Here is a 144,179-nt window from a genome sequence, read left to right as displayed (position 1 = left end):
AAATTTCATTCTTCTATGTTGAAGCGTTCGTTTCCAGTAACAGTTTGAATTTTTAGGTTTCACTCTGTTTTCTCCTATATTCATACATGTATTTGGAACTCTACATCCAACACGGTTTGTGCTAGCTTTTTGAAACTTGACACAATAAAGTAGTTTCACGTTTTATCTCTATGTTTTGTTTCCTCTTGATGTAGCCCTAAGCAGTGACTGGCGAGAAACACTTTCACGGAAAGGGGTAGCCAAGCTTCTAAAAATTACGAATCTCCAGAAATCTCAGCAAATATTTTTTCACCCAAACTGGATGATACTTTCAGGTAATGATCAGTACATTAAGCAAACTTGCTTCACCAAATTTCATTCTTCTATGTTGAAGCTTTCGTTTCCAGTGACAGTTTGAATTTTTAGGTGTCACTCTGTTTTCTCCTATATTGATAGATGTATTTGGAACTCTAAATCCAACACGGTTTGTGCTAGCTTCTTGAACCTTGACACAATAAAGTAGTTTCACGTTCTATCTCTATGTTTTGTTTCCTCTTGATGTAGCCCTAAGCAGTGACTGGCGAGAAACACTTTCACGGAAAGGGGTTGCCAAGCTTCTAAAAATTACGAATTCCAGAAATCTCAGCAAATATTTTTTCACCCAAACTGGATGATACTTTCAGGTAATGATCAGTACACTAAGCCGACTTGGTTCCCCAAATTTCGTTCTTCTATGTTGAAGCGTTCGTTTCCAGTAACAGTTTGAATTTTTAGGTTTCACTCTGTTTTCTCCTATATTGATAGATGTATTTGGAACTCTAAATCCAACACGGTTTGTGCTAGCTTCTTTAAACTTGAAACAATAAAGTGGTTTCAAGTTCTATCTCTATGTTTTGTTTCCTCTTGATGTAGCCCTAAGCAGTGACTGGCGAGAAACACTTTCAGGGAAAGGGGTTGCCAAGCTTCTAAAAATTACGAATCTCCAGAAATCTCAGCAAATATTTTTTCACCCAAACTGGATGATACTTTCAGGTAATGATCAGTACAATAAGCCGACTTGGTTCCCCAAAATTCATTTTTCTATGTTGAAGCGTTCGTTTCCAGTAACAGTTTGAATTTTTAGGTTTCACTCTGTTTTCTCCTATATGGATACATGCATTTGGAACTCTAAATCCAACACGGTTTGTGCTAGCTTTTTGAAACTTGAAACAATAAAGTGGTTTCAAGTTCTATCTATATGTTTTGTTTCCTCTTGATGTAGCCCTATGCAGTGACTGGCGAGAAACACTTTCATGGAAAGGGGTTGCCAAGCTTCCAAATATTACGAATCTCTAGAAATCTCAGCAAATATTTTTTCAACCAAACTGGATGATACTTTCAGGTAATGATCAGTACACTAAGCACACTTGCTTCACCAAATTTGGTTCTTCTATGTTGAAGCGTTCGTTTCCAGTAACAGTTTGAATTTTTAGGTTTCACTCTGTTTTCTCCTATATTCATACATGTATTTGGAACTCTAAATCCAACACGGTTTGTGCTAGCTTCTTGAAACTTGACACAATAAAGTAGTTTCACGTTCTATCTCTAAGTTGTGTTTCCTCTTGATGTAGCCCTAAGAAGTGACTGGCGAGAAACACTTTCAGGGAAAGGGGTTACCAAGCTTCTAAAAACTATGAATCTCCAGAAATCTCAGCAAATATTTTTGCACCCACACTGGATGATACTTTCAGGTAATGATCAGTACACTAAGCACACTTGCTTCACCAAATTTCATTCTTCTATGTTGAAGCGTTCGTTTCCAGTAACAGTTTGAATTTTTAGGTTTCACTCTGTTTTCTTTTATATTGATAGATGTATTTGGAACTCTAAGTCCAACACGGTTTGTGCTAGCTTCTTGAAACTTGACACAATAAAGTAGTTTCACGTTCTATCTCTATGTTTTGTTTCCTCTTGATGTAGCCCTAAGCACTGACTGGCGAGAAACACTTTCATTGAAAGGGGTAGCCACGCTTCCAAATATTACGAATCTCCAGAAATCTCAGCAAATATTTTTTCAACCAAACTGGATGATACTTTCAGGTAATGATCAGTACACTAATCCCACTTGCTTCACCAAATTTCATTCTTCTATGTTGAAGCGTTCGTTTCGAGTAACAGTTTGAATTTTTAGGTTTCACTCTATTTTCTCCTATATGGATACATGCATTTGAAACTCTAAATCCAACACGGTTTGCGCTAGCTTCTTGAAACTTGAAACAATAAAGTGGTTTCAAGTTCTATCTCTATGTTTTGTTTCCTCTTGATGTAGCCCTATGCAGTGACTGGCGAGAAACACTTTCACGGAAAGGGGTTGCCAATCTTCTGAAAATTACGAATCTCCAGAAATATCAGCAAATATTTTTTCACCCAAACTGGATGATACTTTCAGGTAATGATCAGTACAATAAGCCGACTTGGTTCCCCAAAATTCGTTCTTCTATTTTGAAGCGTTCGTTTCCAGTAACAGTTTGAATTTTTAGGTTTCACTCTGTTTTCTCTTATATTCATACATGTATTTGGAACTCTAAATCCAACACGGTTTGTGCTAGCTTCTTGAAACTTGACACAATAAAGTAGTTTCACGTTCTATCTCTAAGTTTTGTTTCCTCTTGATGTAGCCCTAAGAAGTGACTGGCGAGAAACACTTTCAGGGAAAGGGGTTGCCAAGCTTCTAAAAATTACGAATCTTCAGAAATCTCAGCAAATATTTTATCACCCAAACTGGATGATACTTTCAGGTAATGATCAGTACAATAAGCACACTTGCTTCACCAAATTTCATTCTTTTATGTTGAAGCTTTCGTTTCCAGTAACAGTTTGAATTTTTAGGTTTCACTCTGTTTTCTCCTATATTGATAGATGTATTTGGAACTCTAAATCCAACACGGTTTGTGCTAGCTTCTTGAACCTTGACACAATAAAGTAGTTTCACGTTCTATCTCTATGTTCTGTTTCCTCTTGATGTAGCCCTATGCAGTGACTGGCGAGAAACACTTTCATGGAAAGGGGTTGCCAAGCTTCCAAAAAGTATGAATCTCCAGAAATCTCAGCAAATATTTTTTCACCCAAACTGGATGATACTTTCAGGTAATGATCAGTACACTAAGCACACTTGCTTCACCAAATTTCGTTCTTCTATGTTGAAGCGTTCGTTTCCAGTAACAGTTTGAATTTTTAGGTTTCACTCTGTTTTCTCCTATATTGATAGATGTATTTGGAACTCTAAATCCAACACGGTTTGTGCTAGCTTCTTGAAACTTGACAATAAAGTAGTTTCACGTTCTATCTCTATGTTTTGTTTCCTCTTGATGTAGCCCTAAGCACTGACTGGCGAGAAACACTTTCATTGAAAGGGGTAGCCAAGCTTCCAAATATTACGAATCTCCAGAAATCTCAGCAAATATTTTTTCAACCAAACTGGATGATACTTTCAGGTAATGATCAGTACACTAATCCCACTTGGTTCACCAAATTTGGTTCTTCTATGTTGAAGCGTTCGTTTCCAGTAACACTTTGAATTTTTAGGTTTCACTCTGTTTTCTCCTATATTCATACATGTATTTGGAACTCTAAATCCAACACGGTTTGTGCTAGCTTCTTGAAACTTGACACAATAAAGTAGTTTCACGTTCTATCTCTAAGTTTTGTTTCCTCTTGATGTAGCCCTAAGAAGTGACTGGCGAGAAACACTTTCAGGGAAAGGGGTTGTCAAGCTTCTAAAAATTACGAATCTCCAGAAATCTCAGCAAATATTTTTTCACCCAAACTGGATGATACTTTCAGGTAATGATCAGTACAATAAGCCGACTTGGTTCCCCAAAATTTGTTCTTCTATGTTGAAGTGTTCGTTTCCAATAACAGTTTGAATTTTTAGGTTTCACTCTGTTTTCTCCTATATGGATACATGCATTTGGAACTCTAAATCCAACAGGGTTTGTGCTAGCTTTTTTAAACTTGAAACAATAAAGTGGTTTCAAGTTCTATCTCTATGTTTTGTTTCCTCTTGATGTAGCGCTATGCAGTGACTGGCGAGAAACTCTTTCATGGAAAGGGGTTGCCAAGCTTCCAAATATTACGAATCTCCAGAAATTTCAGCAAATATTTTTTCAACCAAACTGGATGATACTTTCAGGTAATGATCAGTACACTAATCCCACTTGGTTCACCAAATTTGGTTCTTCTATGTTGAAGCGTTCGTTTCCAGTAACAGTTTGAATTTTTAGGTTTCACTCTGTTTTCTCCTATATTCATACATGTATTTGGAACTCTAAATCCAACACGGTTTGTGCTAGCTTCTTGAAACTTGACACAATAAAGTAGTTTCACGTTCTATCTCTATGTTTTGTTTCCTCTTGATGTAGCCCTATGCAGTGACTGGCGAGAAACATTCATGGAAAGGGGTTGCCAAGCTTCCAAAAACTATGAATCTCCAGAAATCTCAGCAAATAATTTTTCTCCCAAACTGGATGATACTTTCAGGTAATGATCAGTACACTAAGCACACTTGCTTCACCAAATTTCATTCTTCTATGTTGAAGCGTTCGTTTCCAGTAACAGTTTGAATTTTTAGGTTTCACTCTGTTTTCTCCTATATGGATACATGCATTTGAAACTCTAAATCTAACACGGTTTGCGCTAGATTCTTGAAACTTGAAAAAATAAAGTGGTTTCAAGTTCTATCTCTATGTTTTGTTTCCTCTTGATGTAGCCCTAAGCAGTGACTGGCGAGAAACACTTTCATTGAAAGGGGTAGCCAAGCTTCCAAATATTACGAATCTCCAGAAATCTCAGCCAATATTTTTTCACCCAAACTGGATGATACTTTCAGGTAATGATCAGTACAATAAGCCGACTTGGTTCCCCAAAATTGTTCTTCTATGTTGAAGCGTTCGTTTCCAGTAACAGTTTGAATTTTTAGGTTTCACTCTGTTTTCTCCTATATGGATACATGCATTTGGAACTCTAAATCCAACACGGTTTTTGCTAGCTTCTTGAAACTTGAAACAATAAAATGGTTTCAAGTTCTATCTCTATGTTTTATTTCCTGTTGATGTAGCCCTATGCAGTGACTGGCGAGAAACACTTTCATGGAAAGGGGTTGCCAAGTTTCCAAAAACTATGAATCTCCAGAAATCTCAGCAAATATTTTTTCACCCAAACTGGATGATACTTTCAGGTAATGATCAGTACACTAAGCACACTTGGTTCACCAAATTTCATTCTTCTATGTTGAAGCGTTCGTTTCCAGTAACAGTTTGAATTTTTAGGTTTCACTCTGTTTTCTCCTATATTGATAGATGTATTTGGAACCCTAAATCCAACAGGGTTTGTGCTAGCTTCTTAAAACTTGACACAATAAAGTAGTTTCACGTTCTATCTCTATGTTTTGTTTCCTCTTGATGTAGCCCTAAGTAGTGACTGGCGAGAAACAATTTCAGGGAAAGGGGTTGCCAAGCTTCTAAAAATTACGAATCTCCAGAATTCTCAGCAAATATTTTTTCACCCAAACTGGATGATACTTTCAGGTAATGATCAGTACACTAAGCACACTTGCTTCACCAAATTTCGTTCTTCTATGTTGAAACGTTCGTTTCCAGTACCAGTTTGAATTTTTAGGTTTCACTCTGTTTTCTCCTATATTGATAGATGTATTTGGAACTCTAAATCCAACACGGTTTGTGCTAGCTTCTTGAAACTTGACACAATAAAGTAGTTTCACGTTCTATCTCTATGTTTTGTTTCCTCTTGATGTAGCCCTAAGCAGTGACTGGCGAGAAACACTTTCACGGAAAGGGGTTGCCAAGCTTCTAAAAATTACGAATCTCCAGAAATCTCAGCAAATATTTTTTCACCCAAACTGGATGATACTTTCAGGTAATGATCAGTACACTAAGCTGACTTGGTTCCCAAATTTCGTTCTTCTATGTTGAAGCGTTCGTTTCCAGTAACAGTTTGAATTTTTAGGTTTCACTCTGTTTTCTCCTATATGGATACATGCATTTGAAACTCTAAATCCAACACGGTTTGCGCTAGCTTCTTGAAATTTGAAACAATAAAGTGGTTTCAAGTTCTATCTCTATGTTTTGTTTCCTCTTGATGTAGCCCTAAGCAGTGACTGACGAGAAACACTTTCACGGAAAGGGGTTGCCAATCTTCTAAAAATTACGAATCTCCAGAAATATCAGCAAATATTTTTTCACCCAAACTGGATGATACTTTCAGGTAATGATCAGTACAATAAGCCGACTTGGTTCCCCAAAATTCGTTCTTCTATTTTGAAGCGTTCGTTTCCAGTAACAGTTTGAATTTTTAGGTTTCACTCTGTTTTCTCTTATATTCATACATGTATTTGGAACTCTAAATCCAACACGGTTTGTGCTAGCTTCTTGAAACTTGACAATAAAGTAGTTTCACGTTCTATCTCTATGTTTTGTTTCCTCTTGATGTAGCCCTAAGCACTGACTGGCGAGAAACACTTTCATTGAAAGGGGTAGCCAAGCTTCCAAATATTACGAATCTCCAGAAATCTCAGCAAATATTTTTTCAACCAAACTGGATGATACTTTCAGGTAATGATCAGTACACTAATCCCACTTGGTTCACCAAATTTGGTTCTTCTATGTTGAAGCGTTCGTTTCCAGCAACAGTTTGAATTTTTAGGTTTCACTCTGTTTTCTCCTATATTCATACATGTATTTGGAACTCTAAATCCAACACGGTTTGTGCTAGCTTCTTGAAACTTGACACAATAAAGTAGTTTCACGTTCTATCTCTATGTTTTGTTTCCTCTTGATGTAGCCCTAAGCAGTGACTGGCGAGAAACACTTTCACGGAAAGGGGTTGCCAAGCTTCTAAAAATTACGAATCTCCAGAAATCTCAGCAAATATTTTTTCACCCAAACTGGATGATACTTTCAGGTAATGATCAGTACACTAAGCTGACTTGGTTCCCAAATTTCGTTCTTCTATGTTGAAGCGTTCGTTTCCAGTAACAGTTTGAATTTTTAGGTTTCACTCTGTTTTCTCCTATATGGATACATGCATTTGAAACTCTAAATCCAACACGGTTTGCGCTAGCTTCTTGAAACTTGAAACAATAAAGTGGTTTCAAGTTCTATCTCTATGTTTTGTTTCCTCTTGATGTAGCCCTAAGCAGTGACTGACGAGAAACACTTTCACGGAAAGGGGTTGCCAATCTTCTAAAAATTACGAATCTCCAGAAATATCAGCAAATATTTTTTCACCCAAACTGGATGATACTTTCAGGTAATGATCAGTACAATAAGCCGACTTGGTTCCCCAAAATTCGTTCTTCTATTTTGAAGCGTTCGTTTCCAGTAACAGTTTGAATTTTTAGGTTTCACTCTGTTTTCTCTTATATTCATACATGTATTTGGAACTCTAAATCCAACACGGTTTGTGCTAGCTTCTTGAAACTTGACAATAAAGTAGTTTCACGTTCTATCTCTATGTTTTGTTTCCTCTTGATGTAGCCCTAAGCACTGACTGGCGAGAAACACTTTCATTGAAAGGGGTAGCCAAGCTTCCAAATATTACGAATCTCCAGAAATCTCAGCAAATATTTTTTCAACCAAACTGGATGATACTTTCAGGTAATGATCAGTACACTAATCCCACTTGGTTCACCAAATTTGGTTCTTCTATGTTGAAGCGTTCGTTTCCAGCAACAGTTTGAATTTTTAGGTTTCACTCTGTTTTCTCCTATATTCATACATGTATTTGGAACTCTAAATCCAACACGGTTTGTGCTAGCTTCTTGAAACTTGACACAATAAAGTAGTTTCACGTTCTATCTCTATGTTCTGTTTCCTCTTGATGTAGCCCTATGCCGTGACTGGCGAGAAACACTTTCATGGAAAGGGGTTGCCAAGCTTCCAAAAAGTATGAATCTCCAGAAATCTCAGCAAATATTTTTTACACAAACTGGATGATACTTTCAGGTAATGATCAGTACACTAAGCACACTTGCGTCACCAAATTTCATTCTTCTATGTTGAAGCGTTCGTTTCCAGTAACAGTTTGAATTTTTAGGTTTCACTCTGTTTTCTCCTATATTCATACATGTATTTGGAACTCTAAATCCAACACGGTTTGTGCTAGCTTTTTGAAACTTGACACAATAAAGTAGTTTCACGTTCTATCTCTATGTTTTGTTTCCTCTTGATGTAGCCCTAAGCAGTGACTGGCGAGAAACACTTTCAAGGAAAGGGGTAGCCAAGCTTCTAAAAATTACGAATCTCCAGAAATCTCAGCAAATATTTTTTCACCCAAACTGGATGATACTTTCAGGTAATGATCAGTACATTAAGCAAACTTGCTTCACCAAATTTCATTCTTCTATGTTGAAGCTTTCGTTTCCAGTGACAGTTTGAATTTTTAGGTGTCACTCTGTTTTCCCCTATATTGATAGATGTATTTGGAACTCTAAATCCAACACGGTTTGTGCTAGCTTCTTGAACCTTGACACAATAAAGTAGTTTCACGTTCTATCTCTATGTTTTGTTTCCTCTTGATGTAGCCCTAAGCAGTGACTGGCGAGAAACACTTTCACGGAAAGGGGTTGCCAAGCTTCTAAAAATTACGAATTCCAGAAATCTCAGCAAATATTTTTTCACCCAAACTGGATGATACTTTCAGGTAATGATCAGTACACTAAGCACACTTGGTTCACCAAATTTGGTTCTTCTATGCTGAAGCGTTCGTTTCCAGTAACAGTTTGAATTTTTAGGTTTCACTCTGCTTTCTCCTATATTCATACATGTATTTGGAACTCTAAATCCAACACGGTTTGTGCTAGCTTCTTGAAACTTAACACAATAAAGTAGTTTCACGTTCTATCTCTATGTTCTGTTTCCTCTTGATGTAGCCCTATGCCGTGACTGGCGAGAAACACTTTCATGGAAAGGGGTTGCCAAGCTTCCAAAAAGTATGAATCTCCAGAAATCTCAGCAAATATTTTTTCACCCAAACTGGATGATACTTTCAGGTAATGATCAGTACACTAAGCACACTTGCGTCACCAAATTTCGTTCTTCTATGTTGAAGCGTTCGTTTCCAGTAACAGTTTGAATTTTTAGGTTTCACTCTGTTTTCTCCTATATTCATACATGTATTTGGAACTCTAAATCCAACACGGTTTGTGCTAGCTTTTTGAAACTTGACACAATAAAGTAGTTTCACGTTTTATCTCTATGTTTTGTTTCCTCTTGATGTAGCCCTAAGCAGTGACTGGCGAGAAACTCTTTCACGGAAAGGGGTAGCCAAGCTTCTAAAAATTACGAATCTCCAGAAATCTCAGCAAATATTTTTTCACCCAAACTGGATGATACTTTCAGGTAATGATCAGTACAAAGCACACTTGCTTCACCAAATTTCATTCTTCTATGTTGAAGCGTTCGTTTCCAGTAACAGTTTGAATTTTTAGGTTTCACTCTGTTTTCTCCTATATTGATAGATGTATTTGGAACTCTAAATCCAACACGGTTTGTGCTAGCTTCTTGAACCTTGACACAATAAAGTAGTTTCACGTTCTATCTCTATGTTCTGTTTCCTCTTGATGTAGCCCTAAGCAGTGACTGGCGAGAAACACTTTCACGGAAAGGGGTTGCCAAGCTTCTAAAAATTACGAATTCCAGAAATCTCAGCAAATATTTTTTCACCCAAACTGGATGATACTTTCAGGTAATGATCAGTACACTAAGCCGACTTGGTTCCCCAAATTTCGTTCTTCTATGTTGAAGCGTTCGTTTCCAGTAACAGTTTGAATTTTTAAGTTTCACTCAGTTTTCTCCTATATTGATAGATGTATTTGGCACCCTAAATCCAACACGGTTTGTGCTAGCTTCTTGAAACTTGACACAATAAAGTAGTTTCACGTTCTATCTCTATGTTTTGTTTCCTCTTGATGTAGCCCTAAGTAGTGACTGGCGAGAAACACTTTGAGGGAAAGGGGTTGCCAAGCTTCTAAAAATTTCGAATCTCCAGAAATCTCAGCAAATATTTTTGCACCCACACTGGATGATACTTTCAGGTAATGATCAGTACACTAAGCACACTTGCTTCACCAAATTTCATTCTTCTATGTTGAAGCGTTCGTTTCCAGTAACAGTTTGAATTTTTAGGTTTCACTCTGTTTTCTTTATATTGATAGATGTATTTGGAACTCTAAGTCCAACACGGTTTGTGCTAGCTTCTTGAAACTTGACACAATAAAGTAGTTTCACGTTCTATCTCTATGTTTTGTTTCCTCTTGATGTAGCCCTAAGCACTGACTGGCGAGAAACACTTTCATTGAAAGGGGTAGCCACGCTTCCAAATATTACGAATCTCCAGAAATCTCAGCAAATATTTTTTCAACCAAACTGGATGATACTTTCAGGTAATGATCAGTACTCTAATCCCACTTGCTTCACCAAATTTCATTCTTCTATGTTGAAGCGTTCGTTTCGAGTAACAGTTTGAATTTTTAGGTTTCACTCTGTTTTCTCCTATATGGATACATGCATTTGAAACTCTAAATCCAACACGGTTTGCGCTAGCTTCTTGAAACTTGAAACAATAAAGTGGTTTCAAGTTCTATCTCTATGTTTTGTTTCCTCTTGATGTAGCCCTATGCAGTGACTGGCGAGAAACACTTTCACGGAAAGGGGTTGCCAATCTTCTGAAAATTACGAATCTCCAGAAATATCAGCAAATATTTTTTCACCCAAACTGGATGATACTTTCAGGTAATGATCAGTACAATAAGCCGACTTGGTTCCCCAAAATTCGTTCTTCTATTTTGAAGCGTTCGTTTCCAGTAACAGTTTGAATTTTTAGGTTTCACTCTGTTTTCTCTTATATTCATACATGTATTTGGAACTCTAAATCCAACACGGTTTGTGCTAGCTTCTTGAAACTTGACACAATAAAGTAGTTTCACGTTCTATCTCTATGTTTTGTTTCCTCTTGATGTAGCCCTAAGAAGTGACTGGCGAGAAACACTTTCAGGGAAAGGGGTTGCCAAGCTTCTAAAAATTACGAATCTCCAGAAATCTCAGCAAATATTTTATCACCCAAACTGGATGATACTTTCAGGTAATGATCAGTACAATAAGCACACTTGCTTCACCAAATTTCATTCTTTTATGTTGAAGCTTTCGTTTCCAGTAACAGTTTGAATTTTTAGGTTTCACTCTGTTTTCTCCTATATTGATAGATGTATTTGGAACTCTAAATCCAACACGGTTTGTGCTAGCTTCTTGAACCTTGACACAATAAAGTAGTTTCACGTTCTATCTCTATGTTCTGTTTCCTCTTGATGTAGCCCTATGCAGTGACTGGCGAGAAACACTTTCATGGAAAGGGGTTGCCAAGCTTCCAAAAAGTATGAATCTCCAGAAATCTCAGCAAATATTTTTTCACCCAAACTGGATGATACTTTCAGGTAATGATCAGTACACTAAGCACACTTGCTTCACCAAATTTCGTTCTTCTATGTTGAAGCGTTCGTTTCCAGTAACAGTTTGAATTTTTAGGTTTCACTCTGTTTTCTCCTATATTCATACATGTATTTGGAACTCTAAATCCAACACGGTTTGTGCTAGCTTTTTGAAACTTGACACAATAAAGTAGTTTCATGTTCTATCTCTATGTTTTGTTTCCTCTTGATGTAGCCCTAAGCAGTGACTGGCGAGAAACACTTTCACGGAAAGGGGTTGCCAAGCTTCTAAAAATTATGAATTTCCAGAAATCTCAGCAAATATTTTTTCACCCAAACTGGATGATACTTTCAGGTAATGATCAGTACATTAAGCAAACTTGCTTCACCAAATTTCATTCTTCTATGTTGAAGCTTTCGTTTCCAGTGACAGTTTGAATTTTTAGGTGTCACTCTGTTTTCTCCTATATTGATAGATGTATTTGGAACTCTAAATCCAACACGGTTTGTGCTAGCTTCTTGAAACTTGACACAATAAAGTAGTTTCACGTTCTATCTCTATGTTTTGTTTCCTCTTGATGTAGCCCTAAGCAGTGACTGGCGAGAAACACTTTCACGGAAAGGGGTTGCCAAGCTTCTAAAAATTACGAATTCCAGAAATCTCAGCAAATATTTTTTCACCCAAACTGGATGATACTTTCAGGTAATGATCAGTACACTAAGCTGACTTGGTTCCCCAAATTTCGTTCTTCTATGTTGAAGCGTTTGTTTCCAGTAACCGTTTGAATTTTTAGGTTTCACTCTGTTTTCTCCTATATGGATACATGCATTTGGAACTCTAAATCCAACACGGTTTGTGCTAGCTTTTTTAAACTTGAAACAATAAAGTGGTTTCAAGTTCTATCTCTATGTTTTGTTTCCTCTTGATGTAGCGCTATGCAGTGACTGGCGAGAAACTCTTTCATGGAAAGGGGTTGCCAAGCTTCCAAATATTACGAATCTCCAGAAATTTCAGCAAATATTTTTTCAACCAAACTGGATGATACTTTCAGGTAATGATCAGTACACTAATCCCACTTGGTTCACCAAATTTGGTTCTTCTATGTTGAAGCGTTCGTTTCCAGTAACAGTTTGAATTTTTAGGTTTCACTCTGTTTTCTCCTATATTCATACATGTATTTGGAACTCTAAATGCAACACGGTTTGTGCTAGCTTCTTGAAACTTGACACAATAAAGTAGTTTCACGTTCTATCTCTATGTTTTGTTTCCTCTTGATGTAGCCCTATGCAGTGACTGGCGAGAAACATTGATGGAAAGGGGTTGCCAAGCTTCCAAAAACTATGAATCTCCAGAAATCTCAGCAAATAATTTTTCTCCCAAACTGGATGATACTTTCAGGTAATGATCAGTACACTAAGCACACTTGCTTCACCAAATTTCATTCTTCTATGTTGAAGCGTTCGTTTCCAGTAACAGTTTGAATTTTTAGGTTTCACTCTGTTTTCTCCTATATGGATACATGCATTTTAAACTCTAAATCTAACACGGTTTGCGCTAGATTCTTGAAACTTGAAAAAATAAAGTGGTTTCAAGTTCTATCTCTATGTTTTGTTTCCTCTTGATGTAGCCCTAAGCAGTGACTGGCGAGAAACACTTTCAGGGAAAGGGGTTGCCAAGCTTCTAAAAATTACGAATCTCCAGAAATCTCAGCCAATATTTTTTCACCCAAACTGGATGATACTTTCAGGTAATGATCAGTACAATAAGCCGACATGGTTCCCCAAAATTGTTCTTCTATGTTGAAGCGTTCGTTTCCAGTAACAGTTTGAATTTTTAGGTTTCACTCTGTTTTCTCCTATATGGATACATGCATTTGGAACTCTAAATCCAAGTTTCCAAAAACTATGAATCTCCAGAAATCTCAGCAAATATTTTTTCACCCAAACTGGATGATACTTTCAGGTAATGATCAGTACACTAAGCACACTTGGTTCACCAAATTTCATTCTTCTATGTTGAAGCGTTCGTTTCCAGTAACAGTTTGAATTTTTAGGTTTCACTCTGTTTTCTCCTATATTGATAGATGTATTTGGAACCCTAAATCCAACAGGGTTTGTGCTAGCTTCTTAAAACTTGACACAATAAAGTAGTTTCACGTTCTATCTCTATGTTTTGTTTCCTCTTGATGTAGCCCTAAGTAGTGACTGGCGAGAAACAATTTCAGGGAAAGGGGTTGCCAAGCTTCTAAAAATTACGAATCTCCAGAAATCTCAGCAAATATTTTTTCACCCAAACTGGATGATACTTTCAGGTAATGATCAGTACACTAAGCACACTTGCTTCACCAAATTTCGTTCTTCTATGTTGAAACGTTCGTTTCCAGTAACAGTTTGAATTTTTAGGTTTCACTCTGTTTTCTCCTATATTGATAGATGTATTTGGAACTCTAAATCCAACACGGTTTGTGCTAGCTTCTTGAAACTTGACACAATAAAGTAGTTTCACGTTCTATCTCTATGTTTTGTTTCCTCTTGATGTAGCCCTAAGTAGTGACTGGCGAGAAACACTTTCAGGGAAAGGGGTTGCCAAGCTTCTAAAAATTACGAATCTCCAGAAATCTCAGCAAATATTTTTTCACCAAAACTGGATGATACTTTCAGGTAATGATCAGTACACTAAGCCGACTTGGTTCCCAAATTTCGTTCTTCTATGTTGAAGCGTTCATTTCCAGTAACAGTTTGAATTTTTAGGTTTCATTCTGTTTTTTCCTATATTGATAGATGTATTTGGAACTCTAAATCCAACACGGTTTGTGCTAGCTTCTTGAAACTTAACACAATAAAGTAGTTTCACGTTCTATCTCTATGTTTTGTTTGCTCTTGATGTAGCCCTAAGCACTGACTGGCGAGAAACACTTTCATTGAAAGGGGTAGCCAAGCTTCCAAATATTACGAATCTCCAGAAATCTCAGCAAATATTTTTTCACCCAAACTGGATGATACTTTCAGGTAATGATCAGTACACTAAGCACACTTGCTTCACCAAATTTCATTCTTCTATGTTGAAGCGTTCGTTTCCAGTAACAGTTTGAATTTTTAGGTTTCACTCTGTTTTCTCCTATATTCATACATGTATTTGGAACTCTAAATCCAACACGGTTTGTGCTAGCTTCTTGAAACTGGACACAATAAAGTAGTTTCACGTTCTATCTCTAAGTTTTGTTTCCTCTTGATGTAGCCCTAAGAAGTGACTGGCGAGAAACACTTTCAGCGAAAGGGGTTGCCAAGCTTCTAAAAATTACGAATTCCAGAAATCTCAGCAAATATTTTTTCACCCAAACTGGATGATACTTTCAGGTAATGATCAGTACACTAAGCTGACTTGGTTCCCCAAATTTCGTTCTTCTATGTTGAAGCGTTTGTTTCCAGTAACCGTTTGAATTTTTAGGTTTCACTCTGTTTTCTCCTATATGGATACATGCATTTGGAACTCTAAATCCAACACGGTTTGTGCTAGCTTTTTTAAACTTGAAACAATAAAGTGGTTTCAAGTTCTATCTCTATGTTTTGTTTCCTCTTGATGTAGCGCTATGCAGTGACTGGCGAGAAACTCTTTCATGGAAAGGGGTTGCCAAGCTTCCAAATATTACGAATCTCCAGAAATTTCAGCAAATATTTTTTCAACCAAACTGGATGATACTTTCAGGTAATGATCAGTACACTAATCCCACTTGGTTCACCAAATTTGGTTCTTCTATGTTGAAGCGTTCGTTTCCAGTAACAGTTTGAATTTTTAGGTTTCACTCTGTTTTCTCCTATATTCATACATGTATTTGGAACTCTAAATGCAACACGGTTTGTGCTAGCTTCTTGAAACTTGACACAATAAAGTAGTTTCACGTTCTATCTCTATGTTTTGTTTCCTCTTGATGTAGCCCTATGCAGTGACTGGCGAGAAACATTGATGGAAAGGGGTTGCCAAGCTTCCAAAAACTATGAATCTCCAGAAATCTCAGCAAATAATTTTTCTCCCAAACTGGATGATACTTTCAGGTAATGATCAGTACACTAAGCACACTTGCTTCACCAAATTTCATTCTTCTATGTTGAAGCGTTCGTTTCCAGTAACAGTTTGAATTTTTAGGTTTCACTCTGTTTTCTCCTATATGGATACATGCATTTGAAACTCTAAATCTAACACGGTTTGCGCTAGATTCTTGAAACTTGAAAAAATAAAGTGGTTTCAAGTTCTATCTCTATGTTTTGTTTCCTCTTGATGTAGCCCTAAGCAGTGACTGGCGAGAAACACTTTCAGGGAAAGGGGTTGCCAAGCTTCTAAAAATTACGAATCTCCAGAAATCTCAGCCAATATTTTTTCACCCAAACTGGATGATACTTTCAGGTAATGATCAGTACAATAAGCCGACATGGTTCCCCAAAATTGTTCTTCTATGTTGAAGCGTTCGTTTCCAGTAACAGTTTGAATTTTTAGGTTTCACTCTGTTTTCTCCTATATGGATACATGCATTTGGAACTCTAAATCCAAGTTTCCAAAAACTATGAATCTCCAGAAATCTCAGCAAATATTTTTTCACCCAAACTGGATGATACTTTCAGGTAATGATCAGTACACTAAGCACACTTGGTTCACCAAATTTCATTCTTCTATGTTGAAGCGTTCGTTTCCAGTAACAGTTTGAATTTTTAGGTTTCACTCTGTTTTCTCCTATATTGATAGATGTATTTGGAACCCTAAATCCAACAGGGTTTGTGCTAGCTTCTTAAAACTTGACACAATAAAGTAGTTTCACGTTCTATCTCTATGTTTTGTTTCCTCTTGATGTAGCCCTAAGTAGTGACTGGCGAGAAACAATTTCAGGGAAAGGGGTTGCCAAGCTTCTAAAAATTACGAATCTCCAGAAATCTCAGCAAATATTTTTTCACCCAAACTGGATGATACTTTCAGGTAATGATCAGTACACTAAGCACACTTGCTTCACCAAATTTCGTTCTTCTATGTTGAAACGTTCGTTTCCAGTAACAGTTTGAATTTTTAGGTTTCACTCTGTTTTCTCCTATATTGATAGATGTATTTGGAACTCTAAATCCAACACGGTTTGTGCTAGCTTCTTGAAACTTGACACAATAAAGTAGTTTCACGTTCTATCTCTATGTTTTGTTTCCTCTTGATGTAGCCCTAAGTAGTGACTGGCGAGAAACACTTTCAGGGAAAGGGGTTGCCAAGCTTCTAAAAATTACGAATCTCCAGAAATCTCAGCAAATATTTTTTCACCCAAACTGGATGATACTTTCAGGTAATGATCAGTACACTAAGCTGACTTGGTTCCCAAATTTCGTTCTTCTATGTTGAAGCGTTCGTTTCCAGTAACAGTTTGAATTTTTAGGTTTCAGTCTGTTTTCTCCTATATTGATAGATGTATTTGGAACTCTAAATCCAACACGGTTTGTGCTAGCTTCTTGAAACTTGACACAATAAAGTAGTTTCACGTTCTATCTCTATGTTTTGTTTCCTCTTGATGTAGCCCTAAGCAGTGACTGGCGAGAAACACTTTCACGGAAAGGGGTTGCCAAGCTTCTAAAAATTACGAATCTCCAGAAATCTCAGCAAATATTTTTTCACCAAAACTGGATGATACTTTCAGGTAATGATCAGTACACTAAGCCAACTTGGTTCCCAAATTTCGTTCTTCTATGTTGAAGCGTTCATTTCCAGTAACAGTTTGAATTTTTAGGTTTCATTCTGTTTTCTCCTATATTGATAGATGTATTTGGAACTCTAAATCCAACACGGTTTGTGCTAGCTTCTTGAAACTTAACACAATAAAGTAGTTTCACGTTCTATCTCTATGTTTTGTTTGCTCTTGATGTAGCCCTAAGCACTGACTGGCGAGAAACACTTTCATTGAAAGGGGTAGCCAAGCTTCCAAATATTACGAATCTCCAGAAATCTCAGCAAATATTTTTTCACCCAAACTGGATGATACTTTCAGGTAATGATCAGTACACTAAGCACACTTGCTTCACCAAATTTCATTCTTCTATGTTGAAGCGTTCGTTTCCAGTAACAGTTTGAATTTTTAGGTTTCACTCTGTTTTCTCCTATATTCATACATGTATTTGGAACTCTAAATCCAACACGGTTTGTGCTAGCTTCTTGAAACTGGACACAATAAAGTAGTTTCACGTTCTATCTCTAAGTTTTGTTTCCTCTTGATGTAGCCCTAAGAAGTGACTGGCGAGAAACACTTTCAGGGAAAGGGGTTGCCAAGCTTCTAAAAATTACGAATCTCCAGAAATCTCAGCAAATATTTTATCACCCAAACTGGATGATACTTTCAGGTAATGATCAGTACACTAAGCACACTTGCTTCACCAAATTTCGTTCTTCTATGTTGAAGCATTCGTTTCCAGTAACAGTTTGAATTTTTAGGTTTCACTCTGTTTTCTCCTATATTGATAGATATATTTGGAACTCTAAATCCAACACGGTTTGTGCTAGCTTCTTGAAACTTGACACAATAAAGTAGTTTCACGTTCTATCTCTATGTTTTGTTTCCTATGGTGTAGCCCTATGCAGTGACTTGCGAGAAACACTTTCATGGAAAGGGGTTGCCAAGCTTCCAAAAACTATGAATCTCCAGAAATCTCAGCAAATAATTTTTCTCCCAAACTGGATGATACTTTCAGGTAATGATCAGTACACTAAGTACACTTGCTTCACCAAATTTCGTTCTTCTATGTTGAAGCATTCGTTTCCAGTAACAGTTTGAATTTTTAGGTTTCACTCTGTTTTCTCCTATATTGATAGATTTATTTGGAACTCTAAATCCAACACGGTTTGTGCTAGCTTCTTGAAACTTGACACAATAAAGTAGTTTCACGTTCTATCTCTATGTTTTGTTTCCTCTTGATGTAGCCCTATGCAGTGACTGGCGAGAAACACTTTCATGGAAAGGGGTTGCCAAGCTTCCAAAAACTATGAATCTCCAGAAATCTCAGCAAATATTTTTTCTCCCAAACTGGATGATACTTTCAGGTAATGATCAGTACACTAAGCACACTTGCTTCACCAAATTTCATTCTTCTATGTTGAAGCGTTCGTTTCCAGTCAAATTTGAATTTTTAGGTTTCACTCTGTTTTCTCCTATATGGATACATGCATTTGAGACCCTAATCCAACAGGGTTTGCGCTAGCTTCTTGAAACTTGAAACAATAAAGTGGTTTCAAGTTCTATCTCTATGTTTTGTTTCCTCTTGATGTAGCCCTAAGCAGTGACTGGCGAGAAACACTTTCAGGGAAAGGGGTTGTCAAGCTTCTAAAAATTACGAATCTCCAGAAATCTCAGCAAATATTTTTTCACCCAAACTGGATGATACTTTCAGGTAATGATCAGTACAATAAGCCGACTTGGTTCCCCAAAATTCGTTCTTCTATGTTGAAGCGTTCGTTTCCAGTAACAGTTTGAATTTTTAGGTTTCACTCTGTTTTCTCCTATATGGATACATGCATTTGGAACTCTAAATCCAACACGGTTTGTGCTAGCTTTTTTAAACTTGAAACAATAAAGTGGTTTCAAGTTCTATCTCTATGTTTTGTTTCCTCTTGATGTAGCGCTATGCAGTGACTGGCGAGAAACACTTTCATGGAAAGGGGTTGCCAAGCTTCCAAATATTACGAATCTCCAGAAATTTCAGCAAATATTTTTTCAACCAAACTGGATGATACTTTCAGGTAATGATCAGTACACTAATCCCACTTGGTTCACCAAATTTAGTTCTTCTATGTTGAAGCGTTCGTTTCCAGTAACAGTTTGAATTTTTAGGTTTCACTCTGTTTTCTCCTATATTCATACATGTATTTGGAACTCTAAATCCAACACGGTTTGTGCTAGCTTCTTGAAACTTGACACAATAAAGTAGTTTCACGTTCTATCTCTATGTTTTGTTTCCTCTTGATGTAGCCCTATGCAGTGACTGGCGAGAAACATTCATGGAAAGGGGTTGCCAAGCTTCCAAAAACTATGAATCTCCAGAAATCTCAGCAAATAATTTTTCTCCCAAACTGGATGATACTTTCAGGTAATGATCAGTACACTAAGCACACTTGCTTCACCAAATTTCATTCTTCTATGTTGAAGCGTTCGTTTCCAGTAACAGTTTGAATTTTTAGGTTTCATTCTGTTTTCTCCTATATGGATACATGCATTTGAAACTCTAAATCTAACACGGTTTGCGCTAGCTTCTTGAAACTTGAAACAATAAAGTGGTTTCAAGTTCTATCTCTATGTTTTGTTTCCTCTTGATGTAGCCCTAAGCAGTGACTGGCGAGAAACACTTTCAGGGAAAGGGGTTGCCAAGCTTCTAAAAATTACGAATCTCCAGAAATCTCAGCAAATATTTTTTCACCCAAACTGGATGATACTTCCAGGTAATGATCAGTACAATAAGCCGACTTGGTTCCCCAAAATTCGTTCTTCTATGTTGAAGCGTTCGTTTCCAGTAACAGTTTGAATTTTTAGGTTTCACTCTGTTTTCTCCTATATGGATACATGCATTTGGAACTCTAAATCCAACACGGTTTGTGCTAGCTTCTTGAAACTTGAAACAATAAAATGGTTTCAAGTTCTTTCTCTATGTTTTGTTTCCTGTTGATGTAGCCCTATGAAGTGACTGGCGAGAAACACTTTCATGGAAAGGTGTTGCCAAGTTTCCAAAAACTATGAACCTCCAGAAATCTCAGCAAATATTTTTTCACCCAAACTGGATGATACTTTCAGGTAATGATCAGTACACTAAGCACACTTGCTTCACCAAATTTCATTCTTCTATGTTGAAGCGTTCGTTTCCAGTAACAGTTTGAATTTTTAGGTTTCACTCTGTTTTCTCCTATATTGATAGATGTATTTGGAACCCTAAATCCAACACGGTTTGTGCTAGCTTCTTGAAACTTGACACAATAAAGTAGTTTCACGTTCTATCTCTATGTTTTGTTTCCTCTTGATGTAGCCCTAAGTAGTGACTGGCGAGAAACAATTTCAGGGAAAGGGGTTGCCAAGCTTCTAAAAACTACGAATCTCCAGAAATCTCAGCAAATATTTTTTCACCCAAACTGGATAATACTTTCAGGTAATGATCAGTACACTAAGCACACTTGCTTCACCAAATTTCGTTCTTCTATGTTGAAACGTTCGTTTCCAGTAACAGTTTGAATTTTTAGGTTTCACTCTGTTTTCTCCTATATTGATAGATGTATTTGGAACTCTAAATCCAACACGGTTTGTGCTAGCTTCTTGAAACTTGACACAATAAAGTAGTTTCACGTTCTATCTCTATGTTTTGTTTCCTCTTGATGTAGCCCTAAGCAGTGACTGGCGAGAAACACTTTCACGGAAAGGGGTTGCCAAGCTTCTAAAAATTACGAATCTCCAGAAATCTCAGCAAATATTTTTTCACCCAAACTGGATGATACTTTCAGGTAATGATCAGTACACTAAGCTGACTTGGTTCCCAAATTTCGTTCTTCTATGTTGAAGCGTTCGTTTCCAGTAACATTTTGAATTTTTAGGTTTCACTCTGTTTTCTCCTATATGGATACATGCATTTGGAAGTCTAAATCCAACACGGTTTGTGCTAGCTTCTTGAAACTTGACACAATAAATGGTTTCAAGTTCAATCTCTATGTTTTGTTTCCTGTTGATGTAGCCCTATGCAGTGACTGGCGAGAAACACTTTCATGGAAAGGGGTTGCCAAGCTTCCGAAAACTATGAATCTCCAGAAATCTCATCAAATATTTTTTCACCCAAACTGGATGATACTTTCAGGTAATGATCAGTACACTAAGCACACTTGCTTCACAAAATTTCGTTCTTCTATGTTGAAGCGTTCGTTTCCAGTAACAGTTTGAATTTTTAGGTTTCAGTCTGTTTTCTCCTATATTGATAGATGTATTTGCAACTCTAAATCCAACACGGTTTGTGCTAGCTTCTTGAAACTTGACACAATAAACTAGTTTCACGTTCTATCTCTATGTTTTGTTTCCTCTTGATGTAGCCCTAAGCAGTGACTGGCGAGAAACACTTTCACGGAAAGGGGTTGCCAAGCTTCTAAAAATTACGAATCTCCAAAAATCTCAGCAAATATTTTTTCACCCAAACTGGATGATACTTTCAGGTAATGATCAGTACACTAAGCCGACTTGGTTCCCAAATTTCGTTCTTCTATGTTGAAGCGTTCGTTTCCAGTAACAGTTTGAATTTTTAGGTTTCATTCTGTTTTCTCCTATATTGATAGATGTATTTGGAACTCTAAATCCAACACGGTTTGTGCTAGCTTTTTGAAACTTAACACAATAAAGTAGTTTCACGTTCTATCTCTATGTTTTGTTTCCTCTTGATGTAGCCCTAAGCACTGACTGGCGAGAAACACTTTCATTGAAAGGGGTAGCCAAGCTTCCAAATATTACGAATCTCCAGAAATCTCAGCAAATATTTTTTCAACCAAACTGGATGATACTTTCAGGTAATGATCAGTACACTAATCCCACTTGGTTCACCAAATTTGGTTCTTCTATGTTGAAGCGTTCGTTTCCAGTAACAGTTTGAATTTTTAGGTTTCACTCTGTTTTCTCCTATATTCATACATGTATTTGGAACTCTAAATCCAACACGGTTTGTGCTAGCTTCTTGAAACTTGACACAATAAAGTAGTTTCAAGTTCTATCTCTAAGTTTTGTTTCCTCTTGATGTAGCCCTAAGAAGTGACTGGCGAGAAACACTTTCAGGGAAAGGGGTTGCCAAGCTTCCAAAAACTATGAATCTCCAGAAATCTCAGCAAATATTTTTTCTCCCAAACTGGATGATACTTTCAGGTAATGATCAGTACACTAAGCACACTTGCTTCACCAAATTTCATTCTTCTATGTTGAAGCGTTCGTTTCCAGTAAAATTTGAATTTTTAGGTTTCACTCTGTTTTCTCCTATATGGATACATGCATTTGAAACTCTAAATCCAACACGGTTTGCGCTAGCTTCTTGAAACTTGAAACAATAAAGTGGTTTCAAGTTCTATCTCTATGTTTTGTTTCCTCTTGATGTAGCCCTAAGCAGTGACTGGCGAGAAACACTTTCAGGGAAAGGGGTTGTCAAGCTTCTAAAAATTACGAATCTCCAGAAATCTCAGCAAATATTTTTTCACCCAAACTGGATGATACTTTCAGGTAATGATCAGTACAATAAGCCGACTTGGTTCCCCAAAATTCGTTCTTCTATGTTGAAGCGTTCGTTTCCAGTAACAGTTTGAATTTTTAGGTTTCAATCTGTTTTCTCCTATATTCATACATGCATTTGGAACTCTAAATCCAACACGGTTTGTGCTAGCTTCTTGAAACTTGAAACAATAAAATGGTTTCAAGTTCTATCTCTATGTTTTTTTTCCTGTTGATGTAGCCCTATGCAGTGACTGGCGAGAAACACTTTCATGGAAAGGGGTTGCCAAGTTTCCAAAAACTATGAATCTCCAGAAATCTCAGCAAATATTTTTTCACCCAAACTGGATGATACTTTCAGGTAATGATCAGTACACTAAGCACACTTGGTTCACCAAATTTCATTCTTCTATGTTGAAGCGTTCGTTTCCAGTAACAGTTTGAATTTTTAGGTTTCACTCTGTTTTCTCCTATATTGATAGATGTATTTGGAACCCTAAATCCAACAGGGTTTGTGCTAGCTTCTTGAAACTTGACACAATAAAGTAGTTTCACATCTATCTCTATGTTTTGTTTCCTCTTGATGTAGCCCTAAGTAGTGACTGGCGAGAAACAATTTCAGGGAAAGGGGTTGCCAAGCTTCTAAAAATTACGAATCTCCAGAAATCTCAGCAAATATTTTTTCACCCAAACTGGATGATACTTTCAGGGAATGATCAGTACACTAAGCACACTTGCTTCACCAAATTTCGTTCTTCTATGTTGAAACGTTCGTTTCCAGTAACAGTTTGAATTTTTAGGTTTCACTCTGTTTTCTCCTATATTGATAGATGTATTTGGAACTCTAAATCCAACACGGTTTGTGCTAGCTTCTTGAAACTTGACACAATAAAGTAGTTTCACGTTCTATCTCTATGTTTTGTTTCCTCTTGTTGTAGCCCTAAGCAGTGACTGGCGAGAAACACTTTCACGGAAAGGGGTTGCCAAGCTTCTAAAAATTATGAATCTCCAGAAATCTCCGCAAAAATTTTTTCACCCAAACTGGATGATACTTTCAGGTAATGATCAGTACACTAAGCTGACTTGGTTCCCAAATTTCGTTCTTCTATGTTGAAGCTTTCGTTTCCAGTAACAGTTTGAAATTTTAGGTTTCACTCTGTTTTCTCCTATATGGATACATGCATTTGGAACTCTAAATCCAACACGGTTTGTGCTAGCTTCTTGAAACTTGACACAATAAATGGTTTCAAGTTCTATCTCTATGTTTTGTTTCCTGTTGATGTAGCCCTATGCAGTGACTGGCGAGAAACACTTTCATGGAAAGGGGTTGCCAAGCTTCCGAAAACTATGAATCTCCAGAAATCTCATCAAATATTTTTTCACCCAAACTGGATGATACTTTCAGGTAATGATCAGTACACTAAGCACACTTGCTTCACAAAATTTCGTTCTTCTATGTTGAAGTGTTCGTTTCCAGTAACAGTTTGAATTTTTAGGTTTCAGTCTGTTTTCTCCTATATTGATAGATGTATTTGGAACTCTAAATCCAACACGGTTTGTGCTAGCTTCTTGAAACTTGACACAATAAAGTAGTTTCACGTTCTATCTCTATGTTTTGTTTCCTCTTGATGTAGCCCTAAGCAGTGACTGGCGAGAAACACTTTCACGGAAAGGGGTTGCCAAGCTTCTAAAAATTACGAATCTCCAGAAATCTCAGCAAATATTTTTTCACCCAAACTGGATGATACTTTCAGGTAATGATCAGTACACTAAGCCGACTTGGTTCCCAAATTTCGTTCTTCTATGTTGAAGCGTTCGTTTCCAGTAACAGTTTGAATTTTTAGGTTTCATTCTGTTTTCTCCTATATTGATAGATGTATTTGGAACTCTAAATCCAACACGGTTTGTGCTAGCTTCTTGAAACTTAACACAATAAAGTAGTTTCACGTTCTATCTCTATGTTTTGTTTCCTCTTGATGTAGCCCTAAGCACTGACTGTCGAGAAACACTTTCATTGAAAGGGGTAGCCAAGCTTCCAAATATTACGAATCTCCAGAAATCTCAGCAAATATTTTTTCAACCAAACTGGATGATACTTTCAGGTAATGATCAGTACACTAATCCCACTTGGTTCACCAAATTTGGTTCTTCTATGTTGAAGCGTTCGTTTCCAGTAACAGTTTGAATTTTTAGGTTTCATTCTGTTTTCTCCTATATTCATACATGTATTTGGAACTCTAAATCCAACACGGTTTGTGCTAGCTTCTTGAAACTTGACACAATAAAGTAGTTTCACGTTCTATCTCTATGTTTTGTTTCCTCTTGATGTAGCCCTATGCAGTGACTTGCGAGAAACACTTTCATGGAAAGGGGTTGCCAAGCTTCCAAAAACTATGAATCTCCAGAAATCTCAGCAAATATTTTTTCTCCCAAACTGGATGATACTTTCAGGTAATGATCAGTACACTAAGCACACTTGCTTCACCAAATTTCGTTCTTCTATGTTGAAGCATTCGTTTCCAGTAACAGTTTGAATTTTTAGGTTTCACTCTGTTTTCTCCTATATTGATAGATTTATTTGGAACTCTAAATCCAACACGGTTTGTGCTAGCTTCTTGAAACTTGACACAATAAAGTAGTTTCACGTTCTATCTCTATGTTTTGTTTCCTCTTGATGTAGCCCTATGCAGTGACTGGCGAGAAACACTTTCATGGAAAGGGGTTGCCAAGCTTCCAAAAACTATGAATCTCCAGAAATCTCAGCAAATATTTTTTCTCCCAAACTGGATGATACTTTCAGGTAATGATCAGTACACTAAGCACACTTGCTTCACCAAATTTCATTCTTCTATGTTGAAGCATTCGTTTCCAGTCAAATTTGAATTTTTAGGTTTCACTCTGTTTTCTCCTATATGGATACATGCATTTGAGACTCTAAATCCAACACGGTTTGCGCTAGCTTCTTGAAACTTGAAACAATAAAGTGGTTTCAAGTTCTATCTCTATGTTTTGTTTCCTCTTGATATAGCCCTAAGCAGTGACTGGCGAGAAACACTTTCAGGGAAAGGGGTTGTCAAGCTTCTAAAAATTACGAATCTCCAGAAATCTCAGCAAATATTTTTTCACCCAAACTGGATGATACTTTCAGGTAATGATCAGTACAATAAGCCGACTTGGTTCCCCAAAATTCGTTCTTCTATGTTGAAGCGTTCGTTTCCAGTAACAGTTTGAATTTTTAGGTTTCACTCTGTTTTCTCCTATATGGATACATGCATTTGGAACTCTAAATCCAACACGGTTTGTGCTAGCTTTTTTAAACTTGAAACAATAAAGTGGTTTCAAGTTCTATCTCTGTGTTTTTTTTTCTGTTGATGTAGCCCTATGCAGTGACTGGCGAGAAACACTTTCATGGAAAGGGGTTGCCAAGTTTCCAAAAACTATGAATCTCCAGAAATCTCAGCAAATATTTTTTCACCCAAACTGGATGATACTTTCAGGTAATGATCAGTACACTAAGCACACTTGGTTCACCAAATTTCATTCTTCTATGTTGAAGCGTTCGTTTCCAGTAACAGTTTGAATTTTTAGGTTTCACTCTGTTTTCTCCTATATTGATAGATGTATTTGGAACCCTAAATCCAACAGGGTTTGTGCTAGCTTCTTGAAACTTGACACAATAAAGTAGTTTCACATTCTATCTCTATGTTTTGTTTCCTCTTGATGTAGCCCTAAGTAGTGACTGGCGAGAAACAATTTCAGGGAAAGGGGTTGCCAAGCTTCTAAAAATTACGAATCTCCAGAAATCTCAGCAAATATTTTTTCACCCAAACTGGATGATACTTTCAGGGAATGATCAGTACACTAAGCACACTTGCTTCACCAAATTTCGTTCTTCTATGTTGAAACGTTCGTTTCCAGTAACAGTTTGAATTTTTAGGTTTCACTCTGTTTTCTCCTATACTGATAGATGTATTTGCAACTCTAAATCCAACACGGTTTGTGCTAGCTTCTTGAAACTTGACACAATAAAGTAGTTTCACGTTCTATCTCTATGTTTTGTTTCCTCTTGATGTAGCCCTAAGCAGTGACTGGCGAGAAACACTTTCACGGAAAGGGGTTGCCAAGCTTCTAAAAATTACGAATCTCCAGAAATCTCAGCAAATATTTTTTCACCCAAACTGGATGATACTTTCAGGTAATGATCAGTACACTAAGCTGACTTGGTTCCCAAATTTCGTTCTTCTATGTTGAAGCGTTCGTTTCCAGTAACAGTTTGAAATTTTAGGTTTCACTCTGTTTTCTCCTATATGGATACATGCATTTGGAACTCTAAATCCAACACGGTTTGTGCTAGCTTCTTGAAACTTGACACAATAAATGGTTTCAAGTTCTATCTCTATGTTTTGTTTCCTGTTGATGTAGCCCTATGCAGTGACTGGCGAGAAACACTTTCATGGAAAGGGGTTGCCAAGCTTCCGAAAACTATGAATCTCCAGAAATCTCATCAAATATTTCTTCACCCAAACTGGATGATACTTTCAGGTAATAATCAGTACACTAAGCACACTTGCTTCACAAAATTTCGTTCTTCTATGTTGAAGCGTTCGTTTCCAGTAACAGTTTGAATTTTTAGGTTTCAGTCTGTTTTCTCCTATATTGATAGATGTATTTGGAACTCTAAATCCAACACGGTTTGTGCTAGCTTCTTGAAACTTGACACAATAAAGTAGTTTCACGTTCTATCTCTATGTTTTGTTTCCTCTTGATGTAGCCCTAAGCAGTGACTGGCGAGAAACACTTTCACGGAAAGGGGTTGCCAAGCTTCTAAAAATTACGAATCTCCAGAAATCTCAGCAAATATTTTTTCACCCAAACTGGATGATACTTTCAGGTAATGATCAGTACACTAAGCCGACTTGGTTCCCAAATTTCGTTCTTCTATGTTGAAGCGTTCGTTTCCAGTAACAGTTTGAATTTTTAGGTTTCATTCTGTTTTCTCCTATATTGATAGATGTATTTGGAACTCTAAATCCAACACGGTTTGTGCTAGCTTCTTGAAACTTAACACAATAAAGTAGTTTCACGTTCTATCTCTATGTTTTGTTTCCTCTTGATGTAGCCCTAAGCACTGACTGGCGAGAAACACTTTCATTGAAAGGGGTAGCCAAGCTTCCAAATATTACGAATCTCCAGAAATCTCAGCAAATATTTTTTCAACCAAACTGGATGATACTTTCAGGTAATGATCAGTACACTAATCCCACTTGGTTCACCAAATTTGGTTCTTCTATGTTGAAGCGTTCGTTTCCATTAACAGTTTGAATTTTTAGGTTTCACTCTGTTTTCTCCTATATTCATACATGTATTTGGAACTCTAAATCCAACACGGTTTGTGCTAGCTTCTTGAAACTTGACACAATAAAGTAGTTTCAAGTTCTATCTCTAAGTTTTGTTTCCTCTTGATGTAGCCCTAAGAAGTGACTGGCGAGAAACACTTTCAGGGAAAGGGGTTGCCAAGCTTCTAAAAATTACGAATCTCCAGAAATCTCAGCAAATATTTTATCACCCAAACTGGATGATACTTTCAGGTAATGATCAGTACACTAAGCACACTTGCTTCACCAAATTTCGTTCTTCTATGTTGAAGCATTCGTTTCCAGTAACAGTTTGAATTTTTAGGTTTCACTCTGTTTTCTCCTATATTGATAGATGTATTTGGAACTCTAAATCCAACACGGTTTGTGCTAGCTTCTTGAAACTTGACACAATAAAGTAGTTTCACGTTCTATCTCTATGTTTTGTTTCCTCTTGATGTAGCCCTATGCAGTGACTTGCGAGAAACACTTTCATGGAAAGGGGTTGCCAAGCTTCCAAAAACTATGAATCTCCAGAAATCTCAGCAAATATTTTTTCTCCCAAACTGGATGATACTTTCAGGTAATGATCAGTACACTAAGCACACTTGCTTCACCAAATTTCATTCTTCTATGTTGAAGCGTTCGTTTCCAGTAAAATTTGAATTTTTAGGTTTCACTCTGTTTTCTCCTATATGGATACATGCATTTGAAACTCTAAATCCAACACGGTTTGCGCTAGCTTCTTGAAACTTGAAACAATAAAGTGGTTTCAAGTTCTATCTCTATGTTTTGTTTCCTCTTGATGTAGCCCTAAGCAGTGACTGGCGAGAAACACTTTCAGGGAAAGGGGTTGTCAAGCTTCTAAAAATTACGAATCTCCAGAAATCTCAGCAAATATTTTTTCACCCAAACTGGATGATACTTTCAGGTAATGATCAGTACAATAAGCCGACTTGGTTCCCCAAAATTCGTTCTTCTATGTTGAAGCGTTCGTTTCCAGTAACAGTTTGAATTTTTAGGTTTCAATCTGTTTTCTCCTATATTCATACATGCATTTGGAACTCTAAATCCAACACGGTTTGTGCTAGCTTCTTGAAACTTCAAACAATAAAATGGTTTCAAGTTCTATCTCTATGTTTTTTTTCCTGTTGATGTAGCCCTATGCAGTGACTGGCGAGAAACACTTTCATGGAAAGGGGTTGCCAAGTTTCCAAAAACTATGAATCTCCAGAAATCTCAGCAAATATTTTTTCACCCAAACTGGATGATACTTTCAGGTAATGATCAGTACACTAAGCACACTTGGTTCACCAAATTTCATTCTTCTATGTTGAAGCGTTCGTTTCCAGTAACAGTTTGAATTTTTAGGTTTCACTCTGTTTTCTCCTATATTGATAGATGTATTTGGAACCCTAAATCCAACAGGGTTTGTGCTAGCTTCTTGAAACTTGACACAATAAAGTAGTTTCACATTCTATCTCTATGTTTTGTTTCCTCTTGATGTAGCCCTAAGTAGTGACTGGCGAGAAACAATATCAGAGAAAGGGGTTGCCAAGCTTCTAAAAATTACGAATCTCCAGAAATCTCAGCAAATATTTTTTCACCCAAACTGGATGATACTTTCAGGGAATGATCAGTACACTAAGCACACTTGCTTCACCAAATTTCGTTCTTCTATGTTGAAACGTTCGTTTCCAGTAACAGTTTGAATTTTTAGGTTTCACTCTGTTTTCTCCTATATTGATAGATGTATTTGGAACTCTAAATCCAACACGGTTTGTGCTAGCTTCTTGAAACTTGACACAATAAAGTAGTTTCACGTTCTATCTCTATGTTTTGTTTCCTCTTGTTGTAGCCCTAAGCAGTGACTGGCGAGAAACACTTTCACGGAAAGGGGTTGCCAAGCTTCTAAAAATTATGAATCTCCAGAAATCTCCGCAAAAATTTTTTCACCCAAACTGGATGATACTTTCAGGTAATGATCAGTACACTAAGCTGACTTGGTTCCCAAATTTCGTTCTTCTATGTTGAAGCGTTCGTTTCCAGTAACAGTTTGAATTTTTAGGTTTCACTCTGTTTTCTCCTATATGGATACATGCATTTGGAACTCTAAATCCAACACGGTTTGTGCTAGCTTCTTGAAACTTGACACAATAAAGTAGTTTCACGTTCTATCTCTATGTTTTGTTTCCTCTTGATGTAGCCCTATGCAGTGACTTGCGAGAAACACTTTCATGGAAAGGGGTTGCCAAGCTTCCAAAAACTATGAATCTCCAGAAATCTCAGCAAATATTTTTTCTCCCAAACTGGATGATACTTTCAGGTAATGATCAGTACACTAAGCACACTTGCTTCACCAAATTTCGTTCTTCTATGTTGAAGCATTCGTTTCCAGTAACAGTTTGAATTTTTAGGTTTCACTCTGTTTTCTCCTATATTGATAGATTTATTTGGAACTCTAAATCCAACACGGTTTGTGCTAGCTTCTTGAAACTTGACACAATAAAGTAGTTTCACGTTCTATCTCTATGTTTTGTTTCCTCTTGATGTAGCCCTATGCAGTGACTGGCGAGAAACACTTTCATGGAAAGGGGTTGCCAAGCTTCCAAAAACTATGAATCTCCAGAAATCTCAGCAAATATTTTTTCTCCCAAACTGGATGATACTTTCAGGTAATGATCAGTACACTAAGCACACTTGCTTCACCAAATTTCATTCTTCTATGTTGAAGCATTCGTTTCCAGTCAAATTTGAATTTTTAGGTTTCACTCTGTTTTCTCCTATATGGATACATGCATTTGAGACTCTAAATCCAACACGGTTTGCGCTAGCTTCTTGAAACTTGAAACAATAAAGTGGTTTCAAGTTCTATCTCTATGTTTTGTTTCCTCTTGATATAGCCCTAAGCAGTGACTGGCGAGAAACACTTTCAGGGAAAGGGGTTGTCAAGCTTCTAAAAATTACGAATCTCCAGAAATCTCAGCAAATATTTTTTCACCCAAACTGGATGATACTTTCAGGTAATGATCAGTACAATAAGCCGACTTGGTTCCCCAAAATTCGTTCTTCTATGTTGAAGCGTTCGTTTCCAGTAACAGTTTGAATTTTTAGGTTTCACTCTGTTTTCTCCTATATGGATACATGCATTTGGAACTCTAAATCCAACACGGTTTGTGCTAGCTTTTTTAAACTTGAAACAATAAAGTGGTTTCAAGTTCTATCTCTGTGTTTTTTTTTCTGTTGATGTAGCCCTATGCAGTGACTGGCGAGAAACACTTTCATGGAAAGGGGTTGCCAAGTTTCCAAAAACTATGAATCTCCAGAAATCTCAGCAAATATTTTTTCACCCAAACTGGATGATACTTTCAGGTAATGATCAGTACACTAAGCACACTTGGTTCACCAAATTTCATTCTTCTATGTTGAAGCGTTCGTTTCCAGTAACAGTTTGAATTTTTAGGTTTCACTCTGTTTTCTCCTATATTGATAGATGTATTTGGAACCCTAAATCCAACAGGGTTTGTGCTAGCTTCTTGAAACTTGACACAATAAAGTAGTTTCACATTCTATCTCTATGTTTTGTTTCCTCTTGATGTAGCCCTAAGTAGTGACTGGCGAGAAACAATTTCAGGGAAAGGGGTTGCCAAGCTTCTAAAAATTACGAATCTCCAGAAATCTCAGCAAATATTTTTTCACCCAAACTGGATGATACTTTCAGGGAATGATCAGTACACTAAGCACACTTGCTTCACCAAATTTCGTTCTTCTATGTTGAAACGTTCGTTTCCAGTAACAGTTTGAATTTTTAGGTTTCACTCTGTTTTCTCCTATACTGATAGATGTATTTGCAACTCTAAATCCAACACGGTTTGTGCTAGCTTCTTGAAACTTGACACAATAAAGTAGTTTCACGTTCTATCTCTATGTTTTGTTTCCTCTTGATGTAGCCCTAAGCAGTGACTGGCGAGAAACACTTTCACGGAAAGGGGTTGCCAAGCTTCTAAAAATTACGAATCTCCAGAAATCTCAGCAAATATTTTTTCACCCAAACTGGATGATACTTTCAGGTAATGATCAGTACACTAAGCTGACTTGGTTCCCAAATTTCGTTCTTCTATGTTGAAGCGTTCGTTTCCAGTAACAGTTTGAAATTTTAGGTTTCACTCTGTTTTCTCCTATATGGATACATGCATTTGGAACTCTAAATCCAACACGGTTTGTGCTAGCTTCTTGAAACTTGACACAATAAATGGTTTCAAGTTCTATCTCTATGTTTTGTTTCCTGTTGATGTAGCCCTATGCAGTGACTGGCGAGAAACACTTTCATGGAAAGGGGTTGCCAAGCTTCCGAAAACTATGAATCTCCAGAAATCTCATCAAATATTTCTTCACCCAAACTGGATGATACTTTCAGGTAATAATCAGTACACTAAGCACACTTGCTTCACAAAATTTCGTTCTTCTATGTTGAAGCGTTCGTTTCCAGTAACAGTTTGAATTTTTAGGTTTCAGTCTGTTTTCTCCTATATTGATAGATGTATTTGGAACTCTAAATCCAACACGGTTTGTGCTAGCTTCTTGAAACTTGACACAATAAAGTAGTTTCACGTTCTATCTCTATGTTTTGTTTCCTCTTGATGTAGCCCTAAGCAGTGACTGGCGAGAAACACTTTCACGGAAAGGGGTTGCCAAGCTTCTAAAAATTACGAATCTCCAGAAATCTCAGCAAATATTTTTTCACCCAAACTGGATGATACTTTCAGGTAATGATCAGTACACTAAGCCGACTTGGTTCCCAAATTTCGTTCTTCTATGTTGAAGCGTTCGTTTCCAGTAACAGTTTGAATTTTTAGGTTTCATTCTGTTTTCTCCTATATTGATAGATGTATTTGGAACTCTAAATCCAACACGGTTTGTGCTAGCTTCTTGAAACTTAACACAATAAAGTAGTTTCACGTTCTATCTCTATGTTTTGTTTCCTCTTGATGTAGCCCTAAGCACTGACTGGCGAGAAACACTTTCATTGAAAGGGGTAGCCAAGCTTCCAAATATTACGAATCTCCAGAAATCTCAGCAAATATTTTTTCAACCAAACTGGATGATACTTTCAGGTAATGATCAGTACACTAATCCCACTTGGTTCACCAAATTTGGTTCTTCTATGTTGAAGCGTTCGTTTCCATTAACAGTTTGAATTTTTAGGTTTCACTCTGTTTTCTCCTATATTCATACATGTATTTGGAACTCTAAATCCAACACGGTTTGTGCTAGCTTCTTGAAACTTGACACAATAAAGTAGTTTCAAGTTCTATCTCTAAGTTTTGTTTCCTCTTGATGTAGCCCTAAGAAGTGACTGGCGAGAAACACTTTCAGGGAAAGGGGTTGCCAAGCTTCTAAAAATTACGAATCTCCAGAAATCTCAGCAAATATTTTATCACCCAAACTGGATGATACTTTCAGGTAATGATCAGTACACTAAGCACACTTGCTTCACCAAATTTCGTTCTTCTATGTTGAAGCATTCGTTTCCAGTAACAGTTTGAATTTTTAGGTTTCACTCTGTTTTCTCCTATATTGATAGATGTATTTGGAACTCTAAATCCAACACGGTTTGTGCTAGCTTCTTGAAACTTGACACAATAAAGTAGTTTCACGTTCTATCTCTATGTTTTGTTTCCTCTTGATGTAGCCCTATGCAGTGACTTGCGAGAAACACTTTCATGGAAAGGGGTTGCCAAGCTTCCAAAAACTATGAATCTCCAGAAATCTCAGCAAATATTTTTTCTCCCAAACTGGATGATACTTTCAGGTAATGATCAGTACACTAAGCACACTTGCTTCACCAAATTTCATTCTTCTATGTTGAAGCGTTCGTTTCCAGTAAAATTTGAATTTTTAGGTTTCACTCTGTTTTCTCCTATATGGATACATGCATTTGAAACTCTAAATCCAACACGGTTTGCGCTAGCTTCTTGAAACTTGAAACAATAAAGTGGTTTCAAGTTCTATCTCTATGTTTTGTTTCCTCTTGATGTAGCCCTAAGCAGTGACTGGCGAGAAACACTTTCAGGGAAAGGGGTTGTCAAGCTTCTAAAAATTACGAATCTCCAGAAATCTCAGCAAATATTTTTTCACCCAAACTGGATGATACTTTCAGGTAATGATCAGTACAATAAGCCGACTTGGTTCCCCAAAATTCGTTCTTCTATGTTGAAGCGTTCGTTTCCAGTAACAGTTTGAATTTTTAGGTTTCAATCTGTTTTCTCCTATATTCATACATGCATTTGGAACTCTAAATCCAACACGGTTTGTGCTAGCTTCTTGAAACTTCAAACAATAAAATGGTTTCAAGTTCTATCTCTATGTTTTTTTTCCTGTTGATGTAGCCCTATGCAGTGACTGGCGAGAAACACTTTCATGGAAAGGGGTTGCCAAGTTTCCAAAAACTATGAATCTCCAGAAATCTCAGCAAATATTTTTTCACCCAAACTGGATGATACTTTCAGGTAATGATCAGTACACTAAGCACACTTGGTTCACCAAATTTCATTCTTCTATGTTGAAGCGTTCGTTTCCAGTAACAGTTTGAATTTTTAGGTTTCACTCTGTTTTCTCCTATATTGATAGATGTATTTGGAACCCTAAATCCAACAGGGTTTGTGCTAGCTTCTTGAAACTTGACACAATAAAGTAGTTTCACATTCTATCTCTATGTTTTGTTTCCTCTTGATGTAGCCCTAAGTAGTGACTGGCGAGAAACAATTTCAGAGAAAGGGGTTGCCAAGCTTCTAAAAATTACGAATCTCCAGAAATCTCAGCAAATATTTTTTCACCCAAACTGGATGATACTTTCAGGGAATGATCAGTACACTAAGCACACTTGCTTCACCAAATTTCGTTCTTCTATGTTGAAACGTTCGTTTCCAGTAACAGTTTGAATTTTTAGGTTTCACTCTGTTTTCTCCTATATTGATAGATGTATTTGGAACTCTAAATCCAACACGGTTTGTGCTAGCTTCTTGAAACTTGACACAATAAAGTAGTTTCACGTTCTATCTCTATGTTTTGTTTCCTCTTGTTGTAGCCCTAAGCAGTGACTGGCGAGAAACACTTTCACGGAAAGGGGTTGCCAAGCTTCTAAAAATTATGAATCTCCAGAAATCTCCGCAAAAATTTTTTCACCCAAACTGGATGATACTTTCAGGTAATGATCAGTACACTAAGCTGACTTGGTTCCCAAATTTCGTTCTTCTATGTTGAAGCGTTCGTTTCCAGTAACAGTTTGAATTTTTAGGTTTCACTCTGTTTTCTCCTATATGGATACATGCATTTGGAACTCTAAATCCAACACGGTTTGTGCTAGCTTCTTGAAACTTGACACAATAAATGGTTTCAAGTTCTATCTCTATGTTTTGTTTCCTGTTGATGTAGCCCTATGCAGTGAATGGCGAGAAACACTTTCATGGAAAGGGGTTGCCAAGCTTCCGAAAACTATGAATCTCCAGAAATCTCATCAAATATTTTTTCACCCAAACTGGATGATACTTTCAGGTAATGATCAGTACACTAAGCACACTTGCTTCACAAAATTTCGTTCTTCTATGTTGAAGTGTTCGTTTCCAGTAACAGTTTGAATTTTTAGGTTTCAGTCTGTTTTCTCCTATATTGATAGATGTATTTGGAACTCTAAATCCAACACGGTTTGTGCTAGCTTCTTGAAACTTGACACAATAAAGTAGTTTCACGTTCTATCTCTATGTATTGTTTCCTATTGATGTAGCCCTAAGCAGTGACTGGCGAGAAACACTTTCACGGAAAGGGGTTGCCAAGCTTCTAAAAATTACGAATCTCCAGAAATCTCAGCAAATATTTTTTCACCCAAACTGGATGATACTTTCAGGTAATGATCAGTACACTAAGCCGACTTGGTTCCCAAATTTCGTTCTTCTATGTTGAAGCGTTCGTTTCCAGTAACAGTTTGAATTTTTAGGTTTCATTCTGTTTTCTCCTATATTGATAGATGTATTTGGAACTCTAAATCCAACACGGTTTGTGCTAGCTTCTTGAAACTTAACACAATAAAGTAGTTTCACGTTCTATCTCTATGTTTTGTTTCCTCTTGATGTAGCCCTAAGCACTGACTGTCGAGAAACACTTTCATTGAAAGGGGTAGCCAAGCTTCCAAATATTACGAATCTCCAGAAATCTCAGCAAATATTTTTTCAACCAAACTGGATGATACTTTCAGGTAATGATCAGTACACTAATCCCACTTGGTTCACCAAATTTGGTTCTTCTATGTTGAAGCGTTCGTTTCCAGTAACAGTTTGAATTTTTAGGTTTCATTCTGTTTTCTCCTATATTCATACATGTATTTGGAACTCTAAATCCAACACGGTTTGTGCTAGCTTCTTGAAACTTGACACAATAAAGTAGTTTCACGTTCTATCTCTATGTTTTGTTTCCTCTTGATATAGCCCTAAGCAGTGACTGGCGAGAAACACTTTCATGGAAAGGGGTTGCCAAGTTTCCAAAAACTATGAATCTCCAGAAATCTCAGCAAATATTTTTTCACCCAAACTGGATGATACTTTCAGGTAATGATCAGTACACTAAGCACACTTGGTTCACCAAATTTCATTCTTCTATGTTGAAGCGTTCGTTTCCAGTAACAGTTTGAATTTTTAGGTTTCACTCTGTTTTCTCCTATATTGATAGATGTATTTGGAACCCTAAATCCAACAGGGTTTGTGCTAGCTTCTTGAAACTTGACACAATAAAGTAGTTTCACATTCTATCTCTATGTTTTGTTTCCTCTTGATGTAGCCCTAAGTAGTGACTGGCGAGAAACAATTTCAGGGAAAGGGGTTGCCAAGCTTCTAAAAATTACGAATCTCCAGAAATCTCAGCAAATATTTTTTCACCCAAACTGGATGATACTTTCAGGGAATGATCAGTACACTAAGCACACTTGCTTCACCAAATTTCGTTCTTCTATGTTGAAGCGTTCGTTTCCAGTAACAGTTTGAATTTTTAGGTTTCATTCTGTTTTCTCCTATATTCATACATGTATTTGGAACTCTAAATCCAAAACGGTTTGTGCTAGCTTCTTGAAACTTGACACAATAAAGTAGTTTCACGTTCTATCTCTATGTTTTGTTTCCTCTTGATGTAGCCCTATGCAGTGACTTGCGAGAAACACTTTCATGGAAAGGGGTTGCCAAGCTTCCAAAAACTATGAATCTCCAGAAATCTCAGCAAATATTTTTTCTCCCAAACTGGATGATACTTTCAGGTAATGATCAGTACACTAAGCACACTTGCTTCACCAAATTTCGTTCTTCTATGTTGAAGCATTCGTTTCCAGTAACAGTTTGAATTTTTAGGTTTCACTCTGTTTTCTCCTATATTGATAGATTTATTTGGAACTCTAAATCCAACACGGTTTGTGCTAGCTTCTTGAAACTTGACACAATAAAGTAGTTTCACGTTCTATCTCTATGTTTTGTTTCCTCTTGATGTAGCCCTATGCAGTGACTGGCGAGAAACACTTTCATGGAAAGGGGTTGCCAAGCTTCCAAAAACTATGAATCTCCAGAAATCTCAGCAAATATTTTTTCTCCCAAACTGGATGATACTTTCAGGTAATGATCAGTACACTAAGCACACTTGCTTCACCAAATTTCATTCTTCTATGTTGAAGCATTCGTTTCCAGTCAAATTTGAATTTTTAGGTTTCACTCTGTTTTCTCCTATATGGATACATGCATTTGAGACTCTAAATCCAACACGGTTTGCGCTAGCTTCTTGAAACTTGAAACAATAAAGTGGTTTCAAGTACTATCTCTATGTTTTGTTTCCTCTTGATATAGCCCTAAGCAGTGACTGGCGAGAAACACTTTCAGGGAAAGGGGTTGTCAAGCTTCTAAAAATTACGAATCTCCAGAAATCTCAGCAAATATTTTTTCACCCAAACTGGATGATACTTTCAGGTAATGATCAGTACAATAAGCCGACTTGGTTCCCCAAAATTCGTTCTTCTATGTTGAAGCGTTCGTTTCCAGTAACAGTTTGAATTTTTAGGTTTCACTCTGTTTTCTCCTATATGGATACATGCATTTGGAACTCTAAATCCAACACGGTTTGTGCTAGCTTTTTTAAACTTGAAACAATAAAGTGGTTTCAAGTTCTATCTCTATGTTTTTTTTCCTGTTGATGTAGCCCTATGCAGTGACTGGCGAGAAACACTTTCATGGAAAGGGGTTGCCAAGTTTCCAAAAACTATGAATCTCCAGAAATCTCAGCAAATATTTTTTCACCCAAACTGGATGATACTTTCAGGTAATGATCAGTACACTAAGCACACTTGGTTCACCAAATTTCATTCTTCTATGTTGAAGCGTTCGTTTCCAGTAACAGTTTGAATTTTTAGGTTTCACTCTGTTTTCTCCTATATTGATAGATGTATTTGGAACCCTAAATCCAACAGGGTTTGTGCTAGCTTCTTGAAACTTGACACAATAAAGTAGTTTCACATTCTATCTCTATGTTTTGTTTCCTCTTGATGTAGCCCTAAGTAGTGACTGGCGAGAAACAATTTCAGGGAAAGGGGTTGCCAAGCTTCTAAAAATTACGAATCTCCAGAAATCTCAGCAAATATTTTTTCACCCAAACTGGATGATACTTTCAGGGAATGATCAGTACACTAAGCACACTTGCTTCACCAAATTTCGTTCTTCTATGTTGAAACGTTCGTTTCCAGTAACAGTTTGAATTTTTAGGTTTCACTCTGTTTTCTCCTATATTGATAGATGTATTTGCAACTCTAAATCCAACACGGTTTGTGCTAGCTTCTTGAAACTTGACACAATAAAGTAGTTTCACGTTCTATCTCTATGTTTTGTTTCCTCTTGATGTAGCCCTAAGCACTGACTGGCGAGAAACACTTTCATTGAAAGGGGTAGCCAAGCTTCCAAATATTACGAATCTCCAGAAATCTCAGCAAATATTTTTTCAACCAAACTGGATGATACTTTCAGGTAATGATCAGTACACTAAGCACACTTGGTTCACCAAATTTGGTTCTTCTATGTTGAAGCATTCGTTTCCAGTAACAGTTTGAATTTTTAGGTTTCATTCTGTTTTCTCCTATATTCATACATGTATTTGGAACTCTAAATCCAACACGGTTTGTGCTCGCTTCTTGAAACTTGACACAAGAAAGTAGTTTCACGTTCTATCTCTATGTTTTGTTTCCTCTTGATGTAGCCCTATGCAGTGACTGGCGAGAAACACTTTCATGGAAAGGGGTTGCCAAGCTTCCAAAAACTATGAATCTCCAGAAATCTCAGCAAATATTTTTTCTCCCAAACTGGATGATACTTTCAGGTAATGATCAGTACACTAAGCACACTTGCTTCACCAAATTTCATTCTTCTATGTTGAAGCATTCGTTTCCAGTCAAATTTGAATTTTTAGGTTTCACTCTGTTTTCTCCTATATGGATACATGCATTTGAGACTCTAAATCCAACACGGTTTGCGCTAGCTTCTTGAAACTTGAAACAATAAAGTGGTTTCAAGTTCTATCTCTATGTTTTGTTTCCTCTTGATGTAGCCCTAAGCAGTGACTGGCGAGAAACACTTTCAGGGAAAGGGGTTGTCAAGCTTCTAAAAATTACGAATCTCCAGAAATCTCAGCAAATATTTTTTCACCCAAACTGGATGATACTTTCAGGTAATGATCAGTACAATAAGCCGACTTGGTTCCCCAAAATTCGTTCTTCTATGTTGAAGCGTTCGTTTCCAGTAACAGTTTGAATTTTTAGGTTTCACTCTGTTTTCTCCTATATGGATACATGCATTTGGAACTCTAAATCCAACACGGTTTGTGCTAGCTTTTTTAAACTTGAAACAATAAAGTGGTTTCAAGTTCTATCTCTATGTTTTGTTTCCTCTTGATGTAGCGCTATGCAGTGACTGGCGAGAAACACTTTCATGGAAAGGGGTTGCCAAGCTTCCAAATATTACGAATCTCCAGAAATTTCAGCAAATATTTTTTTCAACCAAACTGGATGATACTTTCAGGTAATGATCAGTACACTAATCCCACTTGGTTCACCAAATTTGGTTCTTCTATGTTGAAGCGTTTGTTTCCAGTAACAGTTTGAATTTTTAGGTTTCACTCTGTTTTCTCCTATATTCATACATGTATTTGGAACCCTAAATCCAACACGGTTTGTGCTAGCTTCTTGAAACTTGACACAATAAACTAGTTTCACGTTCTATCTCTATGTTTTGTTTTCTCTTGATGTAGCCCTATGCAGTGACTGGCGAGAAACATTCATGGAAAGGGGTTGCCAAGCTTCCAAAAACTATGAATCTCCAGAAATCTCAGCAAATAATTTTTCTCCCAAACTGGATGATACTTTCAGGTAATGATCAGTACACTAAGCACACTTGCTTCACCAAATTTCATTCTTCTATGTTGAAGCGTTCGTTTCCAGTAACAGTTTGAATTTTTAGGTTTCACTCTGTTTTCTCCTATATGGATACATGCATTTGAAACTCTAAATCTAACACGGTTTGCGCTAGCTTCTTGAAACTTGAAACAATAAAGTGGTTTCAAGTTCTATCTCTATGTTTTGTTTCCTCTTGATGTAGCCCTAAGCAGTGACTGGCGAGAAACACTTTCAGGGAAAGGGGTTGCCAAGCTTCTAAAAATTACGAATCTCCAGAAATCTCAGCAAATATTTTTTCACCCAAACTGGATGATACTTTCAGGTAATGATCAGTACAATAAGCCGACTTGGTTCCCCAAAATTCGTTCTTCTATGTTGAAGCGTTCGTTTCCAGTAACAGTTTGAATTTTTAGGTTTCACTCTGTTTTCTCCTATATGGATACATGCATTTGGAACTCTAAATCCAACACGGTTTGTGCTAGCTTCTTGAAACTTGAAACAATAAAATGGTTTCAAGTTCTATCTCTATGTTTTGTTTCCTGTTGATGTAGCCCTATGCAGTGACTGGCGAGAAACACTTTCATGGAAAGGGGTTGCCAAGTTTCCAAAAACTATGAATCTCCAGAAATCTCAGCAAATATTTTTTCACCCAAACTGGATGATACTTTCAGGTAATGATCAGTACACTAAGCACACTTGCTTCACCAAATTTCATTCTTCTATGTTGAAGCGTTCGTTTCCAGTAACAGTTTGAATTTTTAGGTTTCACTCTGTTTTCTCCTATATTGATAGATGTATTTGGAACCCTAAATCCAACACGGTTTGTGCTAGCTTCTTGAAACTTGACACAATAAAGTAGTTTCACGTTCTATCTCTATGTTTTGTTTCCTCTTGATGTAGCCCTAAGTAGTGACTGGCGAGAAACAATTTCAGGGAAAGGGGTTGCCAAGCTTCTAAAAATTACGAATCTCCAGAAATCTCAGCAAATATTTTTTCACCCAAACTGGATGATACTTTCAGGTAATGATCAGTACACTAAGCACACTTGCTTCACCAAATTTCATTCTTCTATGTTAAAACGTCCGTTTCCAGTAACAGTTTGAATTTTTAGGTTTCACTCTGTTTTCTCCTATATTGATAGATGTATTTGGAACTCTAAATCCAACACGGTTTGTGCTAGCTTCTTGAAACTTGACACAATAAAGTAGTTTCACGTTCTATCTCTATGTTTTGTTTCCTCTTGATGTAGCCCTAAGCAGTGACTGGCGAGAAACACTTTCACGGAAAGGGGTTGCCAAGCTTCTAAAAATTACGAATCTCCAGAAATCTCAGCAAATATTTTTTCACCCAAACTGGATGATACTTTCAGGTAATGATCAGTACACTAAGCTGACTTGGTTCCCAAATTTCGTTCTTCTATGTTGAAGCGTTCGTTTCCAGTAACATTTTGAATTTTTAGGTTTCACTCTGTTTTCTCCTATATGGATACATGCATTTGGAACTCTAAATCCAACACGGTTTGTGCTAGCTTCTTGAAACTTGACACAATAAATGGTTTCAAGTTCTATCTCTATGTTTTGTTTCCTGTTGATGTAGCCCTATGCAGTGACTGGCGAGAAACACTTTCACGGAAAGGGGTTGCCAAGCTTCTAAAAATTACGAATCTCCAGAAATCTCAGCAAATATTTTTTCACCCAAACTGGATGATACTTTCAGGTAATGATCAGTACACTAATCCCACTTGGTTCACCAAATTTGGTTCTTCTATGTTGAAGCGTTCGTTTCCAGTAACAGTTTGAATTTTTAGGTTTCACTCTGTTTTCTCCTATATTCATACATGTATTTGGAACTCTAAATCCAACACGGTTTGTGCTAGCTTCTTGAAACTTGACACAATAAAGTAGTTTCACGTTCTATCTCTAAGTTTTGTTTCCTCTTGATGTAGCCCTAAGAAGTGACTGGCGAGAAACACTTTCAGGGAAAGGGGTTGCCAAGCTTCTAAAAATTACGAATCTCCAGAAATCTCAGCAAATATTTTATCACCCAAACTGGATGATACTTTCAGGTAATGATCAGTACACTAAGCACACTTGCTTCACCAAATTTCGTTCTTCTATGTTTAAGCATTCGTTTCCAGTAACAGTTTGAATTTTTAGGTTTCACTCTGTTTTCTCCTATATTCATACATGTATTTGGAACTCTAAATCCAACACGGTTTGTGCTAGCTTCTTGAAACTTGACACAATAAAGTAGTTTCAAGTTCTATCTCTATGTTTTGTTTCCTCTTGATGTAGCCCTATGCAGTGACTTGCGAGAAACACTTTCATGGAAAGGGGTTGCCAAGCTTCCAAAAACTATGAATCTCCAGAAATCTCAGCAAATATTTTTTCTCCCAAACTGGATGATACTTTCAGGTAATGATCAGTACACTAAGCACACTTGCTTCACCAAATTTCATTCTTCTATGTTGAAGCGTTCGTTTCCAGTAACAGTTTGAATTTTTAGGTTTCACTCTGTTTGCTCCTATATTGATAGATGTATTTGGAACCCTAAATCCAAGACGGTTTGTGCTAGCTTCTTGAAACTTGACACAATAAAGTAGTTTCACATTCTATCTCTATGTTTTGTTTCCTCTTGATGTAGCCCTAAGTAGTGACTGGCGAGAAAAACTTTCAGGGAAAGGGGTTGCCAAGCTTCTAAAAACTACGAATCTCCAGAAATCTCAGCAAATATTTTTTCACCCAAACTGGATGATACTTTCAGGTAATGATCAGTACACTAAGCACACTTGCTTCACCAAATTTCATTCTTCAATGTTGAAGCGTTCGTTTCCAGTAACAGTTTGAATTTTTAGGTTTCACTCTGTTTTCTCCTATATTGATAGATGTATTTGGAACCCTAAATCAAACACGGTTTGTGCTAGCTGCTTGAAACTTGACACAATAAAGTAGTTTCACGTTCTATCTCTATGTTTTGTTTCCTCTTGATGTAGCCCTATGCAGTGACTTGCGAGAAACACTTTCAGGGAAAGGGGTTGCCAAGCTTCTAAAAATTACGAATCTCCAGAAATCTCAGCAAATATTTTTTCACCCAAACTAGAAGATACTTTCAGGTAATGATCAGTACACTAAGCACACTTGCTTCACCAAATTTCGTTCTTCTATGTTGAAGCATTCGTTTCCAGTAAGAGTTTGAATTTTTAGGTTTCACTCTGTTTTCTCCTATATTGATAGATTTATTTGGAACTCTAAATCCAACACGGTTTGTGCTAGCTTCTTGAAACTTGACACAATAAAGTAGTTTCACGTTCTATCTCTATGTTTTGTTTCCTCTTGATGTAGCCCTATGCAGTGACTGGCGAGAAACACTTTCATGGAAAGGGGTTGCCAAGCTTCCAAAAACTATGAATCTCCAGAAATCTCAGCAAATATTTTTTCTCCCAATCTGGATGATACTTTCAGGTAATGATCAGTACACTAAGCACACTTGCTTCACCAAATTTCATTCTTCTATGTTGAAGCGTTCGTTTCCAGTAAAATTTGAATTTTTAGGTTTCACTCTGTTTTCTCCTATATGGATACATGCATTTGAGACTCTAAATCCAACACGGTTTGCGCTAGCTTCTTGAAACTTGAAACAATAAAGTGGTTTCAAGTTCTATCTCTATGTTTTGTTTCCTCTTGATGTAGCCCTAAGCAGTGACTGGCGAGAAACACTTTCAGGGAAAGGGGTTGTCAAGCTTCTAAATATTACGAATCTCCAGAAATCTCAGCAAATATTTTTTCACCCAAACTGGATGATACTTTCAGGTAATGATCAGTACAATAAGCCGACTTGGTTCCCCAAAATTCGTTCTTCTATGTTGAAGCGTTCGTTTCCAGTAACAGTTTGAATTTTTAGGTTTCACTCTGTTTTCTCCTATATGGATACATGCATTTGGAACTCTAAATCCAACACGGTTTGTGCTAGCTTTTTTAAACTTGAAACAATAAAGTGGTTTCAAGTTCTATCTCTATGTTTTGTTTCCTCTTGATGTAGCGCTATGCAGTGACTGGCGAGAAACACTTTCATGGAAAGGGGTTGCCAAGCTTCCAAATATTACGAATCTCCAGAAATCTCAGCAAATATTTTTTCAACCAAACTGGATGATACTTTCAGGTAATGATCAGTACACTAATCCCACTTGGTTCACCAAATTTGGTTCTTCTATGTTGAAGCGTTCGTTTCCAGTAACAGTTTGAATTTTTAGGTTTCACTCTGTTTTCTCCTATATTCATACATGTATTTGGAACTCTAAATCCAACACGGTTTGTGCTAGCTTCTTGAAACTTGACACAATAAAGTAGTTTCACGTTCTATCTCTATGTTTTGTTTCCTCTTGATGTAGCCCTATGCAGTGACTGGCGAGAAACATTCATGGAAAGGGGTTGCCAAGCTTCCAAAAACTATGAATCTCCAGAAATCTCAGCAAATAATTTTTCTCCCAAACTGGATGATACTTTCAGGTAATGATCAGTACACTAAGCACACTTGCTTCACCAAATTTCATTCTTCTATGTTGAAGCGTTCGTTTCCAGTAACAGTTTGAATTTTTAGGTTTCACTCTGTTTGCTCCTATATTGATAGATGTATTTGGAACCCTAAATCCAACACGGTTTGTGCTAGCTTCTTGAAACTTGACACAATAAAGTAGTTTCACGTTCTATCTCTAAGTTGTGTTTCCTCTTGATGTAGCCCTAAGAAGTGACTGGCGAGAAACACTTTCAAGGAAAGGGGTTGCCAAGCTTCTAAAAACTATGAATCTCCGGAAATCTCAGCAAATATTTTTTCACCCACACTGGATGATACTTTCAGGTAATGATAAGTACACTAAGCACACTTGCTTCACCAAATTTCATTCTTCTATGTTGAAGCGTTCGTTTCCAGTAACAGTTTGAATTTTTAGGTTTCACTCTGTTTTCTTTTATATTGATAGATGTATTTGGAACTCTAAATCCAACACGGTTTGTGCTAGCTTCTTGAAACTTGACACAATAAAGTAGTTTCACGTTCTATCTCTATGTTTTTTTTCCTCTTGATGTAGCCCTAAGCACTGACTGGCGAGAAACACTTTCATTGAAAGGGGGAGCCACGCTTCCAAATATTACGAATCTCCAGAAATCTCAGCAAATATTTTTTCAACCAAACTGGATGATACTTTCAGGTAATGATCAGTACACTAATCCCACTTGCTTCACCAAATTTCATTCTTCTATGTTGAAGCGTTCGTTTCCAGTAACAGTTTGAATTTTTAGGTTTCACTCTGTTTTCTCTTATATTCATACATGTATTTGGAACTCTAAATCCAACACGGTTTGTGCTAGCTTCTTGAAACTTGACACAATAAAGTAGTTTCACGTTCTATCTCTAACTTTTGTTTCCTCTTGATGTAGCCCTAAGAAGTGACTGGCGAGAAACACTTTCAGGGAAAGGGGTTGCCAAGCTTCTAAAAATTACGAATCTCCAGAAATCTCAGCAAATATTTTATCACCCAAACTGGATGATACTTTCAGGTAATGATCAGTACACTAAGCACACATGCTTCTCCAAATTTCATTCTTTTATGTTGAAGCTTTCGTTTCCAGTAACAGTTTGAATTTTTAGGTTTCACTCTGTTTTCTCCTATATTGATAGATGTATTTGGAACTCTAAATCCAACACGGTTTGTGCTAGCTTCTTGAAACTTGACAATAAAGTAGTTTCACGTTCTATCTCTATGTTTTGTTTCCTCTTGATGTAGCCCTAAGCACTGACTGGCGAGAAACACTTTCATTGAAAGGGGTAGCCAAGCTTCCAAATATTACGAATCTCCAGAAATCTCAGCAAATATTTTTTCAACCAAACTGGATGATACTTTCAGGTAATGATCAGTACACTAATCCCACTTGGTTCACCAAATTTGGTGCTTCTATGCTGAAGCGTTCGTTTCCAGTAACAGTTTGAATTTTTAGGTTTCACTCTGCTTTCTCCTATATTCATACATGTATTTGGAACTCTAAATCCAACACGGTTTGTGCTAGCTTCTTGAAACTTGACACAATAAAGTAGTTTCACGTTCTATCTCTATGTTCTGTTTCCTCTTGATGTAGCCCTATGCCGTGACTGGCGAGAAACACTTTCACGGAAAGGGGTAGCCAAGCTTCTAAAAATTACGAATCTCCAGAAATCTCAGCAAATATTTTTTCACCCAAACTGGATGATACTTTCAGGTAATGATCAGTACATTAAGCAAACTTGCTTCACCAAATTTCATTCTTCTATGTTGAAGCTTTCGTTTCCAGTGACAGTTTGAATTTTTAGGTGTCACTCTGTTTTCTCCTATATTGATAGATGTATTTGGAACTCTAAATCCAACACGGTTTGTGCTAGCTTCTTGAACCTTGACACAATAAAGTAGTTTCACGTTCTATCTCTATGTTTTGTTTCCTCTTGATGTAGCCCTAAGCAGTGACTGGCGAGAAACACTTCACGGAAAGGGGTTGCCAAGCTTCTAAAAATTACGAATTCCAGAAATCTCAGCAAATATTTTTTCACCCAAACTGGATGATACTTTCAGGTAATGATCAGTACACTAAGCTGACTTGGTTCCCCAATTTCGTTCTTCTATGTTGAAGCGTTCGTTTCCAGTAACAGTTTGAATTTTTAGGTTTCAGTCTGTTTTCTCCTATATTGATAGATGTATTTGGAACTCTAAATCCAACACGGTTTGTGCTAGCTTCTTGAAACTTGACACAATAAAGTAGTTTCACGTTTTATCTCTATGTTTTGTTTCCTCTTGATGTAGCCCTAAGCACTGACTGTCGAGAAACACTTTCATTGAAAGGGGTAGCCAAGCTTCCAAATATTACGAATCTCCAGAAATCTCAGCAAATATTTTTTCAACCAAACTGGATGATACTTTCAGGTAATGATCAGTACACTAATCCCACTTGGTTCACCAAATTTGGTTCTTCTATGTTGAAGCGTTCGTTTCCAGTAACAGTTTGAATTTTTAGGTTTCATTCTGTTTTCTCCTATATTCATACATGCATTTGGAACTCTAAATCCAACACGGTTTGTGCTAGCTTTTTTAAACTTGAAACAATAAAGTGGTTTCAAGTTCTATCTCTATGTTTTGTTTCCTCTTGATGTAGCGCTATGCAGTGACTGGCGAGAAACACTTTCATGGAAAGGGGTTGCCAAGCTTCCAAATATTACGAATCTCCAGAAATCTCAGCAAATATTTTTTCAACCAAACTGGATGATACTTTCAGGTAATGATCAGTACACTAATCCCACTTGGTTCACCAAATTTGGTTCTTCTATGTTGAAGCGTTCGTTTCCAGTAACAGTTTGAATTTTTAGGTTTCATTCTGTTTTCTCCTATATTCATACATGTATTTGGAACTCTAAATCCAACACGGTTTGTGCTAGCTTCTTGAAACTTGACACAATAAAGTAGTTTCACGTTCTATCTCTATGTTTTGTTTCCTCTTGATGTAGCCCTATGCAGTGACTTGCGAGAAACACTTTCATGGAAAGGGGTTGCCAAGCTTCCAAAAACTATGAATCTCCAGAAATCTCAGCAAATATTTTTTCTCCCAAACTGGATGATACTTTCAGGTAATGATCAGTACACTAAGCACACTTGCTTCACCAAATTTCGTTCTTCTATGTTGAAGCATTCGTTTCCAGTAACAGTTTGAATTTTTAGGTTTCACTCTGTTTTCTCCTATATTGATAGATTTATTTGGAACTCTAAGCCAACACGGTTTGTGCTAGCTTCTTGAAACTTGACACAATAAAGTAGTTTCACGTTCTATCTCTATGTTTTGTTTCCTCTTCATGTAGCCCTATGCAGTGACTGGCGAGAAACACTTTCATGGAAAGGGGTTGCCAAGCTTCCAAAAACTATGAATCTCCAGAAATCTCAGCAAATATTTTTTCTCCCAAACTGGATGATACTTTCAGGTAATGATCAGTACACTAAGCACACTTGCTTCACCAAATTTCATTCTTCTATGTTGAAGCATTCGTTTCCAGTCAAATTTGAATTTTTAGGTTTCACTCTGTTTTCTCCTATATGGATACATGCATTTGAGACTCTAAATCCAACACAGTTTGCGCTAGCTTCTTGAAACTTGAAACAATAAAGTGGTTTCAAGTTCTATCTCTATGTTTTGTTTCCTCTTGATGTAGCCCTAAGCAGTGACTGGCGAGAAACACTTTCAGGGAAAGGGGTTGTCAAGCTTCTAAAAATTACGAATCTCCAGAAATCTCAGCAAATATTTTTTCACCCAAACTGGATGATACTTTCAGGTAATGATCAGTACAATAAGCCGACTTGGTTCCCCAAAATTCGTTCTTCTATGTTGAAGCGTTCGTTTCCAGTAACAGTTTGAATTTTTAGGTTTCACTCTGTTTTCTCCTATATGGATACATGCATTTGGAACTCTAAATCCAACACGGTTTGTGCTAGCTTTTTTAAACTTGAAACAATAAAGTGGTTTCAAGTTCTATCTCTATGTTTTGTTTCCTCTTGATGTAGCGCTATGCAGTGACTGGCGAGAAACACTTTCATGGAAAGGGGTTGCCAAGCTTCCAAATATTACGAATCTCCAGAAATTTCAGCAAATATTTTTTCAACCAAACTGGATGATACTTTCAGGTAATGATCAGTACACTAATCCCACTTGGTTCACCAAATTTGGTTCTTCTATGTTGAAGCGTTCGTTTCCAGTAACAGTTTGAATTTTTAGGTTTCACTCTGTTTTCTCCTATAAGGATACATGCATTTGAAACTCTAAATCTAACACGGTTTGCGCTAGCTTCTTGAAACTTGAAACAATAAAGTGGTTTCAAGTTCTATCTCTATGTTTTGTTTCCTCTTGATGTAGCCCTAAGCAGTGACTGGCGAGAAACACTTTCAGGGAAAGGGGTTGCCAAGCTTCTAAAAATTACGAATCTCCAGAAATCTCAGCAAATATTTTTTCACCCAAACTGGATGATACTTTCAGGTAATGATCAGTACAATAAGCCGACTTGGTTCCCCAAAATTCGTTCTTCTATGTTGAAGCGTTCGTTTCCAGTAACAGTTTGAATTTTTAGGTTTCACTCTGTTTTCTCCTATATGGATACATGCATTTGGAACTCTAAATCCAACACGGTTTGTGCTAGCTTCTTGAAACTTGAAACAATAAAATGGTTTCAAGTTCTATCTCTATGTTTTGTTTCCTGTTGATGTAGCCCTATGAAGTGACTGGCGAGAAACACTTTCATGGAAAGGGGTTGCCAAGTTTCCAAAAACTATGAATCTCCAGAAATCTCAGCAAATATTTTTTCACCCAAACTGGATGATACTTTCAGGTAATGATCAGTACACTAAGCACACTTGCTTCACCAAATTTCATTCTTCTATGTTGAAGCGTTCGTTTCCAGTAACAGTTTGAATTTTTAGGTTTCACTCTGTTTTCTCCTATATTGATAGATGTATTTGGAACCCTAAATCCAACACGGTTTGTGCTAGCTTCTTGAAACTTGACACAATAAAGTAGTTTCACGTTCTATCTCTATGTTTTGTTTCCTCTTGATGTAGCCCTAAGTAGTGACTGGCGAGAAACAATTTCAGGGAAAGGGGTTGCCAAGCTTCTAAAAATTACGAATCTCCAGAAATCTCAGCAAATATTTTTTCACCCAAACTGGATGATACTTTCAGGTAATGATCAGTACACTAAGCACACTTGCTTCACCAAATTTCGTTCTTCTATGTTGAAACGTTCGTTTCCAGTAACAGTTTGAATTTTTAGGTTTCACTCTGTTTTCTCCTATATTGATAGATGTATTTGGAACTCTAAATCCAACACGGTTTGTGCTAGCTTCTTGAAACTTGACAAAATAAAGTAGTTTCACGTTCTATCTCTATGTTTTGTTTCCTCTTGATGTAGCCCTAAGCAGTGACTGGCGAGAAACACTTTCACGGAAAGGGGTTGCCAAGCTTCTAAAAATTACGAATCTCCAGAAATCTCAGCAAATATTTTTTCACCCAAACTGGATGATACTTTCAGGTAATGATCAGTACACTAAGCTGACTTGGTTCCCAAATTTCGTTCTTCTATGTTGAAGCGTTCGTTTCCAGTAACATTTTGAATTTTTAGGTTTCACTCTCTTTTCTCCTATATGGATACATGCATTTGGAACTCTAAATCCAACACGGTTTGTGCTAGCTTCTTGAAACTTGACACAATAAATGGTTTCAAGTTCTATCTCTATGTTTTGTTTCCTGTTGATGTAGCCCTAAGCAGTGACTGGGGAGAAACCCTTTAAAGGAAAGGGGTTGCCAAGCTTCTAAAAATTACGAATCTCCAGAAATCTCAGCAAATATTTTTTCACCCAAACTGGATGATACTTTCAGGTAATGATCAGTACACTAATCCCACTTGGTTCACCAAATTTGGTTCTTCTATGTTGAAGTGTTCGTTTCCAGTAACAGTTTGAATTTTTAGGTTTCATTCTGTTTTCTCCTATATTCATACATGTATTTGGAACTCTAAATCCAACACGGTTTGTGCTAGCTTCTTGAAACTTGACACAATAAAGTAGTTTCACGTTCTATCTCTAAGTTTTGTTTCCTCTTGATGTAGCCCTAAGAAGTGACTGGCGAGAAACACTTTCAGGGAAAGGGGTTGCCAAGCTTCTAAAAATTACGAATCTCCAGAAATCTCAGCAAATATTTTATCACCCAAACTGGATGATACTTTCAGGTAATGATCAGTACACTAAGCACACTTGCTTCACCAAATTTCGTTCTTCTATGTTTAAGCATTCGTTTCCAGTAACAGTTTGAATTTTTAGGTTTCACTCTGTTTTCTCCTATATTGATAGATGTATTTGGAACTCTAAATCCAACACGGTTTGTGCTAGCTTCTTGAAACTTGACACAATAAAGTAGTTTCAAGTTCTATCTCTATGTTTTGTTTCCTCTTGATGTAGCCCTAAGTAGTGACTGGCGAGAAACACTTTCATGGAAAGGGGTTGCCAAGCTTCTAAAAATTACGAATCTCCAGAAATCTCAGCAAATATTTTTTCACCCAAACTAGATGATACTTTCAGGTAATGATCAGTACACTAAGCACACTTGCTTCACCAAATTTCGTTCTTCTATGTTGAAGCGTTCGTTTCCAGTAACAGTTTGAATTTTTAGGTTTCACTCTGTTTGCTCCTATATTGATAGATGTATTTGGAACCCTAAATCCAACACGGTTTGTGCTAGCTTCTTGAAACTTGACACAATAAAGTAGTTTCACATTCTATCTCTATGTTTTGTTTCCTCTTGATGTAGCCCTAAGTAGTGACTGGCGAGAAAAACTTTCAGGGAAAGGGGTTGCCAAGCTTCTAAAAATTACGAATCTCCAGAAATCTCAGCAAATATTTTTTCACCAAACTGGATGATACTTTCAGGTAATGATCAGTACACTAAGCACACTTGCTTCACCAAATTTCATTCTTCTATGTTGAAGCGTTCGTTTCCAGTAACAGTTTGAATTTTTAGGTTTCACTCTGTTTTCTCCTATATTGATAGATGTATTTGGAACCCTAAATCAAACACGGTTTCTGCTAGCTGCTTGAAACTTGACACAATAATGTAGTTTCACGTTCTATCTCTATGTTTTGTTTCCTCTTGATGTAGCCCTAAGTAGTGACTGGCGAGAAACACTTTCAGGGAAAGGGGTTGCCAAGCTTCTAAAAATTACGAATCTCCAGAAATCTCAGCAAATATTTTTTCACCCAAACTAGATGATACTTTCAGGTAATGATCAGTACACTAAGCACACTTGCTTCACCAAATTTCGTTCTTCTATGTTGAAGCATTCGTTTCCAGTAAGAGTTTGAATTTTTAGGTTTCACTCTGTTTTCTCCTATATTGATAGATTTATTTGGAACTCTAAATCCAACACGGTTTGTGCTAGCTTCTTGAAACTTGACACAATAAAGTAGTTTCACGTTCTATCTCTATGTTTTGTTTCCTCTTGATGTAGCCCTATGCAGTGACTGGCGAGAAACACTTTCATGGAAAGGGGTTGCCAAGCTTCCAAAAACTATGAATCTCCAGAAATCTCAGCAAATATTTTTTCTCCCAAACTGGATGATACTTTCAGGTAATGATCAGTACACTAAGCACACTTGCTTCACCAAATTTCATTCTTCTATGTTGAAGCGTTCGTTTCCAGTAAAATTTGAATTTTTAGGTTTCACTCTGTTTTCTCCTATATGGATACATGCATTTGAGACTCTAAATCCAACACGGTTTGCGCTAGCTTCTTGAAACTTGAAACAATAAAGTGGTTTCAAGTTCTATCTCTATGTTTTGTTTCCTCTTGATGTAGCCCTAAGCAGTGACTGGCGAGAAACACTTTCAGGGAAAGGGGTTGTCAAGCTTCTAAATATTACGAATCTCCAGAAATCTCAGCAAATATTTTTTCACCCAAACTGGATGATACTTTCAGGTAATGATCAGTACAATAAGCCGACTTGGTTCCCCAAAATTCGTTCTTCTATGTTGAAGCGTTCGTTTCCAGTAACAGTTTGAATTTTTAGGTTTCACTCTGTTTTCTCCTATATGGATACATGCATTTGGAACTCTAAATCCAACACGGTTTGTGCTAGCTTTTTTAAACTTCAAACAATAAAGTGGTTTCAAGTTCTATCTCTATGTTTTGTTTCCTCTTGATGTAGCGCTATGCAGTGACTGGCGAGAAACACTTTCATGGAAAGGGGTTGCCAAGCTTCCAAATATTACGAATCTCCAGAAATCTCAGCAAATATTTTTTCAACCAAACTGGATGATACTTTCAGGTAATGATCAGCACACTAATCCCACTTGGTTCACCAAATTTGGTTCTTCTATGTTGAAGCGTTCGTTTCCAGTAACAGTTTGAATTTTTAGGTTTCACTCTGTTTTCTCCTATATTCATACATGTATTTGGAACTCTAAATCCAACACGGTTTGTGCTAGCTTCTTGAAACTTGACACAATAAAGTAGTTTCACGTTCTATCTCTATGTTTTGTTTCCTCTTGATGTAGCCCTATGCAGTGACTGGCGAGAAACATTCATGGAAAGGGGTTGCCAAGCTTCCAAAAACTATGAATCTCCAGAAATCTCAGCAAATAATTTTTCTCCCAAACTGGATGATACTTTCAGGTAATGATCAGTACACTAAGCACACTTGCTTCACCAAATTTCATTCTTCTATGTTGAAGCGTTCGTTTCCAGTAACAGTTTGAATTTTTAGGTTTCACTCTGTTTGCTCCTATATTGATAGATGTATTTGGAACCCTAAATCCAACACGGTTTGTGCTAGCTTCTTGAAACTTGACACAATAAAGTAGTTTCACGTTCTATCTCTATGTTTCGTTTCCTCTTGATGTAGCCCTAAGCAGTGACTGGAGAGAAACACTTTCACGGAAAGGGGTTGCCAAGGTTTTAAAAATTACGAATCTCCAGAAATCTCAGCAAATATTTTTTCACCCAAACTGGATGATACTTTCAGGTAATGATCAGTACACTAAGCTGACTTGGTTCCCAAATTTCGTTCTTCTATGTTGAAGCGTTCGTTTCCAGTAACAGTTTGAATTTTTAGGTTTCATTCTGTTTTCTCCTATATTGATAGATGTATTTGGAACTCTAAATCCAACACGGTTTGTGCTAGCTTCTTGAAACTTAACACAATAAAGTAGTTTCACGTTCTATCTCTATGTTTTGTTTCCTCTTGATGTAGCCCTAAGCACTGACTGGCAAGAAACACTTTCATTGAAAGGGGTAGCCAAGCTTCCAAATATTACGAATCTCCAGAAATCTCAGCAAATATTTTTTCAACCAAACTGGATGATACTTTCAGGTAATGATCAGTACACTAATCCCACTTGGTTCACCAAATTTGGTTCTTCTATGTTGAAGCGTTCGTTTCCAGTAACAGTTTGAATTTTTAGGTTTCACTCTGTTTTCTCCTATATTCATACATGTATTTGGAACTCTAAGTCCAACACGGTTTGTGCTAGCTTCTTGAAACTTGACACAATAAAGTAGTTTCACGTTCTATCTCTATGTTTTGTTTCCTCTTGATGTATCCCTATGCAGTGACTTGCGAGAAACACTTTCATGGAAAGGGGTTTCCAAGCTTCCAAAAACTATGAATCTCCAGAAATCTCAGCAAATATTTTTTCTCCCAAACTGGATGATACTTTCAGGTAATGATCAGTACACTAAGCACACTTGCTTCACCAAATTTCATTCTTCTATGTTGAAGCGTTCGTTTCCAGTAAAATTTGAATTTTTAGGTTTCACTCTGTTTTCTCCTATATGGATACATGCATTTGAAACTCTAAATCCAACACGGTTTGTGCTAGCTTCTTGAAACTTGAAACAATAAAGTGGTTTCAAGTTCTATCTCTATGTTTTGTTTCCTCTTGATGTAGCCCTAAGCAGTGACTGGCGAGAAACACTTTAAGGGAAAGGGGTTGCCAAGCTTCTAAAAATTACGAATCTCCAGAAATCTCAGCAAATATTTTTTCACCCAAACTGGATGATACTTTCAGGTAATGATCAGTACAATAAGCCGACTTGGTTCCCCAAAATTCGTTCTTCTATGTTGAAGCGTTCGTTTCCAGTAACAGTTTGAATTTTTAGGTTTCACTCTGTTTTCTCCTATATGGATACATGCATTTGGAACTCTAAATCCAACACGGTTTGTGCTAGCTTCTTGAAACTTGAAACAATAAAATGGTTTCAAGTTCTATCTCTATGTTTTGTTTCCTGTTGATGTAGCCCTATGCAGTGACTGGCGAGAAACACTTTCATGGAAAGTGGTTGCCAAGCTTCCAAAAACTATGAATCTCCAGAAATCTCAGCAAATATTTTTTCTCCCAAACTGGATGATACTTTCAGGTAATGATCAGTACACTAAGCACACTTGCTTCACCAAATTTCATTCTTCTATGTTGAAGCGTTCGTTTCCAGTAACAGTTTGAATTTTTAGGTTTCACTCTGTTTGCTCCTATATTGATAGATGTATTTGGAACCCTAAATCCAACACGGTTTGTGCTAGCTTCTTGAAACTTGACACAATAAAGTAGTTTCACCTTCTATCTCTATGTTTTGTTTCCTCTTGATGTAGCCCTAAGTAGTGACTGGCGAGAAACACTTTCAGGGAAAGGGGTTGCCAAGCTTCTAAAAATTACGAATCTCCAGAAATCTCAGCAAATATTTTTTCACCCAAACTGGATGATACTTTCAGGTAATGATCAGTACACTAAGCACACTTGCTTCACCAAATTTCATTCTTCTATGTTGAAGCGTTCGTTTCCAGTAACAGTTTGAATTTTTAGATTTCACTCTGTTTTCTCCTATATTGATAGATGTATTTGGAACTCTAAATCCAACACGGTTTGTGCTAGCTTCTTGAAACTTGACACAATAAAGTAGTTTCACGTTCTATCTCTATGTTTTGTTTCCTCTTGATGTAACCCTAAGCACTGACAGGCGAGAAACACTTTCATTGAAAGGGGTAGCCAAGCTTCCAAATATTATGAATCTCCAGAAATCTCAGCAAATATTTTTTCAACCAAACTGGATGATACTTTCAGGTAATGATCAGTACACTAATCCCACTTGGTTCACCAAATTTGGTTCTTCTATGTTGAAGCGTTCGTTTCCAGTAACAGTTTGAATTTTTAGGTTTCACTCTGTTTTCTCCTATATTCATACATGTATTTGGAACTCTAAATCCAACACGGTTTGTGCTAGCTTCTTGAAACTTGACACCATAAAGTAGTTTCACGTTCTATCTCTATGTTTTGTTTCCTCTTGATGTAGCCCTATGCAGTGACTTGCGAGAAACACTTTCATGGAAAGGGGTTGCCAAGCTTCCAAAAACTATGAATCTCCAGAAATCTCAGCAAATATTTTTTCTCCCAAACTGGATGATACTTTCAGGTAATGATCAGTACACTAAGCACACTTGCTTCACCAAATTTCATTCTTCTATGTTGAAGCATTCGTTTCCAGTAAAATTTGAATTTTTAGGTTTCACTCTGTTTTCTCCTATATGGATACATGCATTTGAAACTCTAAATCCAACACGGTTTGCGCTAGCTTCTTGAAACTTGAAAAAATAAAGTGGTTTCAAGTTCTATCTCTATGTTTTGTTTCCTCTTGATGTAGCCCTAAGCAGTGACTGGCGAGAAACACTTTCAGGGAAAGGGGTTGTCAAGCTTCTAAAAATTACGAATCTCCAGAAATCTCAGCAAATATTTTTTCACCCAAACTGGATGATACTTTCAGGTAATGATCAGTACAATAAGCCGACTTGGTTCCCCAAAATTCGTTCTTCTATGTTGAAGCGTTCGTTTCCAGTAACAGTTTGAATTTTTAGGTTTCACTCTGTTTTCTCCTATATTCATACATGCATTTGGAACTCTAAATCCAACACGGTTTGTGCTAGCTTCTTGAAACGTGACACAATAAAATGGTTTCAAGTTCTATCTCTATGTTTTTTTTCCTGTTGATGTAGCCCTATGCAGTGACTGGCGAGAAACACTTTCATGGAAAGGGGTTGCCAAGTTTCCAAAAACTATGAATCTCCAGAAATCTCAGCAAATATTTTTTCACCCAAACTGGATGATACTTTCAGGTAATGATCAGTACACTAAGCACACTTGCTTCACCAAATTTCATTCTTCTATGTTGAAGCGTTCGTTTCCAGTAACAGTTTGAATTTTTAGGTTTCACTCTGTTTTCTCCTATATTCATACATGTATTTGGAACCCTAAATCCAACAGGGTTTGTGCTAGCTTCTTGAAACTTGACACAATAAAGTAGTTTCACATTCTATCTCTATGTTTTGTTTCCTCTTGATGTAGCCCTAAGTAGTGACTGGCGAGAAACAATTTCAGGGAAAGGGGTTTCCAAGCTTCTAAAAATTACGAATCTCCAGAAATCTCAGCAAATATTTTTTCACCCAAACTGGATGATACTTTCAGGTAATGATCAGTACACTAAGCACACTTGGTTCACCAAATTTGGTTCTTCTATGTTGAAGCGTTCGTTTCCAGTAACAGTTTGAATTTTTAGGTTTCACTCTGTTTTCTCCTATATTCATACATGTATTTGGAACTCTAAATCCAACACGGTTTGTGCTAGCTTCTTGAAACTTGACACAATAAAGTAGTTTCACGTTCTATCTCTAAGTTTTGTTTCCTCTTGATGTAGCCCTAAGAAGTGACTGGCGAGAAACACTTTCAGGGAAAGGGGTTGCCAAGCTTCTAAAAATTACGAATCTCCAGAAATCTCAGCAAATATTTTATCACCCAAACTGGATGATACTTTCAGGTAATGATCAGTACACTAAGCACACTTGCTTCACCAAATTTCATTCTTCTATGTTTAAGCATTCGTTTCCAGTAACAGTTTGAATTTTTAGGTTTCACTCTGTTTTCTCCTATATTGATAGATGTATTTGGAACTCTAAATCCAACACGGTTTGTGCTAGCTTCTTGAAACTTGACACAATAAAGTAGTTTCAAGTTCTATCTCTATGTTTTGTTTCCTCTTGATGTAGCCCTATGCAGTGACTTGCGAGAAACACTTTCATGGAAAGGGGTTGCCAAGCTTCCAAAAACTATGAATCTCCAGAAATCTCAGCAAATATTTTTTCTCCCAAACTGGATGATACTTTCAGGTAATGATCAGTACACTAAGCACACTTGGTTCACCAAATTTCATTCTTCTATGTTGAAGCGTTCGTTTCCAGTAACAGTTTGAATTTTTAGGTTTCACTCTGTTTTCTCCTATATTGATAGATGTATTTGGAACCCTAAATCCAACAGGGTTTGTGCTAGCTTCTTGAAACTTGACACAATAAAGTAGTTTCACGTTCTATCTCTATGTTTTGTTTCCTCTTGATGTAGCCCTAAGTAGTGACTGGCGAGAAACAATTTCAGGGAAAGGGGTTGCCAAGCTTCTAAAAATTACGAATCTCCAGAAATCTCAGCAAATATTTTTTCACCCAAACTGGATGATACTTTCAGGGAATGATCAGTACACTAAGCACACTTGCTTCACCAAATTTCGTTCTTCTATGTTGAAACGTTCGTTTCCAGTAACAGTTTGAATTTTTAGGTTTCACTCTGTTTTCTCCTATATTGATAGATGTATTTGGAACTCTAAATCCAACACGGTTTGTGCTAGCTTCTTGAAACTTGACACAATAAAGTAGTTTCAAGTTCTATCTCTATGTTTTGTTTCCTCTTGATGTAGCCCTATGCAGTGACTTGCGAGAAACACTTTCATGGAAAGGGGTTGCCAAGCTTCCAAAAACTATGAATCTCCAGAAATCTCAGCAAATATTTTTTCTCCCAAACTGGATGATACTTTCAGGTAATGATCAGTACACTAAGCACACTTGCTTCACCAAATTTCATTCTTCTATGTTGAAGCGTTCGTTTCCAGTAACAGTTTGAATTTTTAGGTTTCACTCTGTTTGCTCCTATATTGATAGATGTATTTGGAACCCTAAATCCAACACGGTTTGTGCTAGCTTCTTGAAACTTGACACAATAAAGTAGTTTCACATTCTATCTCTATGTTTTGTTTCCTCTTGATGTAGCCCTAAGTAGTGACTGGCGAGAAACACTTTCAGGGAAAGGGGTTGCCAAGCTTCTAAAAATTACGAATCTCCAGAAATCTCAGCAAATATTTTTTCACCCAAACTGGATGATACTTTCAGGTAATGATCAGTACACTAAGCACACTTGCTTCACCAAATTTCATTCTTCTATATTGAAGCGTTCGTTTCCAGTAACAGTTTGAATTTTTAGGTTTCACTCTGTTTTCTCCTATATGGATACATGCATTTGGAAGTCTAAATCCAACACGGTTTGTGCTAGCTTCTTGAAACTTGACACAATAAATGGTTTCAAGTTCTATCTCTATGTTTTGTTTCCTGTTGATGTAGCCCTATGCAGTGACTGGCGAGAAACACTTTCATGGAAAGGGGTTGCCAAGCTTCCGAAAACTATGAATCTCCAGAAATCTCATCAAATATTTTTTCACCCAAACTGGATGATACTTTCAGGTAATGATCAGTACACTAAGCACACTTGGTTCACCAAATTTGGTTCTTCTATGTTGAAGCGTTCGTTTCCAGTAACAGTTTGAATTTTTAGGTTTCACTCTGTTTTCTCCTATATTCATACATGTATTTGGAACTCTAAATCCAACACGGTTTGTGCTAGCTTCTTGAAACTTGACACAATAAAGTAGTTTCACGTTCTATCTCTAAGTTTTGTTTCCTCTTGATGTAGCCCTAAGAAGTGACTGGCGAGAAACACTTTCAGGGAAAGGGGTTGCCAAGCTTCTAAAAATTACGAATCTCCAGAAATCTCAGCAAATATTTTATCACCCAAACTGGATGATACTTTCAGGTAATGATCAGTACACTAAGCACACTTGCTTCACCAAATTTCGTTCTTCTATGTTGAAGCATTCGTTTCCAGTAACAGTTTGAATTTTTAGGTTTCACTCTGTTTTCTCCTATATTGATAGATGTATTTGGAACTCTAAATCCAACACGGTTTGTGCTAGCTTCTGGAAACTTGACACAATAAAGTAGTTTCAAGTTCTATCTCTATGTTTTGTTTCCTCTTGATGTAGCCCTATGCAGTGACTTGCGAGAAACACTTTCATGGAAAGGGGTTGCCAAGCTTCCAAAAACTATGAATCTCCAGAAATCTCAGCAAATATTTTTTCTCCCAAACTGGATGATACTTTCAGGTAATGATCAGTACACTAAGCACACTTGCTTCACCAAATTTCATTCTTCTATGTTGAAGCGTTCGTTTCCAGTAACAGTTTGAATTTTTAGGTTTCACTCTGTTTGCTCCTATATTGATAGATGTATTTGGAACCCTAAATCCAACACGGTTTGTGCTAGCTTCTTGAAACTTGACACAATAAAGTAGTTTCACATTCTATCTCTATGTTTTGTTTCCTCTTGATGTAGCCCTAAGTAGTGACTGGCGAGAAACACTTTCAGGGAAAGGGGTTGCCAAGCTTCCAAAAACTATGAATCTCCAGAAATCTCAGCAAATATTTTTTCTCCCAAACTGGATGATACTTTCAGGTAATGATCAGTACACTAAGCACACTTGCTTCACCAAATTTCATTCTTCTATGTTGAAGCGTTCGTTTCCAGTAAAATTTGAATTTTTAGGTTTCACTCTGTTTTCTCCTATATGGATACATGCATTTGAGACTCTAAATCCAACACGGTTTGCGCTAGCTTCTTGAAACTTGAAACAATAAAGTGGTTTCAAGTTCTATCTCTATGTTTTGTTTCCTCTTGATGTAGCCCTAAGCAGTGACTGGCGAGAAACACTTTCATGGAAAGGGGTTGCCAAGCTTCCAAATATTACGAATCTCCAGAAATCTCAGCAAATATTTTTTCAACCAAACTGGATGATACTTTCAGGTAATGATCAGTACACTAATCCCACTTGGTTCACCAAATTTGGTTCTTCTATGTTGAAGCGTTCGTTTCCAGTAACAGTTTGAATTTTTAGGTTTCACTCTGTTTTCTCCTATATTCATACATGTATTTGGAACTCTAAATCCAACACGGTTTGTGCTAGCTTCTTGAAACTTGACACAATAAAGTAGTTTCACGTTCTATCTCTATGTTTTGTTTCCTCTTGATGTAGCCCTATGCAGTGACTGGCGAGAAACATTCATGGAAAGGGGTTGCCAAGCTTCCAAAAACTATGAATCTCCAGAAATCTCAGCAAATAATTTTTCTCCCAAACTGGATGATACTTTCAGGTAATGATCAGTACACTAAGCACACTTGCTTCACCAAATTTCATTCTTCTATGTTGAAGCGTTCGTTTCCAGTAACAGTTTGAATTTTTAGGTTTCACTCTGTTTTCTCCTATATTGATAGATGTATTTGGAACCCTAAATCAAACACGGTTTGTGCTAGCTGCTTGAAACTTGACACAATAAAGTAGTTTCACGTTCTATCTCTATGTTTTATTTCCTCTTGATGTAGCCCTAATTAGTGACTGGCGAGAAACACTTTCAGGGAAAGGGGTTGCCAAGCTTCTAAAAATTACGAATCTCCAGAAATCTCAGCAAATATTTTTTCACCCAAACTAGATGATACTTTCAGGTAATGATCAGTACACTAAGCACACTTGCTTCACCAAATTTCGTTCTTCTATGTTGAAGCATTCGTTTCCAGTAAGAGTTTGAATTTTTAGGTTTCACTCTGTTTTCTCCTATATTGATAGATTTATTTGGAACTCTAAATCCAACACGGTTTGTGCTAGCTTCTTGAAACTTGACACAATAAAGTAGTTTCACGTTCTATCTCTATGTTTTGTTTCCTCTTGATGTAGCCCTATGCAGTGACTGGCGAGAAACACTTTCATGGAAAGGGGTTGCCAAGCTTCCAAAAACTATGAATCTCCAGAAATCTCAGCAAATATTTTTTCTCCCAAACTGGATGATACTTTCAGGTAATGATCAGTACACTAAGCACACTTGCTTCACCAAATTTCATTCTTCTATGTTGAAGCGTTCGTTTCCAGTAAAATTTGAATTTTTAGGTTTCACTCTGTTTTCTCCTATATGGATACATGCATTTGAGACTCTAAATCCAACACGGTTTGCGCTAGCTTCTTGAAACTTGAAACAATAAAGTGGTTTCAAGTTCTATCTCTATGTTTTGTTTCCTCTTGATGTAGCCCTAAGCAGTGACTGGCGAGAAACACTTTCATGGAAAGGGGTTGCCAAGCTTCCAAATATTACGAATCTCCAGAAATCTCAGCAAATATTTTTTCAACCAAACTGGATGATACTTTCAGGTAATGATCAGTACACTAATCCCACTTGGTTCACCAAATTTGGTTCTTCTATGTTGAAGCGTTCGTTTCCAGTAACAGTTTGAATTTTTAGGTTTCACTCTGTTTTCTCCTATATTCATACATGTATTTGGAACTCTAAATCCAACACGGTTTGTGCTAGCTTCTTGAAACTTGACACAATAAAGTAGTTTCACGTTCTATCTCTATGTTTGTTTCCTCTTGATGTAGCCCTATGCAGTGACTGGCGAGAAACATTCATGGAAAGGGGTTGCCAAGCTTCCAAAAACTATGAATCTCCAGAAATCTCAGCAAATAATTTTTCTCCCAAACTGGATGATACTTTCAGGTAATGATCAGTACACTAAGCACACTTGCTTCACCAAATTTCATTCTTCTTTGTTGAAGCGTTCGTTTCCAGTAACAGTTTGAATTTTTAGGTTTCACACTGTTTGCTCCTATATTGATAGATGTATTTGGAACCCTAAATCCAACACGGTTTGTGCTAGCTTCTTGAAACTTGACACAATAAAGTAGTTTCACGTTCTATCTCTATGTTTCGTTTCCTCTTGATGTAGCCCTAAGCAGTGACTGGCGAGAAACACTTTCACGGAAAGGGGTTGCCAAGGTTTTAAAAATTACGAATCTCCAGAAATCTCAGCAAATATTTTTTCACCCAAACTGGATGATACTTTCAGGTAATGATCAGTACACTAAGCTGACTTGGTTCCCAAATTTCATTCTTCTATGTTGAAGCGTTCGTTTCCAGTAACAGTTTGAATTTTAAGGTTTCATTCTGTTTTCTCCTATATTGATAGATGTATTTGGAACTCTAAATCCAACACGGTTTGTGCTAGCTTCTTGAAACTTAACACAATAAAGTAGTTTCACGTTCTATCTCTATGTTTTGTTTCCTCTTGATGTAGCCCTAAGCACTGACTGGCGAGAAACACTTTCATTGAAAGGGGTAGCCAAGCTTCCAAATATTACGAATCTCCAGAAATCTCAGCAAATATTTTTTCAACCAAACTGGATGATACTTTCAGGTAATGATCAGTACACTAATCCCACTTGGTTCACCAAATTTGGTTCTTCTATGTTGAAGCGTTCGTTTCCAGTAACAGTTTGAATTTTTAGGTTTCACTCTGTTTTCTCCTATATTCATACATGTATTTGGAACTCTAAGTCCAACACGGTTTGTGCTAGCTTCTTGAAACTTGACACAATAAAGTAGTTTCACGTGCTATCTCTATGTTTTGTTTCCTCTTGATGTAGCCCTATGCAGTGACTTGCGAGAAACACTTTCATGGAAAGGGGTTTCCAAGCTTCCAAAAACTATGAATCTCCAGAAATCTCAGCCAATATTTTTTCTCCCAAACTGGATGATACTTTCAGGTAATGATCAGTACACTAAGCACACTTGCTTCACCAAATTTCATTCTTCTATGTTGAAGCGTTCGTTTCCAGTAAAATTTGAATTTTTAGGTTTCACTCTGTTTTCTCCTATATGGATACATGCATTTGAAACTCTAAATCCAACACGGTTTGCGCTAGCTTCTTGAAACTTGAAACAATAAAGTGGTTTCAAGTTCTATCTCTATGTTTTGTTTCCTCTTGATGTAGCCCTAAGCAGTCACTGGCGAGAAACACTTTAAGGGAAAGGGGTTGCCAAGCTTCTAAAAATTACGAATCTCCAGAAATCTCAGCAAATATTTTTTCACCCAAACTGGATGATACTTTCAGGTAATGATCAGTACAATAAGCCGACTTGGTTCCCCAAAATTCGTTCTTCTATGTTGAAGCGTTCGTTTCCAGTAACAGTTTGAATTTTTAGGTTTCACTCTGTTTTCTCCTATATTGATACATGCATTTGGAACTCTAAATCCAACACGGTTTGTGCTAGCTTCTTGAAACTTGAAACAATAAAATGGTTTCAAGTTCTATCTCTATGTTTTGTTTCCTGTTGATGTAGCCCTATGCAGTGACTGGCGAGAAACACTTTCATGGAAAGTGGTTGCCAAGCTTCCAAAAACTATGAATCTCCAGAAATCTCAGCAAATATTTTTTCACCCAAACTGGATGATACTTTCAGGTAATGATCAGTACACTAAGCACACTTGCTTCACCAAATTTCATTCTTCTATGTTGAAGCGTTCGTTTCCAGTAACAGTTTGAATTTTTAGGTTTCACTCTGTTTGCTCCTATATTGATAGATGTATTTGGAACCCTAAATCCAACACGGTTTGTGCTAGCTTCTTGAAACTTGACACAATAAAGTAGTTTCACCTTCTATCTCTATGTTTTGTTTCCTCTTGATGTAGCCCTAAGTAGTGACTGGCGAGAAACACTTTCAGGGAAAGGGGTTGCCAAGATTCTAAAAATTACGAATCTCCAGAAATCTCAGCAAATATTTTTTCACCCAAACTGGATGATACTTTCAGGTAATGATCAGTACACTAAGCACACTTGCTTCACCATATTTCATTCTTCAATGTTGAAGCGTTCGTTTCCAGTAACAGTTTGAATTTTTAGGTTTCACTCTGTTTTCTCCTATATTGATAGATGTATTTGGAACTCTAAATCCAACACGGTTTGTGCTAGCTTCTTGAAACTTGACACAATAAAGTAGTTTCACGTTCTATCTCTATGTTTTCTTTCCTCTTGATGTAACCCTAAGCACTGACAGGCGAGAAACACTTTCATTGAAAGGGGTAGCCAAGCTTCCAAATATTATGAATCTCCAGAAATCTCAGCAAATATTTTTTCGCCAAACTGGATGATACTTTCAGGTAATGATCAGTACACTAATCCCACTTGGTTCACCAAATTTGGTTCTTCTATGTTGAAGCGTTCGTTTCCAGTAACAGTTTGAATTTTTAGGTTTCACTCTGTTTTCTACTATATTCATACATGTATTTGGAACTCTAAATCCAACAAGGTTTGTGCTAGCTTCTTGAAACTTGACACAATAAAGTAGTTTCACGTTCTATCTCTATGTTTTGTTTCCTCTTGATGTAGCCCTATGCAGTGACTTGCGAGAAACACTTTCATGGAAAGGGGTTGCAAAGCTTCCAAAAACTATGAATCTCCAGAAATCTCAGCAAATATTTTTTCTCCCAAACTGGATGATACTTTCAGGTAATGATCAGTACAATAAGCCGACTTGGTTCCCCAAAATTCGTTCTTCTATGTTGAAGCGTTCGTTTCCAGTAACAGTTTGAATTTTTAGGTTTCACTCTGTTTTCTCCTATATTCATACATGCATTTGGAACTCTAAATCCAACACGGTTTGTGCTAGCTTCTTGAAACTTGAAACAATAAAATGGTTTCAATTACTATCTCTATGTTTTTTTTCCTGTTGATGTAGCCCTATGCAGTGACTGGCGAGAAACACTTTCATGGAAAGGGGTTGCCAAGTTTCCAAAAACTATGAATCTCCAGAAATCTCAGCAAATATTTTTTCACCCAAACTGGATGATACTTTCAGGTAATGATCAGTACACTAAGCACACTTGGTTCACCAAATTTCATTCTTCTATGTTGAAGCGTTCGTTTCCAGTAACAGTTTGAATTTTTAGGTTTCACTCTGTTTTCTCCTATATTGATAGATGTATTTGGAACCCTAAATCCAACAGGGTTTGTGCTAGCTTCTTGAAACTTGACACAATAAAGTAGTTTCACATTCTATCTCTATGTTTTGTTTCCTCTTGATGTAGCCCTATGTAGTGACTGGCGAGAAACCATTTCAGGGAAAGGGGTTGCCAAGCTTCTAAAAGTTACGAATCTCCAGAAATCTCAGCAAATATTTTTTCACCCAAACTGGATGATACTTTCAGGGAATGATCAGTACACTAAGCACACTTGCTTCACCAAATTTCGTTCTTCTATGTTGAAACGTTCGTTTCCAGTAACAGTTTGAATTTTTAGGTTTCACTCTGTTTTCTCCTATATTGATAGATGTATTTGGAACTCTAAATCCAACACGGTTTGTGCTAGCTTCTTGAAACTTGACACAATAAAGTAGTTTCACGTTCTATCTCTATGTTTTGTTTCCTCTTGATGTAGCCCTAAGCAGTGACTGGCGAGAAACACTTTCACGGAAAGGGGTTGCCAAGCTTCTAAAAATTACGAATCTCCAGAAATCTCAGCAAATATTTTTTCACCCAAACTGGATGATACTTTCAGGTAATGATCAGTACACTAAGCTGACTTGGTTCCCAAATTTCGTTCTTCTATGTTGAAGCGTTCGTTTCCAGTAACAGTTTGAATTTTTAGGTTTTACTCTGTTTTCTCCTATATGGATACATGCATTTGGAACTCTAAATCCAACACGGTTTGTGCTAGCTTCTTGAAACTTGACACAATAAATGGTTTCAAGTTCTATCTCTATGTTTTGTTTCCTGTTGATGTAGCCCTATGCAGTGACTGGCGAGAAACACTTTCATGGAAAGGGGTTGCCAAGCTTCCGAAAACTATGAATCTCCAGAAATCTCATCAAATATTTTTTCACCCAAACTGGATGATACTTTCAGGTAATGATCAGTACACTAAGCACACTTGCTTCACAAAATTTCGTTCTTCTATGTTGAAGCGTTCGTTTCCAGTAACAGTTTGAATTTTTAGGTTTCATTCTGTTTTCTCCTATATTGATAGTTGTATTTGGAACTCTAAATCCAACTCGGTTTGTGCTAGCTTCTTGAAACTTGACACAATAAAGTAGTTTCACGTTCTATCTCTATGTTTTGTTTCCTCTTGATGTAGCCCTAAGCAGTGACTGGCGAGAAACACTTTCACGGAAAGGGGTTGCCAAGCTTCTAAAAATTACGAATCTCCAGAAATCTCAGCAAATATTTTTTCACCCAAACTGGATGATACTTTCAGGTAATGATCAGTACACTAAGCCGACTTGGTTCCCGAATTTCGTTCTTCTATGTTGAAGCGTTCGTTTCCAGTAACAGTTTGAATTTTTAGGTTTCATTCTGTTTTCTCCTATATTGATAGATGTATTTGGAACTCTAAATCCAACACGGTTTGTGCTAGCTTCTTGAAACTTAACACAATAAAGTAGTTTCACGTTCTATCTCTATGTTTTGTTTCCTCTTGATGTAGCCCTAAGCACTGACTGTCGAGAAACACTTTCATTGAAAGGGGTAGCCAAGCTTCCAAATATTACGAATCTCCAGAAATCTCAGCAAATATTTTTTCAACCAAACTGGATGATACTTTCAGGTAATGATCAGTACACTAATCCCACTTGGTTCACCAAATTTGGTTCTTCTATGTTGAAGCGTTCGTTTCCAGTAACAGTTTGAATTTTTAGGTTTCATTCTGTTTTCTCCTATATTCATACATGTATTTGGAACTCTAAATCCAACACGGTTTGTGCTAGCTTCTTGAAACTTGACACAATAAAGTAGTTTCACGTTCTATCTCTATGTTTTGTTTCCTCTTGATGTAGCCCTATGCAGTGACTTGCGAGAAACACTTTCATGGAAAGGGGTTGCCAAGCTTCCAAAAACTATGAATCTCCAGAAATCTCAGCAAATATTTTTTCACCCAAACTGGATGATACTTTCAGGTAATGATCAGTACACTAAGCTGACTTGGTTCCCAAATTTCGTTCTTCTATGTTGAAGCGTTCGTTTCCAGTAACAGTTTGAATTTTTAGGTTTCATTCTGTTTTCTCCTATATTGATAGATGTATTTGGAACTCTAAATCCAACACGGTTTGTGCTAGCTTCTTGAAACTTAACACAATAAAGTAGTTTCACGTTCTATCTCTATGTTTTGTTTCCTCTTGATGTAGCCCTAAGCACTGACTGGTGAGAAACACTTTCATTGAAAGGGGTAGCCAAGCTTCCAAATATTACGAATTTCCAGAAATCTCAGCAAATATTTTTTCAACCAAACTGGATGATACTTTCAGGTAATGATCAGTACACTAATCCCACTTGGTTCACCAAATTTGGTTCTTCTATGTTGAAGCGTTCGTTTCCAGTAACAGTTTGAATTTTTAGGTTTCACTCTGTTTTCTCCTATATTCATACATGTATTTGGAACTCTAAGTCCAACACGGTTTGTGCTAGCTTCTTGAAACTTGACACAATAAAGTAGTTTCACCTTCTATCTCTATGTTTTGTTTCCTCTTGATGTAGCCCTATGCAGTGACTTACGAGAAACACTTTCATGGAAAGGGGTTGCCAAGCTTCCAAAAACTATGAATCTCCAGAAATCTCAGCAAATATTTTTTCTCCCAAACTGGATGATACTTTCAGGTAATGATCAGTACACTAAGCACACTTGCTTCACCAAATTTCATTCTTCTATGTTGAAGCGTTCGTTTCCAGTAAAATTTGAATTTTTAGGTTTCACTCTGTTTTCTCCTATATGGATACATGCATTTGAAACTCTAAATCCAACACGGTTTGCGCTAGCTTCTTGAAACTTGAAACAATAAAGTGGTTTCAAGTTATCTCTATGTTTTGTTTCCTCTTGATGTAGCCCTAAGCAGTGACTGGCGAGAAACACTTTCAGGGAAAGGGGTTGCCAAGCTTCTAAAAATTACGAATCTCCAGAAATCTCAGCAAATATTTTTTCACCCAAACTGGATGATACTTTCAGGTAATGATCAGTACAATAAGCCGACTTGGTTCCCCAAAATTCGTTCTTCTATGTTGAATCGTTCGTTTCCAGTAACAGTTTGAATTTTTAGGTTTCACTCTGTTTTCTCCTATATGGATACATGCATTTGGAACTCTAAATCCAACACGGTTTGTGCTAGCTTCTTGAAACTTGAAACAATAAAATGGTTTCAAGTTCTATCTCTATGTTTTGTTTCCTGTTGATGTAGCCCTATGCAGTGACTGGCGAGAAACACTTTCATGGAAAGTGGTTGCCAAGCTTCCAAAAACTATGAATCTCCAGAAATCTCAGCAAACATTTTTTCACCCAAACTGGATGATAGTTTCAGGTAATGATCAGTACACTAAGCACACTTGCTTCACCAAATTTCATTCTTCTATGTTGAAGCGTTCGTTTCCAGTAACAGTTTGAATTTTTAGGTTTCACTCTGTTTGCTCCTATATTGATAGATGTATTTGGAACCCTAAATCCAACACGGTTTGTGCTAGCTTCTTGAAACTTGACACAATAAAGTAGTTTCACCTTCTATCTCTATGTTTTGTTTCCTCTTGATGTAGCCCTAAGTAGTGACTGGCGAGAAACACTTTCAGGGAAAGGGGTTGCCAAGATTCTAAAAATTACGAATCTCCAGAAATCTCAGCAAATATTTTTTAACCCAAACTGGATGATACTTTCAGGTAATGATCAGTACACTAAGCACACTTGCTTCACCAAATTTCATTCTTCTATGTTGAAGCGTTCGTTTCCAGGAACAGTTTGAATTTTTAGGTTTCACTCTGTTTTCTCCTATATTGATAGATGTATTTGGAACTCTAAATCCAACACGGTTTGTGCTAGCTTCTTGAAACTTGACACAATAAAGTAGTTTCACGTTCTATCTCTATGTTTTGTTTCCTCTTGATGTAACTCTAAGCACTGACAGGCGAGAAACACTTACATTGAAAGGGGTAGCCAAGCTTCCAAATATTATGAATCTCCAGAAATCTCAGCAAATATTTTTTCAACCAAACTGGATGATACTTTCAGGTAATGATCAGTACATTAATCCCACTTGGTTCACCAAATTTGGTTCTTCTATGTTGAAGCGTTCGTTTCCAGTAACAGTTTGAATTTTTAGGTTTCACTCTGTTTTCTCCTATATTCATACATGTATTTGGAACTCTAAATCCAACACGGTTTGTGCTAGCTTCTTGAAACTTGACACAATAAAGTAGTTTCACGTTCTATCTCTAAGTTTTGTTTCCTCTTGATGTAGCCCTAAGAAGTGACTGGCGAGAAACACTTTCAGGGAAAGGGGTTGCCAAGCTTCTAAAAATTACGAATCTCCAGAAATCTCAGCAAATATTTTTTCACCCAAACTGGATGATACTTTCAGGTAATGATCAGTACAATAAGCCGACTTGGTTCCCCAAATTTCGTTCTTCTATGTTGAAGCGTTCGTTTCCAGTAATAGTTTGAATCTTTAGGTTTCACTCTGTTTTCTCCTATATTGATAGATGTATTTGGAACCCTAAATCCAACACGGTTTGTGCTAACTTCTTGAAACTTGACACAATAAAGTAGTTTCACGTTCTATCTCTATGTTTTGTTTCCTCTTGATGTAGCCCTAAGTAGTGACTGGCGAGAAACAATTTCAGGAAAAGGGGTGGCCAAGCTTCTAAAAATTACGAATCTCCAGAAATCTCAGCAAATATTTTTTCACCCAAACTGGATGATACTTTCAGGTAATGATCAGTACACTAAGCACACTTGCTTCACCAAATTTCGTTCTTCTATGTTGAAACGTTCGTTTCCAGTAACAGTTTGAATTTTTAGGTTTCACTCTGTTTTCTCCTATATTGATAGATGTATTTGGAACTTTAAATCCAACACGGTTTGTGCTAACTTCTTGAAACTTCATACAATAAAGTAGTTTCACGTTCTATCTCTATGTTTCGTTTCCTCTTGATGTAGCCCTAAGCAGTGACTGGCGAGAAACACTTTCACGGAAAGGGGTTGCCAAGGTTTTAAAAATTACGAATCTCCAGAAATCTCAGCAAATATTTTTTCACCCAAACTGGATGATACTTTCAGGTAATGATCAGTACACTAAGCTGACTTGGTTCCCAAATTTCGTTCTTCTATGTTGAAGCGTTCGTTTCCAGTAACAGTTTGAATTTTTAGGTTTCAGTCTGTTTTCTCTTATATGGATACATGCATTTGGAACTCTAAATCCAACACGGTTTGTGCTAGCTTCTTGAAACTTGACACAATAAATGGTTTCAAGTTCTATCTCTATGTTTTGTTTCCTGTTGATGTAGCCCTATGCAGTGACTGGCGAGAAACACTTTCATGGAAAGGGGTTGCCAAGCTTCCGAAAACTATGAATCTCCAGAAATCTCAGCAAGTATTTTTTCACCCAAACTGGATGATACTTTCAGGTAATGATCAGTACACTAAGCACACTTGCTTCACAAAATTTCGTTCTTCTATGTTGAAGCGTTCATTTCCAGTAACAGTTTGAATTTTTAGGTTTCAGTCTGTTTTCTCCTATATTGATAGATGTATTTGGAACTCTAAATCCAACACGGTTTGTGCTAGCTTCTTGAAACTTGACACAATAAAGTAGTTTCACGTTCTATCTCTATGTTTTGTTTCCTCTTGATGTAGCCCTAAGCAGTGACTGGCGAGAAACACTTTCACGGAAAGGGGTTGCCAAGCTTCTAAAAATTACGAATCTCCAGAAATCTCAGCAAATATTTTTTCACCCAAACTGGATGATACTTTCAGGTAATGATCAGTACACTAAGCCGACTTGGTTCCCAAATTTCGTTCTTCTATGTTGAAGCGCTCGTTTCCAGTAACAGTTTGAATTTTTAGGTTTCATTCTGTTTTCTCCTATATTGATAGATGTATTTGGAACTCTAAATCCAACACGGTTTGTGCTAGCTTCTTGAAACTTAACACAATAAAGTAGTTTCACGTTCTATCTCTATGTTTTGTTTCCTCTTGATGTAGCCCTAAGCACTGACTGGCGAGAAACACTTTCATTGAAAGGGGTAGCCAAGCTTCCAAATATTACGAATCTCCAGAAATCTCAGCAAATATTTTTTCAACCAAACTGGATGATACTTTCAGGTAATGATCAGTACACTAATCCCACTTGGTTCACCAAATTTGGTTCTTCTATGTTGAAGCGTTCATTTCCAGTAACAGTTTGAATTTTTAGGTTTCACTCTGTTTTCTCCTATATTCATACATGTATTTGGAACTCTAAGTCCAACACGGTTTGTGCTAGCTTCTTGAAACTTGACACAATAAATTAGTTTCATGTTCTATCTCTATGTTTTGTTTCCTCTTGATGTAGCCCTATGCAGTGACTTGCAAGAAACACTTTCATGGAAAGGGGTTGCCAAGCTTCCAAAAACTATGAATCTCCAGAAATCTCAGCAAATATTTTTTCTCCCAAACTGGATGATAATTTCAGGTAATGATCAGTACACTAAGCACACTTGCTTCACCAAATTTCATTCTTCTATGTTGAAGCGTTCGTTTCCAGTAAAATTTGAATTTTTAGGTTTCACTCTGTTTTCTCCTATATGGATACATGCATTTGAAACTCTAAATCCAACACGGTTTGCGCTAGCTTCTTGAAACTTGAAACAATAAAGTGGTTTCAAGTTCTATCTCTATGTTTTGTTTCCTCTTGATGTAGCCCTAAGCAGTGAGTGGCGAGAAACACTTTCATGGAAAGGGGTTGCCAAGCTTCTAAAAATTACGAATCTCCAGAAATCTCAGCAAATATTTTTTCACCCAAACTGGATGATACTTTCAGGTAATGATCAGTACAATAAGCCGACTTGGTTCCCCAAAATTCGTTCTTTTATGTTGAAGCGTTCGTTTCCAGTAACAGTTTGAATTTTTAGGTTTCACTCTGTTTTCTCCTATATGGATACATGCATTTGGAACTCTAAATCCAACACGGTTTGTGCTAGCTTCTTGAAACTTGAAACAATAAAATGGTTTCAAGTTCTATCTCTATGTTTTGTTTCCTGTTGATGTAGCCCTATGCAGTGACTGGCGAGAAACACTTTCATGGAAAGTGGTTGCCAAGCTTCCAAAAACTATGAATCTCCAGAAATCTCAGCAAATATTTTTTCACCCAAACTGGATGATACTTTCAGGTAATGATCAGTACACTAAGCACACTTGCTTCACCAAATTTCATTCTTCTATGTTGAAGCGTTCGTTTCCAGTAACAGTTTGAATTTTTAGGTTTCACTCTGTTTGCTCTTTATTGATAGATGTATTTGGAACCCTAAATCCAACACGGTTTGTGCTAGCTTCTTGAAACTTGACACAATAAAGTAGTTTCACCTTCTATCTCTATGTTTTGTTTTCTCTTGATGTAGCCCTAAGTAGTGACTGGCGAGAAACACTTTCAGGGAAAGGGGTTGCCAAGATTCTAAAAATTACGAATCTCCAGAAATCTCAGCAAATATTTTTTCACCCAAACTGGATGATACTTTCAGGTAATGATCAGTACACTAAGCACACTTGCTTCACCAAATTTAATTCTTCTATGTTGAAGCGTTCGTTTCCAGTAACAGTTTGAATTTTTAGGTTTCACTCTGTTTTCTCCTATATTGATAGATGTATTTGGAACTCTAAATCCAACACGGTTTGTGCTAGCTTCTTGAAACTTGACACAATAAAGTAGTTTCACGTTCTATCTCTATGTTGTGTTTCCTCTTGATGTAACCCTAAGCACTGACAGGCGAGAAACACTTTCATTGAAAGGGGTAGCCAAGCTTCCAAATATTATGAATCTCCAGAAATCTCAGCAAATATTTTTTCAACCAAACTGGATGATACTTTCAGGTAATGATCAGTACACTAATCCCACTTGGTTCACCAAATTTGGTTCTTCTATGTTGAAGCGTTCGTTTCCAGTAACAGTTTGAATTTTTAGGTTTCACTCTGTTTTCTCCTATATTCATACATGTATTTGGAACTCTAAATCCAACACGGTTTGTGCTAGCTTCTTGAAACTTGACACAATAAAGTAGTTTCACGTTCTATCTCTAAGTTTTGTTTCCTCTTGATGTAGCCCTAAGAAGTGACTGGCGAGAAACACTTTCAGGGAAAGGGGTTGCCAAGCTTCTAAAAATTACGAATCTCCAGAAATCTCAGCAAATATTTTTTCACCCAAACTGGATGATACTTTCAGGTAATGATCAGTACAATAAGCCGACTTGGTTCCCCAAATTTCGTTCTTCTATGTTGAAGCGTTCGTTTCCAGTAATAGTTTGAATCTTTAGGTTTCACTCTGTTTTCTCCTATATTGATAGATGTATTTGGAACCCTAAATCCAACACGGTTTGTGCTAACTTCTTGAAACTTGACACAATAAAGTAGTTTCACGTTCTATCTCTATGTTTTGTTTCCTCTTGATGTAGCCCTAAGTAGTGACTGGCGAGAAACAATTTCAGGAAAAGGGGTGGCCAAGCTTCTAAAAATTACGAATCTCCAGAAATCTCAGCAAATATTTTTTCACCCAAACTGGATGATACTTTCAGGTAATGATCAGTACACTAAGCACACTTGCTTCACCAAATTTCGTTCTTCTATGTTGAAACGTTCGTTTCCAGTAACAGTTTGAATTTTTAGGTTTCACTCTGTTTTCTCCTATATTGATAGATGTATTTGGAACTTTAAATCCAACACGGTTTGTGCTAACTTCTTGAAACTTCATACAATAAAGTAGTTTCACGTTCTATCTCTATGTTTCGTTTCCTCTTGATGTAGCCCTAAGCAGTGACTGGCGAGAAACACTTTCACGGAAAGGGGTTGCCAAGGTTTTAAAAATTACGAATCTCCAGAAATCTCAGCAAATATTTTTTCACCCAAACTGGATGATACTTTCAGGTAATGATCAGTACACTAAGCTGACTTGGTTCCCAAATTTCGTTCTTCTATGTTGAAGCGTTCGTTTCCAGTAACAGTTTGAATTTTTAGGTTTCAGTCTGTTTTCTCTTATATGGATACATGCATTTGGAACTCTAAATCCAACACGGTTTGTGCTAGCTTCTTGAAACTTGACACAATAAATGGTTTCAAGTTCTATCTCTATGTTTTGTTTCCTGTTGATGTAGCCCTATGCAGTGACTGGCGAGAAACACTTTCATGGAAAGGGGTTGCCAAGCTTCCGAAAACTATGAATCTCCAGAAATCTCAGCAAGTATTTTTTCACCCAAACTGGATGATACTTTCAGGTAATGATCAGTACACTAAGCACACTTGCTTCACAAAATTTCGTTCTTCTATGTTGAAGCGTTCATTTCCAGTAACAGTTTGAATTTTTAGGTTTCAGTCTGTTTTCTCCTATATTGATAGATGTATTTGGAACTCTAAATCCAACACGGTTTGTGCTAGCTTCTTGAAACTTGACACAATAAAGTAGTTTCACGTTCTATCTCTATGTTTTGTTTCCTCTTGATGTAGCCCTAAGCAGTGACTGGCGAGAAACACTTTCACGGAAAGGGGTTGCCAAGCTTCTAAAAATTACGAATCTCCAGAAATCTCAGCAAATATTTTTTCACCCAAACTGGATGATACTTTCAGGTAATGATCAGTACACTAAGCCGACTTGGTTCCCAAATTTCGTTCTTCTATGTTGAAGCGCTCGTTTCCAGTAACAGTTTGAATTTTAGGTTTCATTCTGTTTTCTCCTATATTGATAGATGTATTTGGAACTCTAAATCCAACACGGTTTGTGCTAGCTTCTTGAAACTTAACACAATAAAGTAGTTTCACGTTCTATCTCTATGTTTTGTTTCCTCTTGATGTAGCCCTAAGCACTGACTGGCGAGAAACACTTTCATTGAAAGGGGTAGCCAAGCTTCCAAATATTACGAATCTCCAGAAATCTCAGCAAATATTTTTTCAACCAAACTGGATGATACTTTCAGGTAATGATCAGTACACTAATCCCACTTGGTTCACCAAATTTGGTTCTTCTATGTTGAAGCGTTCGTTTCCAGTAACAGTTTGAATTTTTAGGTTTCACTCTGTTTTCTCCTATATTCATACATGTATTTGGAACTCTAAGTCCAACACGGTTTGTGCTAGCTTCTTGAAACTTGACACAATAAAGTAGTTTCACATTCTATCTCTATGTTTTGTTTCCTCTTGATGTAGCCCTATGCAGTGACTTGCGAGAAACACTTTCATGGAAAGGGGTTGCCAAGCTTCCAAAAACTATGAATCTCCAGAAATCTCAGCAAATATTTTTTCTCCCAAACTGGATGATACTTTCAGGTAATGATCAGTACACTAAGCACACTTGCTTCACCAAATTTCATTCTTCTATGTTGAAGCGTTCGTTTCCAGTAAAATTTGAATTTTTAGGTTTCACTCTGTTTTCTCCTATATGGATACATGCATTTGAAACTCTAAATCCAACACGGTTTGTGCTAGCTTCTTGAAACTTGAAACAATAAAGTGGTTTCCAGTTCTATCTCTATGTTTTGTTTCCTCTTGATGTAGCCCTAAGCAGTGACTGGCGAGAAACACTTTCAGGGAAAGGGGTTGCCAAGCTTCTAAAAATTACGAATCTCCAGAAATCTCAGCAAATATTTTTTCACCCAAACTGGATGATACTTTCAGGTAAAGATCAGTAGTATAAGCCGACTTGGTTCCCCAAAATTCGTTCTTCTATGTTGAAGCGTTCGTTTCCAGTAACAGTTCGAATTTTAAGTTTCACTCTGTTTTCTCCTATATGGATACATGCATTTGGAACTCTAAATAAAACACTGTTTGTGCTAGCTTTTTGAAACTTGAAACAATAAAGTGGTTTCAAGTTCTATCTCTATGTTTTGTTTCCTCTTGATGTAACCCTAAGCAGTGACTGGCGAGAAACACTTTCATGGAAAGGGGTTCCCAAGCTTCCAAATATTACGAATCTCCAGAAATCTCAGCAAATATTTTTTCAACCAAACTGGATGATACTTTCAGGTAATGATCAGTACACTAAGCACACTTGGTTCACCAAATTTGGCTCTTCTATGTTGAAGCGTTCGTTTCCAGTAACAGTTTGAATTTTTAGGTTTCACTCTGTTTTCTCCTATATTCATACATGTATTTGGAACTCTAAATCCAACACGGTTTGTGCTAGCTTCTTGAAACTTGACACAATAAAGTAGTTTCACGTTCTATCTCTATGTTTTGTTTCCTCTTGATGTAGCCCTAAGCAGTGACTGGCGAGAAACACTTTCACGGAAAGGGGTTGCCAAGCTTCTAAAAATTACGAATCTCCAGAAATCTCAGCAAATATTTTTTCACCCAAACTGTATGATACTTTCAGGTAATGATCAGTACACTAAGCTGACTTGGTTCCCAAATTTCGTTCTTCTATGTTGAAGCGTTCGTTTCCAGTAACAGTTTGAATTTTTAGGTTTCATTCTGTTTTCTCCTATATTGATAGATGTATTTGGAACTCTAAATCCAACACGGTTTGTGCTAGCTTCTTGAAACTTGACACAATAAAGTAGTTTCACGTTCTACCTCTATGTTTTGTTTCCTCTTGATGTAGCCCTAAGCAGTGACTGGCGAGAAACACTTTCAGGGAAAGGGGTTGCCAAGCTTCTAAAAATTACGAATCTCCAGAAATCTCAGCAAATATTTTTTCACCCAAACTGGATGATACTTTCAGGTAAAGATCAATAGTATAAGCCGACTTGGTTCCCCAAAATTCGTTCTTCTATGTTGAAGCGTTTGTTTCCAGTAACAGTTCGAATTTTTAGGTTTCACTCTGTTTTCTCCTATATGGATACATGCATTTGGAACTCTAAATCCACCACGGTTTGGGCTAGCTTCTTGAAACTTGAAACAATAAAGTGGTTTCAAGTTCTATCTCTATGTTTTGTTTCCTCTTGATGTAGCCCTATGCAGTGACTGGCGAGAAACACTTTCATGGAAAGGGGTTGCCAAGGTTCCAAAAACTATGAATCTCCAGAAATCTCAGCAAATATTTTTTCACCCAAACTGGATGAAACTTTCAGGTAATGATCAGTACACTAAGCACACTTGCTTCACTAAATTTCATTCTTCTATGTTGAAGCGTTCGTTTCCAGTAACAGTTTGAATTTTTAGGTTTCACTCTGTTTTCTCTTATATTGATAGATGTATTTGGAACTCTAAATCCAACACGGTTTGTGCTAGCTTCTTGAAACTTGACACAATAAAGTAGTTTCACGTTCTGTCTCTATGTTTTGTTTCCTCTTGATGTAGCCCTAAGCAGTGACTGGCGAGAAACACTTTCAGGGAAAGGGGTTGCCAAGCTTCTAAAAATTACGAATCTCCAGAAATCTCAGCAAATATTTTTTCACCCAAACTGGATGATACTTTCAGGTAATGATCAGTAAAATAAGCCGACTTGGTTCCCCAAATTTCGTTCTTCTATGTTGAAGCGTTCGTTTCCAGTAACAGTTTGAATTTTTAGGTTTCACTCTGTTTTCTCCTATATTCATACATGTATTTGGAACTCTAAATCCAACACGGTTTGTGCTAGCTTCTTGAAACTTGACACAATAAAGTAGTTTCACGTTCTATCTCTATGTTTTGTTTCCTCTTGATGTAGCCCTAAGCAGTGACTGGCGAGAAACACTTTCACGGAAAGGGGTTGCCAAGTTTCTAAAAATTACGAATCTCCAGAAATCTCAGCAAATATTTTTTCACCCAAACTGGATGATACTTTCAGGTAAAGATCAGTACACTAAGCCGACTTGGTTCCCAAATTTCGTTCTTCTATGTTGAAGCGTTCGTTTCCAGTAACAGTTTGAATTTTTAGGTTTCACGCTGTTTTCTCCTATATTCATACATGTATTTGGAACTCTAAATCCAACACGGTTTGTGCTAGCTTCTTGAAACTTGACACAATAAAGTAGTTTCATGTTCTATATCTATGTTTTGTTTCCTCTTGATGTAGCCGTAAGAAGTGACTGGCGAGAAACACTTTCAGGGAAAGGGGTTGCCAAGCTTCCAAAAACTATGAATCTCCAGAAATCTCAGCAAATATTTTTTCTCCCAAACTGGATGATACTTTCAGGTAATGATCAGTACACTAAGCACACTTGCTTCACCAAATTTCATTCTTCTATGTTGAAGCGTTCGTTTCCAGTAACAGTGTGAATTTTTAGGTTTCACTCTGTTTTCTCCTATATTGATAGATGTATTTGGAACTATAAATCCAACAAGGTTTGTGCTAGCTTCTTGAAACGTGACACAATGAAGTAGTTTCACGTTCTATCTCTATGTTTTGTTTCCTCTTGATGTAGCCCTAAGAAGTGACTGGCGAGAAACACTTTCAAGGAAAGGGGTTGCCAAGCTTCCAAAAACTATGAATCTCCAGAAATCTCATCAAATATTTTTTCTCCCAAACTGGATGATACTTTCAGGTAATGATCAGTACACTAAGCACACATGCTTCTCCAAATTTCATTCTTCTATGTTGAAGCGTTCGTTTCCAGTAACAGTTTGAATTTTTAAGTTTCACTCTGTTTTCTCCTATATTGATAGATGAATTTGGAACTCTAAATCCAACACGGTTTGTGCTAGCTTCTTGAAACTTGACACAATAAAGTAGTTTCACGTTCTATCTCTATGTTTTGTTTCTTCTTGATGTAGCCCTAAGCAGTGACTGGCGAGAAACACTTTCATTGAAAGGGGTAGCCAAGCTTCCAAATATTACGAATCTCCAGAAATCTCAGCAAATATTTTTTTAACCAAACTGGATGATACTTTCAGGTAATGATCAGTACACTAATCCCACTTGGTTCACCAAATTTGGTTCTTCTATGTTGAAGCGTTCATTTCCAGTAACAGTTTGAATTTTTAGGTTTCACTCTGTTTTCTCCTATATTCATACATGTATTTGTAACTCTAAATCCAACTCGGTTTGTGCTAGCTTCTTGAAACTTGACACAGTAAAGTAGTTTCACGTTCTATCTCTATGTTTTTTTTCATCTTTAGTAGCCCTAAGCAGTGACTGGCGAGAAACACTTTCAGGGAAATGGTTGCCAAGCTTCTAAAAATTACGAATCTCCAGAAATCTCAGCAAATATTTTTTCACCCAAAATGGATGATACTTTCAGGTAATGATCAGTACAATAAGCCGATTTGGTTCCCCAAATTTCGTTCTTCTATGTTGAAGCGTTCGTTTCCAGTAACAGTTTGAATTTTTAGGTTTCACTCTGTTTTCTCCTATATTGATAGATGTATTTGGAACCCTAAATCCAACACGGTTTGTGCTAGCTTCTTGAAACTTGACACAATAAAGTAGTTTCACGTTCTATCTCTATGTTTTATTTCCTCTTGATGTAGCCCTAAGTAGTGACTGGCGAGAAACACTTTGAGGGAAAGGGGTTGCCAAGCTTCTAAAAATTACGAATCTCCAGAAATCTCAGCAAATATTTTTTCACCCAAACTAGATGATACTTTCAGGTAATGATCAGTACACTAAGCACACATGCTTCACCAAATTTCGTTCTTCTATGTTGAAGCATTCGTTTCCAGTAACAGTTTGAATTTTTAGGTTTCACTCTGTTTTCTCCTATATTGATAGATGTATTTGGAACTCTAAATCCAACACGGTTTGTGCTAGCTTCTTTAAACTTGAAACAATAAAGTAGTTTCACGTTCTATCTCTATGTTTTGTTTCCTCTTGATGTAGCCCTAAGCAGTGACTGGCGAGAAACACTTACATTGAAAGGGGTAGCCAAGCTTCCAAATATTACGAATCTCCAGAAATCTCAGCAAATATTTTTTTCAACCAAACTGGATGATACTTTCAGGTAATGATCAGTACACTAATCCCACTTGGTTCACCAAATTTGGTTCTTCTATGTTGAAGCGTTCGTTTCCAGTAACAGTTTGAATTTTTAGGTTTCACTCTGTTTTCTCCTATATTCATATATGTATTTGGAACTCTAAATCCAACACGGTTTGTGCTAGCTTCTTGAAACTTGACACAATAAAGTAGTTTCACGTTCTATCTCTATGTTTTGTTTCATCTTTAGTAGCCCTAAGCAGTGACTGGCGAGAAACACTTTCAGGGAAAGGGTTGCCAAGCTTCTAAAAATTACGAATCTCCAGAATTCTCAGCAAATATTTTTTCAAACAAAATAGATGATACTTTCAGGTAATGATCAGTACAATAATCCGATTTGGTTCCCAAATTTCGTTCTTCTATGTTGATGCGTTCGTTTCCAGTAACAGTTTGAATTCTTAGGTTTCACTCTGTTTTCTCCTATATTGATAGATGTATTTGGCACCCTAAACCCAACACGGTTTGTGCTAGCTTCTTGAAACTTGACACAATAAAGTAGTTTCACGTTCTATCTCTATGTTTTGTTTCCTCTTGATGTAGCCCTATGCAGTGACTGGCGAGAAACACTTTCATGGAAAGGGGTTGCCAAGCTTCCAAAAACTATGAATCTCCAGAAATCTCAGCAAATATTTTTTCTCCCAAACTGGATGATACTTTCAGGTAATGATCAGTACACTAAGCACACTTGCTTCACCAAATTTCATTCTTCTATGTTGAAGCATTCGTTTCCAGTAAAATTTGAATTTTTAGGTTTCACTCTGTTTTCTCCTATATGGATACATGCATTTGAGACTCTAAATCCAACACGGTTTGCGCTAGCTTCTTGAAACTTGAAACAATAAAGTGGTTTCAAGTTCTATCTCTATGTTTTGTTTCCTCTTGATGTAGCCCTAAGCAGTGACTGGCGAGAAACACTTTCAGGGAAAGGGGTTGTCAAGCTTCTAAAAATTGCGAATCTCCAGAAATCTCAGCAAATATTTTTTCACCCAAACTGGATTATACTTTCAGGTAATGATCAGTACAATAAGCCGACTTGGTTCCCCAAAATTTGTTCTTCTATGTTGAAGCGTTCGTTTCCAGTAACAGATTGAATTTTTAGGTTTCACTCTGTTTTCTCCTATATGGATACATGCATTTGGAACTCTAAATCCAACACGGTTTGTGCTAGCTTTTTTAAACTTGAAACAATAAAGTGGTTTCAAGTTCTATCTCTATGTTTTGTTTCCTCTTGATGTAGCGCTATGCAGTGACTGGCGAGAAACTCTTTCATGGAAAGGGGTTGCCAAGCTTCCAAATATTACGAATCTCCAGAAATTTCAGCAAATATTTTTTCAACCAAACTGGATGATACTTTCAGGTAATGATCAGTACACTAATCCCACTTGGTTCACCAAATTTGGTTCTTCTATGTTGAAGCGTTCGTTTCCAGTAACAGTTTGAATTTTTAGGTTTCACTCTGTTTTCTCCTATATTCATACATGTATTTGGAACTCTAAATCCAACACGGTTTGTGCTAGCTTCTTGAAACTTGACAAAATAAAGTAGTTTCACGTTCTATCTCTATGTTTTGTTTCCTCTTGATGTAGCCCTATGCAGTGACTGGCGAGAAACATTCATGGAAAGGGGTTGCCAAGCTTCCAAAAACTATGAATCTCCAGAAATCTCAGCAAATAATTTTTCTCCCAAACTGGATGATACTTTCAGGTAATGATCAGTACACTAAGCACACTTGCTTCACCAAATTTCATTCTTCTATGTTGAAGCGTTCGTTTCCAGTAACAGTTTGAATTTTTAGGTTTCACTCTGTTTTCTCCTATATGGATACATGCATTTGAAACTCTAAATCTAACACGGTTTGCGCTAGATTCTTGAAACTTGAAAAAATAAAGTGGTTTCAAGTTCTATCTCTATGTTTTGTTTCCTCTTGATGTAGCCCTAAGCAGTGACTGGCGAGAAACACTTTCAGGGAAAGGGGTTGCCAAGCTTCTAAAAATTACGAAGCTCCAGAAATCTCAGCAAATATTTTTTCACCCAAACTGGATGATACTTTCAGGTAATGATCAGTACAATAAGCCGACTTGGTTCCCCAAAATTGTTCTTCTATGTTGAAGCGTTCGTTTCCAGTAACAGTTTGAATTTTTAGGTTTCACTCTGTTTTCTCCTATATGGATACATGCATTTGGAACTCTAAATCCCACACGGTTTGTGCTAGCTTCTTGAAACTTGAAACAATAAAATGGTTTCAAGTTCTATCTCTATGTTTTGTTTCCTGTTGATGTAGCCCTATGCAGTGACTGGCGAGAAACACTTTCATGGAAAGGGGTTGCCAAGTTTCCAAAAACTATGAATCTCCAGAAATCTCAGCAAATATTTTTTCACCCAAACTGGATGATACTTTCAGGTAATGATCAGTACACTAAGCACACTTGGTTCACCAAATTTCATTCTTCTATGTTGAGGCGTTCGTTTCCAGTAACAGTTTGAATTTTTAGGTTTCACTCTGTTTTCTCCTATATTGATAGATGTATTTGGAACCCTAAATCCAACAGGGTTTGTGCTAGCTTCTTAAAACTTGACACAATAAAGTAGTTTCACGTTCTATCTCTATGTTTTGTTTCCTCTTGATGTAGCCCTAAGTAGTGACTGGCGAGAAACAATTTCAGGGAAAGGGGTTGCCAAGCTTCTAAAAATTACGAATCTCCAGAAATCTCAGCAAATATTTTTTCACCCAAACTGGATGATACTTTCAGGTAATGATCAGTACACTAAGCACACTTGCTTCACCAAATTTCGTTCTTCTATGTTGAAACGTTCGTTTCCAGTAACAGTTTGAATTTTTAGGTTTCACTCTGTTTTCTCCTATATTGATAGATGTATTTGGAACTCTAAATCCAACACGGTTTGTGCTAGCTTCTTGAAACTTGACACAATAAAGTAGTTTCACGTTCTATCTCTATGTTTTGTTTCCTCTTGATGTAGCCCTAAGCACTGACTGGCGAGAAACACTTTCATTGAAAGGGGTAGCCAAGCTTCCAAATATTACGAATCTCCAGAAATCTCAGCAAATATTTTTTCAACCAAACTGGATGATACTTTCAGGTAAAGATCAGTACACTAATCCCACTTGGTTCACCAAATTTGGTTCTTCTATGTTGAAGCGTTCGTTTCCAGTAACAGTTTGAATTTTTAGGTTTCACTCTGTTTTCTCCTATATTCATACATGTATTTGGAACTCTAAATCCAACACGGTTTGTGCTAGCTTCTTGAAACTTGACACAATAAAGTAGTTTCACGTTCTATCTCTAAGTTTTGTTTCCTCTTGATGTAGCCCTAAGAAGTGACTGGCGAGAAACACTTTCAGGGAAAGGGGTTGCCAAGCTTCTAAAAATTACGAATCTCCAGAAATCTCAGCAAATATTTTATCACCCAAACTGGATGATACTTTCACGTAATGATCAGTACACTAAGCACACTTGCTTCACCAAATTTCGTTCTTCTATGTTGAAGCATTCGTTTCCAGTAACAGTTTGAATTTTTAGGTTTCACTCTGTTTTCTCCTATATTGATAGATGTATTTGGAACTCTAAATCCAACACGGTTTGTGCTAGCTTCTTGAAACTTGACACAATAAAGTAGTTTCACGTTCTATCTCTATGTTTTGTTTCCTCTTGATGTAGCCCTATGCAGTGACTTGCGAGAAACACTTTCATGGAAAGGGGTTGCCAAGCTTCCAAAAACTATGAATCTCCAGAAATCTCAGCAAATATTTTTTCTCCCAAACTGGATGATACTTTCAGGTAATGATCAGTACACTAAGCACACTTGCTTCACCAAATTTCATTCTTCTATGTTGAAGCGTTCGTTTCCAGTAAAATTTGAATTTTTAGGTTTCACTCTGTTTTCTCCTATATGGATACATGCATTTGAAACTCTAAATCCAACACGGTTTGCGCTAGCTTCTTGAAACTTGAAACAATAAAGTGGTTTCAAGGTCTATCTCTATGTTTTGTTTCCTCTTGATGTAGCCCTAAGCAGTGACTGGCGAGAAACACTTTCATGGAAAGGGGTTGCCAAGCTTCCAAAAACTATGAATCTCCAGAAATCTCAGCAAATATTTTTTCACCCAAACTGGAGGATACTTTCAGGTAATGATCAGTAAAATAAGCCGACTTGGTTCCCCAAAATTCGTTCTTCTATGTTGAAGCGTTCGTTTCCAGTAACAGTTTGAATTTTTAGGTTTCACTCTGTTTTCTCCTATATTCATACATGCATTTGGAACTCTAAATCCAACACGGTTTGTGCTAGCTTTTTGAAACTTGAAACAATAAAATGGTTTCAAGTTCTATCTCTATGTTTTGTTTCCTGTTGATGTAGCCCTATGCAGTGACTGGCGAGAAACACTTTCATGGAAAGGGGTTGCCAAGTTTCCAAAAACTATGAATCTCCAGAAATCTCAGCAAATATTTTTTCACCCAAACTGGATGATACTTTCAGGTAATGATCAGTACACTAAGCACACTTGCTTCACCAAATTTCATTCTTCTATGTTGAAGCGTTCGTTTCCAGTAACAGTTTGAATTTTTAGGTTTCACTCTGTTTGCTCTTTATTGATAGATGTATTTGGAACCCTAAATCCAACACGGTTTGTGCTAGCTTCTTGAAACTTGACACAATAAAGTAGTTTCACCTTCTATCTCTATGTTTTGTTTCCTCTTGATGTAGCCCTAAGTAGTGACTGGCGAGAAACACTTTCAGGGAAAGGGGTTGCCAAGATTCTAAAAATTACGAATCTCCAGAAATCTCAGCAAATATTTTTTCACCCATACTGGATGATACTTTCAGGTAATGATCAGTACACTAAGCACACTTGCTTCACCAAATTTCATTCTTCTATGTTGAAGCGTTCGTTTCCAGTAACAGTTTGAATTTTTAGGTTTCACTCTGTTTTCTCCTATATTGATAGATGTATTTGGAACTCTAAATCCAACACGGTTTGTGCTAGCTTCTTGAAACTTGACACAATAAAGTACTTTCACGTTCTATCTCTATGTTGTGTTTCCTCTTGATGTAACCCTAAGCACTGACAGGCGAGAAACACTTTCATTGAAAGGGGTAGCCAAGCTTCCAAATATTATGAATCTCCAGAAATCTCAGCAAATATTTTTTCAACCAAACTGGATGATACTTTCAGGTAATGATCAGTACACTAATCCCACTTGGTTCAAAAAATTTGGTTCTTCTATGTTGAAGCGTTCGTTTCCAGTAACAGTTTGAATTTTTAGGTTTCACTCTGTTTTCTCCTATATTCATACATGTATTTGGAACTCTAAATCCAACACGGTTTGTGCTAGCTTCTTGAAACTTGACACAATAAAGTAGTTTCACGTTCTATCTCTAAGTTGTGTTTCCTCTTGATGTAGCCCTAAGAAGTGACTGGCGAGAAACACTTTCAGGGAAAGGGGTTGCCAAGCTTCTAAAAATTACGAATCTCCAGAAATCTCAGCAAATATTTTTTCACCCAAACTGGATGATACTTTCAGGTAATGATCAGTACCCTAAGCACACTTGCTTCACCAAATTTCATTCTTCTATGTTGAAGCGTTCGTTTCCAGTAACAGTTTGAATTTTTAGGTTTCACTCTGTTTTCTCCTATATTGATAGATGTATTTGGAACCCTAAATCCAACACGGTTTGTGCTAGCTTCTTGAAACTTGACACAATAAAATAGTTTCACGTTCTATCTCTATGTTTTGTTTCCTCTTGATGTAGCCCTAAGTAGTGACTGGCGAGAAACAATTTCAAGGAAAGGGGTGGCCAAGCTTCTAAAAATTACGAATCTCCAGAAATCTCAGCAAATATTTTTTCACCCAAACTGGATGATACTTTCAGGTAATGATCAGTACACTAAGCACACTTGCTTCACCAAATTTCGTTCTTCTATGTTGAAACGTTCGTTTCCAGTAACAGTTTGAATCTTTAGGTTTCACTCTGTTTTCTCCTATATTGATAGATGTATTTGGAACTTTAAATCCAACACGGTTTGTGCTAACTTCTTGAAACTTGACACAATAAAGTAGTTTCACGTTCTATCTCTATGTTTCGTTTCCTCTTGATGTAGCCCTAAGCAGTGACTGGCGAGAAACACTTTCACGGAAAGGGGTTGCCAAGGTTTTAAAAATTACGAATCTCCAGAAATCTCAGCAAATATTTTTTCACCCAAACTGGATGATACTTTCAGGTAATGATCAGTACACTAAGCTGACTTGGTTCCCAAATTTCGTTCTTCTATGTTGAAGCGTTCGTTTCCAGTAACAGTTTGAATTTTTAGGTTTCAGTCTGTTTTCTCTTATATGGATACATGCATTTGGAACTCTAAATCCAACACGGTTTGTGCTAGCTTCTTGAAACTTGACACAATAAATAGTTTCAAGTTCTATCTCTATGTTTTGTTTCCTGTTGATGTAGCCCTATGCAGTGACTGGCGAGAAACACTTTCATGGAAAGGGGTTGCCAAGCTTCCGAAAACTATGAATCTCCAGAAATCTCAGCAAATATTTTTTCACCCAAACTGGATGATACTTTCAGGTAATGATCAGTACACTAAGCACACTTGCTTCACAAAATTTCGTTCTTCTATGTTGAAGCGTTCGTTTCCAGTAACAGTTTGAATTTTTAGGTTTCAGTCTGTTTTCTCCTATATTGATAGATGTATTTGGAACTCTAAATCCAACACGGTTTGGGCTAGCTTCTTGAAACTTGACACAATAAAGTAGTTTCACGTTCTATCTCTATGTTTTCTTTCCTCTTGATGTAGCCCTAAGCAGTGACTGGCGAGAAACACTTTCAGGGAAAGGGGTTGCCAAGCTTCTAAAAATTACGAATCTCCAGAAATCTCAGCAAATATTTTTTCACCCAAACTGGATGATACTTTCAGGTAATGATCAGTACACTAAGCCGACTTGGTTCCCAAATTTCGTTCTTCTATGTTGAAGCACTCGTTTCCAGTAACAGTTTGAATTTTTAGGTTTCATTCTGTTTTCTCCTATATTGATAGATGTATTTGGAACTCTAAATCCAACACGGTTTGTGCTAGCTTCTTGAAACTTAACACAATAAAGTAGTTTCACGTTCTATCTCTATGTTTTGTTTCCTCTTGATGTAGCCCTAAGCACTGACTGGCGAGAAACACTTTCATTGAAAGGGGTAGCCAAGCTTCCAAATATTACGAATCTCCAGAAATCTCAGCAAATATTTTTTCAACCAAACTGGATGATACTTTCAGGTAATGATCAGTACACTAATCCCACTTGGTTCACCAAATTTGGTTCTTCTATGTTGAAGCGTTCGTTTCCAGTAACAGTTTGAATTTTTAGGTTTCACTCTGTTTTCTCCTATATTCATACATGTATTTGGAACTCTAAGTCCAACACGGTTTGTGCTAGCTTCTTGAAACTTGACACAATAAAGTAGTTTCACATTCTATCTCTATGTTTTGTTTCCTCTTGATGTAGCCCTATGCAGTGACTTGCGAGAAACACTTTCATGGAAAGGGGTTGCCAAGCTTCCAAAAACTATGAATCTCCAGAAATCTCAGCAAATATTTTTTCTCCCAAACTGGATGATACTTTCAGGTAATGATCAGTACACTAAGCACACTTGCTTCACCAAATTTCATTCTTCTATGTTGAAGCGTTCGTTTCCAGTAAAATTTGAATTTTTAGGTTTCACTCTGTTTTCTCCTATATGGATACATGCATTTGAAACTCTAAATCCAACACGGTTTGTGCTAGCTTCTTGAAACTTGAAACAATAAAGTGGTTTCCAGTTCTATCTCTATGTTTTGTTTCCTCTTGATGTAGCCCTAAGCAGTGACTGGCGAGAAACACTTTCAGGGAAAGGGGTTGCCAAGCTTCTAAAAATTACGAATCTCCAGAAATCTCAGCAAATATTTTTTCACCCAAACTGGATGATACTTTCAGGTAAAGATCAGTAGTATAAGCCGACTTGGTTCCCCAAAATTCGTTCTTCTATGTTGAAGCGTTCGTTTCCAGTAACAGTTCGAATTTTAAGTTTCACTCTGTTTTCTCCTATATGGATACATGCATTTGGAACTCTAAATAAAACACTGTTTGTGCTAGCTTTTTGAAACTTGAAACAATAAAGTGGTTTCAAGTTCTATCTCTATGTTTTGTTTCCTCTTGATGTAGCCCTAAGCAGTGACTGGCGAGAAACACTTTCATGGAAAGGGGTTCCCAAGCTTCCAAATATTACGAATCTCCAGAAATCTCAGCAAATATTTTTTCAACCAAACTGGATGATACTTTCAGGTAATGATCAGTACACTAAGCACACTTGGTTCACCAAATTTGGCTCTTCTATGTTGAAGCGTTCGTTTCCAGTAACAGTTTGAATTTTTAGGTTTCACTCTGTTTTCTCCTATATTCATACATGTATTTGGAACTCTAAATCCAACACGGTTTGTGCTAGCTTCTTGAAACTTGACACAATAAAGTAGTTTCACGTTCTATCTCTATGTTTTGTTTCCTCTTGATGTAGCCCTAAGCAGTGACTGGCGAGAAACACTTTCACGGAAAGGGGTTGCCAAGCTTCTAAAAATTACGAATCTCCAGAAATCTCAGCAAATATTTTTTCACCCAAACTGTATGATACTTTCAGGTAATGATCAGTACACTAAGCTGACTTGGTTCCCAAATTTCGTTCTTCTATGTTGAAGCGTTCGTTTCCAGTAACAGTTTGAATTTTTAGGTTTCATTCTGTTTTCTCCTATATTGATAGATGTATTTGGAACTCTAAATCCAACACGGTTTGTGCTAGCTTCTTGAAACTTGACACAATAAAGTAGTTTCACGTTCTACCTCTATGTTTTGTTTCCTCTTGATGTAGCCCTAAGCAGTGACTGGCGAGAAACACTTTCAGGGAAAGGGGTTGCAAAGCTTCTAAAAATTACGAATCTCCAGAAATCTCAGCAAATATTTTTTCACCCAAACTGGATGATACTTTCAGGTAAAGATCAATAGTATAAGCCGACTTGGTTCCCCAAAATTCGTTCTTCTATGTTGAAGCGTTTGTTTCCAGTAACAGTTCGAATTTTTAGGTTTCACTCTGTTTTCTCCTATATGGATACATGCATTTGGAACTCTAAATCCACCACGGTTTGGGCTAGCTTCTTGAAACTTGAAACAATAAAGTGGTTTCAAGTTCTATCTCTATGTTTTGTTTCCTCTTGATGTAGCCCTATGCAGTGACTGGCGAGAAACACTTTCATGGAAAGGGGTTGCCAAGGTTCCAAAAACTATGAATCTCCAGAAATCTCAGCAAATATTTTTTCACCCAAACTGGATGAAACTTTCAGGTAATGATCAGTACACTAAGCACACTTGCTTCACTAAATTTCATTCTTCTATGTTGAAGCGTTCGTTTCCAGTAACAGTTTGAATTTTTAGGTTTCACTCTGTTTTCTCTTATATTGATAGATGTATTTGGAACTCTAAATCCAACACGGTTTGTGCTAGCTTCCTGAATCTTGACACAATAAAGTAGTTTCACGTTCTGTCTCTATGTTTTGTTTCCTCTTGATGTAGCCCTAAGCAGTGACTGGCGAGAAACACTTTCAGGGAAAGGGGTTGCCAAGCTTCTAAAAATTACGAATCTCCAGAAATCTCAGCAAATATTTTTTCACCCAAACTGGATGATACTTTCAGGTAATGATCAGTAAAATAAGCCGACTTGGTTCCCCAAATTTCGTTCTTCTATGTTGAAGCGTTCGTTTCCAGTAACAGTTTGAATTTTTAGGTTTCACTCTGTTTTCTCCTATATTCATACATGTATTTGGAACTCTAAATCCAACACGGTTTGTGCTAGCTTCTTGAAACTTGACACAATAAAGTAGTTTCACGTTCTATCTCTATGTTTTGTTTCCTCTTGATGTAGCCCTAAGCAGTGACTGGCGAGAAACACTTTCACGGAAAGGGGTTGCCAAGTTTCTAAAAATTACGAATCTCCAGAAATCTCAGCAAATATTTTTTCACCCAAACTGGATGATACTTTCAGGTAAAGATCAGTACACTAAGCCGACTTGGTTCCCAAATTTCGTTCTTCTATGTTGAAGCGTTCGTTTCCAGTAACAGTTTGAATTTTTAGGTTTCACGCTGTTTTCTCCTATATTCATACATGTATTTGGAACTCTAAATCCAACACGGTTTGTGCTAGCTTCTTGAAACTTGACACAATAAAGTAGTTTCATGTTCTATATCTATGTTTTGTTTCCTCTTGATGTAGCCGTAAGAAGTGACTGGCGAGAAACACTTTCAGGGAAAGGGGTTGCCAAGCTTCCAAAAACTATGAATCTCCAGAAATCTCAGCAAATATTTTTTCTCCCAAACTGGATGATACTTTCAGGTAATGATCAGTACACTAAGCACACTTGCTTCACCAAATTTCATTCTTCTATGTTGAAGCGTTCGTTTCCAGTAACAGTGTGAATTTTTAGGTTTCACTCTGTTTTCTCCTATATTGATAGATGTATTTGGAACTATAAATCCAACAAGGTTTGTGCTAGCTTCTTGAAACGTGACACAATGAAGTAGTTTCACGTTCTATCTCTATGTTTTGTTTCCTCTTGATGTAGCCCTAAGAAGTGACTGGCGAGAAACACTTTCAAGGAAAGGGGTTGCCAAGCTTCCAAAAACTATGAATCTCCAGAAATCTCATCAAATATTTTTTCTCCCAAACTGGATGATACTTTCAGGTAATGATCAGTACACTAAGCACACATGCTTCTCCAAATTTCATTCTTCTATGTTGAAGCGTTCGTTTCCAGTAACAGTTTGAATTTTTAAGTTTCACTCTGTTTCCTCCTATATTGATAGATGAATTTGGAACTCTAAATCCAACACGGTTTGTGCTAGCTTCTTGAAACTTGACACAATAAAGTAGTTTCACGTTCTATCTCTATGTTTTGTTTCTTCTTGATGTAGCCCTAAGCAGTGACTGGCGAGAAACACTTTCATTGAAAGGGGTAGCCAAGCTTCCAAATATTACGAATCTCCAGAAATCTCAGCAAATATTTTTTTAACCAAACTGGATGATACTTTCAGGTAATGATCAGTACACTAATCCCACTTGGTTCACCAAATTTGGTTCTTCTATGTTGAAGCGTTCATTTCCAGTAACAGTTTGAATTTTTAGGTTTCACTCTGTTTTCTCCTATATTCATACATGTATTTGTAACTCTAAATCCAACTCGGTTTGTGCTAGCTTCTTGAAACTTGACACAGTAAAGTAGTTTCACGTTCTATCTCTATGTTTTTTTTCATCTTTAGTAGCCCTAAGCAGTGACTGGCGAGAAACACTTTCAGGGAAATGGTTGCCAAGCTTCTAAAAATTACGAATCTCCAGAAATCTCAGCAAATATTTTTTCACCCAAAATGGATGATACTTTCAGGTAATGATCAGTACAATAAGCCGATTTGGTTCCCCAAATTTCGTTCTTCTATGTTGAAGCGTTCGTTTCCAGTAACAGTTTGAATTTTTAGGTTTCACTCTGTTTTCTCCTATATTGATAGATGTATTTGGAACCCTAAATCCAACACGGTTTGTGCTAGCTTCTTGAAACTTGACACAATAAAGTAGTTTCACGTTCTATCTCTATGTTTTATTTCCTCTTGATGTAGCCCTAAGTAGTGACTGGCGAGAAACACTTTGAGGGAAAGGGGTTGCCAAGCTTCTAAAAATTACGAATCTCCAGAAATCTCAGCAAATATTTTTTCACCCAAACTAGATGATACTTTCAGGTAATGATCAGTACACTAAGCACACATGCTTCACCAAATTTCGTTCTTCTATGTTGAAGCATTCGTTTCCAGTAACAGTTTGAATTTTTAGGTTTCACTCTGTTTTCTCCTATATTGATAGATGTATTTGGAACTCTAAATCCAACACGGTTTGTGCTAGCTTCTTTAAACTTGAAACAATAAAGTAGTTTCACGTTCTATCTCTATGTTTTGTTTCCTCTTGATGTAGCCCTAAGCAGTGACTGGCGAGAAACACTTACATTGAAAGGGGTAGCCAAGCTTCCAAATATTACGAATCTCCAGAAATCTCAGCAAATATTTTTTTCAACCAAACTGGATGATACTTTCAGGTAATGATCAGTACACTAATCCCACTTGGTTCACCAAATTTGGTTCTTCTATGTTGAAGCGTTCGTTTCCAGTAACAGTTTGAATTTTTAGGTTTCACTCTGTTTTCTCCTATATTCATATATGTATTTGGAACTCTAAATCCAACACGGTTTGTGCTAGCTTCTTGAAACTTGACACAATAAAGTAGTTTCACGTTCTATCTCTATGTTTTGTTTCATCTTTAGTAGCCCTAAGCAGTGACTGGCGAGAAACACTTTCAGGGAAAGGGTTGCCAAGCTTCTAAAAATTACGAATCTCCAGAATTCTCAGCAAATATTTTTTCAAACAAAATAGATGATACTTTCAGGTAATGATCAGTACAATAATCCGATTTGGTTCCCAAATTTCGTTCTTCTATGTTGATGCGTTCGTTTCCAGTAACAGTTTGAATTCTTAGGTTTCACTCTGTTTTCTCCTATATTGATAGATGTATTTGGCACCCTAAACCCAACACGGTTTGTGCTAGCTTCTTGAAACTTGACACAATAAAGTAGTTTCACGTTCTATCTCTATGTTTTGTTTCCTCTTGATGTAGCCCTATGCAGTGACTGGCGAGAAACACTTTCATGGAAAGGGGTTGCCAAGCTTCCAAAAACTATGAATCTCCAGAAATCTCAGCAAATATTTTTTCTCCCAAACTGGATGATACTTTCAGGTAATGATCAGTACACTAAGCACACTTGCTTCACCAAATTTCATTCTTCTATGTTGAAGCATTCGTTTCCAGTAAAATTTGAATTTTTAGGTTTCACTCTGTTTTCTCCTATATGGATACATGCATTTGAGACTCTAAATCCAACACGGTTTGCGCTAGCTTCTTGAAACTTGAAACAATAAAGTGGTTTCAAGTTCTATCTCTATGTTTTGTTTCCTCTTGATGTAGCCCTAAGCAGTGACTGGCGAGAAACACTTTCAGGGAAAGGGGTTGTCAAGCTTCTAAAAATTGCGAATCTCCAGAAATCTCAGCAAATATTTTTTCACCCAAACTGGATTATACTTTCAGGTAATGATCAGTACAATAAGCCGACTTGGTTCCCCAAAATTTGTTCTTCTATGTTGAAGCGTTCGTTTCCAGTAACAGATTGAATTTTTAGGTTTCACTCTGTTTTCTCCTATATGGATACATGCATTTGGAACTCTAAATCCAACACGGTTTGTGCTAGCTTTTTTAAACTTGAAACAATAAAGTGGTTTCAAGTTCTATCTCTATGTTTTGTTTCCTCTTGATGTAGCGCTATGCAGTGACTGGCGAGAAACTCTTTCATGGAAAGGGGTTGCCAAGCTTCCAAATATTACGAATCTCCAGAAATTTCAGCAAATATTTTTTCAACCAAACTGGATGATACTTTCAGGTAATGATCAGTACACTAATCCCACTTGGTTCACCAAATTTGGTTCTTCTATGTTGAAGCGTTCGTTTCCAGTAACAGTTTGAATTTTTAGGTTTCACTCTGTTTTCTCCTATATTCATACATGTATTTGGAACTCTAAATCCAACACGGTTTGTGCTAGCTTCTTGAAACTTGACAAAATAAAGTAGTTTCACGTTCTATCTCTATGTTTTGTTTCCTCTTGATGTAGCCCTATGCAGTGACTGGCGAGAAACATTCATGGAAAGGGGTTGCCAAGCTTCCAAAAACTATGAATCTCCAGAAATCTCAGCAAATAATTTTTCTCCCAAACTGGATGATACTTTCAGGTAATGATCAGTACACTAAGCACACTTGCTTCACCAAATTTCATTCTTCTATGTTGAAGCGTTCGTTTCCAGTAACAGTTTGAATTTTTAGGTTTCACTCTGTTTTCTCCTATATGGATACATGCATTTGAAACTCTAAATCTAACACGGTTTGCGCTAGATTCTTGAAACTTGAAAAAATAAAGTGGTTTCAAGTTCTATCTCTATGTTTTGTTTCCTCTTGATGTAGCCCTAAGCAGTGACTGGCGAGAAACACTTTCAGGGAAAGGGGTTGCCAAGCTTCTAAAAATTACGAAGCTCCAGAAATCTCAGCAAATATTTTTTCACCCAAACTGGATGATACTTTCAGGTAATGATCAGTACAATAAGCCGACTTGGTTCCCCAAAATTGTTCTTCTATGTTGAAGCGTTCGTTTCCAGTAACAGTTTGAATTTTTAGGTTTCACTCTGTTTTCTCCTATATGGATACATGCATTTGGAACTCTAAATCCCACACGGTTTGTGCTAGCTTCTTGAAACTTGAAACAATAAAAAGGTTTCAAGTTCTATCTCTATGTTTTGTTTCCTGTTGATGTAGCCCTATGCAGTGACTGGCGAGAAACACTTTCATGGAAAGGGGTTGCCAAGTTTCCAAAAACTATGAATCTCCAGAAATCTCAGCAAATATTTTTTCACCCAAACTGGATGATACTTTCAGGTAATGATCAGTACACTAAGCACACTTGGTTCACCAAATTTCATTCTTCTATGTTGAGGCGTTCGTTTCCAGTAACAGTTTGAATTTTTAGGTTTCACTCTGTTTTCTCCTATATTGATAGATGTATTTGGAACCCTAAATCCAACAGGGTTTGTGCTAGCTTCTTAAAACTTGACACAATAAAGTAGTTTCACGTTCTATCTCTATGTTTTGTTTCCTCTTGATGTAGCCCTAAGTAGTGACTGGCGAGAAACAATTTCAGGGAAAGGGGTTGCCAAGCTTCTAAAAATTACGAATCTCCAGAAATCTCAGCAAATATTTTTTCACCCAAACTGGATGATACTTTCAGGTAATGATCAGTACACTAAGCACACTTGCTTCACCAAATTTCGTTCTTCTATGTTGAAACGTTCGTTTCCAGTAACAGTTTGAATTTTTAGGTTTCACTCTGTTTTCTCCTATATTGATAGATGTATTTGGAACTCTAAATCCAACACGGTTTGTGCTAGCTTCTTGAAACTTGACACAATAAAGTAGTTTCACGTTCTATCTCTATGTTTTGTTTCCTCTTGATGTAGCCCTAAGCACTGACTGGCGAGAAACACTTTCATTGAAAGGGGTAGCCAAGCTTCCAAATATTACGAATCTCCAGAAATCTCAGCAAATATTTTTTCAACCAAACTGGATGATACTTTCAGGTAATGATCAGTACACTAATCCCACTTGGTTCACCAAATTTGGTTCTTCTATGTTGAAGCGTTCGTTTCCAGTAACAGTTTGAATTTTTAGGTTTCACTCTGTTTTCTCCTATATTCATACATGTATTTGGAACTCTAAATCCAACACGGTTTGTGCTAGCTTCTTGAAACTTGACACAATAAAGTAGTTTCACGTTCTATCTCTAAGTTTTGTTTCCTCTTGATGTAGCCCTAAGAAGTGACTGGCGAGAAACACTTTCAGGGAAAGGGGTTGCCAAGCTTCTAAAAATTACGAATCTCCAGAAATCTCAGCAAATATTTTATCACCCAAACTGGATGATACTTTCACGTAATGATCAGTACACTAAGCACACTTGCTTCACCAAATTTCGTTCTTCTATGTTGAAGCATTCGTTTCCAGTAACAGTTTGAATTTTTAGGTTTCACTCTGTTTTCTCCTATATTGATAGATGTATTTGGAACTCTAAATCCAACACGGTTTGTGCTAGCTTCTTGAAACTTGACACAATAAAGTAGTTTCACGTTCTATCTCTATGTTTTGTTTCCTCTTGATGTAGCCCTATGCAGTGACTTGCGAGAAACACTTTCATGGAAAGGGGTTGCCAAGCTTCCAAAAACTATGAATCTCCAGAAATCTCAGCAAATATTTTTTCTCCCAAACTGGATGATACTTTCAGGTAATGATCAGTACACTAAGCACACTTGCTTCACCAAATTTCATTCTTCTATGTTGAAGCGTTCGTTTCCAGTAAAATTTGAATTTTTAGGTTTCACTCTGTTTTCTCCTATATGGATACATGCATTTGAAACTCTAAATCCAACACGGTTTGCGCTAGCTTCTTGAAACTTGAAACAATAAAGTGGTTTCAAGGTCTATCTCTATGTTTTGTTTCCTCTTGATGTAGCCCTAAGCAGTGACTGGCGAGAAACACTTTCATGGAAAGGGGTTGCCAAGCTTCCAAAAACTATGAATCTCCAGAAATCTCAGCAAATATTTTTTCACCCAAACTGGAGGATACTTTCAGGTAATGATCAGTAAAATAAGCCGACTTGGTTCCCCAAAATTCGTTCTTCTATGTTGAAGCGTTCGTTTCCAGTAACAGTTTGAATTTTTAGGTTTCACTCTGTTTTCTCCTATATTCATACATGCATTTGGAACTCTAAATCCAACACGGTTTGTGCTAGCTTTTTGAAACTTGAAACAATAAAATGGTTTCAAGTTCTATCTCTATGTTTTGTTTCCTGTTGATGTAGCCCTATGCAGTGACTGGCGAGAAACACTTTCATGGAAAGGGGTTGCCAAGTTTCCAAAAACTATGAATCTCCAGAAATCTCAGCAAATATTTTTTCACCCAAACTGGATGATACTTTCAGGTAATGATCAGTACACTTAGCACACTTGGTTCACTAAATTTCATTCTTCTATGTTGAAGCGTTCGTTTCCAGTAACAGTTTGAATTTTTAGGTTTCATTCTGTTTTCTCCTATATTGATAGATGTATTTGGAACCCTAAATCCAACAGGGTTTGTGCTAGCTTCTTGAAACTTGACACAATAAAGTAGTTTCACATTCTATCTCTATGTTTTGTTTCCTCTTGATGTAGCCCTAAGTAGTGACTGGCGAGAAACAATTTCAGGGAAAGGGGTTGCCAAGCTTCTAAAAATTACGAATCTCCAGAAATCGCAGCAAATATTTTTTCACCCAAACTGGATGATACTTTCAGGGAATGATCAGTACACTAAGCACACTTGCTTCACCAAATTTCGTTCTTCTATGTTGAAGCGTTCGTTTCCAGTAACAGTTTGAATTTTTAGGTTTCACTCTGCTTTCTCCTATATTCATACATGTATTTGGAACTCTAAATCCAACACGGTTTGTGCTAGCTTCTTGAAACTTGACACAATAAAGTAGTTTCACGTTCTATCTCTATGTTCTGTTTCCCCTTGATGTAGCCCTATGCAGTGACTGGCGAGAAACACTTTCATGGAAAGGGGTTGCCAAGCTTCCAAATATTACGAATCTCCAGAAATCTCAGCAAATATTTTTTCACCCAAACTGGATGATACTTTCAGGTAATGATCAGTACACTAAGCACACTTGCGTCACCAAATTTCGTTCTTCTATGTTGAAGCGTTCGTTTCCAGTAACAGTTTGAATTTTTAGGTTTCACTCTGTTTTCTCCTATATTCATACATGTATTTGGAACTCTAAATCCAACACGGTTTGTGCTAGCTTTTTGAAACTTGACACAATAAAGTAGTTTCACGTTCTATCTCTATGTTTTGTTTCCTCTTGATGTAGCCCTAAGCAGTGACTGGCGAGAAACACTTTCACGGAAAGGGGTTGCCAAGCTTCTAAAAATTACGAATCTCCAGAAATCTCAGCAAATATTTTTTCACCCAAACTGGATGATACTTTCAGGTAATGATCAGTACACTAAGCTGACTTGGTTCCCAAATTTCGTTCTTCTATGTTGAAGCGTTCGTTTCCAGTAACAGTTTGAATTTTTAGGTTTCACTCTGTTTTCTCCTATATGGATACATGCATTTGGAACTCTAAATCCAACACGGTTTGTGCTAGCTTCTTGAAACTTGACACAATAAATGGTTTCAAGTTCTATCTCTATGTTTTGTTTCCTGTTGATGTAGCCCTATGCAGTGACTGGCGAGAAACACTTTCATGGAAAGGGGTTGCCAAGCTTCCGAAAACTATGAATCTCCAGAAATCTCATCAAATATTTTTTCACCCAAACTGGATGATACTTTCAGGTAATGATCAGTACACTAAGCACACTTGCTTCACAAAATTTCGTTCTTCTATGTTGAAGCGTTCGTTTCCAGTAACAGTTTGAATTTTTAGGTTTCAGTCTGTTTTCTCCTATATTGATAGATGTATTTGGAACTCTAAATCCAACACGGTTTGTGCTAGCTTCTTGAAACTTGACAAAATAAAGTAGTTTCACGTTCTATCTCTATGTTTTGTTTCCTCTTGATGTAGCCCTAAGCAGTGACTGGCGAGAAACACTTTCACGGAAAGGGGTTGCCAAGCTTCTAAAAATTACGAATCTCCAGAAATCTCAGCAAATATTTTTTCACCCAAACTGGATGATACTTTCAGGTAATGATCAGTACACTAAGCCGACTTGGTTCCCAAATTTCGTTCTTCTATGTTGAAGCGTTCGTTTCCAGTAACAGTTTGAATTTTTAGGTTTCATTCTGTTTTCTCCTATATTGATAGATGTATTTGGAACTCTAAATCCAACACGTTTTGTGCTAGCTTCTTGAAACTTAACACAATAAAGTAGTTTCACGTTCTATCTCTATGTTTTGTTTCCTCTTGATGTAGCCCTAAGCACTGACTGTCGAGAAACACTTTCATTGAAAGGGGTAGCCAAGCTTCCAAATATTACGAATCTCCAGAAATCTCAGCAAATATTTTTTCAACCAAACTGGATGATACTTTCAGGTAATGATCAGTACACTAATCCCACTTGGTTCACCAAATTTGGTTCTTCTATGTTGAAGCGTTCCTTTCCAGTAACAGTTTGAATTTTTAGGTTTCATTCTGTTTTCTCCTATATTCTTACATGTATTTGGAACTCTAAATCCAACACGGTTTGTGCTAGCTTCTTGAAACTTGACACAATAAAGTAGTTTCACGTTCTATCTCTATGTTTTGTTTCCTCTTGATGTAGCCCTATGCAGTGACTTGCTAGAAACACTTTCATGGAAAGGGGTTGCCAAGCTTCCAAAAACTATGAATCTCCAGAAATCTCAGCAAATATTTTTTCTCCCAAACTGGATGATACTTTCAGGTAATGATCAGTACACTAAGCTGACTTGGTTCCCAAATTTCGTTCTTCTATGTTGAAGCGTTCGTTTCCAGTAACAGTTTGAATTTTTAGGTTTCATTCTGTTTTCTCCTATATTGATAGATGTATTTGGAACTCTAAATCCAACACGGTTTGTGCTAGCTTCTTGAAACTTGACACAATAAAGTAGTTTCACGTTCTACCTCTATGTTTTGTTTCCTCTTGATGTAGCCCTAAGCAGTGACTGGCGAGAAACACTTTCAGGGAAAGGGGTTGCCAAGCTTCTAAAAATTACGAATCTCCAGAAATCTCAGCAAATATTTTTTCACCCAAACTGGATGATACTTTCAGGTAAAGATCAATAGTATAAGCCGACTTGGTTCCCCAAAATTCGTTCTTCTATGTTGAAGCGTTTGTTTCCAGTAACAGTTCGAATTTTTAGGTTTCACTCTGTTTTCTCCTATATGGATACATGCATTTGGAACTCTAAATCCACCACGGTTTGTGCTAGCTTCTTGAAACTTGAAACAATAAAGTGGTTTCAAGTTCTATCTCTATGTTTTGTTTCCTCTTGATGTAGCCCTATGCAGTGACTGGCGAGAAACACTTTCATGGAAAGGGGTTGCCAAGGTTCCAAAAACTATGAATCTCCAGAAATCTCAGCAAATATTTTTTCACCCAAACTGGATGAAACTTTCAGGTAATGATCAGTACACTAATCCCACTTGGTTCACCAAATTTGGTTCTTCTATGTTGAAGCGTTCGTTTCCAGTAACAGTTTGAATTTTTAGGTTTCACTCTGTTTTCTCCTATATTCATACATGTATTTGGAACTCTAAATCCAACACGGTTTGTGCTAGCTTCTTGAAACTTGACACAATAAAGTAGTTTCACGTTCTATCTCTAAGTTTTGTTTCCTCTTGATGTAGCCCTAAGAAGTGACTGGCGAGAAACACTTTCAGGGAAAGGGGTTGCCAAGCTTCTAAAAATTACGAATCTCCAGAAATCTCAGCAAATATTTTATCACCCAAACTGGATGATACTTTCACGTAATGATCAGTACACTAAGCACACTTGCTTCACCAAATTTCGTTCTTCTATGTTGAAGCATTCGTTTCCAGTAACAGTTTGAATTTTTAGGTTTCACTCTGTTTTCTCCTATATTGATAGATGTATTTGGAACTCTAAATCCAACACGGTTTGTGCTAGCTTCTTGAAACTTGACACAATAAAGTAGTTTCACGTTCTATCTCTATGTTTTGTTTCCTCTTGATGTAGCCCTATGCAGTGACTTGCGAGAAACACTTTCATGGAAAGGGGTTGCCAAGCTTCCAAAAACTATGAATCTCCAGAAATCTCAGCAAATATTTTTTCTCCCAAACTGGATGATACTTTCAGGTAATGATCAGTACACTAAGCACACTTGCTTCACCAAATTTCATTCTTCTATGTTGAAGCGTTCGTTTCCAGTAAAATTTGAATTTTTAGGTTTCACTCTGTTTTCTCCTATATGGATACATGCATTTGAAACTCTAAATCCAACACGGTTTGCGCTAGCTTCTTGAAACTTGAAACAATAAAGTGGTTTCAAGGTCTATCTCTATGTTTTGTTTCCTCTTGATGTAGCCCTAAGCAGTGACTGGCGAGAAACACTTTCATGGAAAGGGGTTGCCAAGCTTCCAAAAACTATGAATCTCCAGAAATCTCAGCAAATATTTTTTCACCCAAACTGGAGGATACTTTCAGGTAATGATCAGTAAAATAAGCCGACTTGGTTCCCCAAAATTCGTTCTTCTATGTTGAAGCGTTCGTTTCCAGTAACAGTTTGAATTTTTAGGTTTCACTCTGTTTTCTCCTATATTCATACATGCATTTGGAACTCTAAATCCAACACGGTTTGTGCTAGCTTTTTGAAACTTGAAACAATAAAATGGTTTCAAGTTCTATCTCTATGTTTTGTTTCCTGTTGATGTAGCCCTATGCAGTGACTGGCGAGAAACACTTTCATGGAAAGGGGTTGCCAAGTTTCCAAAAACTATGAATCTCCAGAAATCTCAGCAAATATTTTTTCACCCAAACTGGATGATACTTTCAGGTAATGATCAGTACACTTAGCACACTTGGTTCACTAAATTTCATTCTTCTATGTTGAAGCGTTCGTTTCCAGTAACAGTTTGAATTTTTAGGTTTCATTCTGTTTTCTCCTATATTGATAGATGTATTTGGAACCCTAAATCCAACAGGGTTTGTGCTAGCTTCTTGAAACTTGACACAATAAAGTAGTTTCACATTCTATCTCTATGTTTTGTTTCCTCTTGATGTAGCCCTAAGTAGTGACTGGCGAGAAACAATTTCAGGGAAAGGGGTTGCCAAGCTTCTAAAAATTACGAATCTCCAGAAATCGCAGCAAATATTTTTTCACCCAAACTGGATGATACTTTCAGGGAATGATCAGTACACTAAGCACACTTGCTTCACCAAATTTCGTTCTTCTATGTTGAAGCGTTCGTTTCCAGTAACAGTTTGAATTTTTAGGTTTCACTCTGCTTTCTCCTATATTCATACATGTATTTGGAACTCTAAATCCAACACGGTTTGTGCTAGCTTCTTGAAACTTGACACAATAAAGTAGTTTCACGTTCTATCTCTATGTTCTGTTTCCCCTTGATGTAGCCCTATGCAGTGACTGGCGAGAAACACTTTCATGGAAAGGGGTTGCCAAGCTTCCAAATATTACGAATCTCCAGAAATCTCAGCAAATATTTTTTCACCCAAACTGGATGATACTTTCAGGTAATGATCAGTACACTAAGCACACTTGCGTCACCAAATTTCGTTCTTCTATGTTGAAGCGTTCGTTTCCAGTAACAGTTTGAATTTTTAGGTTTCACTCTGTTTTCTCCTATATTCATACATGTATTTGGAACTCTAAATCCAACACGGTTTGTGCTAGCTTTTTGAAACTTGACACAATAAAGTAGTTTCACGTTCTATCTCTATGTTTTGTTTCCTCTTGATGTAGCCCTAAGCAGTGACTGGCGAGAAACACTTTCACGGAAAGGGGTTGCCAAGCTTCTAAAAATTACGAATCTCCAGAAATCTCAGCAAATATTTTTTCACCCAAACTGGATGATACTTTCAGGTAATGATCAGTACACTAAGCTGACTTGGTTCCCAAATTTCGTTCTTCTATGTTGAAGCGTTCGTTTCCAGTAACAGTTTGAATTTTTAGGTTTCACTCTGTTTTCTCCTATATGGATACATGCATTTGGAACTCTAAATCCAACACGGTTTGTGCTAGCTTCTTGAAACTTGACACAATAAATGGTTTCAAGTTCTATCTCTATGTTTTGTTTCCTGTTGATGTAGCCCTATGCAGTGACTGGCGAGAAACACTTTCATGGAAAGGGGTTGCCAAGCTTCCGAAAACTATGAATCTCCAGAAATCTCATCAAATATTTTTTCACCCAAACTGGATGATACTTTCAGGTAATGATCAGTACACTAAGCACACTTGCTTCACAAAATTTCGTTCTTCTATGTTGAAGCGTTCGTTTCCAGTAACAGTTTGAATTTTTAGGTTTCAGTCTGTTTTCTCCTATATTGATAGATGTATTTGGAACTCTAAATCCAACACGGTTTGTGCTAGCTTCTTGAAACTTGACAAAATAAAGTAGTTTCACGTTCTATCTCTATGTTTTGTTTCCTCTTGATGTAGCCCTAAGCAGTGACTGGCGAGAAACACTTTCACGGAAAGGGGTTGCCAAGCTTCTAAAAATTACGAATCTCCAGAAATCTCAGCAAATATTTTTTCACCCAAACTGGATGATACTTTCAGGTAATGATCAGTACACTAAGCCGACTTGGTTCCCAAATTTCGTTCTTCTATGTTGAAGCGTTCGTTTCCAGTAACAGTTTGAATTTTTAGGTTTCATTCTGTTTTCTCCTATATTGATAGATGTATTTGGAACTCTAAATCCAACACGTTTTGTGCTAGCTTCTTGAAACTTAACACAATAAAGTAGTTTCACGTTCTATCTCTATGTTTTGTTTCCTCTTGATGTAGCCCTAAGCACTGACTGTCGAGAAACACTTTCATTGAAAGGGGTAGCCAAGCTTCCAAATATTACGAATCTCCAGAAATCTCAGCAAATATTTTTTCAACCAAACTGGATGATACTTTCAGGTAATGATCAGTACACTAATCCCACTTGGTTCACCAAATTTGGTTCTTCTATGTTGAAGCGTTCCTTTCCAGTAACAGTTTGAATTTTTAGGTTTCATTCTGTTTTCTCCTATATTCTTACATGTATTTGGAACTCTAAATCCAACACGGTTTGTGCTAGCTTCTTGAAACTTGACACAATAAAGTAGTTTCACGTTCTATCTCTATGTTTTGTTTCCTCTTGATGTAGCCCTATGCAGTGACTTGCTAGAAACACTTTCATGGAAAGGGGTTGCCAAGCTTCCAAAAACTATGAATCTCCAGAAATCTCAGCAAATATTTTTTCTCCCAAACTGGATGATACTTTCAGGTAATGATCAGTACACTAAGCTGACTTGGTTCCCAAATTTCGTTCTTCTATGTTGAAGCGTTCGTTTCCAGTAACAGTTTGAATTTTTAGGTTTCATTCTGTTTTCTCCTATATTGATAGATGTATTTGGAACTCTAAATCCAACACGGTTTGTGCTAGCTTCTTGAAACTTGACACAATAAAGTAGTTTCACGTTCTACCTCTATGTTTTGTTTCCTCTTGATGTAGCCCTAAGCAGTGACTGGCGAGAAACACTTTCAGGGAAAGGGGTTGCCAAGCTTCTAAAAATTACGAATCTCCAGAAATCTCAGCAAATATTTTTTCACCCAAACTGGATGATACTTTCAGGTAAAGATCAATAGTATAAGCCGACTTGGTTCCCCAAAATTCGTTCTTCTATGTTGAAGCGTTTGTTTCCAGTAACAGTTCGAATTTTTAGGTTTCACTCTGTTTTCTCCTATATGGATACATGCATTTGGAACTCTAAATCCACCACGGTTTGTGCTAGCTTCTTGAAACTTGAAACAATAAAGTGGTTTCAAGTTCTATCTCTATGTTTTGTTTCCTCTTGATGTAGCCCTATGCAGTGACTGGCGAGAAACACTTTCATGGAAAGGGGTTGCCAAGGTTCCAAAAACTATGAATCTCCAGAAATCTCAGCAAATATTTTTTCACCCAAACTGGATGAAACTTTCAGGTAATGATCAGTACACTAAGCACACTTGCTTCACTAAATTTCATTCTTCTATGTTGAAGCGTTCGTTTCCAGTAACAGTTTGAATTTTTAGGTTTCACTCTGTTTTCTCTTATATTGATAGATGTATTTGGAACTCTAAATCCAACACGGTTTGTGCTAGCTTCTTGAAACTTGACACAATAAAGTAGTTTCACGTTCTATCTCTATGTTTTGTTTCCTCTTGATGTAGCCCTAAGCAGTGACTGGCGAGAAACACTTTCAGGGAAAGGGGTTGCCAAGCTTCTAAAAATTACGAATCTCCAGAAATCTCAGCAAATATTTTTTCACCCAAACTGGATGATACTTTCAGGTAATGATCAGTAAAATAAGCCGACTTGGTTCCCCAAATTTCGTTCTTCTATGTTGAAGCGTTCGTTTCCAGTAACAGTTTGAATTTTTAGGTTTCACTCTGTTTTCTCCTATATTCATACATGTATTTGGAACTCTAAATCCAACACGGTTTGTGCTAGCTTCTTGAAACTTGACACAATAAAGTAGTTTCACGTTCTATCTCTATGTTTTGTTTCCTCTTGATGTAGCCCTAAGCAGTGACTGGCGAGAAACACTTTCACGGAAAGGGGTTGCCAAGCTTCTAAAAATTACGAATCTCCAGAAATCTCAGCAAATATTTTTTCACCCAAACTGGATGATACTTTCAGGTAAAGATCAGTACACTAAGCCGACTTGGTTCCCAAATTTCGTTCTTCTATGTTGAAGCGTTCGTTTCCAGTAACAGTTTGAATTTTTAGGTTTCACGCTGTTTTCTCCTATATTCATACATGTATTTGGAACTCTAAATCCAACACGGTTTGTGCTAGCTTCTTGAAACTTGACACAATAAATGGTTTCAAGTTCTATCTCTATGTTTTGTTTCCTGTTGATGTAGCCCTATGCAGTGACTGGCGAGAAACACTTTCATGGAAAGGGGTTGCCAAGCTTCCGAAAACTATGAATCTCCAGAAATCTCATCAAATATTTTTTCACCCAAACTGGATGATACTTTCAGGTAATGATCAGTACACTAAGCACACTTGCTTCACAAAATTTCGTTCTTCTATGTTGAAGCGTTCGTTTCCAGTAACAGTTTGAATTTTTAGGTTTCAGTCTGTTTTCTCCTATATTGATAGATGTATTTGGAACTCTAAATCCAACACGGTTTGTGCTAGCTTCTTGAAACTTGACAAAATAAAGTAGTTTCACGTTCTATCTCTATGTTTTGTTTCCTCTTGATGTAGCCCTAAGCAGTGACTGGCGAGAAACACTTTCACGGAAAGGGGTTGCCAAGCTTCTAAAAATTACGAATCTCCAGAAATCTCAGCAAATATTTTTTCACCCAAACTGGATGATACTTTCAGGTAATGATCAGTACACTAAGCCGACTTGGTTCCCAAATTTCGTTCTTCTATGTTGAAGCGTTCGTTTCCAGTAACAGTTTGAATTTTTAGGTTTCATTCTGTTTTCTCCTATATTGATAGATGTATTTGGAACTCTAAATCCAACACGTTTTGTGCTAGCTTCTTGAAACTTAACACAATAAAGTAGTTTCACGTTCTATCTCTATGTTTTGTTTCCTCTTGATGTAGCCCTAAGCACTGACTGTCGAGAAACACTTTCATTGAAAGGGGTAGCCAAGCTTCCAAATATTACGAATCTCCAGAAATCTCAGCAAATATTTTTTCAACCAAACTGGATGATACTTTCAGGTAATGATCAGTACACTAATCCCACTTGGTTCACCAAATTTGGTTCTTCTATGTTGAAGCGTTCCTTTCCAGTAACAGTTTGAATTTTTAGGTTTCATTCTGTTTTCTCCTATATTCTTACATGTATTTGGAACTCTAAATCCAACACGGTTTGTGCTAGCTTCTTGAAACTTGACACAATAAAGTAGTTTCACGTTCTATCTCTATGTTTTGTTTCCTCTTGATGTAGCCCTATGCAGTGACTTGCTAGAAACACTTTCATGGAAAGGGGTTGCCAAGCTTCCAAAAACTATGAATCTCCAGAAATCTCAGCAAATATTTTTTCTCCCAAACTGGATGATACTTTCAGGTAATGATCAGTACACTAAGCTGACTTGGTTCCCAAATTTCGTTCTTCTATGTTGAAGCGTTCGTTTCCAGTAACAGTTTGAATTTTTAGGTTTCATTCTGTTTTCTCCTATATTGATAGATGTATTTGGAACTCTAAATCCAACACGGTTTGTGCTAGCTTCTTGAAACTTGACACAATAAAGTAGTTTCACGTTCTACCTCTATGTTTTGTTTCCTCTTGATGTAGCCCTAAGCAGTGACTGGCGAGAAACACTTTCAGGGAAAGGGGTTGCCAAGCTTCTAAAAATTACGAATCTCCAGAAATCTCAGCAAATATTTTTTCACCCAAACTGGATGATACTTTCAGGTAAAGATCAATAGTATAAGCCGACTTGGTTCCCCAAAATTCGTTCTTCTATGTTGAAGCGTTTGTTTCCAGTAACAGTTCGAATTTTTAGGTTTCACTCTGTTTTCTCCTATATGGATACATGCATTTGGAACTCTAAATCCACCACGGTTTGTGCTAGCTTCTTGAAACTTGAAACAATAAAGTGGTTTCAAGTTCTATCTCTATGTTTTGTTTCCTCTTGATGTAGCCCTATGCAGTGACTGGCGAGAAACACTTTCATGGAAAGGGGTTGCCAAGGTTCCAAAAACTATGAATCTCCAGAAATCTCAGCAAATATTTTTTCACCCAAACTGGATGAAACTTTCAGGTAATGATCAGTACACTAAGCACACTTGCTTCACTAAATTTCATTCTTCTATGTTGAAGCGTTCGTTTCCAGTAACAGTTTGAATTTTTAGGTTTCACTCTGTTTTCTCTTATATTGATAGATGTATTTGGAACTCTAAATCCAACACGGTTTGTGCTAGCTTCTTGAAACTTGACACAATAAAGTAGTTTCACGTTCTATCTCTATGTTTTGTTTCCTCTTGATGTAGCCCTAAGCAGTGACTGGCGAGAAACACTTTCAGGGAAAGGGGTTGCCAAGCTTCTAAAAATTACGAATCTCCAGAAATCTCAGCAAATATTTTTTCACCCAAACTGGATGATACTTTCAGGTAATGATCAGTAAAATAAGCCGACTTGGTTCCCCAAATTTCGTTCTTCTATGTTGAAGCGTTCGTTTCCAGTAACAGTTTGAATTTTTAGGTTTCACTCTGTTTTCTCCTATATTCATACATGTATTTGGAACTCTAAATCCAACACGGTTTGTGCTAGCTTCTTGAAACTTGACACAATAAAGTAGTTTCACGTTCTATCTCTATGTTTTGTTTCCTCTTGATGTAGCCCTAAGCAGTGACTGGCGAGAAACACTTTCACGGAAAGGGGTTGCCAAGCTTCTAAAAATTACGAATCTCCAGAAATCTCAGCAAATATTTTTTCACCCAAACTGGATGATACTTTCAGGTAAAGATCAGTACACTAAGCCGACTTGGTTCCCAAATTTCGTTCTTCTATGTTGAAGCGTTCGTTTCCAGTAACAGTTTGAATTTTTAGGTTTCACGCTGTTTTCTCCTATATTCATACATGTATTTGGAACTCTAAATCCAACACGGTTTGTGCTAGCTTCTTGAAACTTGACACAATAAAGTAGTTTCATGTTCTATCTCTATGTTTTGTTTCCTCTTGATGTAGCCGTAAGAAGTGACTGGCGAGAAACACTTTCAGGGAAAGGGGTTGCCAAGCTTCCAAAAACTATGAATCTCCAGAAATCTCAGCAAATATTTTTTCTCCCAAACTGGATGATACTTTCAGGTAATGATCAGTACACTAAGCACACTTGCTTCACCAAATTTCATTCTTCTATGTTGAAGCGTTCGTTTCCAGTAACAGTGTGAATTTTTAGGTTTCACTCTGTTTTCTCCTATATTGATAGATGTATTTGGAACTATAAATCCAACAAGGTTTGTGCTAGCTTCTTGAAACGTGACACAATGAAGTAGTTTCACGTTCTATCTCTATGTTTTGTTTCCTCTTGATGTAGCCCTAAGAAGTGACTGGCGAGAAACACTTTCAAGGAAAGGGGTTGCCAAGCTTCCAAAAACTATGAATCTCCAGAAATCTCATCAAATATTTTTTCTCCCAAACTGGATGATACTTTCAGGTAATGATCAGTACACTAAGCACACATGCTTCTCCAAATTTCATTCTTCTATGTTGAAGCGTTCGTTTCCAGTAACAGTTTGAATTTTTAAGTTTCACTCTGTTTTCTCCTATATTGATAGATGAATTTGGAACTCTAAATCCAACACGGTTTGTGCTAGCTTCTTGAAACTTGACACAATAAAGTAGTTTCACGTTCTATCTCTATGTTTTGTTTCTTCTTGATGTAGCCCTAAGCAGTGACTGGCGAGAAACACTTTCATTGAAAGGGGTAGCCAAGCTTCCAAATATTACGAATCTCCAGAAATCTAAGCAATTATTTTTTTAACCAAACTGGATGATACTTTCAGGTAATGATCAGTACACTAATCCCACTTGGTTCACCAAATTTGGTTCTTCTATGTTGAAGCGTTCATTTCCAGTAACAGTTTGAATTTTTAGGTTTCACTCTGTTTTCTCCTATATTCATACATGTATTTGTAACTCTAAATCCAACTCGGTTTGTGCTAGCTTCTTGAAACTTGACACAGTAAAGTAGTTTCACGTTCTATCTCTATGTTTTTTTTCATCTTTAGTAGCCCTAAGCAGTGACTGGCGAGAAACACTTTCAGGGAAATGGTTGCCAAGCTTCTAAAAATTACGAATCTCCAGAAATCTCAGCAAATATTTTTTCACCCAAAATGGATGATACTTTCAGGTAATGATCAGTACAATAAGCCGATTTGGTTCCCCAAATTTTGTTCTTCTATGTTGAAGCGTTCGTTTCCAGTAACAGTTTGAATTTTTAGGTTTCACTCTGTTTTCTCCTATATTGATAGATGTATTTGGAACCCTAAATCCAACACGGTTTGTGCTAGCTTCTTGAAACTTGACACAATAAAGTAGTTTCACGTTCTATCTCTATGTTTTGTTTCCTCTTGATGTAGCCCTAAGTAGTGACTGGCGAGAAACACTTTGAGGGAAAGGGGTTGCCAAGCTTCTAAAAATTACGAATCTCCAGAAATCTCAGCAAATATTTTTTCACCCAAACTAGATGATACTTTCAGGTAATGATCAGTACACTAAGCACACATGCTTCACCAAATTTCGTTCTTCTATGTTGAAGCATTCGTTTCCAGTAACAGTTTGAATTTTTAGGTTTCACTCTGTTTTCTCCTATATTGATAGATGTATTTGGAACTCTAAATCCAACACGGTTTGTGCTAGCTTCTTTAAACTTGAAACAATAAAGTAGTTTCACGTTCTATCTCTATGTTTTGTTTCCTCTTGATGTAGCCCTAAGCAGTGACTGGCGAGAAACACTTACATTGAAAGGGGTAGCCAAGCTTCCAAATATTACGAATCTCCAGAAATCTCAGCAAATATTTTTTTCAACCAAACTGGATGATACTTTCAGGTAATGATCAGTACACTAATCCCACTTGGTTCACCAAATTTGGTTCTTCTATGTTGAAGCGTTCGTTTCCAGTAACAGTTTGAATTTTTAGGTTTCACTCTGTTTTCTCCTATATTCATATATGTATTTGGAACTCTAAATCCAACACGGTTTGTGCTAGCTTCTTGAAACTTGACACAATAAAGTAGTTTCACGTTCTATCTCTATGTTTTGTTTCATCTTTAGTAGCCCTAAGCAGTGACTGGCGAGAAACACTTTCAGGGAAAGGGTTGCCAAGCTTCTAAAAATTACGAATCTCCAGAATTCTCAGCAAATATTTTTTCTAACAAAATAGATGATACTTTCAGGTAATGATCAGTACAATAATCCGATTTGGTTCCCAAATTTCGTTCTTCTATGTTGATGCGTTCGTTTCCAGTAACAGTTTGAATTCTTAGGTTTCACTCTGTTTTCTCCTATATTGATAGATGTATTTGGCACCCTAAACCCAACACGGTTTGTGCTAGCTTCTTGAAACTTGACACAATAAAGTAGTTTCACGTTCTATCTCTATGTTTTGTTTCCTCTTGATGTAGCCCTATGCAGTGACTGGCGAGAAACACTTTCATGGAAAGGGGTTGCCAAGCTTCCAAAAACTATGAATCTCCAGAAATCTCAGCAAATATTTTTTCTCCCAAACTGGATGATACTTTCAGGTAATGATCAGTACACTAAGCACACTTGCTTCACCAAATTTCATTCTTCTATGTTGAAGCATTCGTTTCCAGTAAAATTTGAATTTTTAGGTTTCACTCTGTTTTCTCCTATATGGATACATGCATTTGAGACTCTAAATCCAACACGGTTTGCGCTAGCTTCTTGAAACTTGAAACAATAAAGTGGTTTCAAGTTCTATCTCTATGTTTTGTTTCCTCTTGATGTAGCCCTAAGCAGTGACTGGCGAGAAACACTTTCAGGGAAAGGGGTTGTCAAGCTTCTAAAAATTGCGAATCTCCAGAAATCTCAGCAAATATTTTTTCACCCAAACTGGATTATACTTTCAGGTAATGATCAGTACAATAAGCCGACTTGGTTCCCCAAAATTTGTTCTTCTATGTTGAAGCGTTCGTTTCCAGTAACAGTTTGAATTTTTAGGTTTCACTCTGTTTTCTCCTATATGGATACGTGCATTTGGAACTCTAAATCCAACACGGTTTGTGCTAGCTTTTTTAAACTTGAAACAATAAAGTGGTTTCAAGTTCTATCTCTATGTTTTGTTTCCTCTTGATGTAGCGCTATGCAGTGACTGGCGAGAAACTCTTTCATGGAAAGGGGTTGCCAAGCTTCCAAATATTACGAATCTCCAGAAATTTCAGCAAATATTTTTTCAACCAAACTGGATGATACTTTCAGGTAATGATCAGTACACTAATCCCACTTGGTTCACCAAATTTGGTTCTTCTATGTTGAAGCGTTCGTTTCCAGTAACAGTTTGAATTTTTAGGTTTCACTCTGTTTTCTCCTATATTCATACATGTATTTGGAACTCTAAATCCAACACGGTTTGTGCTAGCTTCTTGAAACTTGACAAAATAAAGTAGTTTCACGTTCTATCTCTATGTTTTGTTTCCTCTTGATGTAGCCCTATGCAGTGACTGGCGAGAAACATTCATGGAAAGGGGTTGCCAAGCTTCCAAAAACTATGAATCTCCAGAAATCTCAGCAAATAATTTTTCTCCCAAACTGGATGATACTTTCAGGTAATGATCAGTACACTAAGCACACTTGCTTCACCAAATTTCATTCTTCTATGTTGAAGCGTTCGTTTCCAGTAACAGTTTGAATTTTTAGGTTTCACTCTGTTTTCTCCTATATGGATACATGCATTTGAAACTCTAAATCTAACACGGTTTGCGCTAGATTCTTGAAACTTGAAAAAATAAAGTGGTTTCAAGTTCTATCTCTATGTTTTGTTTCCTCTTGATGTAGCCCTAAGCAGTGACTGGCGAGAAACACTTTCAGGGAAAGGGGTTGCCAAGCTTCTAAAAATTACGAATCTCCAGAAATCTCAGCAAATATTTTTTCACCCAAACTGGATGATACTTTCAGGTAATGATCAGTACAATAAGCCGACTTGGTTCCCCAAAATTGTTCTTCTATATTGAAGCGTTCGTTTCCAGTAACAGTTTGAATTTTTAGGTTTCACTCTGTTTTCTCCTATATGGATACATGCATTTGGAACTCTAAATCCCACACGGTTTATGCTAGCTTCTTGAAACTTGAAACAATAAAATGGTTTCAAGTTCTATCTCTATGTTTTGTTTCCTGTTGATGTAGCCCTATGCAGTGACTGGCGAGAAACACTTTCATGGAAAGGGGTTGCCAAGTTTCCAAAAACTATGAATCTCCAGAAATCTCAGCAAATATTTTTTCACCCAAACTGGATGATACTTTCAGGTAATGATCAGTACACTAAGCACACTTGGTTCACCAAATTTCATTCTTCTATGTTGAGGCGTTCGTTTCCAGTAACAGTTTGAATTTTTAGGTTTCACTCTGTTTTCTCCTATATTGATAGATGTATTTGGAACCCTAAATCCAACAGGGTTTGTGCTAGCTTCTTAAAACTTGACACAATAAAGTAGTTTCACGTTCTATCTCTATGTTTTGTTTCCTCTTGATGTAGCCCTAAGTAGTGACTGGCGAGAAACAATTTCAGGGAAAGGGGTTGCCAAGCTTCTAAAAATTACGAATCTCCAGAAATCTCAGCAAATATTTTTTCACCCAAACTGGATGATACTTTCAGGTAATGATCAGTACACTAAGCACACTTGCTTCACCAAATTTCGTTCTTCTATGTTGAAACGTTCGTTTCCAGTAACAGTTTGAATTTTTAGGTTTCACTCTGTTTTCTCCTATATTGATAGATGTATTTGGAACTCTAAATCCAACACGGTTTGTGCTAGCTTCTTGAAACTTGACACAATAAAGTAGTTTCACGTTCTATCTCTATGTTTTGTTTCCTCTTGATGTAGCCCTAAGCACTGACTGGCGAGAAACACTTTCATTGAAAGGGGTAGCCAAGCTTCCAAATATTACGAATCTCCAGAAATCTCAGCAAATATTTTTTCAACCAAACTGGATGATACTTTCAGGTAATGATCAGTACACTAATCCCACTTGGTTCACCAAATTTGGTTCTTCTATGTTGAAGCGTTCGTTTCCAGTAACAGTTTGAATTTTTAGGTTTCACTCTGTTTTCTCCTATATTCATACATGTATTTGGAACTCTAAATCCAACACGGTTTGTGCTAGCTTCTTGAAACTTGACACAATAAAGTAGTTTCACGTTCTATCTCTAAGTTTTGTTTCCTCTTGATGTAGCCCTAAGAAGTGACTGGCGAGAAACACTTTCAGGGAAAGGGGTTGCCAAGCTTCTAAAAATTACGAATCTCCAGAAATCTCAGCAAATATTTTATCACCCAAACTGGATGATACTTTCACGTAATGATCAGTACACTAAGCACACTTGCTTCACCAAATTTCGTTCTTCTATGTTGAAGCATTCGTTTCCAGTAACAGTTTGAATTTTTAGGTTTCACTCTGTTTTCTCCTATATTGATAGATGTATTTGGAACTCTAAATCCAACACGGTTTGTGCTAGCTTCTTGAAACTTGACACAATAAAGTAGTTTCACGTTCTATCTCTATGTTTTGTTTCCTCTTGATGTAGCCCTATGCAGTGACTTGCGAGAAACACTTTCATGGAAAGGGGTTGCCAAGCTTCCAAAAACTATGAATCTCCAGAAATCTCAGCAAATATTTTTTCTCCCAAACTGGATGATACTTTCAGGTAATGATCAGTACACTAAGCACACTTGCTTCACCAAATTTCATTCTTCTATGTTGAAGCGTTCGTTTCCAGTAAAATTTGAATTTTTAGGTTTCACTCTGTTTTCTCCTATATGGATACATGCATTTGAAACTCTAAATCCAACACGGTTTGCGCTAGCTTCTTGAAACTTGAAACAATAAAGTGGTTTCAAGGTCTATCTCTATGTTCTGTTTCCTCTTGATGTAGCCCTAAGCAGTGACTGGCGAGAAACACTTTCATGGAAAGGGGTTGCCAAGCTTCCAAAAACTATGAATCTCCAGAAATCTCAGCAAATATTTTTTCACCCAAACTGGAGGATACTTTCAGGTAATGATCAGTAAAATAAGCCGACTTGGTTCCCCAAAATTCGTTCTTCTATGTTGAAGCGTTCGTTTCCAGTAACAGTTTGAATTTTTAGGTTTCACTCTGTTTTCTCCTATATTCATACATGCATTTGGAACTCTAAATCCAACACGGTTTGTGCTAGCTTTTTGAAACTTGAAACAATAAAATGGTTTCAAGTTCTATCTCTATGTTTTGTTTCCTGTTGATGTAGCCCTATGCAGTGACTGGCGAGAAACACTTTCATGGAAAGGGGTTGCCAAGTTTCCAAAAACTATGAATCTCCAGAAATCTCAGCAAATATTTTTCACCCAAACTGGATGATACTTTCAGGTAATGATCAGTACACTAAGCACACTTGGTTCACCAAATTTCATTCTTCTATGTTGAAGCGTTCGTTTCCAGTAACAGTTTGAATTTTTAGGTTTCATTCTGTTTTCTCCTATATTGATAGATGTATTTGGAACCCTAAATCCAACAGGGTTTGTGCTAGCTTCTTGAAACTTGACACAATAAAGTAGTTTCACATTCTATCTCTATGTTTTGTTTCCTCTTGATGTAGCCCTAAGTAGTGACTGGCGAGAAACAATTTCAGGGAAAGGGGTTGCCAAGCTTCTAAAAATTACGAATCTCCAGAAATCGCAGCAAATATTTTTTCACCCAAACTGGATGATACTTTCAGGGAATGATCAGTACACTAAGCACACTTGCTTCACCAAATTTCGTTCTTCTATGTTGAAGCGTTCGTTTCCAGTAACAGTTTGAATTTTTAGGTTTCACTCTGCTTTCTCCTATATTCATACATGTATTTGGAACTCTAAATCCAACACGGTTTGTGCTAGCTTCTTGAAACTTGACACAATAAAGTAGTTTCACGTTCTATCTCTATGTTCTGTTTCCCCTTGATGTAGCCCTATGCAGTGACTGGCGAGAAACACTTTCATGGAAAGGGGTTGCCAAGCTTCCAAATATTACGAATCTCCAGAAATCTCAGCAAATATTTTTTCACCCAAACTGGATGATACTTTCAGGTAATGATCAGTACACTAAGCACACTTGCGTCACCAAATTTCGTTCTTCTATGTTGAAGCGTTCGTTTCCAGTAACAGTTTGAATTTTTAGGTTTCACTCTGTTTTCTCCTATATTCATACATGTATTTGGAACTCTAAATCCAACACGGTTTGTGCTAGCTTTTTGAAACTTGACACAATAAAGTAGTTTCACGTTCTATCTCTATGTTTTGTTTCCTCTTGATGTAGCCCTAAGCAGTGACTGGCGAGAAACACTTTCACGGAAAGGGGTTGCCAAGCTTCTAAAAATTACGAATCTCCAGAAATCTCAGCAAATATTTTTTCACCCAAACTGGATGATACTTTCAGGTAATGATCAGTACACTAAGCTGACTTGGTTCCCAAATTTCGTTCTTCTATGTTGAAGCGTTCGTTTCCAGTAACAGTTTGAATTTTTAGGTTTCACTCTGTTTTCTCCTATATGGATACATGCATTTGGAACTCTAAATCCAACACGGTTTGTGCTAGCTTCTTGAAACTTGACACAATAAATGGTTTCAAGTTCTATCTCTATGTTTTGTTTCCTGTTGATGTAGCCCTATGCAGTGACTGGCGAGAAACACTTTCATGGAAAGGGGTTGCCAAGCTTCCGAAAACTATGAATCTCCAGAAATCTCATCAAATATTTTTTCACCCAAACTGGATGATACTTTCAGGTAATGATCAGTACACTAAGCACACTTGCTTCACAAAATTTCGTTCTTCTATGTTGAAGCGTTCGTTTCCAGTAACAGTTTGAATTTTTAGGTTTCAGTCTGTTTTCTCCTATATTGATAGATGTATTTGGAACTCTAAATCCAACACGGTTTGTGCTAGCTTCTTGAAACTTGACAAAATAAAGTAGTTTCACGTTCTATCTCTATGTTTTGTTTCCTCTTGATGTAGCCCTAAGCAGTGACTGGCGAGAAACACTTTCACGGAAAGGGGTTGCCAAGCTTCTAAAAATTACGAATCTCCAGAAATCTCAGCAAATATTTTTTCACCCAAACTGGATGATACTTTCAGGTAATGATCAGTACACTAAGCCGACTTGGTTCCCAAATTTCGTTCTTCTATGTTGAAGCGTTCGTTTCCAGTAACAGTTTGAATTTTTAGGTTTCATTCTGTTTTCTCCTATATTGATAGATATATTTGGAACTCTAAATCCAACACGTTTTGTGCTAGCTTCTTGAAACTTAACACAATAAAGTAGTTTCACGTTCTATCTCTATGTTTTGTTTCCTCTTGATGAAGCCCTAAGCACTGACTGTCGAGAAACACTTTCATTGAAAGGGGTAGCCAAGCTTCCAAATATTACGAATCTCCAGAAATCTCAGCAAATATTTTTTCAACCAAACTGGATGATACTTTCAGGTAATGATCAGTACACTAATCCCACTTGGTTCACCAAATTTGGTTCTTCTATGTTGAAGCGTTCGTTTCCAGTAACAGTTTGAATTTTTAGGTTTCATTCTGTTTTCTCCTATATTCTTACATGTATTTGGAACTCTAAATCCAACACGGTTTGTGCTAGCTTCTTGAAACTTGACACAATAAAGTAGTTTCACGTTCTATCTCTATGTTTTGTTTCCTCTTGATGTAGCCCTATGCAGTGACTTGCTAGAAACACTTTCATGGAAAGGGGTTGCCAAGCTTCCAAAAACTATGAATCTCCAGAAATCTCAGCAAATATTTTTTCTCCCAAACTGGATGATACTTTCAGGTAATGATCAGTACACTAAGCACACTTGCTTCACCAAATTTCGTTCTTCTATGTTGAAGCATTCGTTTCCAGTAACAGTTTGAATTTTTAGGTTTCACTCTGTTTTCTCCTATATTGATAGATTTATTTGGAACTCTAAATCCAACACGGTTTGTGCTAGCTTCTTGAAACTTGACACAATAAAGTAGTTTCACGTTCTATCTCTATGTTTTGTTTCCTCTTGATGTAGCCCTATGCAGTGACTGGCGAGAAACACTTTCATGGAAAGGGGTTGCCAAGCTTCCAAAAACTATGAATCTCCAGAAATCTCAGCAAATATTTTTTCTCCCAAACTGGATGATACTTTCAGGTAATGATCAGTACACTAAGCACACTTGCTTCACCAAATTTCATTCTTCTATGTTGAAGCGTTCGTTTCCAGTCAAATTTGAATTTTTAGGTTTCACTCTGTTTTCTCCTATATGGATACATGCATTTGAGACTCTAAATCCAACACGGTTTGCGCTAGCTTCTTGAAACTTGAAACAATAAAGTGGTTTCAAGTTCTATCTCTATGTTTTGTTTCCTCTTGATGTAGCCCTAAGCAGTGACTGGCGAGAAACACTTTCAGGGAAAGGGGTTGTCAAGCTTCGAAAAATTACGAATCTCCAGAAATCTCAGCAAATATTTTTTCACCCAAACTGGATGATACTTTCAGGTAATGATCAGTACAATAAGCCGACTTGGTTCCCCAAAATTCGTTCTTCTATGTTGAAGCGTTCGTTTCCAGTAACAGTTTGAATTTTTAGGTTTCACTCTGTTTTCTCCTATATGGATACATGCATTTGGAACTCTAAATCCAACACGGTTTGTGCTAGCTTTTTTAAACTTGAAACAATAAAGTGGTTTCAAGTTCTATCTCTATGTTTTGTTTCCTCTTGATGTAGCGCTATGCAGTGACTGGCGAGAAACACTTTCATGGAAAGGGGTTGCCAAGCTTCCAAATATTACGAATCTCCAGAAATTTCACCAAATATTTTTTCACCCAAACTGGATGATACTTTCAGGTAATGATCAGTACACTAATCCCACTTGGTTCACCAAATTTGGTTCTTCTATGTTGAAGCGTTCGTTTCCAGTAACAGTTTGAATTTTTAGGTTTCACTCTGTTTTCTCCTATATTCATACATGTATTTGGAACTCTAAATCCAACACGGTTTGTGCTAGCTTCTTGAAACTTGACACAATAAAGTAGTTTCACGTTCTATCTCTATGTTTTGTTTCCTGTTGATGTAGCCCTATGCAGTGACTGGCGAGAAACATTCATGGAAAGGGGTTGCCAAGCTTCCAAAAACTATGAATCTCCAGAAATCTCAGCAAATAATTTTTCTCCCAAACTGGATGATACTTTCAGGTAATGATCAGTACACTAAGCACACTTGCTTCACCAAATTTCATTCTTCTATGTTGAAGCGTTCGTTTCCAGTAACAGTTTGAATTTTTAGGTTTCACTCTGTTTTCTCCTATATGGATACATGCATTTGAAACTCTAAATCTAACACGGTTTGCGCTAGCTTCTTGAAACTTGAAACAATAAAGTGGTTTCAAGTTCTATCTCTATGTTTTGTTTCCTCTTGATGTAGCCCTAAGCAGTGACTGGCGAGAAACACTTTCATGGAAAGGGGTTGCCAAGTTTCCAAAAACTATGAATCTCCAGAAATCTCAGCAAATATTTTTTCACCCAAACTGGATGATACTTTCAGGTAATGATCAGTACACTAAGCACACTTGCTTCACCAAATTTCATTCTTCTATGTTGAAGCGTTCGTTTCCAGTAACAGTTTGAATTTTTAGGTTTCACTCTGTTTTCTCCTATATTGATAGATGTATTTGGAACCCTAAATCCAACACGGTTTGTGCTAGCTTCTTGAAACTTGACACAATAATGTAGTTTCACGTTCTATCTCTATGTTTTGTTTCCTCTTGATGTAGCCCTAAGTAGTGACTGGCGAGAAACAATTTCAGGGAAAGGGGTTGCCAAGCTTCTAAAAATTACGAATCTCCAGAAATCTCAGCAAATATTTTTTCACCCAAACTGGATGATACTTTCAGGGAATGATCAGTACACTAAGCACACTTGCTTCACCAAATTTCGTTCTTCTATGTTGAAACGTTCGTTTCCAGTAACAGTTTGAATTTTTAGGTTTCACTCTGTTTTCTCCTATATTGATAGATGTATTTGGAACTCTAAATCCAACACGGTTTGTGCTAGCTTCTTGAAACTTGACACAATAAAGTAGTTTCACGTTCTATCTCTAAGTTTTGTTTCCTCTTGATGTAGCCCTAAGAAGTGACTGGCGAGAAACACTTTCAGGGAAAGGGGTTGCCAAGCTTCTAATAATTACGAATCTCCAGAAATCTCAGCAAATATTTTATCACCCAAACTGGATGATACTTTCAGGTAATGATCAGTACACTAAGCACACTTGCTTCACCAAATTTCGTTCTTCTATGTTGAAGCATTCGTTTCCAGTAACAGTTTGAATTTTTAGGTTTCACTCTGTTTTCTCCTATATTGATAGATGTATTTGGAACTCTAAATCCAACACGGTTTGTGCTAGCTTCTTGAAACTTGACACAATAAAGTAGTTTCACGTTCTATCTCTATGTTTTGTTTCCTCTTGATGTAGCCCTATGCAGTGACTTGCGAGAAACACTTTCATGGAAAGGGGTTGCCAAGCTTCCAAAAACTATGAATCTCCAGAAATCTCAGCAAATATTTTTTCTCCCAAACTGGATGATACTTTCAGGTAATGATCAGTACACTAAGCACACTTGCTTCACCAAATTTCATTCTTCTATGTTGAAGCGTTCGTTTCCAGTAACAGTTTGAATTTTTAGGTTTCACTCTGTTTGCTCCTATATTGATAGATGTATTTGGAACCCTAAATCCAACACGGTTTGTGCTAGCTTCTTGAAACTTGACACAATAAAGTAGTTTCACATTCTATCTCTATGTTTTGTTTCCTCTTGATGTAGCCCTAAGTAGTGACTGGCGAGAAACACTTTCAGGGAAAGGGGTTGCCAAGCTTCTTAAAATTACGAATCTCCAGAAATCTCAGCAAATATTTTTTCACCCAAACTGGATGATACTTTCAGGTAATGATCAGTACACTAAGCACACTTGCTTCACCAAATTTCATTCTTCTATGTTGAAGCGTTCGTTTCCAGTAACAGTTTGAATTTTTAGGTTTCACTCTGTTTTCTCCTATATTGATAGATGTATTTGGAACCCTAAATCAAACACGGTTTGTGCTAGCTGCTTGAAACTTGACACAATAAAGTAGTTTCACGTTCTATCTCTATGTTTTGTTTCCTCTTGATGTAGCCCTAAGTAGTGACTGGCGAGAAACACTTTCAGGGAAAGGGGTTGCCAAGCTTCTAAAAATTACGAATCTCCAGAAATCTCAGCAAATATTTTTTCACCCAAACTAGATGATACTTTCAGGTAATGATCAGTACACTAAGCACACTTGCTTCACCAAATTTCGTTCTTCTATGTTGAAGCATTCGTTTCCAGTAAGAGTTTGAATTTTTAGGTTTCACTCTGTTTTCTCCTATATTGATAGATTTATTTGGAACTCTAAACCAACACGGTTTGTGCTAGCTTCTTGAAACTTGACACAATAAAGTAGTTTCACGTTCTATCTCTATGTTTTGTTTCCTCTTGATGTAGCCCTATGCAGTGACTGGCGAGAAACACTTTCATGGAAAGGGGTTGCCAAGCTTCCAAAAACTATGAATCTCCAGAAATCTCAGCAAATATTTTTTCTCCCAAACTGGATGATACTTTCAGGTAATGATCAGTACACTAAGCACACTTGCTTCACCAAATTTCGTTCTTCTATGTTGAAACGTTCGTTTCCAGTAACAGTTTGAATTTTTAGGTTTCACTCTGTTTTCTCCTATATGGATACATGCATTTGAGACTCTAAATCCAACACGGTTTGCGCTAGCTTCTTGAAACTTGAAACAATAAAGTGGTTTCAAGTTCTATCTCTATGTTTTGTTTCCTCTTGATGTAGCCCTAAGCAGTGACTGGCGAGAAACACTTTCAGGGAAAGGGGTTGTCAAGCTTCTAAATATTACGAATCTCCAGAAATCTCAGCAAATATTTTTTCACCCAAACTGGATGATACTTTCAGGTAATGATCAGTACAATAAGCCGACTTGGTTCCCCAAAATTCGTTCTTCTATGTTGAAGCGTTCGTTTCCAGTAACAGTTTGAATTTTTAGGTTTCACTCTGTTTTCTCCTATATGGACACATGCATTTGGAACTCTAAATCCAACACGGTTTGTGCTAGCTTTTTTAAACTTGAAACAATAAAGTGGTTTCAAGTTCTATCTCTATGTTTTGTTTCCTCTTGATGTAGCGCTATGCAGTGACTGGCGAGAAACACTTTCATGGAAAGGGGTTGCCAAGCTTCCAAATATTACGAATCTCCAGAAATCTCAGCAAATATTTTTTCAACCAAACTGGATGATACTTTCAGGTAATGATCAGTACACTAATCCCACTTGGTTCACCAAATTTGGTTCTTCTATGTTGAAGCGTTCGTTTCCAGTAACAGTTTGAATTTTTAGGTTTCACTCTGTTTTCTCCTATATTCATACATGTATTTGGAACTCTAAATCCAACACGGTTTGTGCTAGCTTCTTGAAACTTGACACAATAAAGTAGTTTCACGTTCTATCTCTATGTTTTGTTTCCTCTTGATGTAGCCCTATGCAGTGACTGGCGAGAAACATTCATGGAAAGTGGTTGCCAAGCTTCCAAAAACTATGAATCTCCAGAAATCTCAGCAAATAATTTTTCTCCCAAACTGGATGATACTTTCAGGTAATGATCAGTACACTAAGCACACTTGCTTCACCAAATTTCATTCTTCTATGTTGAAGCGTTCGTTTCCAGTAACAGTTTGAATTTTTAGGTTTCACTCTGTTTTCTCCTATATGGATACATGCATTTGAAACTCTAAATCCAACACGGTTTGCGCTAGATTCTTGAAACTTGAAACAATAAAGTGGTTTCAAGTTCTATCTCTATGTTTTGTTTCCTGTTGATGTAGCCCTATGCAGTGACTGGCGAGAAACACTTTCATGGAAAGGCGTTGCCAAGTTTCCAAAAACTATGAATCTCCAGAAATCTCAGCAAATATTTTTTCACCCAAACTGGATGATACTTTCAGGTAATGATCAGTACACTAAGCACACTTGCTTCACCAAATTTCGTTCTTCTATGTTGAAACGTTCGTTTCCGGTAACAGTTTGAATTTTTAGGTTTCACTCTGTTTTCTCCTATATTGATAGATGTATTTGGAACTTTAAATCCAACACGGTTTGTGCTAACTTCTTGAAACTTGACACAATAAAGTAGTTTCACGTTCTATCTCTATGTTTCGTTTCCTCTTGATGTAGCCCTAAGCAGTGACTGGCGAGAAACACTTTCACGGAAAGGGGTTGCCAAGGTTTTAAAAATTACGAATCTCCAGATATCTCAGCAAATATTTTTTCACCCAAACTGGATGATACTTTCAGGTAATGATCAGTACACTAAGCTGACTTGGTTCCCAAATTTCGTTCTTCTATGTTGAAGCGTTCGTTTCCAGTAACAGTTTGAATTTTTAGGTTTCAGTCTGTTTTCTCTTATATGGATACATGCATTTGGAACTCTAAATCCAACACGGTTTGTGCTAGCTTCTTGAAACTTGACACAATAAATGGTTTCAAGTTCTATCTCTATGTTTTGTTTCCTGTTGATGTAGCCCAATGCAGTGACTGGCGAGAAACACTTTCATGGAAAGGGGTTGCCAAGCTTCCGAAAACTATGAATCTCCAGAAATCTCAGCAAATATTTTTTCACCCAAACTGGATGATACTTTCAGGTAATGATCAGTACACTAAGCACACTTGCTTCACAAAATTTCGTTCTTCTATGTTGAAGCGTTCGTTTCCAGTAACAGTTTGAATTTTTAGGTTTCAGTCTGTTTTCTCCTATATTGATAGATGTATTTGGAACTCTAAATCCAACACGGTTTGTGCTAGCTTCTTGAAACTTGACACAATAAAGTAGTTTCACGTTCTATCTCTATGTTTTGTTTCCTCTTGATGTAGCCCTAAGCAGTGACTGGCGAGAAACACTTTCACGGAAAGGGGTTGCCAAGCTTCTAAAAATTACGAATCTCCAGAAATCTCAGCAAATATTTTTTCACCCAAACTGGATGATACTTTCAGGTAATGATCAGTACACTAAGCCGACTTGGTTCCCAAATTTCGTTCTTCTATGTTGAAGCGCTCGTTTCCAGTAACAGTTTGAATTTTTAGGTTTCATTCTGTTTTCTCCTATATTGATAGATGTATTTGGAACTCTAAATCCAACACGGTTTGTGCTAGCTTCTTGAAACTTAACACAATAAAATAGTTTCACTTTCTATCTCTATGTTTTGTTTGCTCTTGATGTAGCCCTAAGCACTGACTGGCGAGAAACACTTTCATTGAAAGGGGTAGCCAAGCTTCCAAATATTACGAATCTCCAGAAATCTCAGCAAATATTTTTTCAACCAAACTGGATGATACTTTCAGGTAATGATCAGTACACTAATCCCACTTGGTTCACCACATTTGGTTCTTCTATGTTGAAGCGTTCGTTTCCAGTAACAGTTTGAATTTTTAGGTTTCACTCTGTTTTCTCCTATATTCATACATGTATTTGGAACTCTAAGTCCAACACGGTTTGTGCTAGCTTCTTGAAACTTGACACAATAAAGTAGTTTCACGTTCTATCTCTATGTTTTGTTTCCTCTTGATGTAGCCCTAAGTAGTGACTGGCGAGAAACAATTTCAGGGAAAGGGGTGGCCAATCTTCTAAAAATTACGAATCTCCAGAAATCTCAGCAAATATTTTTTCACCCAAACTGGATGATACTTTCAGGTAATGATCAGTACACTAAGCACACTTGCTTCACCAAATTTCGTTCTTCTATGTTGAAACGTTCGTTTCCAGTAACAGTTTGAATTTTTAGGTTTCACTCTGTTTTCTCCTATATTGATAGATGTATTTGGAACTTTAAATCCAACACGGTTTGTGCTAACTTCTTGAAAATTGACACAATAAAGTAGTTTCACGTTCTATCTCTATGTTTCGTTTCCTCTTGATGTAGCCCTAAGCAGTGACTGGCGAGAAACACTTTCAGGGAAAGGGGTTGCCAAGCTTCTAAAAATTACGAATCTCCAGAAATCTCAGCAAATATTTTTTCACCCAAACTGGATGATACTTTCAGGTAATGATCAGTACACTAAGCTGACTTGGTTCCCAAGTTTCGTTCTTCTATGTTGAAGCGTTCGTTTCCAGTAACAGTTTGAATTTTTAGGTTTCAGTCTGTTTTCTCTTATATGGATACATGCATTTGGAACTCTAAATCCAACACGGTTTGTGCTAGCTTCTTGAAACTTGACACAATAAATGGTTTCAAGTTCTATCTCTATGTTTTGTTTCCTGTTGATGTAGCCCTATGCAGTGACTGGCGAGAAAAACTTTCATGGAAAGGGGTTGCCAAGCTTCCGAAAACTATGAATCTCCAGAAATCTCAGCAAATATTTTTTCACCCAAACTGGATGATACTTTCAGGTAATGATCAGTACACTAAGCACACTTGCTTCACAAAATTTCGTTCTTCTATGTTGAAGCGTTCGTTTCCAGTAACAGTTTGAATTTTTAGGTTTCAGTCTGTTTTCTCCTATATTGATAGATGTATTTGGAACTCTAAATCCAACACGGTTTGTGCTAGCTTCTTGAAACTTGACACAATAAAGTAGTTTCACGTTCTATCTCTATGTTTTGTTTCCTCTTGATGTAGCCCTAAGCAGTGACTGGCGAGAAACACTTTCACGGAAAGGGGTTGCCAAGCTTCTAAAAATTACGAATCTCCAGAAATCTCAGCAAATATTTTTTCACCCAAACTGGATGATACTTTCAGGTAATGATCAGTACACTAAGCCGACTTGGTTCCCAAATTTCGTTCTTTTATGTTGAAGCGCTCGTTTCCAGTAACAGTTTGAATTTTTAGGTTTCATTCTGATTTCTTCTATATTGATAGATGTATTTGGAACTCTAAATCCAACACGGTTTGTGCTAGCTTCTTGAAACTTGACACAATAAAGTAGTTTCACGTTCTATCTCTATGTTTTGTTTCCTCTTGATGTAGCCCTATGCAGTGACTGGCGAGAAACACTTTCATGGAAAGGGGTTGCCAAGCTTCCAAAAACTATGAATCTCCAGAAATCTCAGCAAATATTTTTTCTCCCAAACTGGATGATACTTTCAGGTAATGATCAGTACACTAAGCACACTTGCTTCACCAAATTTCATTCTTCTATGTTGAAGCGTTCGTTTCCAGTAAAATTTGAATTTTTAGGTTTCACTCTGTTTTCTCCTATATGGATACATGCATTTGAAACTCTAAATCCAACACGGTTTGCGCTAGCTTCTTGAAACTTGAAACAATAAAGTGGTTTCAAGTTCTATCTCTATGTTTTGTTTCCTCTTGATGTAGCCCTAAGCAGTGACTGGCGAGAAACACTTTCAGGGAAAGGGGTTGCCAAGCTTCTAAAAATTACGAATCTCCAGAAATCTCAGCAAATATTTTTTCACCCAAACTGGATGATACTTTCAGGTAATGATCAGTACAATAAGCCGACTTGGTTCCCCAAAATTCGTTCTTCTATGTTGAAGTGTTCGTTTCCAGTAACAGTTTGAATTTTTAGGTTTCACTCTGTTTTCTCCTATATGGATACATGCATTTGGAACTCTAAATCCAACACGGTTTGTGCTAGCTTCTTGAAACTTGAAACAATAAAATGGTTTCAAGTTCTATCTCTATGTTTTGTTTCCTGTTGATGTAGCCCTATGCAGTGACTGGCGAGAAACACTTTCATGGAAAGTGGTTGCCAAGCTTCCAAAAACTATGAATCTCCAGAAATCTCAGCAAATATTTTTTCACCCAAACTGGATGATACTTTCAGGTAATGATCAGTACACTAAGCACACTTGCTTCACCAAATTTCATTCTTCTATGTTGAAGCGTTCGTTTCCAGTAACAGTTTGAATTTTTAGGTTTCACTCTGTTTGCTCCTATATTGATAGATGTATTTGGAACCCTAAATCCAACACGGTTTGTGCTAGCTTCTTGAAACTTGACACAATAAAGTAGTTTCACCTTCTATCTCTATGTTTTGTTTCCTCTTGATGTAGCCCTAAGTAGTGACTGGCGAGAAACACTTTCAGGGAAAGGGGTTGCCAAGATTCTAAAAATTACGAATCTCCAGAAATCTCAGCAAATATTTTTTCACCCAAACTGGATGATACTTTCAGGTAATGATCAGTACACTAAGCACACTTGCTTCACCAAATTTTATTCTTCTATGTTGAAGCGTTCGTTTCCAGTAACAGTTTGAATTTTTAGGTTTCACTCTGTTTTCTCCTATATTGATAGATGTATTTGGAACTCTAAATCCAACACGGTTTGTGCTAGCTTCTTGAAACTTGACACAATAAAGTAGTTTCACGTTCTATCTCTATGTTTTGTTTCCTCTTGATGTAACCCTAAGCACTGAAAGGCGAGAAACACTTTCATTGAAAGGGGTAGCCAAGCTTCCAAATATTATGAATCTCCAGAAATCTCAGCAAATATTTTTTCAACCAAACTGGATGATACTTTCAGGTAATGATCAGTACACTAATCCCACTTGGTTCACCAAATTTGGTTCTTCTATGTTGAAGCGTTCGTTTCCAGTAACAGTTTGAATTTTTAGGTTTCACTCTGTTTTCTCCTGTATTCATACATGTATTTGGAACTCTAAATCCAACACGGTTTGTGCTAGCTTCTTGAAACTTGACACAATAAAGTAGTTTCACGTTCTATCTCTATGTTTTGTTTCCTCTTGATGTAGCCCTAAGTAGTGACTGGCGAGAAACACTTTCAGTGAAAGGGGTTGCCAAGCTTCTAAAAATTACGAATCTCCAGAAATCTCAGCAAATATTTTTTCACCCAAACTGGATGATACTTTCAGGTAATGATCAGTACACTAAGCACACTTGCTTCACCAAATTTCGTTCTTCTATGTTGAAACGTTCGTTTCCAGTAACAGTTTGAATTTTTAGGTTTCACTCTGTTTTCTCCTATATTGATAGATGTATTTGGAACTCTAAATCCAACACGGTTTGTGCTAGCTTCTTGAAACTTGACACAATAAAGTAGTTTCACGTTCTATCTCTATGTTTTGTTTCCTCTTGATGTAGCCCTAAGCAGTGACTGGCGAGAAACACTTTCACGGAAAGGGGTTGCCAAGCTTCTAAAAATTACGAATCTCCAGAAATCTCAGCAAATATTTTTTCACCCAAACTGGATGATACTTTCAGGTAATGATCAGTACACTAAGCCGACTTGGTTCCCAAATTTCGTTCTTCTATGTTGAAGCGCTCGTTTCCAGTAACAGTTTGAATTTTTAGGTTTCATTCTGTTTTCTCCTATATTGATAGATGTATTTGGAACTCTAAATCCAACACGGTTTGTGCTAGCTTCTTGAAACTAAACACAATAAAGTAGTTTCACGTTCTATCTCTATGTTTTGTTTGCTCTTGATGTAGCCCTAAGCACTGACTGGCGAGAAACACTTTCATTGAAAGGGGTAGCCAAGCTTCCAAATATTACGAATCTCCAGAAATCTCAGCAAATATTTTTTCAACCAAACTGGATGATACTTTCAGGTAATGATCAGTACACTAATCCCACTTGGTTCACCAAATTTGGTTCTTCTATGTTGAAGCGTTCGTTTCCAGTAACAGTTTGAATTTTTAGGTTTCACTCTGTTTTCTCCTATATTCATACATGTATTTGGAACTCTAAGTCCAACACGGTTTGTGCTAGCTTCTTGAAACTTGACACAATAAAGTAGTTTCACCTTCTATCTCTATGTTTTGTTTCCTCTTGATGTAGCCCTATGCAGTGACTTGCGAGAAACACTTTCATGGAAAGGGGTTGCCAAGCTTCCAAAAACTATGAATCTCCAGAAATCTCAGCAAATATTTTTTCTCCCAAACTGGATGATACTTTCAGGTAATGATCAGTACACTAAGCACACTTGCTTCACCAAATTTCATTCTTCTATGTTGAAGCGTTCGTTTCCAGTAAAATTTGAATTTTTAGGTTTCACTCTGTTTTCTCCTATATGGATACATGCATTTGAAACTCTAAATCCAACACGGTTTGCGCTAGCTTCTTGAAACTTGAAACAATAAAGTGGTTTCAAGTTCTATCTCTATGTTTTGTTTCCTCTTGATGTAGCCCTAAGCAGTGACTGGCGAGAAACACTTTCAGGGAAAGGGGTTGCCAAGCTTCTAAAAATTACGAATCTCCAGAAATCTCAGCAAATATTTTTTCACCCAAACTGGATGATACTTTCAGGTAATGATCAGTACAATAAGCCGACTTGGTTCCCCAAAATTCGTTCTTCTATGTTGAAGCGTTCGTTTCCAGTAACAGTTTGAATTTTTAGGTTTCACTCTGTTTTCTCCTATATGGATACATGCATTTGGAACTCTAAATCCAACATGGTTTGTGCTAGCTTCTTGAAACTTGAAACAATAAAATGGTTTCAAGTTCTATCTCTATGTTTTGTTTCCTGTTGATGTAGCCCTATGCAGTGACTGGCGAGAAACACTTTCATGGAAAGTGGTTGCCAAGCTTCCAAAAACTATGAATCTCCAGAAATCTCAGCAAATATTTTTTCTCCCAAACTGGATGATACTTTCAGGTAATGATCAGTACACTAAGCACACTTGCTTCACCAAATTTCATTCTTCTATGTTGAAGCGTTCGTGTCCAGTAACAGTTTGAATTTTTAGGTTTCACTCTGTTTGCTCCTATATTGATAGATGTATTTGGAACCCTAAATCCAACACGGTTTGTGCTAGCTTCTTGAAACTTGACACAATAAAGTAGTTTCACCTTCTATCTCTATGTTTTGTTTCCTCTTGATGTAGCCCTAAGTAGTGACTGGCGAGAAACACTTTCAGGGAAAGGGGTTGCCAAGATTCTAAAAATTACGAATCTCCAGAAATCTCAGCAAATATTTTTTCACCCAAACTGGATGATACTTTCAGGTAATGATCAGTACACTAAGCACACTTGCTTCACCAAATTTCATTCTTCTATGTTGAAGCGTTCGTTTCCAGTAACAGTTTGAATTTTTAGGTTTCACTCTGTTTTCTCCTATATTGACAGATGTATTTGGAACTCTAAATCCAACACGGTTTGTGCTAGCTTCTTGAAACTTGACACAATAAAGTAGTTTCACGTTCTATCTCTATGTTTTGTTTCCTCTTGATGTAACCCTAAGCACTGACATGCGAGAAACACTTTCATTGAAAGGGGTAGCCAAGCTTCCAAATATTATGAATCTCCAGAAATCTCAGCAAATATTTTTTCAACCAAACTGGATGATACTTTTAGGTAATGATCAGTACACTAATCCCACTTGGTTCACCAAATTTGGTTCTTCTATGTTGAAGCGTTCGTTTCCAGTAACAGTTTGAATTTTTAGGTTTCACTCCTTTTTCTCCTATATTCATACATGTATTTGGAACTCTAAATCCAACACGGTTTGTGCTAGCTTCTTGAAACTTGACACAATAAAGTAGTTTCACGTTCTATCTCTAAGTTTTGTTTCCTCTTGATGTAGCCCTAAGAAGTGACTGGCGATAAACACTTTCAGGGAAAGGGGTTGCCAAGTTTCTAAAAATTACGAATCTCCAGAAATCTCAGCAAATATTTTTTCACCCAAACTGGATGATACTTTCAGGTAATGATCAGTACAATAAGCCGACTTGGTTCCCCAAATTTCGTTCTTCTATGTTGAAGCGTTCGTTTCCAGTAACAGTTTGAATTTTTAGGTTTCACTCTGTTTTCTCCTATATTGATAGATGTATTTGGATCCCTAAATCCAACACGGTTTGTGCTAGCTTCTTGAAACTTGACACAATAAAGTAGTTTCACGTTCTATCTCTATGTTTTGTTTCCTCTTGATGTAGCCCTAAGTAGTGACTGGCGAGAAACAATTTCAGGGAAAGGGGTGGCCAAGCTTCTAAAAATTACGAATCTCCAGAAATCTCAGCAAATATTTTTTCACCCAAACTGGATGATACTTTCAGGTAATGATCAGTACACTAAGCACACTTGCTTCACCAAATTTCGTTCTTCTATGTTGAAACGTTCGTTTCCAGTAACAGTTTGAATTTTTAGGTTTCACTCTGTTTTCTCCTATATTGATAGATGTATTTGGAACTTTAAATCCAACACGGTTTGTGCTAACTTCTTGAAACTTGACACAATAAAGTAGTTTCACGTTCTATCTCTATGTTTCGTTTCCTCTTGATGTAGCCCTAAGCAGTGACTGGCGAGAAACACTTTCACGGAAAGGGGTTGCCAAGGTTTTAAAAATTACGAATCTCCAGAAATCTCAGCAAATATTTTTTCACCCAAACTGGATGATACTTTCAGGTAATGATCAGTACACTAAGCTGACTTGGTTCCCAAGTTTCGTTCTTCTATGTTGAAGCGTTCGTTTCCAGTAACAGTTTGAATTTTTAGGTTTCAGTCTGTTTTCTCTTATATGGATACATGCATTTGGAACTCTAAATCCAACACGGTTTGTGCTAGCTTCTTGAAACTTGACACAATAAATGGTTTCAAGTTCTATCTCTATGTTTTGTTTCCTGTTGATGTAGCCCTAAGTAGTGACTGGCGAGAAACACTTTCAGGGAAAGGGGTTGCCAAGATTCTAAAAATTACGAATCTCCAGAAATCTCAGCAAATATTTTTTCACCCAAACTGGATGATACTTTCAGGTAATGATCAGTACACTAAGCACACTTGCTTCACCAAATTTTATTCTTCTATGTTGAAGCGTTCGTTTCCAGTAACAGTTTGAATTTTTAGGTTTCACTCTGTTTTCTCCTATATTGATAGATGTATTTGGAACTCTAAATCCAACACGGTTTGTGCTAGCTTCTTGAAACTTGACACAATAAAGTAGTTTCACGTTCTATCTCTATGTTTTGTTTCCTCTTGATGTAACCCTAAGCACTGAAAGGCGAGAAACACTTTCATTGAAAGGGGTAGCCAAGCTTCCAAATATTATGAATCTCCAGAAATCTCAGCAAATATTTTTTCAACCAAACTGGATGATACTTTCAGGTAATGATCAGTACACTAATCCCACTTGGTTCACCAAATTTGGTTCTTCTATGTTGAAGCGTTCGTTTCCAGTAACAGTTTGAATTTTTAGGTTTCACTCTGTTTTCTCCTATATTCATACATGTATTTGGAACTCTAAATCCAACACGGTTTGTGCTAGCTTCTTGAAACTTGACACAATAAAGTAGTTTCACGTTCTATCTCTATGTTTTGTTTCCTCTTGATGTAGCCCTAAGTAGTGACTGGCGAGAAACACTTTCAGTGAAAGGGGTTGCCAAGCTTCTAAAAATTACGAATCTCCAGAAATCTCAGCAAATATTTTTTCACCCAAACTGGATGATACTTTCAGGTAATGATCAGTACACTAAGCACACTTGCTTCACCAAATTTCGTTCTTCTATGTTGAAACGTTCGTTTCCAGTAACAGTTTGAATTTTTAGGTTTCACTCTGTTTTCTCCTATATTGATAGATGTATTTGGAACTCTAAATCCAACACGGTTTGGGCTAGCTTCTTGAAACTTGACACAATAAAGTAGTTTCACGTTCTATCTCTATGTTTTGTTTCCTCTTGATGTAGCCCTAAGCAGTGACTGGCGAGAAACACTTTCACGGAAAGGGGTTGCCAAGCTTCTAAAAATTACGAATCTCCAGAAATCTCAGCAAATATTTTTTCACCCAAACTGGATGATACTTTCAGGTAATGATCAGTACACTAAGCCGACTTGGTTCCCAAATTTCGTTCTTCTATGTTGAAGCGTTCGTTTCCAGTAACAGTTTGAATTTTTAGGTTTCATTCTGTTTTCTCCTATATTGATAGATGTATTTGGAACTCTAAATCCAACACGGTTTGTGCTAGCTTCTTGAAACTAAACACAATAAAGTAGTTTCACGTTCTATCTCTATGTTTTGTTTGCTCTTGATGTAGCCCTAAGCACTGACTGGCGAGAAACACTTTCATTGAAAGGGGTAGCCAAGCTTCCAAATATTACGAATCTCCAGAAATCTCAGCAAATATTTTTTCAACCAAACTGGATGATACTTTCAGGTAATGATCAGTACACTAATCCCACTTGGTTCACCAAATTTGGTTCTTCTATGTTGAAGCGTTCGTTTCCAGTAACAGTTTGAATTTTTAGGTTTCACTCTGTTTTCTCCTATATTCATACATGTATTTGGAACTCTAAGTCCAACACGGTTTGTGCTAGCTTCTTGAAACTTGACACAATAAAGTAGTTTCACCTTCTATCTCTATGTTTTGTTTCCTCTTGATGTAGCCCTATGCAGTGACTTGCGAGAAACACTTTCATGGAAAGGGGTTGCCAAGCTTCCAAAAACTATGAATCTCCAGAAATCTCAGCAAATATTTTTTCTCCCAAACTGGATGATACTTTCAGGTAATGATCAGTACACTAAGCACACTTGCTTCACCAAATTTCATTCTTCTATGTTGAAGCGTTCGTTTCCAGTAAAATTTGAATTTTTAGGTTTCACTCTGTTTTCTCCTATATGGATACATGCATTTGAAACTCTAAATCCAACTCGGTTTGCGCTAGCTTCTTGAAACTTGAAACAATAAAGTGGTTTCAAGTTCTATCTCTATGTTTTGTTTCCTCTTGATGTAGCCCTAAGCAGTGACTGGCGAGAAACACTTTCAGGGAAAGGGGTTGCCAAGCTTCTAAAAATTACGAATCTCCAGAAATCTCAGCAAATATTTTTTCACCCAAACTGGATGATACTTTCAGGTAATGATCAGTACAATAAGCCGACTTGGTTCCCCAAAATTCGTTCTTCTATGTTGAAGCGTTCGTTTCCAGTAACAGTTTGAATTTTTAGGTTTCACTCTGTTTTCTCCTATATGGATACATGCATTTGGAACTCTAAATCCAACATGGTTTGTGCTAGCTTCTTGAAACTTGAAACAATAAAATGGTTTCAAGTTCTATCTCTATGTTTTGTTTCCTGTTGATGTAGCCCTATGCAGTGACTGGCGAGAAACACTTTCATGGAAAGTGGTTGCCAAGCTTCCAAAAACTATGAATCTCCAGAAATCTCAGCAAATATTTTTTCTCCCAAACTGGATGATACTTTCAGGTAATGATCAGTACACTAAGCACACTTGCTTCACCAAATTTCATTCTTCTATGTTGAAGCGTTCGTTTCCAGTAACAGTTTGAATTTTTAGGTTTCACTCTGTTTGCTCCTATATTGATAGATGTATTTGGAACCCTAAATCCAACACGGTTTGTGCTAGCTTCTTGAAACTTGACACAATAAAGTAGTTTCACCTTCTATCTCTATGTTTTGTTTCCTCTTGATGTAGCCCTATGTAGTGACTGGCGAGAAACACTTTCAGGGAAAGGGGTTGCCAAGATTCTAAAAATTACGAATCTCCAGAAATCTCAGCAAATATTTTTTCACCCAAACTGGATGATACTTTCAGGTAATGATCAGTACACTAAGCACACTTGCTTCACCAAATTTCATTCTTCTATGTTGAAGCGTTCGTTTCCAGTAACAGTTTGAATTTTTAGGTTTCACTCTGTTTTCTCCTATATTGACAGATGTATTTGGAACTCTAAATCCAACACGGTTTGTGCTAGCTTCTTGAAACTTGACACAATAAAGTAGTTTCACGTTCTATCTCTATGTTTTGTTTCCTCTTGATGTAACCCTAAGCACTGACATGCGAGAAACACTTTCATTGAAAGGGGTAGCCAAGCTTCCAAATATTATGAATCTCCAGAAATCTCAGCAAATATTTTTTCAACCAAACTGGATGATACTTTTAGGTAATGATCAGTACACTAATCCCACTTGGTTCACCAAATTTGGTTCTTCTATGTTGAAGCGTTCGTTTCCAGTAACAGTTTGAATTTTTAGGTTTCACTCCTTTTTCTCCTATATTCATACATGTATTTGGAACTCTAAATCCAACACGGTTTGTGCTAGCTTCTTGAAACTTGACACAATAAAGTAGTTTCACGTTCTATCTCTAAGTTTTGTTTCCTCTTGATGTAGCCCTAAGAAGTGACTGGCGATAAACACTTTCAGGGAAAGGGGTTGCCAAGTTTCTAAAAATTACGAATTTCCAGAAATCTCAGCAAATATTTTTTCACCCAAACTGGATGATACTTTCAGGTAATGATCAGTACAATAAGCCGACTTGGTTCCCCAAATTTCGTTCTTCTATGTTGAAGCGTTCGTTTCCAGTAACAGTTTGAATTTTTAGGTTTCACTCTGTTTTCTCCTATATTGATAGATGTATTTGGATCCCTAAATCCAACACGGTTTGTGCTAGCTTCTTGAAACTTGACACAATAAAGTAGTTTCACGTTCTATCTCTATGTTTTGTTTCCTCTTGATGTAGCCCTAAGTAGTGACTGGCGAGAAACAATTTCAGGGAAAGGGGTGGCCAAGCTTCTAAAAATTACGAATCTCCAGAAATCTCAGCAAATATTTTTTCACCCAAACTGGATGATACTTTCAGGTAATGATCAGTACACTAAGCACACTTGCTTCACCAAATTTCGTTCTTCTATGTTGAAACGTTCGTTTCCAGTAACAGTTTGAATTTTTAGGTTTCACTCTGTTTTCTCCTATATTGATAGATGTATTTGGAACTTTAAATCCAACACGGTTTGTGCTAACTTCTTGAAACTTGACACAATAAAGTAGTTTCACGTTCTATCTCTATGTTTCGTTTCCTCTTGATGTAGCCCTAAGCAGTGACTGGCGAGAAACACTTTCACGGAAAGGGGTTGCCAAGGTTTTAAAAATTACGAATCTCCAGAAATCTCAGCAAATATTTTTTCACCCAAACTGGATGATACTTTCAGGTAATGATCAGTACACTAAGCTGACTTGGTTCCCAAGTTTCGTTCTTCTATGTTGAAGCGTTCGTTTCCAGTAACAGTTTGAATTTTTAGGTTTCAGTCTGTTTTCTCTTATATGGATACATGCATTTGGAACTCTAAATCCAACACGGTTTGTGCTAGCTTCTTGAAACTTGACACAATAAATGGTTTCAAGTTCTATCTCTATGTTTTGTTTCCTGTTGATGTAGCCCTATGCAGTGACTGGCGAGAAAAACTTTCATGGAAAGGGGTTGCCAAGCTTCCGAAAACTATGAATCTCCAGAAATCTCAGCAAATATTTTTTCACCCAAACTGGATGATACTTTCAGGTAATGATCAGTACACTAAGCACACTTGCTTCACAAAATTTCGTTCTTCTATGTTGAAGCGTTCGTTTCCAGTAACAGTTTGAATTTTTAGGTTTCAGTCTGTTTTCTCCTATATTGATAGATGCATTTGGAACTCTAAATCCAACACGGTTTGTGCTAGCTTCTTGAAACTTGACACAATAAAGTAGTTTCACGTTCTATCTCTATGTTTTGTTTCCTCTTGATGTAGCCCTAAGCAGTGACTGGCGAGAAACACTTTCACGGAAAGGGGTTGCCAAGCTTCTAAAAATTACGAATCTCCAGAAATCTCAGCAAATATTTTTTCACCCAAACTGGATGATACTTTCAGGTAATGATCAGTACACTAAGCCGACTTGGTTCCCAAATTTCGTTCTTCTATGTTGAAGCGCTCGTTTCCAGTAACAGTTTGAATTTTTAGGTTTCATTCTGTTTTCTCCTATATTGATAGATGTATTTGGAACTCTAAATCCAACACGGTTTGTGCTAGCTTCTTGAAACTTAACACAATAAAGTAGTTTCACATTCTATCTCTATGTTTTGATTCCTCTTGATGTAGCCCTAAGCACTGACTGGCGAGAAACACTTTCATTGAAAGGGGTAGCCAAGCTTCCAAATATTACGAATCTCCAGAAATCTCAGCAAATATTTTTTCAACCAAACTGGATGATACTTTCAGGTAATGATCAGTACACTAATCCCACTTGGTTCACCAAATTTGGTTCTTCTATGTTGAAGCGTTCGTTTCCAGTAACAGTTTGAATTTTTAGGTTTCACTCCTTTTTCTCCTATATTCATACATGTATTTGGAACTCTAAATCCAACACGGTTTATGCTAGCTTCTTGAAACTTGACACAATAAAGTAGTTTCACGTTCTATCTCTAAGTTTTGTTTCCTCTTGATGTAGCCCTAAGAAGTATCTGGCGAGAAACACTTTCAGGGAAAGGGGTTGCCAAGCTTCTAAAAATTACGAATCTCCAGAAATCTCAGCAAATATTTTTTCACCCAAACTGGATGATACTTTCAGGTAATGATCAGTACAATAAGCCGACTTGGTTCCCTAAATTTCGTTCTTCTATGTTGAAGCGTTCGTTTCCAGTAACAGTTTGAATTTTTAGGTTTCACTCTGTTTTCTCCTATATTGATAGATGTATTTGGAACCCTAAATCCAACACGGTTTGTGCTAGCTTCTTGAAACTTGACACAATAAAGTAGTTTCACGTTCTATCTCTATGTTTTGTTTCCTCTTGATGTAGCCCTAAGTAGTGACTGGCGAGAAACAATTTCAGGGAAAGGGGTGGCCAAGCTTCTAAAAATTACGAATCTCCAGAAATCTCAGCAAATATTTTTTCACCCAAACTGGATGATACTTTCAGGTAATGATCAGTACACTAAGCACACTTGCTTCACCAAATTTCGTTCTTCTATGTTGAAACGTTCGTTTCCAGTAACAGTTTGAATTTTTAGGTTTCACTCTGTTTTCTCCTATATTGATAGATGTATTTGGAACTTTAAATCCAACACGGTTTGTGCTAACTTCTTGAAACTTGACACAATAAAGTAGTTTCACGTTCTATCTCTATGTTTTGTTTCCTCTTGATGTAGCCCTAAGCAGTGACTGGCGAGAAACACTTTCACGGAAAGGGGTTGCCAAGGTTTTAAAAATTACGAATCTCCAGAAATCTCAGCAAATATTTTTTCACCCAAACTGGATGATACTTTCAGGTAATGATCAGTACACTAAGCTGACTTGGTTCCCAAGTTTCGTTCTTCTATGTTGAAGCGTTCGTTTCCAGTAACAGTTTGAATTTTTAGGTTTCAGTCTGTTTTCTCTTATATGGATACATGCATTTGGAACTCTAAATCCAACACGGTTTGTGCTAGCTTCTTGAAACTTGACACAATAAATGGTTTCAAGTTCTATCTCTATGTTTTGTTTCCTGTTGATGTAGCCCTATGCAGTGACTGGCGAGAAAAACTTTCATGGAAAGGGGTTGCCAAGCTTCCGAAAACTATGAATCTCCAGAAATCTCAGCAAATATTTTTTCACCCAAACTGGATGATACTTTCAGGTAATGATCAGTACACTAAGCACACTTGCTTCACAAAATTTCGTTCTTCTATGTTGAAGCGTTCGTTTCCAGTAACAGTTTGAATTTTTAGGTTTCAGTCTGTTTTCTCCTATATTGATAGATGCATTTGGAACTCTAAATCCAACACGGTTTCTGCTAGCTTCTTGAAACTTGACACAATAAAGTAGTTTCACGTTCTATCTCTATGTTTTGTTTCCTCTTGATGTAGCCCTAAGCAGTGACTGGCGAGAAACATTTTCACGGAAAGGGGTTGCCAAGCTTCTAAAAATTACGAATCTCCAGAAATCTCAGCAAATATTTTTTCACCCAAACTGGATGATACTTTCAGGTAATGATCAGTACACTAAGCCGACTTGGTTCCCAAATTTCGTTCTTCTATGTTGAAGCGCTCGTTTCCAGTAACAGTTTGAATTTTTAGGTTTCATTCTGTTTTCTCCTATATTGATAGATGTATTTGGAACTCTAAATCCAACACGGTTTGTGCTAGCTTCTTGAAACTTAACACAATAAAGTAGTTTCGCATTCTATCTCTATGTTTTGATTCCTCTTGATGTAGCCCTAAGCACTGACTGGCGAGAAACACTTTCATTGAAAGGGGTAGCCAAGCTTCCAAATATTACGAATCTCCAGAAATCTCAGCAAATATTTTTTCACCCAAACTGGATGATACTTTCAGGTAATGATCAGTACACTAATCCCACTTGGTTCACCAAATTTGGTTCTTCTATGTTGAAGCGTTCGTTTCCAGTAACAGTTTGAATTTTTAGGTTTCACTCTGTTTTCTCCTATATTCATACATGTATTTGGAACTCTAAGTCCAACACGGTTTGTGCTAGCTTCTTGAAACTTGACACAATAAAGTAGTTTCACGTTCTATCTCTATGTTTTGTTTCCTCTTGATGTAGCCCTATGCAGTGACTTGCGAGAAACACTTTCATGGAAAGGGGTTGCCAAGCTTCCAAAAACTATGAATCTCCAGAAATCTCAGCAAATATTTTTTCTCCCAAACTGGATGATACTTTCAGGTAATGATCAGTACACTAAGCACACTTGCTTCACCAAATTTCATTCTTCTATGTTGAAGCGTTCGTTTCCAGTAAAATTTGAATTTTTAGGTTTCACTCTGTTTTCTCCTATATGGATACATGCATTTGAAACTCTAAATCCAACACGGTTTGCGCTAGCTTCTTGAAACTTGAAACAATAAAGTGGTTTCAAGTTCTGTCTCTATGTTTTGTTTCCTCTTGATGTAGCCCTAAGCAGTGACTGGCGAGAAACACTTTCAGGGAAAGGGGTTGCCAAGCTTCTAAAAATTACGAATCTCCAGAAATCTCAGCAAATATTTTTTCACCCAAACTGGATGATACTTTCAGGTAATGATCAGTACAATAAGCCGACTTGGTTCCCCAAAATTCGTTCTTCTATGTTGAAGTGTTCGTTTCCAGTAACAGTTTGAATTTTTAGGTTTCACTCTGTTTTCTCCTATATGGATACATGCATTTGGAACTCTAAATCCAACACGGTTTGTGCTAGCTTCTTGAAACTTGAAACAATAAAATGGTTTCAAGTTCTATCTCTATGTTTTGTTTCCTGTTGATGTAGCCCTATGCAGTGACTGGCGAGAAACACTTTCATGGAAAGTGGTTGCCAAGCTTCCAAAAACTATGAATCTCCAGAAATCTCAGCAAATATTTTTTCACCCAAACTGGATGATACTTTCAGGTAATGATCAGGACACTAAGCACACTTGCTTCACCAAATTTCATTCTTCTATGTTGAAGCGTTCGTTTCCAGTAACAGTTTGAATTTTTAGGTTTCACTCTGTTTGCTCCTATATTGATAGATGTATTTGGAACCCTAAATCCAACACGGTTTGTGCTAGCTTCTTGAAACTTGACACAATAAAGTAGTTTCACCTTCTATCTCTATGTTTTGTTTCCTCTTGATGTAGCCCTAAGTAGTGACTGGCGAGAAACACTTTCAGGGAAAGGGGTTGCCAAGATTCTAAAAATTACGAATCTCCAGAAATCTCAGCAAATATTTTTTCACCCAAACTGGATGATACTTTCAGGTAATGATCAGTACACTAAGCACACTTGCTTCACCAAATTTTATTCTTCTATGTTGAAGCGTTCGTTTCCAGTAACAGTTTGAATTTTTAGGTTTCACTCTGTTTTCTCCTATATTGATAGATGTATTTGGAACTCTAAATCCAACACGGTTTGTGCTAGCTTCTTGAAACTTGACACAATAAAGTAGTTTCACGTTCTATCTCTATGTTTTGTTTCCTCTTGATGTAACCCTAAGCACTGAAAGGCGAGAAACACTTTCATTGAAAGGGGTAGCCAAGCTTCCAAATATTATGAATCTCCAGAAATCTCAGCAAATATTTTTTCAACCAAACTGGATGATACTTTCAGGTAATGATCAGTACACTAATCCCACTTGGTTCACCAAATTTGGTTCTTCTATGTTGAAGCGTTCGTTTCCAGTAACAGTTTGAATTTTTAGGTTTCACTCTGTTTTCTCCTATATTCATACATGTATTTGGAACTCTAAATCCAACACGGTTTGTGCTAGCTTCTTGAAACTTGACACAATAAAGTAGTTTCACGTTCTATCTCTATGTTTTGTTTCCTCTTGATGTAGCCCTACGTAGTGACTGGCGAGAAACACTTTCAGTGAAAGGGGTTGCCAAGCTTCTAAAAATTACGAATCTCCAGAAATCTCAGCAAATATTTTTTCACCCAAACTGGATGATACTTTCAGGTAATGATCAGTACACTAAGCACACTTGCTTCACCAAATTTCGTTCTTCTATGTTGAAACGTTCGTTTCCAGTAACAGTTTGAATTTTTAGGTTTCACTCTGTTTTCTCCTATATTGATAGATGTATTTGGAACTCTAAATCCAACACGGTTTGTGCTAGCTTCTTGAAACTTGACACAATAAAGTAGTTTCACGTTCTATCTCTATGTTTTGTTTCCTCTTGATGTAGCCCTAAGCAGTGACTGGCGAGAAACACTTTCACGGAAAGGGGTTGCCAAGCTTCTAAAAATTACGAATCTCCAGAAATCTCAGCAAATATTTTTTCACCCAAACTGGATGATACTTTCAGGTAATGATCAGTACACTAAGCCGACTTGGTTCCCAAATTTCGTTCTTCTATGTTGAAGCGCTCGTTTCCAGTAACAGTTTGAATTTTTAGGTTTCATTCTGTTTTCTCCTATATTCTTACATGTATTTGGAACTCTAAATCCAACACGGTTTGTGCTAGCTTCTTGAAACTTAACACAATAAAGTAGTTTCACGTTCTATCTCTATGTTTTGATTCCTCTTGATGTAGCCCTAAGCACTGACTGGCGAGAAACACTTTCATTGAAAGGGGTAGCCAAGCTTCCAAATATTACGAATCTCCAGAAATCTCAGCAAATATTTTTTCAACCAAACTGGATGATACTTTCAGGTAATGATCAGTACACTAATCCCACTTGGTTCACCAAATTTGGTTCTTCTATGTTGAAGCGTTCGTTTCCAGTAACAGTTTGAATTTTTAGGTTTCACTCTGTTTTCTCCTATATTCATACATGTATTTGGAACTCTAAGTCCAACACGGTTTGTGCTAGCTTCTTGAAACTTGACACAATAAAGTAGTTTCACCTTCTATCTCTATGTTTTGTTTCCTCTTGATGTAGCCCTATGCAGTGACTGGCGAGAAACACTTTCAGGGAAAGGGGTTGCCAAGCTTCTAAAAATTACGAATCTCCAGAAATCTCAGCAAATATTTTTTCACCCAAACTGGATGATACTTTCAGGTAATGATCAGTACAATAAGCCGACATGGTTCCCCAAAATTCGTTCTTCTATGTTGAAGCGTTCGTTTCCAGTAACAGTTTGAATTTTTAGGTTTCACTCTGTTTTCTCCTATATGGATACATGCATTTGGAACTCTAAATCCAACACGGTTTGTGCTAGCTTCTTGAAACTTGAAACAATAAAATGGTTTCAAGTTCTATCTCTATGTTTTGTTTCCTGTTGATGTAGCCCTATGCAGTGACTGGCGAGAAACACTTTCATGGAAAGTGGTTGCCAAGCTTCCAAAAACTATGAATCTCCAGAAATCTCAGCAAATATTTTTTCACCCAAACTGGATGATACTTTCAGGTAATGATCAGTACACTAAGCACACTTGCTTCACCAAATTTCATTCTTCTATGTTGAAGCATTCGTTTCCAGTAACAGTTTGAATTTTTAGGTTTCACTCTGTTTGCTCCTATATTGATAGATGTATTTGGAACCCTAAATCCAACACGGTTTGTGCTAGCTTCTTGAAACTTGACACAATAAAGTAGTTTCACCTTCTATCTCTATGTTTTGTTTCCTCTTGATGTAGCCCTAAGTAGTGACTGGCGAGAAACACTTTCATGGAAAGGGGTTGCCAAGATTCTAAAAATTACGAATCTCCAGAAATCTCAGCAAATATTTTTTCACCCAAACTGGATGATACTTTCAGGTAATGATCAGTACACTAAGCACACTTGCTTCACCAAATTTTATTCTTCTATGTTGAAGCGTTCGTTTCCAGTAACAGTTTGAATTTTTAGGTTTCACTCTGTTTTCTCCTATATTGATAGATGTATTTGGAACTCTAAATCCAACACGGTTTGTGCTAGCTTCTTGAAACTTGACACAATAAAGTAGTTTCACGTTCTATCTCTATGTTTTGTTTCCTCTTGATGTAACCCTAAGCACTGAAAGGCGAGAAACACTTTCATTGAAAGGGGTAGCCAAGCTTCCAAATATTATGAATCTCCAGAAATCTCAGCAAATATTTTTTCAACCAAACTGGATGATACTTTCAGGTAATGATCAGTACACTAATCCCACTTGGTTCACCAAATTTGGTTCTTCTATGTTGAAGCGTTCGTTTCCAGTAACAGTTTGAATTTTTAGGTTTCACTCTGTTTTCTCCTATATTCATACATGTATTTGGAACTCTAAATCCAACACGGTTTGTGCTAGCTTCTTGAAACTTGACACAATAAAGTAGTTTCACGTTCTATCTCTATGTTTTGTTTCCTCTTGATGTAGCCCTAAGTAGTGACTGGCGAGAAACACTTTCAGTGAAAGGGGTTGCCAAGCTTCTAAAAATTACGAATCTCCAGAAATCTCAGCAAATATTTTTTCACCCAAACTGGATGATACTTTCAGGTAATGATCAGTACACTAAGCACACTTGCTTCACCAAATTTCGTTCTTCTATGTTGAAACGTTCGTTTCCAGTAACAGTTTGAATTTTTAGGTTTCACTCTGTTTTCTCCTATATTGATAGATGTATTTGGAACTCTAAATCCAACACGGTTTGTGCTAGCTTCTTGAAACTTGACACAATAAAGTAGTTTCACGTTCTATCTCTATGTTTTGTTTCCTCTTGATGTAGCCCTAAGCAGTGACTGGCGAGAAACACTTTCACGGAAAGGGGTTGCCAAGCTTCTAAAAATTACGAATCTCCAGAAATCTCAGCAAATATTTTTTCACCCAAACTGGATGATACTTTCAGGTAATGATCAGTACACTAAGCCGACTTGGTTCCCAAATTTCGTTCTTCTATGTTGAAGCGCTCGTTTCCAGTAACAGTTTGAATTTTTAGGTTTCATTCTGTTTTCTCCTATATTGATAGATGTATTTGGAACTCTAAATCCAACACGGTTTGTGCTAGCTTCTTGAAACTTAACACAATAAAGT

The sequence above is a fragment of the Spermophilus citellus genome (genome assembly GCF_964194105.1).
Source record: "Spermophilus citellus genome assembly, chromosome: 12".
Taxonomy (NCBI): domain Eukaryota; kingdom Metazoa; phylum Chordata; class Mammalia; order Rodentia; family Sciuridae; genus Spermophilus; species Spermophilus citellus.
This window is presented reverse-complemented; position numbering follows the sequence as displayed.